Source organism: Opisthocomus hoazin, chromosome 6 (genome assembly GCF_030867145.1).
Source record: "Opisthocomus hoazin isolate bOpiHoa1 chromosome 6, bOpiHoa1.hap1, whole genome shotgun sequence".
Lineage (NCBI taxonomy): Eukaryota > Metazoa > Chordata > Aves > Opisthocomiformes > Opisthocomidae > Opisthocomus > Opisthocomus hoazin.
In genome coordinates this window covers 75,581,441-75,704,402 of record NC_134419.1, presented here as the reverse complement: position 1 = coordinate 75,704,402, position 122,962 = coordinate 75,581,441, and the positions used below count along the sequence as shown (strand labels likewise).

Here is a 122,962-nt window from a genome sequence, read left to right as displayed (position 1 = left end):
TAATTCCTATAGCCTCGACTCCAGCTTTACTGAACATAATCCCATCATCAAAACAATGCAACCTTCTATTTAAAAAATGTTTTAAAACCCCAGGAATGGTTCAATTACATCTTGACTTGTTCTCTGCTGCCGGGAAGGGAGCTCACCCTCCCCTAGCTGGCGGCAAATTCAGAGGCTTGCTGCCTGCGCAGACCCTCCAGCTCCCGGGTTCGCTGGCCGGGGCACCTCCTCTGAGCAGAAGGAGCCGTGCCAGTGGCCTGGTGATCCACGGGGTACGGAGCCACCGCGCCGGGATCCTGCGTCACAGGTTCTGGCCAGCGCAGTCCCGGGCTGGACGAGGACGGCTGACGGAAGGAGCTCTGCCTGCGCTCCAATCTGCCATTCAGACCTACTCGACAACTGGCTGAAAGCCATTATTCCCCTAACTGTTGCTTATTTTAAGTAATACAGCTGCTCTGCACAATCCTAACCACCTTTTTGATTGTTCATTAGGGACTTGCAATGCTCTTGGTTTATTCCATTTAAACTTGGATTTAACTAACAGTAGTTATGTGCCCCATCACCTCTTCATTACTAGACTGAATTGCTTCCTAAGGACCAAATCATGCAGAGTCTGGCAGGTTCTGCGAGGCGCCGGGCGCCCGCTCTGCTCATCCATTTCACTTAGGCAGGCGCTTGCAGTGGGGATTGATGGCACGCTCGGGCTGGGCGAGTCCTGAGCCGCCGCTCGGATTCCGCATTCGAAGTCTTCATCTGCAGCAAACGAGGACGCACGCGACTCTGCTTGGTGCAAGTTAATGTCTGCACGACCAGCAGGGAACGAAGGCGCAATAAAGGATCAATAATCACAGTGATCTAAGAAACGGTTTTGAAATATTTAGCCGGAGGCAACGATTAAGGTTCTTTTGATGTTGCAAACTTAGAGCTTATGGTCTTGGATCTGAGTCAAGTGTTTACCCTTAATGGTTGTAGGAGTTTTCTGAAATGACACCTCCTCTCACTCGAGCTCAGCTACCGACAGAGCCAGCACAGAGACAAACGCTTCAAAAATCACGTGGGATTGCCGTGATCTTTTCTCCTTTGCCAGCTTCTCATCACTTTTGAACAATGCCAGACTAAGGATTAAATTTGTAATTTAACTCACATGACAGCAAGCCATTAAATGATTCCTAAGGAAAGTTTGGATCGAGTGGACCTGTGTTTTATAAAAAGCACAAAGACCCACCAGCATTCCTCAGCTGATGGGGGCTGAAATGTTCTTGGGCTTTTTGGTTTTGCTTTTCTGCGTGATACTCAGATTTTGGAAGTGAGGAATAATATTTGCTTGCTGGTAGCCTGAATTCCCTTAGAGATACAAATCTCTGTCTCTTTGAGAATGATAAAAGAAGTCAGGCGGTTTGTGTACCATCCTGCATTAAGAAAAACTCGGAGGTTTAAGGCCATCTGTATTTAAATCCAAGGACAGATGAGACATTTAAATTTTAGTAGCACTCAGTTATATACCTGACATAGAGAAATGGCTGCAATCCTTTTTATCAGGCTGGAGAATAGGCATTAAATGACAAAATATTAGTCAGGCCGTAGATCCACGAAACCTATAAGTTCTGCAGCAGCTTCATTAAATCTGTTTTTTTATCAGAGGGGAGAGAAGGGTCTGGTATAACGTTGCCAGCGTTTGAGGCATTGGGCTTTTAGAGGATGGCTGCCAGATACTTCATCCATCTGTCTATTTTCATATTTATTGTTTTACCAATCACTTTATTCACCCATCTGTTCATCTGTGTAAACCCATTTTTTTAAATTTTAATTTTTATTTATAGACTGACCTTAATAAACTCTCCTCAAGTACCGCGTGTTTATCACTGTCACGGGTGAAAACGTTATTAATGGCAGGAGGGCTGAGCTGGGAAGACGACTGCCCTTTAAATTCCTTTTCAGCTGACTGGACCGCGGCAGCTCAGCTGGGCGGAGGTGGCTGGATCGATAAGGTCGGAGTTCAGTCACTGCTCCCATCTCCTCTATCATCCCCATCGCTGCCCGCTAACCATGCCTGCAGGTGGAGCGGGGGCCCTCGCCCACCTTTACGAATTGCCTCGCTCCGTAGCGAGGGCTTCGCCGCCCCGTAGCAGAAGCTGTGGGTAGCTCGGGGTGTTGGTTTCGAAATATATACGAGGGAGGATGCGGATGTCAGCGCAAGAAAAGCAGCCCGGTGTGGTTAGTGTAAATACTGCTGGCTCGGGGTGCGGCGCTGGCCCGGGGGTTTCAGCTCTTCCAGGGAAATTCTGATTAAACATAAATAAGGGATGCACCAGTCGTGGAGCACTTTCCACATCACGCGGAGGGACGAGAGGCGAGTTAGTTTTCAGCACATAGTCACCAGCGCTGTACTTTCAATCCAGCTACTTAAACTGCCTTAATTGCCAGGAATCTGGGGCTGATGACCACGACATTGCTGATGCCTCTGTGTTGGCCTTCGATACCTACGCCTGGCTCGGGCAGCAGCAGATGCGTTTGCTTTTGCAGGTGCATGGCTCATAATGCAGTTCAGAAAATGCCATTTATTACTATTGATCATGTCCTTATTTAATTGCCAACAGCAATACGGATGATGGTTACATTCAAAATAGGAGGTGGTAAGAGCATCTCGAAGCACCTCGAAATTATACATCTACGGATTAAGAGCGTTTCAAATTTATGATAGGTAAGAGTCACGAGGTGGCTATAAATGCTTTACGGGTTCACTTCGTTGACATAAGGTCTAACCTTGCTGCAAAAATACATTTTTATCCTGCTGACTTAAAGCGAGTTTGACAAATACTCTCCAGGATAACTCAACCCCCACGTTTTATCTTTGGTCGGCCTAGGTGCCGCTTGCGACAGAGCTTTGCTGTGAAAGATGTAGCTGCGAGGCTGGGGACATTCCCCTCATGGCTTCATCTCATCTCCCGGCTCGTTAGAAGCCTTGGATTCCTCCCTAGGATTTTATTTTGACATCAGAGGTGTAAATCAAGTCATAAACATATTTAAACTAATGTTGTTGAAAATCTGTAATTCTGACAGCAAAATGAGCAACAAAAAGCACATATAATATTTGGTGACATGTAATTTTAACTTCATCCAGTCTCTTTGCTTTTGAGCCATGGTTACCTGCGGGATCAGGCAATAAAATAAGGATGTACAAGAATGTGTCAAATGTAGGGCTTCCCTAAATTACACTCCGAGGCACAGATTAATACATTTAATACATTCCAGTCATGAGTGAAGTACTTATAGCAGAACAACTGCTCCTTCAGTGATATCATTCACTGGAATGAACTACAGCTAACAGTGACAAGCTGGAAAAATGCCCCCACTTTTCAAACTGTACAAATGGCATTTGGACACAGTAACTCAAAACTGGACACTTCATTTCAAGTTTAAAGCTAGTGGTCCAGTCAAAAGCTATTACTCCATCTTCTTTATTTGTAGTCCATGCTTTTGTGCTCTTTAAGAATCAAATAAATACTGGTGTAATGGTTAGCAACTGCCAGTTCAACGAAAAATACTGCTAAATTCGCCAATAAGTCTTTTTTCTACACACACAAATTTATGACATAAGAACTGAACCCATTCCTGTTACGATGTCTGGATAGTTTTTTAATGTAGAGGGAGGCTCACTTTAGTGATAAGAGTTTAAACCTCAACTACTTTTTCCTTCTTTCTGGATCATACATCTAGATGGAGAAGAGTGCGAAACAAACGGCCAGCGCGCACAAGCCACGGTGCACTGAGCTGGCCCGTTCTCAGCTCCGCCGAGCCGGCAGAGCCCAGCGATCTCTGGGGCTCTGCGGCCTCGTGCACCGGCTGCTCCTTCCCTTCTGCATTCGCACGGAGGTTGTTTAAAAACAAAGGGAGATGATTTGCACAGTCATTATTTAAAAGTAAAGAGATATTTTTTGCACCGAGATTATTTAAAAGGAAAGAGATTATTTGCAGGGTAGTTATTTAAAAGCAAAGAGATCGTTTGCACTGAGATCATTTCAAAGCAGATGCAAGGTCTGCCTCCTCCTCTGTTTGAAGAACTCGATGGAGAAGGGAAGGGGACTGAGCTGGCTGCAAGCTCTCTAGAGGTCTCCTCCTGGTCACTTCGGTACAATCCTCTTTGGTCTCCACTGTTGGCAAGTCCCTCTCCCTCGAAGGGACGCCCCGAGCCTCCTGCCCAGCCCTGCCGGGGGCTCTGTACTGGTCAGATCCCAGTTTGTGCCAACCACGGAGGCTCTGCGACCACGCGTGCCCGTGTGAGAGGAGGGAGCCGCGCCGGCCGCCGACCGAGGTGGGCTTCTCGCAGAAACACAAGGCGACCCGGGGAACGGGGCTGGCTGCTTTCCGTTCGTCGTGGCACCGCGTGCAGGCTTCGGGGCTGGGGTCTTCAGTTCCTGCTTTGATCTGCCTATACGGAATAACCGATGCTGACGGGCACGGGGCCGGAGCTCCTCCGCAGCAGTCAACACCGCCCGAGAAATCTCCCCTGCATCCCCACACCACCACCGCACGAGGGGCTGCGAGGGCCTCTGCGAATTAATGCTTATTCCAGGCAATGTCCACGCTAAAAAACAAAATGCATTATTAGGTGCTGCATCACACCTGGAAGAACGCTTACGGATCTGGGGGTTACGCTAGTGATTGTGCTGAAATTGGCTGATGCGAGACCGAATCGGGGATGGGGTGATGAAGGGATGGATATTCACGCTGTCCAAGTGCCACCTCTTCCCCCCAGCCCGTGTTTTTACAGTGTGCCGCATGAAATGCTGCGGTAAAGCCAGAACCTAACACCCGCTGCAGGGAACAACCGACTCGTTCAAGGAGAGCAACTCCCAGCCTGATGCTTCTTCGGAGAAGCACGCGAAGGTGCTTCCCCAAACTCATGAGGTTACTTTCAACTTGTTGCAGGGAAGACGAGGAACTGAACCACAAGTAATTCTGGGTTTTCTCAGTGGATTGGTTTTGTTCTCCAGCTTCCCCAGACAGTGATTATAATCCTGTTCCTTTTTGTATTTGCAGCCAGAAGCCTTAAAAATACGGTTCTCAGGTTTCTTTTCCACCAGTGCAGCCCTGCAGCGGTCCCACCATCAGAAGACCCACGGTACCTGAAACACTCAAGACAAAGTGTCTGGAAACAAAAATTATTTCTATTTCACAGAAAGAACTTACATTTTCTTTTACTCAGTTTCTTGAAAATACTGACGCTGAGATGAACAAAGATTTTATGATGTTCTAAGTAATTTGATTTAGTGTCATAATTACATCTTGATTAATTCTATCCACATGGAAAATGAGGGGTTTTTTTTTTCCTGCCTCTTATCCGCAGGGTACATTTTAAAGATTTTTTATTAACTGTAAGTAATGCAAGTTGGGAAGAACCGTGATAGTCTGCAAACAAAGCACCTTTAGCGACTGTGAAGGGATAAATGACAGGTACGATGGGCAGGATTGTGCCCCCCGGTCTCTGCATTGACACTACGAGAATACAAAGACCCTGGAAGCTATTGTGCAGAAAAAAGTAGGCTGCTAACACACATACCTCTGCCACCTTGCTTCTTCCACCGCTGGCACCGGACCTGACGTGTCCGTTCCCATCTTTCACAGAATGTTCAGGGTTTAAAGGGACCTCTGTGGGTCACCCAGTCCAACCCCCTGCCCAAGCAGGGTCACCCAGAGCAGGCTGCACAGGACCTTGTCCAGGCTGGTCTGGAATATCTCCAGAGAAGGAGACTCCACAGCCTCCCTGGGCAGCCTGGGCCAGGGCTCCGTCACCCTCAGAGGGAAGAAGTTCTTCTTCATGTTCTGACAGAACTTCCCATGCTTCAGTTTGTGCCCATTGCCCCTTGTCCTGTCGCTGGGCACCACTGAAAAGAGTCTGGCCCCATCCTCCTGACACCCACCCTGCAGATATTTATAAGCATTTATGAGGTCCCCCCTCAGCCTTCTCTTCTTCAGGCTGAACAAGCCCAGCTCCCTCAGCCTTTCTTTGTAGGAGAGATGCTCCAGTCCCCTCATCATCCTCCCCTCATCATTCGTCCTTCTCGGAGGGAAGCTCCTTAGGCTTTGCTGCATGCTGAATGAGAGATCGGAGCTCAGCGACCGTGGCCTTGCCCCATCCAGCGGAACGCATGCCCCACGCAGCGTAACTCGCTTTGGAATGACAGGCTGGAGGACTGAGACTTTTGTAGGTTTTCTAAAATCATTTAAGAATATTTTAATCCTTTGACCTTGGCCAGCTGACATCAGTTTAATTGCTACTCTAAAAAAGTACAATGTAAATTTCCTAAGGATGCAGACTTGCAAGTTGTTCTCCTGAGTTTGTAGCCGCAGAGAGAAGGAGAAACCATGCAGGGCTGCAGGAGGTAGCTTCACTTGGAAAACCAAATTGGTATCTCTTTTCCTTTCCCTCCCTGCCATTCTCTCTTGCGAAATAGCTTCACGGCGAGGAACCTATTATTGGGCATTGCACATCATTAATTCTAGAATCATTTCTCTTCTGCTGCCTCTTACGGTCCTGCGCTACACTGCATAATATTGTCATCCCAGCACGGGAAGCATCGCCTATTTCAAGCATAAGGCTACAGACCAGAGTCGCTCAGCCTAAGGGACCTAAACTGGGCATCGCAGAGCAGCGCAGGGGTGGAGCTGAGGCACAGGCAGGCAGTCATGAAAATACCTCGCGGACGAAGAGGCATTGCTTGATGTCAAGGGACCAGGAGCGCCGGCAATAGCCCCGAAGCTTGGGAGATTTCTCAGCAGCGTCTTTCTTGGAAATGCAAACTTCAGGAGTATAAACCAACCCCGTTAAGTTATAGTTCACTATATAAACTACACGGAGGACTCAACAGCTTGTATCTTTGGTAGGCTTATGTCAGAGAACACGACTGGCGTTACCTGTGTCGGCAGCGGGTGGGTCTATGCGGAGCCGTCACTGTTCATCGGCTGCGCTGAAAGCTTTGGCCTCTTTGGCAGAGCTGACGGTGGCAGAGGGGACACGGTCCAAACCCGAAGCCCGGACTAACCGAACTGAGGCCTGCAGTGGGTAAAGGGTGAAAAAAAAAAAAGGTAAAATTTAGACGTAAAGGGGTCTTTCGGTTCAGCCTGGCGAGGAGCAGTGCCGAGCAGGCACCACCATTCCCTGCAGCTGCAGGACCAGTTCGCCAGTGACTGAGCTGACTTCACGCACAGGAACAAAGCATTTTCACTAGGGCAAGCAGGAGGATGCTGGGCTAGGGATGCTTTTTTACCAGTACACCGCTTCTGCTCACCAGTTTTGCTTAAAAATAATCTAGACACATGTTTACATTAGTCCAATCCTGTAAACACTTTGAAGCAGAACTCTTTTTTTTGTGTATACCCAGATAACTGGGGTTTACAGGCGTCTCGTACAATGGGTCACAGCTAGGGATCCCAGATCAATAAAAACAAGAATGAAAAATAACACTATGTTCTAAATTGCTATGACTAATTCCTTGTATTAGTAATACAAAAAACAATTCAATCCGTATCGCAGGATTTCTTCAGTGGCCGAGTACTAATTCAAATTTTACCAGTGTCTGCCTGCTTTTCCATGCAATAATAGCAGAATGTATTCCCAGGTCTGATTTTGACTCACTATATTCTGTTGACAAAATAATTTGCTTTAAGAATGAAATGCTTTCCAGAAGAACTCGCCTCAAGTTGCGCACATGGGAAGCAGCCCTCAAATATGTCATTCTTGGAAAACCCAACACGACCTTAGGAGTCCCAGTGTTCCGGCTGCAGCGGCTGTGCAGAACACGGAGTGCAGAGTAAACTGACAAAATAATTGGATTATACATGCACGATTCAGACTTTCAGTTACTGGGTGCTTTCTTGCTCCTGGTTTCCACAGAAAAGTCACTTTTTTGTTCCTTAAGTCCTTGTATTGCTTATTTACATATGAAAAGGCAAGTTTATAAAAGAGCTTTCCTATTTTACTCCATCTAATAGTTAATAATTTAAATCTGTAGCCATTATCATCATATAGATTGACACAAATGGCATATGGATCATTCTGGGGATGAGGGTTAGTTTCTTTTAAGAGAGAATTGTTTTAGTTTTTGCAGGAAATTAATCAGGGGAATGGGCTTTGTGGAGCATGGAGCAAATCTAATCTGTTCTTTGTTCAAATTTGCCTTGCTCCAATTCCTAGCAATTGTAGACAACATGCTCTTTTGTTCGGGAGCCACTTGTTACATGCATAATTAGAGACTGCAGTAGCTGTGTTTAAAGAAAAACTGTTTTCCAGTGTAATGTGTGATCTTGATAATAGTATTTTCATCAAAGGTAGCAATTACATTCATTAAGCTGGGACTGGCAAGGCAGCAAGGAAATTAAGTGGAAGGTGAATAAAAAGCTCCCTGTTTCTTTTTAAAATCTCTGCCTCTTTATAAGTTGAAATGCACCATGTTGAGCTGCAAACTGGAAAATACATACTGAATATAAAAAAAAAAGAAAGAAAGAAAAAAATAAAGTCCTCCTTAACCTTTCTGAATAATGATCCAGAAGATATCCTAGGGACACCTACTATAGATGCACTTTTCAAATTAAAGGGCTTTATTCTACATTAATTTCTTATGCAAGTTTTAAACGAGCTCAACATACGATTCAGGTCTTTAAAGGCTCCAGGGCTCTCTAGGATTAATTCACTGTTCTTTTCACACATAAATTAATTGTTTTGTGTTCTCAAAAACAGCAAACAGCACATAAATCAACCAGTTTAGAAAAGACGCAAGGCTGGTACCTTTCGCAAAGCACTGAAGTTTGCTATTTATACTTCATCATTACAACATGTAACTTTTAAAGGAAAAGCTGGGAAAGCAGGACATATGTTGGTAATTCTAAGCAGATTTCTTGAGTGCATAACTCATTTTAGCAACCTGATTCCTTGAAAGACAAAAGTTGTGGTGCACTAAAAAGCCATTCTTCCAGCACTCTAATTATATTTTTCCCTGTTAATAATTGAATTACACATCAGTAATGCATTTGCAAACCTTGCCACGTAAAAATAGCTAGGGTGTTTTTTCTGGTCCCTCCTCCCTTTCTGACCTAAGCCTTGTAAAAGTGAGATTTGCAGATGGAAAAACATGAAAACCTACACGTGAGCCCCGGAGCCCTTGGAGGGCTGTGCCCAGCCCATGGCCTCCCCCAGGCACCTTGGCTGACCACACACACAGGAATCTCATTTTTTGACTCCAAAATGTAATGTTCCTTTTTGCCCAGGCGCGGTGTCACAGGCTGAGAAGTGGTCCATCCCCTGGTACCTCTGCCCTGTGCGCACAGCTAGGGCAGCACACCGCTGCAGAGAAGTCGCTACTTCAGATGAAGGCTGAACCCTTGTTTTGCACGCGGGTGAAACACCCCACTGCAGGGATCTCGGCAAGTGTCAGCCAAAGCAGACGACACTGCAGCAAGTGGGGCAAGTCGAATCTACAAGCCCTTACAGCGGGAGAGGTGCCGAGAAGCAGGCGATGTGCTCCTTCCTGAACAGGGATGTCCCAGCGCGCTTTCACCTTGAGGCAAGAGAGAAAAATGAAGCCAGAACCTGGTTATCTGTAAGTCCAAAAATAACTGTCTCTCCCTCTGCCCTTCCCAGAAATAGAATATGAAACCACAGCATCTTGGCCAAATTGGAATTTGCATACTTCTGTGAAGCATTTCCTTCAGTTAGGAATGATTTAATTATTCTTCACTTCCTCTTCTAGAAATCATTCCTGGATAATGAGGTTAGCATAGAGCAGATATGCTTCAGTCAAGAAATAGATGTAATTCAGTGCCAGAAGGCTTTTACAGTTTAAAAAAAAAAAAAAAAAAAGATTTTTGGACACTTCTAAATAGAAGCAGCAGTATGGAGAAGGTTGGCTATTAAATTACAAGAGTCTGAGACACCAGATCACTGGGTGCTTTACCCGGTGCTGTGTCAGCACCCTGAAGAATTACAGGACAACCACAACTGTCTTGCGGCCCAGATTCTTACACAAGGGTAACAAGGCACATTTTAAATAACTATTAAATAATGGCAAGCCGTATTGCCTCCAGAGAACTGTTTATCTCTGCAAATTGAATCACTGAAGTCAAAGCACAGAAATACTTCTGGCGGAAAATGGAAGACCTGTCGCCGCACCTTCCTTGGGACCTTGGAAACTCCGAATCCTGCCTGGCACTCGGATGTATTTCACGACAAATAGCTTGCTAAATCTAGCTTTTATTATTCAAGCAACAATCAAAATAACCTGCCTTATCAATCAAATGCAGACATTGCTGCAATTGAACTGGGAAAATGATTTTCTTTTTAAAGCATGATCGACATATGTTGAGAAGACCCAAGTAATTTGGAATTTAAGAAGGGAGCATAACAGTTTGTGTTTGGTAAAAATCACACAGTGGAACATAAGGAATTTTTCCCTGAACATGGGGAAAACAAGACTACGAACGTAAATACAGCCTTCATCTCATATAACCATCTTCTAGTACATAATAGGGAGTCATAAAACATTTTCAAAGTTCAAAAAGTACCTGAGCTGAAAAAAGTGCTTTGCCTCAATTCTTACGGGAACAATTGGAGCAAATGCTGCATTTGGTGTGTAAACATCCTCCATCTCAGGAACAGAATGTCTAACATTTTCTTTCCTAAAACAAACAGCATCAGCTTTTGCACTAAAACTCATTTGCTGCAACCGTGTCTTCAACAGCTTCAACAAAACGTTCTAAGGAGCTTTTCAGTATTTAACGAAATTTCTAGAAGCTTAACTTTAATTTCCAAATTCTTCCCCAGTTCTTTTCAGGTCAGTTCAGCAGAGCGGACACAAAGCTGTTCTCTATGAGATAAACTGCAGAAAAAATTGCAAAGCATTTTGCTCGCAACTTAGCATCATTTCAAAGGTGGCTTTGTCGCTTCAGCTGGTTCTCTAGCTGGTGTTGGGTGGATGACACAGCAACTCCACAAACAAAGTTTTATCAGCTAACACTTTTTAGCAAACACAAGTACAGGCTAGGTGGAGAGTGGCTCGAGAGCAGCCCTGAGGGGAAGGACTTGGGGGTACTGGTGGATGTGAAGCTCAACATGAACCGGCAATGTGCGCTTGCAGCCCAGAAAGCCACCCATATCCTGGGCTGCATCAAGAGCAGCGTGGCCAGCAGGGCGAGGGAGGGGATTCTGCCCCTTTACTCTGCTCTCATCAGACCCCACCTGGAGTCCTGTGTCCAGCTCTGGAGCCCCCAACATAGGAAGGACATGGATGTGTTGGAGTGGGGCCAGAGGAGGCCACAAAGACGATCCGAGGGCTGGAGCACCTCTCCTACGAGGACAGGCTGAGGGAGTTGGGGCTGTTCAGCCTGGAGAAGGCTCCGGGGTGACCTTAGAGCAGCTGCCAGTGCCTGAAGGGGCCAACAGAAAGGATGGAGAGAGGCTTTTCACAAGGGTGTGCAGTGACAGGACAGGGGGGAACGGCTGTAAACTACAAGAGGGCAGATTTAGATGAGAAACTGTGGCTGCCCCCTCCCTGGCAGGGTTCAAGGCCAGGTTGGATGGAGCTCTGAGCAACCTGGGCTGGCGGAAGATGTCCCTGCTCATGGCAGGGGGGTTGGAACGAGATGATCTTTAAGGTCCCTTCCAACCCAAACCATTCTATGATTCTGTGATTCTATGAAACAACGTTTGCAGCTTCTGCGACTCTTAACCTTTCACACTCTCCGCTTTTGGTATCCCTACAGATAAAAGAAATATCCAGAGAAGCTGGTATCTTTCTAAAATGTAATTATCATGTCTTTGGGTACCATCTAAACAAAGGCAGAAAAACTCAGGGACGCAGTATCAAATTAAAACTGGATGACTGTTCTGGTTATATTGAAAAATTTGCATTTAATTTGCATATTTAGGACGCAAATTAGTGAACCGAAAAATCTTGCGGCATGTCCTTAGAAGATAATTCAGGCCAAAACCATCCAAGAAATTTGCAGCAAACTAAGCATGACAAAAAGGATGATCAGAAGATTATTCCGTTCCTCTGCTGCGTGTGTCATCGTTTACAAGTCTTGGCTGAACGTTCCTTAGGGAGGGCAGGAAGCAATCCCTCAGCCAAGAGGACATCAGCTCGGGGTGCATGTGTCAGAGCTTCTGGTGTCCTACAAAGTGGAGACCCCACCCAGAGTCCTTCTGCAGGCTCCAGAAGGGAAACTTTTCAAAACCAAAACAAACTTCCTGGGCTTAGAGAGACATGGGAAGCAAACTCAGCATGAACCCATCATACTGTAGCTCAGCTCTTCCCCTCGTTCTGTCTACGCTAGGAAAGAAAGTTATCTGAGAGCTGGCAAACCTTCAGGCATTTCTCCATCTGCACTTGACTCCAAACCAACCAAGCTGTAACACACCATTTCAGCTCTTCCCACCATGACCCTCCAGCCATCGTTAGATGAAGCGAAGCTCACTTTTAACTCTTGCTCATGTCTGCAAGTTGACTTCTCTCCTGTGTTAAACCTACCCCACGCAGTCCAGCCCAGCCTTATCCGGTGATTCATAACAGATGTTTTTAAAACTGTCACAAATTGTGACGGTGGTTTGTGCACCACTTCAGACAGACTGCAGGACCTCCAGGTCTGGCTGGCTAGGGAGCAGAACTTCTTTTTCAGTCCATACATGTTAATTTCCTGATTAGGTAACCCCTGAACAACACAAGCTGGCAATGTGGAAGTTGGGAATTTATTGCTACATTTCAAATTCTCCTGTTGCCATTTGATTTTTTTTTTTTTTTTTGTAAGAGCATGGTTACAGCTTGCAATACCTTTCCTTTCTTCAGAAGGCCCTGCAAAAGGTTTGATGAACATATGTTTCCACACGTTCCGAAGTCCTCATTGTGTATTTTAAATAATCCCAGTTCTGAAAGTGGTGGTGACTTGGCTATCCAGACACAGCCTTCTGTCAGGTGGTGAGTGCTTCTCCTTTAGGCTCTCAGTGAAGTCACCCTGAGATTTCTTTATAGGTGTAGTTTTCCAGTATTAGGAGCTCTACAGCTACTAAGGTACACAGAGGAAGAACAGTTTCCGAAAGATGAAAATTATCTTGAAAGGAGAATATATAAAAATACTATTGCTGCCTGTTGAGACTGTCCATCTTTTTGATTTGTATTTTGAAGTACTTTACCAGAAAAAATCTTGCATTGCGCATTGTATATTCTTTTGAATATTCATATATCAATATGAATCAACATTTGAATGCTCTGATCTATGAAACAAGCTGTTAGGAACCACAGTGGTTAGTTTTAGTCACCTAAGGTGTCAGACAGCTATTGCACATGAACAGAGTATTTTTAGAGGATAATAAATACCAAGATTTCAAAGCAGCTTAATAATGTCTCTAGTATCAGATAATGAGAAACTCCCTCAACGACACCAAGCTGGATTTTGTTAATTATAGAAACTGATCTTACAACTGGCATATTTAGCTGAAATAATGATTGTAATTCCTATTTGTTGGCCTGGAACTCTGGATGCCTGGAAATGCTCAAGGCTGGGTTGGACGGGGCTTTGAGCACTCTGGTCTGGTGGAAGGTGTCCCTGCCCATGACAGGTGGGTGGAACCAGATGATCTATAAGGTGCCTTCCAACCCAAACCATTCTAGGATTCTGTGATCCACAAAACTCTAAATTCCTCTCACCTGCGTGTAAGGCCGACCACGCTACGTGGCTCTAGGCAGCCAAATCCAGAAGAGTAAGACCACTAACCACGCCCCCCACCTCGATCTAGACCAAGGAGTTACACTTCAGAGAAGACAACTCCTTGCAAAATAAATGCTCTGCAACGACTCTGTTTCAATACAACATAAAATAACACATCACGTGAAAATTCTTTGGGGATCGTACAATACATATTCATCTGCCCCTCAGTTCTCCATTGATTTGTGCCTCTGCCAACGTTCTGCACAGTGATAACACAACAGGTAAATACTGATGAAGGATTTGTGGTAGCTGTTAACCACTTCCATGTAATTGCTTTAGGAGAGGATCTATCACAGTGGCACACTGAATACATTCTGGGTTGAGGAAAAACACTTCTTCAACTTGTGTATATTCAAGAGACAAACTGAGGAAAGTCAGACAGCTGCCTTCAAACCAGACTGTTTCAAATCCAGCTCAGCTTGGTAGGAAGAACCTGAAACGTGTCTCTCACCAAAAGATTTCCAAATGGAAATGCAGTAACATGTCAATCAGAAAATTCTTTACATAGTGAAAAGGTCCCAGTGAGCAATTATTTTGAATTTCACATAACCCCTTTCTAACACAATCTTTATATGAAGAAAATATGAAAGAAAAAACAACATAGAAAACATTATATAAAATGCTGTATTTGAGTATTTCCCGTGTAGCAATTAAACCTTTCTGTGGAAATCCACCTCAGACCTTTATCACAAACCAGAATAGTAAAGAAATCTGACTGATGTTATATTCATTCTGTCCCAGTGCAACAATTGCAAGATCTGGGACACAATTTAAAATGACATATTATTAGAGAACCATCACCTGCTATACAAGATCAGCATTCTATCAAGTCAAATACCAAATTCAGGCACTTTTTAACACATTCTCAGTAGAGGCCTTTTCTTCTAACCAGGGAAGCCTGGCGCATTTGATGACTGAAGATGCTGTTCCAGGGCAATAGGCTAGATTGAGTGGCTTGACTAAGGGCATATGGTGAAAACTCACTAATACAAATACACACTGTGTACAAAGCAGCTTGGAGTCCTGCCATTAGCACAGGAAGCCTCACAGTGTTCACAAGGCCAGCTCAGCAGCCCTACACCCACTGGTGTCGGCAGCCACCATCAGCAGTCCTGTGCTCACAGTGCCAAACAGAGAAACACAATTAACGGCAACCTGTAAATGCTTGTCCCAAACTGAGGAGGGGTGGGGGGTGCAGGCAGCTACCAACAGCTCCTGGACAATGGCGCAGCACTTCTGATCACCAAACTGACATCAGTGCAGCAATGGAATCAGGCTTCAGGGGATGAAACAAGTTAACTCTTCCCAGAGCCAGCGACCAGAATACCTGATGCTCTCCACAGTGGTATGTGCCCTTTTAAAACAACCATGAAAAAAACTCAGTGGTTATAATTCATTTGTGCGCATATTCCTCCACAGAATTTTGTAGACAAAAATCAAACACAACACATACATTTCTTTCAAAAGTTATAGTGTACAGAATACAGCATACAGAACTGAGAGATGTGAAATATTTACAGCTGTAACATTAGTTAAAGGCTCGACCGTGCTTTTCTAAGAGCTGCTGAGTAGCTGATGAGGCTGTTCAGGTTGTTTCCTGGACTATGTCATTGGAGTTCAGACTGTAGGAAATCACATTATTTTGATTTTTTTTTGATTATTATTTCAAATGGATACCTGACACAGTTCTACACAAAGAGGCAGTCCTTTTACATAATCCTGGACATCTAGCCTGTAACAGTCCTTCAAGGAGCTCTGCACTTTGCTCCATAAAGACTTTACTTTTAGCAGTATATTAAGTCAGTGAAGTATTGCCACTCACTTCCTGGCCTCACAGAAAACTACCAAAGCGAAGCTACGACAGTATCTGAAACCAGGAGACCTATTAAACAGCATGAATCAAAACCTGATCTCTGCTGACACTCGTGTTAGCAAAGCAGGCCGAACCGCCACAGCTAAGGACTGCATCTCACATTAGCACAACTCATCATATTGATCAACGTTAACTCAAGCCTTTTGTAGCACGGTTACAATCATTTTAGAGTCACAGATAGACTATGCCAAGCAGAGTAACTGTAGGTAACTGTTGCGGTGTCTGCAGTCTTCATTCTAGCCTAGCAATCTCCTCATCCATTTCAATTCATCCGAGAGCAAGCCTGCAAACAACCTGAAATGCATTAATAAGAATAATAACAATGCTAGAAGAAAACTCGAGAAGTCACCTGGACTACCCTACTACTCTCCTATTTTTGATAATCTCAAAAGCTGTTGATCAAACTGATATGGAAGGGGTTTTTTTTATTGCCACAAGGATAACTGCCACATTAATTCTTTGCCTATCAACAGGCAAAGCGTGTATGTGGGGGGAGTGATTCACTAACGTAGTTTTTTTCCCCTCTGAAGCTGACAGCAAGTCAGAAAACTTTTTATGGTGCTTTTCCTCCTTGTGTGTTTCTTTGCATAAGGCACTGTGGTTTGCTTGTTTTACAAACCCATACTTGTTAAGTGTCATTTACCCTAGTTTTGCTAGAAAATCCTTTGGGAGCCTCGGACCGTAACATTCTAAGCTCCACTCGAAGTGAGTCATCAGTGACTAGCAAGCTTTACAAATGAGATTCTTCCAAGTCAGCCAAAACCAGAAAACCAACCCTTCCCTCCCCAAAACACTTGAAACAAATTGCCAATTACAGCAATTATAACAATTTTTCATATATTAAGCTCTCCATCTCTTGATTCTTAGTTAATTAGTTCTCCAGCACTGAAGAGGTTTCCGCAGTAAATAAAATGTCTGATTTTAAAGTAAACAAAGGGATAAAAATCCAAATGCATCTTAACCCCCTCCCCCCATTTTCTCTCTCTCTCAAAAGGAGAAAAACTTTGCTCTTTTTGTAGAGAACCACCAACTTCCATGAGGAAGTTTTCTAGGCTGCAAATCAAGAGTCCCTCCCTAACTCCCAGGAAGGCTCTGAGGATTAAAGTTTGTAAAATGCGTTGAACGCAGAAAGGCCACTGTGTGGTAGGATCACAGCATTCCTATTACCTAACTGACATCTCTGTCTTTTTGCAGAACTACTAGAGCTTTTTTAACACAATTTCACAAAGATTTCAACTCAACCTTTTATGAAAGGAGACCTATAAATAGCCTCTTAGATTAAAACCCTTAACAGCTGAGAAGGCTGGAAGGGGAGGTGGGTATTATCCACCTTTCAGTACTACAAATTGGGGCTGGAAGGGCTTAATTACCAAGATATACTTAAGGACACACTAAGGGCTGCTATAAAAATTACTCCAATTACAGCAGCTCCACAGATATCGCTCCACCTGGGAGAGAGGAAGCCATCACCTCTCTCTCTTTCCACACACCTCTGCTGTGCCCCATGCTAATAAAGGGCATCACCAACAAACAGCAGCTTCACGCCACGCAGCAGTTCTGCTGCCCGCGCAGAGCCCTTCCTCCCGGGGAGCTTAGCAGAACCTTTCACACCCGGCAAGCCAGGGACCTGGCTTCTTTTGTTTTCACTTCGAAATCTCAAAGCGGAGATACACTGTTTGCATAACCTACAGCAACAAAATCATGTCAGCCAAGGAAACAGCTTAGAGGTGTCTCAGGCAGAAAGAGATACTTGTAACCCATTATTTGGATTCGAATGCGGAATTCAGGGTTTCACACCAACTGCACACTCACTGTCTTGAAATGGGGAATTCATGGTTTTCCTTATGATTTCATCTGTGATGATGTATTCTTATTTATGATGTAATTTATGATTTTTGTAATTACAAATAAATGTGTAATTCACAATGAGTGTTCAGGGAAAAAATTTCTGTTAACAGTCGAGAAGTCCTTATGGTTTCAATACTCCTGTGCTAAGTTTTTTGCAATGGTGCTCAACTGGATGTTTGAAGTTCCTTCATATATTGTACCTGAAATCAGAAGAAAATAAATCAGAAGACTATAAAACCACGGCGAGTATATGAAGAGAGACCAAGATACTGTTCTAACAGTCCAGTTAGAACATTTACAATTATGAAGTGAAGCTTTACTGAGCACGTTCTAGAAACAGAATTATTATTTACATAAATGTTCATATTTTATTATCTGCAACAATTAGAATCCTCTTCTACTGGCACAACATAATGACAAGATGTTTTCCTGAAAAGCAATTGCTAAATAACCAGCAAAAATTGAGTATTTACAAATGCTATCAGCAATAAGAGTCAAAGGGTAATATTGTTAGAAATGTCAAACTGTTAGGTCCAAGGATTATACTGGTAGACAAGGAAGTCTTTAAAAGTAAAACTCCACATAGGTTCAGATCTTAAAGCCAAAGAAAGCATCTTAAATTTTTTTGAACTTGAATTTTCTTTAATAGAATGGGACACAATGTGTGTGTCTGTATTTTCTTGGTATCTAAATAAACATTTTAACTAGCCTTACATACACAGATATTTATACCGGAAGTTTTATCTTCTCATATCTGAACCTTTGAATCGGTGTTGATTATAGTCTCAGGGAAAAAAAAAAATCTTAAAAAATATAACCAGTCAATTCATCCCCAAACTTTAATACTACTAACGCTACAAGAAATACTTGTTAAGAAACTATCACTCACCTATCTTGCAGTCACGATAGTACTTTTCTATTGGAAAATTTTTTGTGAATCCAACACCTCCCATCCACTCAATACATTTACTAGTTGTCAGTGTTGCAACCTATGAAAAGAGTTTCAGAATTACAACTTCAGGATCCAACTTCATGCAGGTGGTAGTTAATTTTATTTTTTGTAGCTATTTAAAGCAAAAACAAAACAGCAATTAAAGCAGTAACTAGAACAAGTGGGAAGGGGAAGGAATGATATTTTTGTATTCATCTTGTTTATGCAAGTTATTTTAGTATAAAAATTACTTTTTTTTAAAATCAGAGGGCATCAGGAATTCACTAACCGTTATTGCAATAGTTCATATGCTGCACTGTGAAAAAAGACTAGCAGCAGTACGCAAGACAGCAATGGCAAAGAGGCAGAAGCAATCCAATTCTGAATCGTATAGAGATTGGCAGTTGTGACCAGCAGAGTTGAGATGGTCATGAATGAAGTCTCATCACGCCATTTCTCCAGATACAAAAAAAGAGAATTCTGAGAAAATTAAATCTCTTTACATGAGCGAAAATACCAATTTACTTTCTCTTTTGATGTTATTGCTTGTTTTTCAAAATTTTATTTACAGGCATGAGGTGTTTATTTTTTGGCGGCCTATTTACATTCTATATAAGGACTGAGAGTGAGAAACAAAGATAAAAGTACATCCACAGATCTCACAGCAAAATATGAATTAAAAGTCATATATTTAGTAGGAGAAGTAACTTTTAAACAGCAGCAAAATAAATCCACAGAATAAAGGAACTGTAAGTTACCTCAGCAGCGTAGTATTTGGCCATGCTGGCCTGCTTTATGAACGGTCTTCCTGTTTCCGCCAGACGGGCTGCGTTGTAGGTCAGCAACCTCGCCGCCTCCAGCTGCGTGGCCACCTGAGCTATCTGATGTTGCAACCCCTGTAATAAGCACACGACGAGTCAGACAGAACCAGTATCTAGTACTCAACTGGGATTTCCAGCAAGAACCATTCTTTTCACCAGGGAACACACCTACACTGTAAAATAAAACCACAAAATCTAGATGGCCTGGTAATTCTGCATATCTCTGCATCTATGACATCGATGGTGGAAAACATCTGGGCCACCAAAGTCCTTTTAGGGACTGCACTCCCATTTTCTCCTTCCTTCTTCTTGGATTCATGAGTACTGGGGAACTTCTTGCCTGACTGGCTAGACAGGAGGGTCCAACATGAACCTTTACGCACCCATGAATATCAAGGAAAGTTTCAGCCAAATTGAACATTCTCCTCAGCACCACAGAGACATGGGTAGGTCAAAGCTGTCAGCTTAATCGAGAAGAACTTGAATAAAGTCCCTCTTAAATAAAGTGGAGAAATAGCAAGGTGACAACCACTCCTTCCCACGTCCCACAACCACGAGAGAAGAGTTAGGAGCAGCGTAAGCCTAGAGAACGTGACTGATGAATGGATTCAAAGGGAAGGAAAAAGGAGGTGGAGCTCACCCCTGAATAGTAGGTATTACAGAAGAATAGCTTTATTTAAGGAGACCCAAACATTATGACGATTGAAAACGAACGTTGAGTTGCCTAACTTGCTCCCAAACACAATGAAATCTTTCATCTTATTAGAACACTAACACTGCTCCCTAAAATTTGCAAAAATATACACGCAGGTCAAAATAACAAAATGATTTGGTAATTATAAATTCTATTTCCCATTCAAAAGATGCAGTTCCAATAATTTCCTAGATATCTGTGGGTGCTTCCTAAAATTTGTATAAATTGTGAGTAGTACTAATGTTCCTTCCCTTCATCCGAGATGTAGGTTTCTTTTAACAAGAAAATTACTACAGTAATTACAATTATATATCTTCCTTATTAAACTACACATCATTTTTGCAACAGAGAATCTTTTTCATTTTAAGACAGATATAATCATGAAAACTAAATGTCTTTGTATAACACAGGAAATCTAATAATTCAATCAGTTTTCCTCATCTTTTTATAATTTTTAGTGTCTCCAGAAAAAGGCCTTCCCCTACCCCTCAATGAAAGGGTATAAAAACTGCAACACATTCAACATACTGTGATATTAAAATCAGAAGAGAAAGGAGTTCCATGTGTATTATTTTTGAAGACAGTGAATATACCATCAAGGAAAAGGAGTTATGTTAATAATGTTCTGAAGTTTTAAATTATTTATACAGTACTTACAAAGGCACATAGCACTGAATTTACGTATTTTACACGGCAGATGAATGCTCATCTGAAATTCTTTTGAAAAATTCTTCTCAAATATTGACAAGTAGAGACATGACACAAGATGGAGCACAAATCATATAAATCAGATAACTCCTTTTACTGACTTCGTCTACTGTGGTAACCACTGCTTTCTTGGAGGAAACTTCCCATGTGTTCATTAACAAGTACCTGGAAATCGAATACGCTTTTCCCAAACTGGACTCTCTCCTTTGTATAGGGAATCGTATGGTCAAAACATCCCTGGGCCAGTCCTAACATCTGTAAGAAATACAACATATTGAGGTGAGTTAGGACAGAAAAAACCCTCAAACTTTGAGGAATAAGCCTATTATAGTATTCCATTCCCAAAAGAAACTGTCTTGTTAAACACAAAATATGCGTGAAAACACTATCACTAATTTTTGAACAAGATTTATGGGTCAGCTGTGGTTGTGCAAATATTAAGTGTTTCTGGGAAAATTCTTAATTACATGGTAAAGTTACTGTAAACTAAAGATCTATATCTACATTACACTATTAAAGGAAAATAATTTGAATGATTATTCAAAGCTATTCTCATAATAAAAATAACTTCTCATTTTATAAAAGACATTGGACTGTCAGAATTAGCAATTTATTTCAGAAGCTAGAAAATTAGTATAGTGGAAGTAGAGATGTTCCAGCATTTTCTAGAAAAAACCCAACTCAGCAGAACAATTTTAGAAGACCTGTCTTTTCACACCCTCTCTTCACTCAGCAGCAAAGACAGCAAAATCCAGTTGTTATCTTGGAGGATAACATCTGGGCAAACTACACACAAACATTTATGAAAAAGTAACTCACATCTACCTCAGTGTCTGATTTGTTAGCCTAAAGAAACATCATGAAATCCGGAAAGTAAACTACTTTTACGTTTAGCTACCAAATTCTGAGATGTGTATTCCATTCTAAACAAGATCGTAAAGAAAGGACCCTGCCTTTCATATATACACAGCTATTTGTCAAATCAGTTGGTTTTATTACATAACTACCATCCATATAAACACCTTCTTTCTACCTAGTTTCTTTCCTAGGAAAAACAAAGATAGGAAATTAGATTCAGGGAAGCATCAAACAAGCGGGGAAAAGAAAAAAAAAAAAGGGGAAATGAATGGCACGAAGAACTGTCAAAAAGCAAGGTAACTGTATATGGTAAAATTAGAATCTCAGAACTTTTCTAAGTCAAGATGGGATACTACAATGTGGCGGTCAGCTGTCACGTCAAGCACCTTATGTCAAGCTATTTTTAATGATGTACAATAGTGTAGAGGTATTTTTGGATAGACCCACATATTATGCTGAAAGCCAAGGGCCACAAGATAAGAACATGACTCTGACTGGGCTCAGACATCTACTCCCTAATCATTTGAGATTATAGAAAAAAACCCCCACAGTACACACAAAAATCAGTATGTGGGAGAAGAACATAAGAAAATAATAGTGTCTGCTGCTAATCAGCTGTATTACCAGATTTGTTGCCTTCTTATATAAACTCATATAGATGAACCATGTCTATCAACTTCAGCACCTGTAACAATATATGGAACAACCTTGCACTAAAACTATATGAAACTGTTTTCACAGCCATAATTACATTTTATAGGATGTTAATTATCCTTTAAAACTATTACTACTGCAAACCAAATTCAGCACCACAGGGCTTTAGAACTGCTGTTCTTGTGCATTCAAGTATAATTTCTCTTTATTTGAAGGTGCCAAGAAAGTAGTAACTAAGATATAACAACTACCCAACCTTATCTTTTATTTAGGATATTAAGTGTAACTTGGAGTAATTAAGAGTAAAATCCAGACAATGTATTTTACTGCCAGAGCCTCTATATTATTTATATCTCTGGGAACAACGGCACCCACAGCCCTAGTTTTTAAATGCCATTTCAGACAAAGTGTAAACCCAGATAACCTTTAGAAGTGATGGGAAAGCGAACCCATTTAGCAGCATAGCATACTGCCATGTGGACAGTCTAAAATTCATGTGGACTGTTACTTCTGGTCTGTTTGCAAACTGGGGTAAAAGATAAGGAAGACTGTAGTACGGACATATTACACCCTATACAGCACAACTGCAGCCACAACAAAGTAGAAACAAAGAAAAGATTACATTCAAAAGTAAATTAAAAACCTAAAAACTTGTCATAAGTCATTCTAATATAGGGCTGAACCTGATTTCCACCGAAAACAGTAGCAATGTGAGATCCTAACCGAGTTTATAACAAAACACAACATTCTGAAATAACTCCAAGGTCAGTAAATTATTTTCCCCTAAGATGCCATAAGGTGAAATTTCAAACACAGCAATGAACTAGGACATGCCTGTTATAAAAAAAAAGAATAATATTTATTTTGAAAAATAAGTTGACTTTTAAAAAAACGAGGTGTTGGGAAAACATTGGTTAGCATAAGGTCACATTTGGCAATCCCACACAATCACAGTTGGATGGATTAATATCATACATTTCAGTGTGTTCTATTTTCCAAAGCTAGTTTTCTTTGTAAAATAAATATGCATAATGGAAGACAAAAATGGTGATCTATTTCAGCAGCAATAAGTTAACCACCAAAGACAAACTAATTCCCATTTAATGTTTTCTAAATCTATTGCTTATGTCACCAAAGGAGAATTTTATCATTTACAGCTATTTCAGTATTTTACTGTAACTTAGGTACAGGAATAGTGACATCTAGTGGCAATTTAGTTTTTAATAAAGTCTTTTCTAAAGAGTTCATTCTTATTAGCTTCAAATGTTTTGCAAATTTCAATCCACTTTCAAAGTTATATACTGGTTGTATTCATATTAAACAAAATCACCCACCTGTGCAGCGATACCTATTCTGCCGGAATTTAGCATTCCAATTGCATACTTATAGCCTTGTCCAACCTGTCCCAGGATATTGGTCTCAGGAACCTAAAGAATAAAACCACTCAATTATTCCTCTTCTGTTCTGCTTTGCAACTGCTAGTGCGATTCACAGGTAAATCAGTTCTATTTAACGTTCCTCGCAAGTAACAGCATAAAACATAAACCAGACATTTGATTCCTAGAATATCTGATTAGAACATTTCCTGATACATCTGATTATAAACTGATGATTGAGAAAAACTGTATCAAAAGTAAAGAAACCCAACTCTCCTGAATATTTTGGTGAAAGAAGAGGGAGGAGAAAGTTAAAATATGCCTAACAATGAGTATGTCTAAGGAAAAAAATACTAGGAATTTAGTTAACATTCTGTCGTTAGATGTGGTCAAGCTCCAATTATACACACATTATGCTTCAACAGCTAAACAACTTACCTTAACGTTTTCAAATGTTACTGGGCAGGTAGAAGACGCTCTGATTCCAAGCTTGTTCTCCTTCTTCCCTACATGTAGTCCCTCTGTGTCACGATCCACTATGAAGCACGTAATTCCCTTGTATCCCTAGGATGAATTAAAAAATAATCAAGAATTGGTTTTTATACTAATAGCACCAAATGGTGGTCTAAATATCTCATTCCAGCGCTGAAATTTTATGCCTGCTTAATACTATATCACTAAACAAACACTGGCACCCTGTTATCTGATCCCTCTACATCTGCTAATTTTGGTTTAACAAAGGCCAGAGATACATTCCTATTAAAATATTCCATGTGGAAAACTTAATCAGAACAACCTTAAAAGTTCTCTTGACAAGACAGGGGACTGGTATTGTGTAAATGAAACAGACAGGACTGTGGTGCCTGTCTGTACCGGAAATCACTGGGAAAGCAAGATATCGCCGTGCAATTAAGTTACTTTTAATCTCCTTCTTATTTAAAAGCTAGTTTCTGACTTTAAGAAGGCAATGTATTATATATTTTTAAAATGCTATACTAATACAGAAACAATGGCAATGCACAGCAGTTCACAAATATAGAAACTGGCTTATCAAATGTATTTTAATTGTATTTAGTACTCAAATCACCCACCAGCTTGTGAAGAAATGAATAAAAATTCAGAAAGCAACATGATGTTCAACTGTTCAATACAATGAAAGAAAAACCCCTCTTCTTATCTAGTCATAACCTGAAATTTTAATTTTAAAAATAAGTATCTTCAAGTTAAATTTTTATGAAAGAGATACGGGGGAAGAAGCTTAAAAAATAAATAAAAGTTTTAAACAATTCAGTTTTGTATTTGATTATCACTCTACTGTATCGGTACAGCACATTTTAAAGCTTGCAGTTGACTTTTTTGAATCTACTACCTATATGCAAACTGGTGACAAAACTTGAAACATGCATATTCACCTACATATTTTTTTACCTGAAAATACTTTGCTGTTGTATTCTTGTTAGTTTTCCACCACATGTAGCCTGAGCTCTATTTTGCCTCTTAACTACAGCAACTTGTTAGTTAAGTAGGAAGGGCTGGAAAGACTAGGCTATCTGTTCTTCCGTTACCCAGAATAATGCCAATACACGCTGTGCTCTTCATCTAAGCAATTATGATTCTGACATTTTTATTTTCCCTGGTGGGAGGAATTTATTAAATTGCTCAGCAAGTTCTCAATTTTTGTTGGGAAACATTTTTAAAGGTTTGCTGTCAGCTAGGAAAAGGTGCAAAAAGTATTAACCTTTAACATCAGATTATTAATATAAAATCCATAGTTTCATACATCATCAGCTATCACTGAAATGCAACTACTCTTCGGGAACTTACTAAGGACCGATCTGTGTTTGCCATCACAAAGAAAACTCCCGCGTGTTCTGCGAAGCTGATCCACATCTTTGAGCCATTGATAATATAGTAGTCTCCTTTCTTTTCAGCCCGAGTCTTCAAAGAAAAAGCATCACTGCCAGATCCAGCCTCCGAAAGACAGAAACTGCCTATCTGCCAATTGAAGGGAAAAATTCATTTGAATTTTCACTGAACTTGGAGGCAAAACATGTAACAAATTCTGCAACGAAAATAGTTATAAACAAGCACAAGACTCAAATTCAAGCATTTTAACCAATTGCATCAAAGTAACTAAGTTTCAGATATGGAGATTAAGAATAGAAACATTGTAATGATATGTCTCTCAAAGTCAATGGCTTTAAAGTTCTTTTCACAGTAAATTAAATTTAAATGAAACTAATAATCGCCTTTCCACTTTCACCTCTCAGCTGCTGAAGACAGGATGTATCTGTATCAGCCCACATCTTGGCTCTAACCAGTGTTTCAAAGTTCACACACTGAAAACCCCCCCCACTAGCATTACATAACTATTAAAATAGTTTAGTAAAGCGAGACTTTGACTCACTGTATCTTTAGCGACCCTGGGCAAGTAAGTTCTCTTTTGTTCTTCTGTTCCATATGTGGTAAACAACCGATTTGTTAGTGTATTCTGCAGTTCACATAGAAGAGCTACAGCTGGATCAACTTTGGCCAATTCTTCTACCACCAATATGATTGAAAAAAATGAAGCTCCAGTTCCTCCATATTCTTCCCCAAGCTCGATACTCATCAGCTGAAATGTAAAAGACGCAAATACACCAATCTGTTAGTTCTTGTCAACAACTTGTTAGTCCAAGCTGATACTTCGGAGATTAAAATGAAAACAATAGAATGTAAGTATTTCCAGATCCTTCCCCAAAGACCAGTTTTCCTTCAATACCATTAACAAACTAATGATTCTTCAGAGAAGCTGATAGTCAATTCATGCAAGAAATAAATAATGTGCCATATACAGGCCAATCATCACCCTAATTTGATTACATTTTCCAGAACAATTGCAATCTCAAGAAAAGTCGAATATTTAGAGCTGTCGTATAAAATGATATTCTAAACACAGGCAAGCTTTAGGTTTGATAGCAGGAAAGGCTAAAACTGAAGCCTGGAACAATCAACACGATATCTCCATCACAAGTCCTTGTGGTTGCCCAGTAAAGACACAGAGGACTTCCGATACCCTTTTCCAGCAACATTTACCAGTCATGCTGGTTCTGGCATTCTACGCAATTATGCCTATCCAATTAAAAAAAAAGAGGGGGGGGGGGGGAAGACAGGGAACTCAAGATGAATGTAGTGTAGTAGAGGAGAGAGAGAACTGGAAAGCCTATTACAGTAAAAGATGGAGAGTGATAATGCAGCAAAAAAGAAAAGAAAGTTGCCTTGCTGTTGATAAACCCAGAATTTTTAATGATTCATTAGTTCATCTGAATTATATCCATCAATCTTTTAGTCTAAAAATCCAAAAAGTGCACAGCTAGAGATTCATAAAATGTCGCTTTCTGAATAAAAGATTAAGTAAAAGTGTGCAGACCCCTTGTTCAAACAATCCCTGTATTACAGAGTCTTCCATTTTTGAATTCTCATCCATTTTTTGCACAAAAGGTGCAACTCGCTCCTGAGCAAATTTTGCCACTGTAACGAAGAGAAGAAAGAAAGTGTGTAAGTACTCTAACACACTACTGGAAGATCAACACACCAGTCATATGGTACTTCTGACAGGCTATGCATGTATTCTCTTGACTCTCCCAGACAAGTTAATAAAAGGGCAAAAAGTTGCCCGAGTGAAACAAGGTAATGTGCCACAAAGCTCCATTATCATTGCTTTCCGAACTCAGCTACAAGTCTCTGAGCTGAAACAAACACTTCCTATAAATTTAGAAACTTCGAAAACATCTCAGCAACACATACTTAACATTAGCTGACCAAAAAAACAAATTAAAGAAAGCTATTTCAAATACACCCCCTGTTTTCTTAGCTGTATCTTATCTCTTTATAATTTAAAACTGCAGTTTGGAAGGATGGTCTCAGGCTGCACAAAGTCCTACAAATAAGACTGTTTCTGTTTAACTGGAGCCTTTCATAAGCTCTCTTCCAGATGTGGAGGCCCTCACTCTTTCACTTTTGCTCTGAGGATTCCCTCGGAAACACTGTCTTCTTCATGCAGGCCTGGCTGCATGGCAGACACATCACATCTGCCACTGCTCTGGGTGTACCTGAAATCTCTGAAAACCAGCCGGAGCAGTTAACTGCAGCTGAACTGAACTCCAACAGCAACAGTTTTAAACAGTTAATATTTATTTCTCCAGAGTAAACTGCACTGGGGTACGTGGAACTGTGCTACGGTAACATGGAAAAAAACCATTACATTCTTCTCTTGTGAACTCAAGCAGTTTTAACATTAACTATAATTAAACAATAACTATAAATAAATAACAAAAAGACATTTTAAAGTTAAAAATTTCCTTCTGATTAGACATTTCTGTATTTTAACCACACAGATAACAGGTACCCATATCTTTCAGCATCGTCTCCTCTTCGGTGAATGTCTGAAGCGGCGCACAGACAGCTCCATCACTGGCTAGATTTGGCATAAGTTCTGATTTGGTGGATCTAAAGACACATGGAGAAGCCCTCCAAGAAGCCAAGTACGCTGGAAAATTTCTTTTCAGCTGTTGACAATAAATACAGAACACGCAAACAGTTAACAGAATTTGTATCTGCATACAGACTGCAGTACATAATTTTACCCAGAGTTTTTATTCAGCAAATTAATAGAAAATATAACTTACACTCAATATCTAGTTTGAAAGTTTTTGAGAAGATATAACCCCCCCAGTGTCCTAAAAGAAAATATCCTTTAATTACTCTTCTTTTAACCCCAAGCAATCTTCTTTCTGGAAGTTTGTTAACACAATGTTATTCTACAAAGTATTCACAAACATAAATTTTAGTTAGTTTTAGTGTTCACAGCAAATAAACCCTGATGACAGTATTTATTGTTGTAGATGATTTTGCAAGTCTGCTGCAATATTCATAGTAGTAAGTATATACTTTGACAGAATTTAAAATCTTCACTAACAAATATAGTACAAGTAAATGTGAAATAGACATACAAATGTTTTTTACGGAAGACATGTCAACTTTAATGACAGACATAGCTTCTCCCTGGTTTTCCAGGGGCCAGTAACTCTTGTTTCTAAAGCAATCTGATAGCATTTCATCTGGATTATTGGTATTTTTCTGTGAAAGGGCATAACTTTTAACATCACTGTGGATTTCTGTATTCAGACTGAGTTCTTACCCACCACTTAATGATTTTCAGAATGAGCACATATTTCATAGACAAAGCCCTGGCATTTGAATGCTTCTATACATTTAATTTCTATATATTTAATTATTAATTACATAGTAGTATCAGCATACTAATTATAGGATTTAAACTAATGTGTCTTATTTGGTTGATTTAAAAAAGTACAGGTAGGAACTAAAATTCAGTAATTTATGCTTAACTTCTCCCCATTCATCCTCAATATACAACAAACGATATCAAGAAGCACTGGTTATCCAGCCAAGAGAGCAGAGGTACTACAGAGCGTTTTATTACAGGGGGAATGGCATTAAGCATATATTGCAAAAGACACAAAAACAAACAGAACAGACAGTGGCTTTTGGGAGCAAGCTACGCGTAGTGACTGTCAGGTGGATGGACATAGATACTGTGACAGGTAATTAGTTTTGTACCGTGGAGAACTATAAACTACTCACGCAATAGACAACAGCAGGCTTTAGAAAGGAACGCAACTGGTTTGAAAGTTAATATACTTTCTAACCACAGAATAAATTCTTAGAATTTTTAAAAAAAAGCTAACATAATGAATACGATCTGGCTCAAAAAGTAACAGGCTAACAGTAGCTAAACTGCTGCAAAATGTATTCCTGAAAAGCAGCATTCAAAAAAGGACAGTTTGACTGACTGATCTCAAAAGAGGCAAGACAGAAAAATTGCTTTGCTCTTACAGCTCCCAAAACCCAACTTATTCTGTGGCTAACGTCTACAGACCAGATCTTTGCTACAGATATCTGTCACTATTGCTGTGTCAGTCTACAGTGTGGAGATATTAACATCTTACCAAGACAACTGCTGACAGAAACCCCCAGAAGAGACACAGCTGCGCCATAAAAATAACGTACATACAGGGATATGTCTGCCAACATACATTTTTGCAGCACGCACACCTAACCCCACAGGGAGCAGACCGACTGACTGTGCTGTAACCAGACTGCTATTTAGCTCTCAGAACGCAGGACAATTTTGCAATGCACACTGTAATAGCAGCATTCCTCAAAAAATGGCAGAAACTTTGGGGTCAGGAAGTAAAAATTCCTTTGATTCTTCCAATAATTCACTCTCATGTTGGCTTTCAACACTTGTCATGTCCCTAGCTGAAGAGCTGATGTAAAACAGATCTATGGACTCCTTTTGTCTTAAGAGACAAGATGTGCAAGTCTGTTATGGTAAGGAAACTCTGACTTTAGCACAGCCAGTCATGCATGACAAAAAAAGATAGTCAGAAGCAGTAACACAGAAAACAAGTATTGCCGTGAACATTCAATGCTCATTCACATTCAACACCCTTGGTCACATAAAACAGATATTGACTTGTGGGGCTGATTCAGGAATACAAAGTTTGAATGATCAGCCATATCAGCAACACTTTCAAGTGAAGACAAGTTACTGGAGTCACCATAGGTCTTCACAGAAAAACAAAGAGCTGCTTTAGCAGAGATAAAATCCAAGGTAACCATGTCCTGAAAGCTGGATTATGGATTATTTGCAGAACATCCAGCTGTGGTAGGGTCACTCAAGACCCAGACGTGCAAGAAACATCCCTCTGTGCAAGTCCATGTTCTTAGCAAGGTCTGAGAAGGAAGAACCTAAGTATACACACACAGACATATATACACTTAACGCAGTATGCTTCCTGAGCAGTTACAGGATTACAAATCACACATACTTCCTGCTTCTTCCATTTTCTTTTCATGGTGGCATAAGCAAAGACGAATCACTGAGAATATTTCACCAGTACTGACCAAGAGCTGTCAGGAAAAACACATGGTGTCTTTACAAGAACACAAAGCTTTCTGAAAAGCTGCAAGCAGGTACACTCCGTAGGCAATAAGCCAGTACTGCCGAAACAATAACTGGTAGTACTCTGGGATTACCACTCCTTTCATTTGATGGCACCTGACTCTTGGACGCAGAATTATCGACCACGCAGGTGAACACATCACTAAACACTCACAGCAGACCGCCCCTTCCAAAGTGGGAAGTACCGATTTTGTAGACTAAAAAATACACAGATTTTTATCATGCGCTTTCAGGAAAATGGGAAGCTGGACAAACTTGACGAAAAGCAGCTCAGCAAGGCCGAGCACAAGTGCGCAGGGCTGTACTGGCTGAGGCGACCTGCCAATAGCCTGACTGGCAAGTCAACAGCCACAGCGTTTGTTCCAGGTTACAGCCATTGCAGCAGGCCCGCTCTCGGCAACAACACTGAAGGTTTGGAGAAAGCTATCGCTGGTGGGAACTGTCCCTTAGCTCACTTCCCTTCCCTCCCCCCAGCAGAAACCACCCCAGGCTTTCTCCCTGCCCGGAGCCTTCACTTGGAGGCTCTTCCACTGCAACCAACTCGAGAGCGACAGAGCAAGGTGTCCTACCACCGCAGGAGAAACAAAGGCAGCCCTTAGCGTACATATGCGGACATGGGTTGATAAAAACTTGTTTGATACCTGACTGAGATGGCGTTTCAGGACAAAAGGATTATTCATAGCAAGGTTACCTTGAAAAGTCTTAAAACCAGTAGGCTGGCCCCAAGGGACAGGACCTACATGGACAACACCCACACACGGAGCAGCAACTCACAGGTATCACGTATTTCACTCCGGAGTAATACCATGGTGTAGAAGCATTTAGTTTTGACTCAATAACATTGAGATTAAAAAAAAAAAATCAAGTCACTATACTACTGTTTACATTTTTATTCTTAGACGTCATGCAATCATGTAGTATTACTAACTTTCAGATAGTTATTTAAAATGCATGCAAGTTACTCAAATACTCTGACACTGCTTCCCTGCTTTCCCCCACCCCTTTTTCTGTAGGTAAGGTAATGATTTACGCTGCTACAAGATTCAGCCTGCTCGCCCTACTAAACACATGTCTTTTGTAAATTGGTTTCTGGGTTGCTGATAACATTGATTTTTCTCTTTATCTCAATTCCTACCTCCACCTCAGCTCTTTAAAGATCAGTTCTTTTGGTTTCCTTCTGTCTGTTCTACAATCTAAAATGAGATTTTAATGCTGGTGGACCTGGCAGCAGCATTAAGATATAAACGAAAAAAGGCCAGTGCAGTAAATTTTCCTAAGCTCACTTTGCTTTCCTTGGTGACTTCCACTCCTGTGTCTGTCCCAGCTGCCCTCCAGACAGCTCCTATCTCCCAGCAGAGAAGCTCACTTGCCCTCATTTATGAGGCTGGCTTTCTTTATTTCCGTTGTCACAACACACGCATAAACTGCTGTGACAAGGTCCCAGCCCAGCATATCTTCTCACTCCATGCAGCGAAAGCATCTGTGTAGCACAAACCCAGGTTTTCTGCTTATTTCTTTCCTCTTTTGATTACTCCTACAGTGCCACCAGTCTTTTGCCTGTTCAGGTAAGTAAAGCAGACATCAAAGCACCTCTGCGGCTGGAACCGCGGGGCCTTCTCCCCGGCTCACCAGCCACGGGCTGCCCCAACCACAAGCCGCTTCACCAGACCTGCAGCAACTTGCCTCAGCAAGAAGTCACCTCACACCACCCCTCCACGCCAAACCCGCCGGGCAGAAGGAGCGAAGGGCTTTCCAAACGCGCCCTCAGCCCCCGCGGGAGCTGCCCTCGGCCCGGCCGGGCAGACCCCGCACCCCGCCAGCTCCGAGCCCCGGCCAGCGGCTCCCCGTGGGCAGCCTTCGCCCCCAGCAGGCCGCGGCCGAGGCAAACAGACACGCGTGGGCCTCCTCGCCTGCGCCGAGCAGACACGGACCCCGCGGCGGCGAACGCGACCTGAGGCGGCCTGAGGGGAGGAGGGAGACACCCCCCCCCACCCCCCGCAGCCCCCGGCCCGCCGCTCCCTCAGGCGCCCGCCGGCCCCGCCCTGCCAGAGGGCACAGCCGCACCCACAGGCTCGGGAGCACTGGGGACACCGGCGCCCCGGGAGGAGAGGGAGCCCACCCCGCCCGGGCTCCCGCTTCACCTTCGCGCAGCTCCTCAGCCACCCGCCCGCCGCCGCCGCCGCCATCTTGGTGCCTCTCCCGGCCCGCGCCCCGCCCCCTCGACGTGAAGGCCACGCCCCCTCGACGCGCGGGCCACGCCCCCGGCGACGGTCTCGCGAGGCTGCGGTGGGCCGGGCGGGGCCGCGGGAGGCACAACAAACATGGCGGCGGCGGCTGCGGCCCCGGCGGGCAGCGGCTGGGGAGCGGGGCGACGGCGGTGAGTGTCGCCCGGTCCCTGCCGTCCCCCGCCGTCAGCGGGCTCGTCGGCAGCGCGGCCCGCACCCCCCAACCCCCGGGGCGGCGGCAGTCCGGGCCGCGCCTGCCCGGCGGCCGAGGGCACCGCGCTGGGGCCTCCCTTTGGCGTGAGGGGGCTGGGGAGGCGGCTCTGGGCTCCCCGGGCGGGCAGCGGCGGGGGGAAGGCGGGCGGGGGTTGTTGGTACCGCGTCTGGCGCGGGAAGGGGGCGGCGGAGCAAGCGGCGTTTTTGCGTGGCAGGTGGCGGGGCTCGGCCCGGCAGCCGCTGGCGCTGAGCTTCCCCTTCCCCCGCGTGAAACTCCCTGAGGGGGAGCAGGGAGGGCTGGGGAGGGGTTGTGGATCCTTCCCCATTTATGTGTTAATTTGAAGTCATTTGCACTGGGAAAGATGAGGCGGGGCAGAGAGATTTCCCCCCCACCCTTTTTTTTTTTGTCCTTGACCCCTTAAAAGAGAACGGGGCACACAGATGTGCTCGTAGTCACATTATTTTATTTCCTTACAATGACTGCAGTGTGAGTGCTTACTGTGTGTGTGAAACTACTGGTTTTACTGTGTCTGAATTATTTTCTTTGGCGGGAGTAGGCTGAGAGGGGACCATAGAAATGCTTATAAATATTTCAAGCGTGGGTGTCAGGAGGATGGGGCCAGACTCTTTCCAGTGGTGCCCAGCGACAGGACAAGGGGCAACGGGCACAAACTGAAGCAGAGGAAGTTCCATCTGAACATGAGGAAGAACTTCTTCCCTCTGAGGGTGATGGAGCCCTGGCCCAGGCTGCCCAGGGAGGTTGTGGAGTCTCCTTCTCTGGAGATATTCCAGACCCGCCTGGACGCTGTGCTGTGCAGCCTGCTCTGGGTGACCCTGCTTGGGCAGGGGGTTGGGCTGGGTGACCCACAGAGGTCCCTTCCAACCCCGACCATGCTGGGATTCTGTGAAAGATGGTAAAATATTAATAACGCCTAGCCCATGCGATGGCACTTCTTAGGCAATAAACTTAGTACACATCAGCACTGTAACAAGTGCTAAATCCAACGGTTTGCCCATGTAGAAAAATAAATAACTGGTTTTCTACCCATCAGTGTGTAAAGCTGGAGAAGATGTAGTTGTCTGTGCAGAAAATGTTCCGTGTAAGTAGAGCTTGAGGAGCATCTGGTGCAATCAGCCCATTGGAGTGTGTGAAACGCGAGCTGGTCTGCTCAGGTTGCTGATAATTAAAGTTGCGGTTACCAGTTTGCAGTGGTGACACGGCGAGCAGCTGATCTGTATCCTTCGTCCGCTGTATAGCTGTAAAAAAAATACCACGTAAAATCACAAAAGGTTCTTTTGTGTGTACAAATGTGGAGGTTTGAGGTGGTGCTTAAATTGTGGCAACTTACCTACATTGACATAAAAAAGAGGATTTTTTTTTAATTAAATCGATGAGGTATAGAAAGGAAGTTTTATGCAGTTGATCCCCAAAAGAACGTCTTTTCCCCAGTTTTTAAAATTTTGTGTAATTTTCCTTAAAAATTCAGTGTCATTATAAAAGTAATTGATCACACAAGTTTTTATGCCTTACACAAAGAGATACACAGATTCTTCTGTAAAAATACGGACCTTTAACGTTGTTTCATGTTGTTCTATTCAACGTGTAGAATGGTTTAATTTTAAATTGTTTCTTCTTACTATGATTTGGTGAAAGTTGCCCTGGTCAGTACTCTACATTACATTGTGCTATATTTATCTTCCGTATCTTTAATTCATATCCTCATATCTTTGTTTTCTTACAGGAGGCACCAACAAATGGAACACAAATTAACTTAAGCCTATGTGAGGCTGGTGACACCTGAAAGAGGGTAGGGAAAATTGATACGTAAAGATGTGTTCAAAAGTAACGTAATGGTGATTATAATGCTAAATAGGTGAGCACACTTGGGTGTGGTGTGCAAGAACAGACTCATCTGGATGCCAAAAATGAACGAATGCATGTAAATAACTTTGAAAATACAGAAGAATGTGTTTAAATGGGGTCTTGAACTCAGGACTTGAGTTTTTGTAATATTCTGGTCACATAATATTTTGTTTAGTAGCTAATGAAAAACAAAAAGATACTCTTGTTGAAAATTTAGCATTATAAATTATTTCTGGATATAATCTGCAGGAATAATAATGTGACTGACTCATTGCCCTCTTTCCAACTGTCTTCACAAATTCATTGCAAATTGAGACTCTAGAGGTTTGTCATTTACAGTCCCAGAAAAGAGCATCACTGATGACTTCTCATGAATATTTTTAATATTTCAGTGCAAAATAATGAAATGGATTAGCACTTTTATGCAGGATAGCAAACTAAAATTTTGGGAGAACTATGAAATACTGCTTTCTAGAAGGCTTCTTTCCATCTTCGCTAATCAGCGACATTCAGTTGGTTTCCCAACATTACAGTTGTCATAACTGACTTACCTAACTCTGGGATTTTTTTGGAGCCACGTGTTCACCAGAGGAACTACTCAAACGATCAGTGAGATAGAAGTGGATTTCAGAGATAGACAAAGGAGTAGATGCAGTCTTTGAAAAGATTTTGTTGGAAGTCTAATTGTTTTAGTAAAACTTGGTGCAGTAGAGTGCTAGGACCTATCTTTTAAAACATATATATTTTTTCAGGTTTCTTTCTTAAAACTTGTGGGGGTTGGAAAGAATAATGGACTTACGTTTCCTTTTTTCCCTTTCAGGGAAAGTGAAGAAGCTGTGCTCTGTGCTTTCTGTCTGACCCGTGGGGAGTACATTTGGGAGCATGTTTGCTACTTAGCAGGAAACTAAAATTCAGGTACAATACATTAAAAAAAAAAAAAAAAGATGCAAGTGGATTTTTATTACTATATCATTTTATCCAGTTTGATGCTATCCTTATGTTACTGTTGCTGAAAACGATTTCCCCAGTAATATGTATTTGGTGATCTTTAATGAGTTAAAAATTCTAAAAATAGTAATTCTTGTGATTGTCAATTTGTGCACTGAGTCATGCTGTATGATAAAAGTAATCCTTCACCTAAAAAAAAAAAACCCCACCCCAAACAAATTTGTGTTTATGAATGCATTATAATACAAAGACACTTGTCATTTGGAAATATTTTTAATTCTAGGCACAAGAGGTTGTAAACGTAAAGAGTGAATATGGGTGAGAAGAAGCCAGAACCTTTGGACTTTGTAAAAGATTTTCAGGAATATCTTACACAGCAGACTCACCATGTAAATATGATTTCTGGATCGGTTAGTGGCGACAAGGAAGCAGAGACTCTTCAGGGAGGTGAGCTAATTTCAGTGCTATCAGTTTTTCTTTTTTTTGAGAAAGACTGCACTGTTTATGTTCCAGATAATTATGCAGACGACTACAATTGTATTGAAGCATTTCTGATAGTCGTTTTCACGTCCCAAAAGATGTGTACATACTTTGGTTTTAATCAGGGTATGTTTGTGTCATTCTATGTATTTAGTGGTATACAGAAGGCAAAGATATTTGGCATATTCTCACAGTGCAATAGGTAGTATCCTGCTGATTCTTGATTGAAGTCTTTGTTGGGTTATTCACAGCTGGGACAGAAAGTGATCAGAATGGTCTGGATCATCCTTCTGTTGAAGTTTCCCTGGATGAAAACTCAGGAATGTTAGTGGATGGGTTTGAAAGGACTTTTGACGGAAAATTAAAGTGTCGATACTGCAACTATGCCAGCAAAGGAACAGCACGGCTCATAGAGCATATCAGAATTCATACAGGTATGCAATATTCTGCAGTACTTTGCTGTGAGGCATTGTGGTTGTCAGGAGTTAGCATCTTCAAGCAGCGTGATAGTTCTTAGAGCTACTCAACAATTAGAACTGTTTTTTGGGTTTTTAATAGACTATTTTATCAAAGATGTGCCATGTACCTATTTAAACTATGCAAATTCATACTTACATATTTTATTGCAGACTACTGAATTTGAAGCAACTACATATGAGAGTGAAGTTTAGCAGGAAAGCAGCAGTGTAAATTGAAGGGTCCTACACGTAGCTTTTGGTTTTTCCTTGCTAATGAAAAAAGTGAAAAATGCACATGCTGCCACATGGAGATTAATAGGGGCTTTTCTTCTTCTGTTGTTTAGCTATGAAAATATTCATGTTTTGCATAATATTTTAGCTGCAGAAGTACAAAACAGTAATAAGAATAAAGTTTTCTTATTGGTAGAGTGTTCAAGCATTGGAGCATATCATCAAATAAGTGATTAATAACAGTAATGAAAAGAAAAAAATATTTGCTGTGCCTTGCTTAAGAGCATTTGCCACTTGGGTTTGTGAAACGGAAAAGCAAAATTCGCACTAAAGGTCAGAATGTCCTAAATGGTTCATGGAGTCAGCTGCGACTCCTTGGCAAATGAGAGAAAACAGACCAAAGGTCTTTGTGCAGTCTGACTTTGCCTGTCGAGTGTGTTACACCGATACAGAAGACTTTATGGCTGTCAACTACAGTAAGAAGAAAAAAAAAATTATATTCTGAAAAAAATTGGAAGTTTTTATAGGTTTCCAGTTTGGTGTCGACTGTCCCAAAACTTCTAAGTGTATCATTTCAGTGGTCTGGGGTAGGTGGCATTCTGCGACTCGCTTTGAAGGCAACGCATTGCTGTAACTTGGGTGTAACTGTAGCGCTCTCCAGGTACGGTTACTGTTAGTCAGATTCTGGCTTTGCAAACCATTGCTTCCACACGGTAGCTCCCAGGATGGATTTTGGGAAGTCAGTGCTCCTTGCACTGGCCCTGCAGTGTTGGCTTGTTTTGACAAGGCGTAAGGGGATAGAAAATGACAACCAACAAAACATCAGAGTTCTGAGGTTCAGATGCTGAAGATCTTGTAAATTCTTCTCTTGTGCTACCGTGAGCTACCTCTGTGTGTAGCTGTTGCTGTTTTCAGATTCCCAGTGGAAATTTTGTGTAGTTCCAGTAGTGGATAAAATACTGTGGCTTGTGTACCTGCATTTGACACAGTGTTAGTGCCATGGCTTGCTGCGGATCTGCAAGCAGCAATGTGTTTTTGAGCATTTTTTTTTTGTCTAGTTTTTCATAAAGTGGTTACAGCTTCACCCACCATTTGCCTCATACGGGATGTGGACAACGAGGATATTTTTCTTTTAGCAGTTTTACTCTGTGCAGTGCTATTTCTGAGCTTGTGAAATGAGGGTCATGTAGTGGGAGAAACTGTACTGCAGACTTACGCAGTTCATTTTTAAATGGTACTTAAAGATGCAGAGGTAACATCAACTTCAAAATGTCACGTCTTCTCAGTAGCAGATAACTATTGCCACCTAAAAACCTGCATCCCCAAGCCCACAGTTACTAGTGGCCGGTCATCAGCATGAGCAGATGGACAGCTGGAGCTGTGAGGGGAAACAAATTGCTACCAGAAGATGTTGGTATTACATCTTTGCTGATTCTTGGGATGTTTTTGATGGCTTTGGTGTGCATGGGTTTTCTCAGACAGAAGGACTGAAATAATCTGTTGTTACTTAGTATCAAATGTCATCAATTTTAGCCATGCTAGAGAGCAAAAAATCAAATCTTCCTTCTTTAAGTATCAAAATGTGGGTATTGGTACAGAGTCAGAATTCCTTCTCTTACTCTAGGAAGCTGCCTACCTTTTGTGTACTCAGATCTTAGGTCAGCAGTTCCTTTGTGTTTTCAGAATGCATTCTTATCCTGCTGCTGCTTTAGGGAGTAGAGGTCACTAAGTGCCTAGAGGTAGCAGAACAATTCCTGCTGCAGATTATGACCCATTTCAGCACAATGCAGCGTAATATATGCAAAAGCAACAAAGATTCCAACCGAGAGTTGGGATGCTGAGAAGTATCATCATGAAGTGGTCATTATTCAGAAGCAAACGTTCCATGAGCTACACAAATCCGATTTTTAGGGCAAAGCATAATACTTTGGGTTTCTGCCCTAACACTTTTAAGTTGTTTCTTATGGTCGTAGTATATGATATTGCTAGTGTTACACCAGAAGAAGGAAGCTTTACATGTAGGATGACTGTTGTCTCCGTGCTGCTGCAGGTATTATTAGAGGGTGTATGCCTGACTCCTTTGATCAAAGCAACTTTCACAAAGGTGCTGGGAAAAGGTAGCCGAATTGAAGGCACACATCGCTCTGCTGCAAAATCATGCAGTCTGAATTATTTCAGTTTCAGAAAGCTAGATAGCCGTGAGAGAGGGATGCAGTGGGTGTCAGCCTACTGTGTATCACAGAGCTTCAGCAGCTTGGACACACCTTTAGACAGTGGACGCTCTGTGGCCAGGTTACTGGTTCAGACGTGTCTGATGCCCAAGGAAATACCAGCAACTGTACGATGATAACAGTTCATTTCCCTACACCACTGTGTTCAGTTTTAGAATATAGACAAGAATCTCGGGCTGCCAGAGGCCTTTTTGTTCTTCTGTGTAGTTTCCCCTTTGCCTTTCTACAATATGTTTCATATCTTTAATTTTAATACAGCACTGCATGGTGTCCTGATGGTGAGACCATTTTGCCATTACTGTAATGTCACTTCAGAAAACCCCGCTTTGTTTCTGTACAGAGACAGGGGGCTCCAGAACAAGGAAGTTTTTGGTTTGGTTTGGTTTGGTTTTCTTGGTTTTTTTCACTTAAGGGCAAGGAGATCCAAGACCTGACTGTAGTTTTGCTCGGAAGCATGGTGGGGACGTGTGGCAGAGGGCCAAGAGATGGATTGCATGGACTATGAAGGCTCAGAGCGACTGATCAGCATTAAAATAGGGAAGTGATAGCTGACTAGCAGCCTCGGAGCAATGTAGGTGAACAGGTAGTGCATCCTGGATAACATGCAAGTGCAGCAAGGTATCTGCCAAAGTAATTATGACCCAGGCATGATCGTGCAACCATTATTAAGTGCATCTTACTGCAGAATTAATTTCATGGTGAGTCTAATTACACAGCAGTGTAATTAGTAGTTCCCCAGCTGCGTTGTACTAAAGGCATGCAACATGGGATGCAAGTCTCTGTATAATCAGTTTAGAATGAAAGAAGACCATTCAGATTTTCAAGTTCTTTGTGAATGCAGGGAGTTTGTCAGTCTTTTTACCTCATTGTTTGTACCCAATCTCCAGATCTTTATACACATATATATATGTGAATACATATATATGCTTATGGACAAATCATGGTTTCAGTTGGTGCAAATAAGGTACTTAAAGATAGCAGAAAAATTGCTCTTTCTTTCCTCTTGAAGAGCCAATGATGTAGGGAAAAAAAAGAATCTTCTATTCAGTATCCCAGGTTGTGGTTCCAAACTGTGGGATGCTCAGCAGGGGACGGGCTTTCTGTATCAGTCGCATGCCATCTTACAAGCCCTGTACAGTGCTTGCAGCGTGTGGCCCTCGCTGCATTGAGATCTCTGTCTTCTACAGTCATTGTAGATGGATTTTGAAAGCCACAAAACAGATGTGTTGTCCTGTATATTTTAAATAGTAGAAAGTGTTTCAAGAAACCCCATAAAGGCTGCAGAGAAGGAGCCTGCTCGCTTTTTTTTTTTTTTTTTTTTTTTGAGTTTGTCGTGCTGTGTGGCAAGGGAATCAGTTGCACAACAGTGATTCAGAAATCGACCTGGCATTCTGGATAGGAAGATAGGATGATGCTTCATTTCAGCACCTGAACATGCATCAAATCCTTCAGGCATTTCTAACACGTAGACTTGGATCTAAAAGCTCCTAAAAGATCAGTCTATGAAGAGAAAATGAGAAGTCCCAAAGTATTATGTTACAAATCTGTTGGCCTGTAATTATGTTTGAAAGCTTTCAAAGTGCTTTTAAAAGTGTTAATACTAATATCCTGAAATATTATTTAATAGAAGAGCAAAGTTCTGCCTGTCAGAAAGGAGAATACCTGAGTGTCCCATCTGGGAGAGCACAGAGCAGTCCAGAGATTAGCTGGCTTTTGTTTTCTTTAATAACTCTTTAGCCACAGGATCCTTTTTCAAAGTTTGGTTCTTGGGTGAATGCATGTGTACGTGGGTTATTTAGAAAACAATTCCAGGGTGTTTAAAAGTAGGAATGTTTGGAAGATACTGAAAGGATACTCTCCCTCAATGTTTAAACACAGTTATCATTAAGAATGATTAGATTTTTGGGCTTGCAGACATTCCTGTGGCCAACTGCTTATGTGCTTTGTAGGTAGAGTTTGGATCCAGTTAAGAGCACCACGCGAACATCATTGCATTCAGTCCTTGGCATCACTGCTGCAGTTCCTAGTCAGGTTCTCTCTTGTGTTGATTCTGGTCACATTTTTTTTTCTTGTGCTTATCGTCACATGGGTGAGGCAGAGATGTCAAAACTTGCTCCGCTTTTCCACGAAGTACCCAGCTAAACTCAAGACCAGCAGTGAGTCTGAAGCTGAACTGCCTGACTGGCAGCTCCCAGTTAACTACTTTCTGTTCCATGAAAAGCCTTTTTCAAGCACTCTGAGATGTTATACTATATCTGTTTTAATTTTCCAGGTGAGAAGCCACATAGATGCCATTTGTGTCCCTTTGCCTCAGCTTACGAACGTCATCTGGAAGCTCACATGCGATCGCATACTGGTGAAAAACCGTACAAATGTGAATTGTGTTCCTTTCGCTGCAGTGACAGGAGCAACTTATCTCACCATCGCAGGCGCAAACACAAAATGGTGCCTATCAAGGGTACAAGATCTTCCCTAAGCAGCAAGAAAATGTGGGGGGTTTTGCAGAAGAAGACCAGCAATTTGGGGTACAGCAGAAGAGCATTAATTAATTTGAGTCCACCTTCCATGGTGGTTCAGAAACCAGACTACCTTAACGATTTCACTCATGAAATCCCAAATATCCAGACTGAAGCGTACGAGAGCATGACAAAGACAACCCAGAGCAGTGGGTTGCCGAGGGATCCACAAGACCTTATGGTAGATAATCCTTTAAACCAGCTCTCTACGTTAGCTGGACAGTTATCTAGCTTGCCACCTGAAAACCAAAATCCAGCCTCTCCTGATGTTGTTTCCTGTCAAGATGAAAAGCCTTTCATGATGCAGCAGCCTGCTGCACCTGCAGTAGTTTCCGCTGTGTCAGCGAATATTCCTCAGAGTTCATCTCCGACCAGCCCGGATCCTCGGCCTGCACACAATCAAAGGAACTACAGCCCCGTGGCAGGTCCCAGCAGTGATCGCAGTGCCCACACCAGTACTCCCAGCATAAGTAACAGTCAGCCAAGTACTCCAGCTCCGACCCTTCCGGTTCAGGACCCTCAGCTTCTGCATCACTGCCAACACTGTGACATGTACTTTGCGGACAATATCCTTTATACTATTCACATGGGATGTCATGGATTTGAAAATCCTTTTCAGTGCAACATATGTGGGTGTAAGTGTAAAAATAAGTATGACTTCGCTTGCCATTTTGCAAGAGGCCAACATAGTCAACATTGACTGAGAACACGCTTTCATTTAGTTTTTTAACATATTACAGTATATTTTTCGTACTTGCTGAAGGAAAGCTTGCACATTCCCGTAAGGAATCTTCACATTAATCAGTTCGACAAAGGAGGAAAATTTATTTCTATGTTGTTGTAAAACTTGCCAGGGAAATTTTGTATAAGATGTGGTTGTTATTTTATATGTAGCCTTTCGAAAAAAGCTGAGAGTGCGCTATAGGAATTGGAATGCATTTACATGCTTTGGTTGCTAATTTTAAGTTGCTTGCACTTAATCCCAATGAACATTCTACAAATGTAGAAGCAGAGCGTATGTCCTGAAACATAGGATGCAATCATCAGACTAGTTACTAGGCGAGGCAAAATATATTCACTATAAAATACGAAAGGTTGATGCAATGGCACACATGGTTGCTTTGGAGCCATACTTATCCGTAAAAACTTAGCTGCTCCAGACCGGAAGAACAAACAGAAGCAACTTTGACATACAAATTCAATTTGATGTAAAACTTGCTTTAATTTTGATGAAGGTTAATAATAAGGTTTTGCTTGGTATAGTCTAAACTCTTCATGCTAACGCTCGAACACTAATTTAACTTATTTTTAAAACTCATTGCAAAACTAGAAGATAACAGCTTATTGTGAATAAAACTGGCAGGAATAAAGAAAGAGTTAAAATCTTGTCAATCTCTCATTATACAAAAGAAAAATTAAACATGACACCTTATTTTAAACTACGCTTACCAAATTTTACTGTCATTCTTTCTAAAAGGAGGTAATTTTTAAACAGTTGTAGTAAAGAGCTTGTAGAACTAATATATGTTCCGTGAGATTTTTAACTGCCTTAAACTAATTTGTACAGGTCTTTAAAATTTGCACAATTAGACTTCTGTCTTGCTGATAGAAGTTCTGATAGAAACAAACAAGAGGTTTACAAATTAAAAATCAGTTGTTCAGTTTTATCTCGGGCCAAGCTACAACTGGTAGGTTGCCTGTCTGTTTGAAAGTTCCGTAATCTAGTTTATTGTAACCTTCAGCTAACTTGGAAGTCAGTTTGTCATGTCCCCTCCCTCAGATTTGTTGCGCTTTTGGTGCGCTAGGAATACGGGGAAGGGCTTCTGGGTTTTCTGAACGGTCATGTAGTAGGGCAGGCGAAGGAATACCGGCTGACTGCGCTGGAAGTCATTGTGATTAATAGTTGTAGGTGGCAAATGGTAACTAAAGATGTATGTGAAGTCCATTGCACATGTTTATTTTTTCTTTTAATGCTGTACATCCTACTTTAGAAGCACCTAGGCTAACGGACAGGCACTTTAATATAAACCTAAATAAAACATCCTAGCAAAATTAATAAAAGCTTTTAATACGCTACGCAGGAATGTGTAATGTTTCAAAAAGTGAAGAACTGTTACTTTTCCCGTATTTAGACGTGCACTTTTACCTTAGCTTGTCTTACTGGAGGCAAATTAAAGCTTCCCTTACATATTCCCATTTTACAATCAGCAAAATATGGCAGCAAATATGTTAAAAGCAGGAAGATTTTATTAATATTCTGCAAGTCAGAAATTGGGATCTGTATAGTAAATGTTTGGCTTATTCAGATTTGTATTGTTATGGCAGCTAAAGCTTCCTGAGGCCGATGGAGAAACATACAATGGCTTCAGTGTAAGATCAACGCAGGCAAAACCACCCTTCTGAGAATTGTAGCTTTAGAAGTAATTTTTGACTTAATGAATTAGAAATTTGGGAACCAAATGTGTTTCTCTCTTTACCCAGCTTCCCTACTGTTGAGTTTTCTGTGCTTAAGTAACCAGGTGAAGGAACTAGGTTCTTGGCTGCACGTAATCTTGTAGTAACGAGGTCAAAAGTACACTTCTGAAGTATTTCCGATGTAGCGAAGGTGAATGATAACCCACTGTCACTCCTAAAAACGTTTTTGGTTTCAGGACTCATTCAAAATACATTTCAGTGTATTTCAAAATACATTCAGAATGCAATTTCTGTTTTTCATAATGACACTCCTTATTCCAAAATATCTCTTGGTTGCTTTATCCTTTTAAAATTTATTTTATAAGCAAAACTGCAACTCTGTGTGCATAAACACACAGAGTCCTTTATTTTAAGGACTAAAAGTTGACTGAACTGGAATCAGTTGGAAGTTACTGCTCCTGTACAGGTTTTGTAATGTGACTCTTCCGGCCAAAGAGTAGTGTAGAAATGATGGCGCTCTCTCGATCACGTATTGACATGTTCTAAAATCTCCATTTGGCTAAAATGCGATATTAGGACTACAAACGTTACTGTTAAAGACCATTAGAAATAGTTATTTATAGAGGTGATTTTCCTTGCCTTTTGATAGATGGCATACACTTATTCCTAGGCTCTAGCAACTCCAAGGAATCTTCTGCGTGGGTGGTGCTCCTGGGAGCCCCTTCCAGTGCTGAATGAAGCCGGGCACAACAGCCAGGCTCTCCTCGGTCTGCGGCTCCAGCCTGGGTCCCTCTTGGCATCAGTAGGGAGGCTAACTCCAGTGCGCGGGAATGTTGGGGATTTCATCCCTCCATCCCATTTTGGCGGTTTCTGGTCCGTTAGGCCTTTCATTAGCAGTGTGCCTGTCGGCATTACAGACTGTTCTGTTTGCGCCAGCCGACGATCTGGTGATTTAGAACAATGACTTCTGAACCATGATGCCCCCGAGTGAAATTTTAGATGGGAGGACAGTTAGGTCACAAACAGAGGTGGCTGGGAGCAAGGGGAAGCCTGCGTGATCTTACTGAAAAGGGGCCCTTGTTTAGGAAGGGATCCTCTGTTTGCAGGGGAATGTATGGTCCAAATAATGGAAGTCAGGATGAAAAAAAAAAAAAATCTAACCCCAAACCTTGCAAATTGTTGTTTAGAAGTATTTTAATATTGCTGACTTCATACCATTGTTTCTGCTTCGAAGTACTTAAGGAAAAGAAAATGAGCTTGAACACCTATGAAGTGCTGGATGACGATAAAACTGTTTTTCCTTCTCTCCTTGCGCAAGCTCGTGTTTGCGGGAGGGGTGCTTAGGCAGCAGCCGCCTGCGGTGTCCGTACCCGCACTCTGAAGCCGGGTCTGCGGGGTGGATCCCTGCCGACTGACAGCCCCGACACAGAGGGTCACCCTCCGCGCTGGCATTCTGAGTTCTTCAACGTAATCCTCTGTGTTCAGTTGTGCCAAACAGTACCCTGGCTACATCCAGTTCCTGCTGTCTACTGAGTAGGTTTGGAAGGTGTATTTTCCTACTAGTTTTTCATAATTTTGTAAATACTGTTTAATTTAAAGACCAGAATTAGTACTGGAAAATTGTTGCAGAGTCCGATCCTGCCGATTCCCTTGCACAAGTAGGCCTTACTCGGGGTCAGTGAGGGACACTTGTCAGGAATTGTGGGGTCCAGTCCTCGGCTGGGACTTCTGGTGTTGAGTTCTCCGTGTGCTACACTGCACTAACTCTTTTTTTTAAAAAACCACATCCTTATAAAGTGGTGATTAGCATTTTAACTTGTATTAACAGCGAAGTTTCGGAATGAGCTGAAATTTTTCCATAGCTTGACTCTCTTAAGTTCTGTAGTTGCAAAACATTAACTTTGTGGGGTTTTTGTTTTTACTGTAATTGATTATTTTGTAGATACATTGACGTTTAACATGCACTATTTATAGTACTCTTAATACAGACTTATTTTGAAACTGAATATTCCAATGAACATGCAACTACTGGACTGAAGATCTTAGTAGATTATCTCGGTCAATACTTTCACCGACTGTGAGGCAGCTAAGAGGGAGTAACGGTTGTTTTTTCACGGGTAAAATGTTTAGATGATGCGGATGTTAACATAAAATGTTGATTGGAATTTTAACGTAAAACTCGGTGCTGGAAGCCACGTTCCGACAGTGCTGCCTAGCAAAAGGAGCTGTTGCTGCTTGTTTTACTCCAGAACGTTTGGGAGGTTCGCTTGTTTGTTTTTTGTTTCTTTTTGACAAAGGGAATGTAATTTGGAAGTCTTCACTGGCAAGTTTTCTATTGATTTTAAGCTTCTTTGCAAATCTACAGCAAATGGATGTTCTGCTGCAGGAAATCTGTTCCCTGCTGAAGCGTTTTACATTGAGCAATCTTTGTGTATGTGCTTCTAAGTACCTGCTTTGTTAATAATATGTATTTCAGTGTAAAGAGCATATTTTGTATGCAAAAATGAAACCTGTTAGAGCTGTAAAATAAATTTTATCGTGTAGTGAATGTTTTCAGATGATAAGGTTAATTCTGAAATAACTATATCTAGTGTAGTTCATGTTGTGAAGCTTTGCTTTTGTAAGATACGAATAAAATAACACTTTCTAATTAAGTCTCATGTGAATTCTTAATTGCATGTGCTTCAACAGGTGGAACCGGTGACCTGCTCGTGACCCGCTGTGGTCTAGGTATGGTAACGAAGGAACAGGGCATCTATGTTTCAGTCTGCTGAAGTTGAAAATACTTAATTTTAGAGCTGAACCAGGTCTCAGATTACTTGTTCTTTGCAAAGTTTCTGTTGGTGAAACAAGCAGAGGAGCCAAGAGCCTGGTCTAAAAAGGGGAGCTGGGCAACTAAAGCGGGCCTGGGATTGAACTTGGGTGCTGATATCCTCACTTTGGGTGCCGTAGTTCGTTGTCAGCCCACTTCACGCTGGAAGTGCTGAACTCCATCTCACTTCTTGTTTTCAGACCTGCCCAGGCACACATTCTCTGGAAACGCTCGGCTGCCCGTTCGACGGAGCCGAGCAGGCCACAGTCCGTGGCGCTCTTCAGAACCTCAGCTGGAGCAGGCTCCGAGAAGGCCGAGCCGGCTGGAAGTTAGTCCTGCAGGACACGGAACTAGATGATTTCTCAGTGCTCCTCTCAGGCTAATTTCTTCTATGATTCTGTGAAATTTAAGTAAAATCCAAGGATGGTTTGTTGTTGGCTTGATCTTCAATGTCAAACACAGTGTGTTAGACTGTATTGCTCTTCTGTAGTATGGGGAGAGGAGCTGGAGAAGGCACGAGCCTCCAGGGAAGGACGCTGCATCTCTCAGATGTTTTCAGCTGTACTGCTGAGAGAGTCCTGAATTTCCAACACTCCGGACTCTTAAAAAACACAGCATTCTCTATGTCATTTTAAAACATATTTATTAACTACATTGGTTGCCTCATGTTGGAATGAAGAAACCACACTTGTAGCAGGGTCAGAATATTGATTTTGTAGGCAAATTTGGTGTTGCAAATGATTTCCTTGCCGCAAGCCTTCCAAAAATTCTGCTTTGAGTTTGTTGAGTTCTTCTGCCAGGCTCTTCATCTCACTTGGGAGTACATTTTTATCTAAAAGAAAATTAAAGCTGTACTTTTAACTTCATGTTTCAAGACAAAATTAAGAGACTTCAGCTCACGCCCTACAAGTAACTTTGACCACCGTGCTGGCTTTGGCTGGGGTAGAGTCTCTCTGAGGGTGACGGAGCACTGGAACAGGCTGCCCAGGGAGGTTGTGGAGTCTCCTTCTCTGGAGATATTCAAGACCCGCCTGGACAAGGTCCTGTGCAGCCTGCTGTAGGTGACCCTGCTTCGGCGGGGGGGTTGGACTAGATGACCCACAGAGGTCCCTTCCAACCCCAACTATTCTGTGATTCTGTGAATTCTCTTCCCCGTAGCTGGCATGGGGCTGTGTTTGGCTCCGTGCTGGTAACACTGGGACGTTGTCGTTACTGCTGAGCAGCGCTCGCACAGCGCTGAGGCCTTTTCTGCTCCTCAGCCCACCCCACCAGCGAGCGGGCTGGGGGTGCACAAGGAGCGGGGAGGGGGCACAGCAGGGACAGCTGACCCCAGCTGACCCAAGGGATGTCCCACGCTGCAGGATGCTGAGCTCAGCGTATAAAGCTGGGGGAAGGGGGGGACGTTTGGAGCAACGGCGTTTGTAACCGTTAGCGTGACGGAGCCCTGGTCTCCTGGACATGGCTGAGCACCTGCCTGCCGATGGGAAGCGGTGAATGAATTCCTTGTTCTGCTTTGCTTGTGTGTGTGGCTTTTGCTTTACCTATTGAACTGTCTTAATCTCAACCCACGAGTTTTCACACTTTTACCCTTCTGATTCTCTCCCCATCCCACTGGGGAGGGGAGTGAGCGCGTGGCTGTGTGGTGCTCAGTTGCCGGCTGGGGTGAAACCTCGACAGCCAGGCGTCTGCAGGGTTGGGAATCCTTAGCAATTTACGCCACGAGAGTTTCATCGGGTTACTCTAACCTTGCGGCCCAGCCCCTAGAATACACTACGTGTACCTTTTGCGTCCTTCATTGTCTGAGAGATGATGCGTCTGCACGTCTGATCAGCCTGATGGACAGCGCTGGCAGCACAGATCACCCGGTCGGCTTCCTGCCCAGGGGTCCAACAGAAGGGAAGAACACATGCAAACACGTCACACTGTCATCGGCTTTTGAAGTACTCTTCAAAAACAAGTAACACATTGGCAGCAACGTGGTGACTGGCGCAGTGCGCATCTGCTCCTTCGAACTGGGGGGCAGGTACGTATGCCCCTGTGACTGCCAGAGACAGATCTGTGCGACATCAGGGAGCGAACGTTATTCTCCTCAGGGTGATGTGACAGCTCCCAAAGGCATTCCTTTTACTGCTGTAGACCATACAACAGTATTCTTACAGGTAGTTCAGTGGTTTAATGTAAAAAGGTGCCAGAAGCACCCGTTTCAAATAGGACTAGCTTCTCTGTGTATGCTTTTGCAATGAAGAAATGCAACAGGTATTTCTCAATTTCTGTCATCATGGGTGTTCTGAATCCAGTTCAGGAATAAGCAACAAACTTATTCGCCACCAGCTGAAAGAGCCGTGACTGTGAAGACAAGCAGGGCTACCTTTTGCTCAGCGTCTTCCTCATTTTGTGTCACTGGATTTTCCAAAGCGGTGGTCAGCAAACTGATTATCTGCTCACTAAGAAGACAAACAAAAGAGTAAACCACGTTAATCAAACTGTTTGAACTGAAGATTTTTCTTTCATTTTGTAATGACACCTCATCACAGAAGAAAACACAGGTTTTCAGTTAAATTTGAGGCAATCAATGAAATAATCTTTATACAGTGAGTTAGATGAAAAACAACTAAAACCACAGCCCGTTATTTCCAGTCTTAATGTTTCACACAATTTACATCATAGTTTTTCAACAACAGCTGAGAAATGCAGTTAGGTTTGCGCTTAACTCTGTGAAGAGCGATGGCTGCGAGTTCCCAGCAACTGGTATGCATCGTGTGTAACTGACTGGCTTCCAAACATCACCGTAGGGAATGTTTTTTACCTGCTGTTCAAATACAGTAAAAAGCTTCTACCCACCCATTTATGAGAACAGAGCTTACTGAAAACCCTAGCGTCAATCCAGTAGCATACTTATCCTCTGAAGCGCAATCCAAACTTTTCAGAATCAGGCTGTTCCGTTCCCAAGCATTCTTCTCAGGATCTGGCATTTCTATTTTTGTTGCCATTAAATGTATTGTCTGGTCAGGTAACGGATGACTTCTTAGACGATTTCTCTGCAAGCAGCATTCCAGCGGACACTCTAAAAATACCTGGCAGAAGCTCAAGGAATCTAAAAGGGCATAAACAGACAATTTTAAACTTTCCAAGGAAAAATTTCCCAGAGCAACATGCACGAGAAAGGCTTTACATGAATGAGGACCCTCCACATTAGTTCTGAGCCTGAAGAGAACACAAATCTAAAAAGACTACAAACTATTTTCCCTGCAAGGCTGCTCAAGCAGTGATTTCTGAGATCAACAAGTATAAGAAAGGCTTTACATGACCTAGCTATTTCTGATAGTGCAGGAATACAGTCAAGCTGATGCTTACTATACTGCAGCAATTAATAAATGCTCCGGCAGAGCGCTTAAAGGAAAAGCGGTTAAAGAGCTCCGAGCTTCCTGCGCAGCCGAAATCGCTCCCGAGCGCAGGAACGGGGAGTAGTTACATTTGCGAGCCAGCTGGTACACCTCGTATCTCATGCTCCGGTAGTAAAAATTGTCGTCCAGGATCAGGCAGAGCGGCCTCGGCGCGGCTGCAGGCGTCCCGCGTCGCCCAGCTCCGTCCCCGGCGGGGAGCAGGCCCTGCCCGCGGCAGCAGGCCAGGAGGCGCTCCCAGGCCGGCCGGCCGGCGGCGGGGGCTGACAGCGGGACCCCGGCCAGCAGCGCCCGCAGGACGAGCTCCAGGCACTGCAGCAGGTCGCGCCGGCTCCGCTTCCAGCGCGGCAGCTGCGGGGGAAGGCGGCGGAGGGCTGAGGGCCCGCAACGCCCCTCACCAGGCCCCCGCCGCGGGGCGCCGGCAGCGGGGAGGCCGCGCCTCAGGGGGCGCCGCGCGCCGCCTCGCCAGCCAATGAGGGCAGGGGGCGCGCGGCGGGGGAGGAGCGGAGCTGCACTGACCGGTGAGGGCGGCCCCGCCCCCGGCTGGCGCGGGCCGAAGGCCTCCGGCGGGATGAGCTCGTCGTAGGTGAGGAGGGCGCAGGCCCAGCCCGGGCGCTGCGGCAGGCGGCGGCGGAGGGCGCGGGCCAGGGTGGACTTGCCGGCCGCCGGCAGCCCGCACAGCAGGCACAGCCCCACCGGGGCGGGCCCGCCGCCGCCCGGCCGCTCCGCCGCCGCCAGCGCCGCGAGCAGCCCCGCCGCCGTGCGCATGCGCGGGGCCGTCCCCGCCGGACGCCCCCTGGCGGGCGGGGCGGGGCCTTCCCTCCGTTTTTGTCCTGGTCACGGGTTCGGTGGTGCGGTGCGGTGTGCCGCAAGGCGCGCCGACTCTGGTGGTTTGGGTTAAACTATCGGAATACGCTCGTTAATAATGACAGGAGTATTTAATTGGTAACAGCAGTCTGAGTTTCTTAGGAATTAATAAAGACAACGCTCCTTCGGGCGGCGCTCGGTGCCGGCGCGGGTCTAGGCCTGCGAGGTGTGTTGGGTGCTTGGGTCCAGCTCTTCTCTGAAATGGAAGAATCCTCCCAGGGAGTGGAAGCGGCTCCGTCGCTTGTTCGCGCTTGCTGCTGGTTCGTGTTCCCCGCGTTTGCGTGCAAAGGCGCTTGGCGTGGGGCTCGCTCTCCGCCGTACAGATCCACCAGCAGCCGCAGCGCTGCTCTCGCCGGCCGGTTTTTCTCTGCGGAGCGGCTCCTTTCTGTTAGGCGCCATTCTGACAACCTACGCAACTTCATACGTTTAGTTTTAAACCTGTACCACTTCGCAGAATCGCAGAATGGTCAGAGTTGGAAGGGACCTCTGTGGGTCACGCAGTCCAACCCCCTGCTGAAGCAGGGTCACCCAGAGCAGGCTGCACAGGACTGCGTCCAGCCGGGTCTGGAATATCTCCAGAGAAGGAGACTCCACAGCCTCCCTGGGCAGCCTGGGCCAGGGCTCCGTCACCCTCAGAGGGAAGAAGTTCTTCCTCATGTTCAGCTGGAGCTTCCTCTACTTCAGTTTGTGCCCATTGCCCCTTGTCCTGTCGCTGGGCACCACTGGAAAGAGTCTGGCCCCATCCTCTTGACCCCCCTCCTGCAGATATTTGTAGGCATTTATGAGGTCCCCTTGCAGCCTTCTCTTCTTCGGGCTGAACAAGCCCAGCTCCCTCAGCCTCTCCTCATAGGAGAGATGCTCCAGTCCCCTCATCATCCTCGTAGCCCTCCGCTGGACTCTCTCCAGTAGCTCCTCATCTTTCTTGAACTGGGGAGCCCAGAACTGGACACAGCACTGCAGATGGGGCCTCACCAGGGCAGAGTAGAGGGGAAGGAGAACCTCCCTCGACCTGCTGGCCACTCTCCTCCTAATGCACCCCAGGATGCCATTGGCCTTCTTGGCAGCCAGGGCACACTCATGGTCAACTTGTCATCCACCAGGATGGTGCCTAACTGGCACAGTTAGAGTGAAAAAAGTTATCTGTTGCTTTTGTGGTGGAATCGGTTTCTAGCAAAAATCTCCAGCTGTAATAACCAGTAAGCGTTAAAACACTGCCAAGCTGTGTAACGCACGTCCCGAGACACCCCGTTTTGTGCAACAACAGAGGCGGCTTGTTTCTTTTACACTCGGCCACATTCTCCACAGAGTTTCCTTCCTTTGCTGGTGTCCCTGTGGGAGGTGACTTTTACAAACCACCCGAACCGGAAAAGCAGGGCAGCTGGTGGGTGAGGAGAGGTGGGATCTGGAGCCCGGCCTCGGGAGGGCTGCGCTGGGGATGGGGCTCGGAGCAGGGCTGGTGCGCGGGGTACGGCTGTGGTGGCAGGCACCGGGGAGGGCCCCAGCAGCGCGAGGCTGCGGGCACGGTCCGGGAGGTAGACAGGCTGCAGGCCTCCCAGGAGCTCAGTCTGCGGTCGCAGCTTGACAGCGGCGTGCGGCTAGAGGTGAACAAATTACGTCTGTAAATAACTCAGCTCCTTCTCATTGGCCTGCGAGCAAGGCTGCATGTCTGAAGGGGCCTGTTCTCTGATGAGATTTAATCTAACGAGTTGAACCTCAGGCTTCTGAAGGAAAAAAACCCGAGGTGAGGTAGAAGAGGTGCAAATACAGCCAGCAGCAATTAGCAAAATAATGGGACGTTACAAAATCTCTGGTCAGCGCCTCTTAGCAGTGAGTCTCTTCCAGAGCTACGTGCTTTCAGAAGGCGTTTTGGCTGCACAAGGAGAGGACTGGAGGATTGCAATCTTTGCTTTTTTTCAGACCAGTTACTTGTCGGAGGTGGTTGAGGGTTCCCAGGAAACTGTTCAGACAGCCGGTCTAGGTGGGACTGCGGGTCGCTGAGGTCCTGAAGGAACCGCAGGAGACCAGGTTTGTACTGGCTGCCTGAAGCGTGGAAAACACATTTTGTGAAGTATTTAATGACTTGAGACAACCTGTATTTCTAAACTAGTTCTTTACCATTTTTAAATGGCTGCTAGCATTTTTACGTGTATTTAACTCTCTCTCCCTCGTAGCATTTATGGGTGCTGTGTTCTGTACAAGTGGTAAAACAGCCTTTCTCCTTCATGCATTTAATTTATTTTATCTCATATGATGCTGCATGAAAAATCTGCCTAAGCAGGATATGAGACATAAAGAACTTCACTTACAATGACAGAGCAACGTAAAGCTTTGCAATAGCAAAGATGAAGTAAGAAGGTTTTAAATACTACAAACCTTGGACCAGGGAAATGCGATGTGGTAAAAAAATCAGGACTTGATGTGGCAGGCTGGAAAAGATATCGCAGAAAATCACGTTAACGAAACCCACAGATTTCCAAGTGTGGCTAATTGTTCAGTATTAACCTAGCGATATTTTAGAATTAATTTTCATTTCCTGTGACATTGTCTTGCAACATTTTGTTTTGATAATTTTTGTTTTATCAGAACTAGATCCACAGCCTGGCTAAGCAACGTCTCTGGCATCTGGCCGCAGAATTCAGTCTTTGGCTGCTCTGCTAAGTAGCAGCCTGTTCCATCCCATCCTATGCACAGCCTGCGTTGACAGGGCAGGCAGTAAAGCTCATGCTTAGCCAAACAGAAATCCTGTCTAACACATCATAAATTACTTTAAATACTTAGAAGTTCAGATGGTTTCAATTATCAAAAAGCCACAAAGCCATCAGTAACTATATTACAGAAAAGGCACTGTATAATTTTGATTACTCGACATGAAATAATGCAAGCATGCATCGGTCTTACCTGATTATTTCTTGCGTTGTGACTTGGTCCGTTATTTTGCTTTGGTTGCTGCATGTTGCTATCCCTGCAATAAAAACCACGTCATCAGGCAAAGCCCCACTTGGTTTGTCTACCTTCAGGGACGCAATGTTTTTCAAGGGACGAGGCTACAGCTCGGAGATCTGGATGCTGTTTCTGCCTCCACCCCTTTCTGGCCTTGGCATGTAGTTTCAATGTGCTGTGCCCCTGCGTCCATGGAAAACGATTATCAATAACAATTAGGAAAGTGCAATGTATTTGGGGAAAAAATGCTTGACAACTGACAACTGGAGCATCTGGATTAAACTACCCAACATCAGGGTACTGGCTCTTAAAACTACCTACTACTATTATTAGGAGGGAATTCTCTTTCTTTTAGGAGGTATGGAATTCTTGGTATAGCTAAAGCATCTAACTGGCTTGCTAAATCAGTCTGGAGCATGCTCCCAAGTGTTGAAATATGCATTTGTAGTAAGTGAAATACCTGTGTTGTCTTCTGCTTTTCCTGCAAAATTTTCTTTTTATTGCATCACGCTTAATTACTGCTAATATGACAATGATTACTATTGGCAACACAAGGAAGAAAAAAATAAGCAGGCCATCCCGAAGTGATGTATCTAGAGAAAAAGGATTGCAATCGTGTAAGACAGTAATCTCGTTTAACCTCATGTTAAAGCATTTTTTCTGCTAAAACCACCTTTCTGTTGTAAAAACTACAATCTTGAAATTATTATAGACTAAAACTAGCAACTTCACTGAAATTTATAAAATGCTATGATCAGAAAAGTAGAATTTGGCCTTATGTTACCACAAGTTCTTTCCCCTTACCCACCCCATGTTGTATGACATACAAAATTTCTCCTTTTCCCTGTATTTTTTCAAGAATTGTAAAGCAGACAAATTGATTTTGTATTTGCATACCCACAATTGATCTGCACATCTTCTTTGTCTTCCTAAGCTAGTAATAAATACAAAACATTTGTGTGGTCTCTCAGAGTCAAGGCCAGCAAAATCTACTCCGTTTTCCCTTTGCAGAATTTCATGGCTCTCACAGCAGCCAGCTGCTGCTTGCTGCATGCACCTCCTCGACCCCTCTCATTTCTCTGAGACCCTTTCCATATCTAAGGGATGCTGGTTTCATTCTCAAACAATAGTCTTCCTCTATGACATCCATCTCATCAGAACTCTGTTTTAAATAACCTAAATAAATACCTAAATATCTAACTATTCAGAAATATAACAGTAATTTATGGATTGATTTTAATTTCAGTAATTTGATGTACTGCTTTTTATCATCTCAGACAAAACAGAGGTCAAATTCTCCCTTGGATCAACTTCCTTCATGACTGCAAACCCACACATCAGATAATGATGTTTGTTCTTCAAGTCAGTCCATGAATAAGAGTCCCGTGTAGTAGAAAAACACAGTTGAAAAGAGACTGAACCCCCCCCTGTTAGTAGTAGGTTATTTTCTCAGGCCCTGGGGGCAGAATGAAGGCCAGCTGCAGTGTCCTACCGATGTGAGCTGGACCACTGTCGACGCTGCCGCCATAGCCTGACCGGTTGCAGAACGGAGGCGCCCATCCCGAGTTGCAGTGGCAGTTCCCGTTGTTGTTACACACCTACGGTCAACACAACAGGGATCAGTCAGACGAACAACGCCTGTCTGGAAGCGGCCACTTTCAACCTCCCGTGTGTATTTGGAGTTATACATTAAGAACTGCACGTGGAAACAAGAAATATTGCATGGTATTGCATGGGAATAAGTTCTCCCGCTCCATAGCATGCCAAAACACTGAGTGATACTGATAGCAGAAGTTAGTCCTCTGTAGAAGTTAACCTTTGTTTTGTTAATTGCCTGCAATTTCTCAGTTTTACAACCTTTGGACTGCATTTTGATTTTTCACACAGAGACATGCATAAATCAGGAATCACTAGACTGTTCTCCTCAAATGAATATTTGCCTTTTTACAACAGCTCAGTAATATCTGAAAATTCCCTAGGGAAATTCAGAAGAAATGTCTTTCAATGTTAGTGCTAAGAGGTTTACAGTGTCCTGGTAACATGAATTACAGGTTAAAAAGTGGACTTAACTTTTAATACAGATCGGAAAAAAATAGCCAACTGGCTGGTTATTGCTTTTATGCAGGGATTTTGCACCTGTCTTTGTCTTCTAGAAGCGGCATGAAAACACCATCTACTCACCCCGTTGTCATTACACTTCTGCTTTATGTCACAGCTGTACTGCAGATAACTTGCATCGACACATTCAAAATTTACACAGGCCTGGAAAAAGTAATTAGTGTTTTTCAAAGACAAAACTTCAAAAAATCCCATCCTTTCCTAAATATACTATATAAATGCATATGTTTACAAGTCTACAGCTTTTACTTAAGTGTCAAGAAAAAGGGCTGACAGAACATTCAGTCCTTCACAATTTTAGAGCTATATTTGTCTCAGATTTTCTTAAGCCTATGGATGCACTTTGATGGAATGATTTGAATAACTAATAATTGTTACATATATTATAACTAATAATTATAATTATTATAATGCATTGATTTGTAGCATCCGTGTTTTTGAAGAGCTAATTAATTGTATGTGCATATCTCAAAAGCAGATTTTTTATTATATTATGGCAAACAGAGAGCTACATGATGCTTTTGAACGTGATGAACTTTGCAGTTGGTTGAATATATTCTGCAGTGCTGCTGTGATTCATCTGACCTTCTTTTCTCCACAGGCTGTTCCATCATGAACTTGAGCAGGATCAGGGACATCTGATCCCAAGTCGAAGTCAGAAGACCAGCACAAAATGCCAGATGCGTTATTGACAACACTCCAAGCAGGAAGATTTTGGAGGCGAACAGATGTGCACTGGAGCTTGCCACACAGACTATGCCTGTATTGAATGAATCGCACTCAGAGACAAGGTGAGCAGAAAAAAACCCCAATATCAGTGCAAATACACCATCCACTCAAACTTTTCAGCTTGCTTTTCAAGGAAATATTGTTTTAAATCACATGCTCTAAGAGTTTGTAACAGAATCTATGTTTTACATTAAAGATTTTTACATTAGCTTGTATTTGCTGGTGACTTACTGAACAGGACATTTCTTGTACACTCCACCTGTCATTCCACAGTTTCCAAACCTGTCTCCTTTAATATTTGCTTTCTCAAAGCATATGTCAGGTGCTTTTCGTGCCCCTGTACAAAAAATGGTGACTTTTAGTAAGCTGCTACACTGTCTTAAAAATATGAGAAAGAAAAATCTGAAATGTCTTTTAGGAGACTACGAGTCTTTCTACATTAAATTATAAACATACCTTTTCCATATATAGATTCACATTGTGAATCAAAACTCTGACATACTCCGTAGTAGCAATATGCCTTCATGTTGTCGCAAGGGTAACCATTCATGATGTGAACGTCGTCTGGACAGTAGGCGTTGCTTCCATTGCAGTATTCAGGTAGATCACAGAAATCCATTTTTGATCTGCATTCTGCTCCTGCCACTTTAAACTAGAACCAGAGAGGAATGCCACCATACTTTCATGCTGCAACAGCAGAAGTTCCACCATGAAACAATGACAACTGGGAACCTTTTGTGATTTTAAGGAAGACAAAATAGTTTTTCAGATCAGTATCTAACGAATATCCAGAACTTCCCTCAGTTTCCTATGGTGTAGCTATAAATTTTATGAGGTAAGCCTGCACAGGAATAGGGTAGATGGTACACAAGTACAAATTAAAATACAATTAAGTATAAATTATAAAGCAGCCAACTATTATAGACTTTGGAGAAGCTTCGTGTTGCATAATAGAGCTCCCTACTACTGGGTCCCCTGATGGCTCCTGCCTGCTACGAGGGATGACACAGAGATGACATTCCATTTCTAAGCTACTGGCCAGGAGGCATTAGACACAAACTCTCTGCTTACATGCTCTCTACTGGTGAATGTAGATTGATAATGTGAAAATATGTCAAGAGTACTACGATAGTTCTTTTCAAACATTAAAAAACACTAGTAATGAGTATCGATTTAGCTGAATAAAACATAACCTACCTTGCAATTTTGGCAGCACAGTCCCTGAGCACATTGTGATCCAGGCGTGAGTTTGCAGGTTGCAGCATCACAACAAGGGTTAGTACATTCCTGAGGAGCAGCCATGGACAAGGGGACAGAAAGTTTTTACCTCGCTATATAGCTAGGAAAGTGCCTCATCAAACCAAGTGAACGAACAAGCCAAACTTTCAATGCACTGTCTCTCTTCCGTGTTCTAAGGTTGGCAGCCTTCTGCTCTCACAGAAACCAGCATACAGTTTTGGCTGTATTTTTTTATTACAAGTCATCAGAAAACCAGCTGGTTTGATGCGTTGTGGCACAGGGGTATAGGACAGCTTTACACTTTGAATGGACACTAAAAGAAGCAGAACACTTTGTTTTTTAAATAACACTGCTTATCACCCCCTCTTATTTTCCCACTACGCTAGCAGTTTGATGTAGAGAAATGTTGGTATTTGTTCATGACTTGGAAGAAGGCCTATGCAATGGAACCAGGATTTGCTGACAGCCTTTCGATTTATTGGTGTCTTTTTTGAGACACTTTTATTTTCTAAAGAATGAGTCAATATATCACATTGTTTGAGGGACGTTCTGACAATGCAAACATGACCAACAAAGGTAATTTTGTTGTGGGCTAAGCTTAAGGGTTACAGTTAGAAAACCCGTACATGCTCTGTAGGCGAGTAGTCTCTTTTATGTAAAAGAAATACCCAATTTACTAAAACCAGCCCAAAACCCACTGTCATTTCCACATACTCTGCACTGAAAGGCACTTCTTTCCTAAGCATTGGCTCAACGTTCTGTGGAGTCCAGTAGCCCTTAACTGAGGTCATATAAAAATCAAAGGCTTTTAGGCTTTTTCTAAAAATTTATCTTCATATTACTTGCAAATATGTAAATTTACAAGGAAAACTCCTCAGATATTAATGCAAATCAGGTATTCCACAAGGCCAGTCTTATACAACAAATAATATAATATACAACAAGTATCGAGTCGAATTTCATTCATTACCTGCGGTTTGCCACAGTCACATTCTTCGTTGTTATCGACCACATTATTACCACAGACAGGTTCTTTGTAAACATTACTTGGTTTGGGAGGATTTCTAAGGCAGTTTCCTCCTCCATTTAGAATAAGGTTTTCAAAATCATCAGCACTGCAGGTGCTGAAATTCCTGGATCCACTGGAAAGCATAATGTTATTTATTAAAAATTTTTCACTTACAGGGAAAAATCCAAGTCAAACCCTTAAAATATTGTCAATTTATAATAAATACTATGTTTCATAATGTCAGGAGATCACAAGATACTTCATTATTATTTTACTTTGCATTAGAGTACAGTACTAGAAGTTAAAAGATACTATATGTAACATAAATGCAAGTACTTTCAGAAGCCAAAGAGACCCATCAGATTATTCATTCTGGTGTCCTATATAAAACAGGCCTTATACATTCCTTGTCTGTACTGAGTCTAAAAATGCTGCATTAAAAAATACTTTTCTGAACTTGCAGTCCCTAAGAATGCAGAAATGCGTCGTATCATAGTAGTTTCGTCCAGTGTTCAATTACCCTGATTTATTAATAGAACTGTGGACAGATAAAGTAATATGATCTTCTCTTAAGGGGAAGCCAAAGAACAAATGAACTGAAAGAAATCTAGGCTGATAGGTTTTATTTAAATTAACTGTTAAGAGAATCTGTGCAAAGGATGCATGGTTGCACAAACTCTGTGAATATGTGTAAAGCATTCTCAGCAGAACAGAAAAACCCCAGCAACAAAAAAAACAATTAAGAAAATCCAAACAAGTTTTTAGGAATGCTACAAAGAATGACTGGATCAGAAAACATTTCAAATCAATTAAAATGATGTCAAGTCCTAAATCAGTGAATTCACCTCTGGGATTAAACTTTTCAAACAATTCCCCATTCATAAAAGTTTTTCAAGACTCATGGGAGTTTCACAGCCTGCAAGGCATAGTGACTGCAGATAAAAAACAATTATTTAAATAAAATAACTGGAAATCTTACTTATCTGTGCTGTGCATGATATAGGATGCAGGACACCTTTTGTCATCATGTTTCATTCCAAGATTATGCCCCAATTCATGTGCAACTATTGTAGCATGACGTAACACATCGTTATGATTCAACTAATCGAGAGAATCAGTGTTAAAAAACAGTATGAAACTAAAGAAAATACTGTGTTTCTACCTGCTGATTTATTCAAGCCGCAAGTCTCTCAGAGGCTATGAAGATAGACTGCTACATTGTATTGCAACAGAACAGAACAGAAATTTGTCGCTATTTTTTCAGTAGGGCCAGATTCTGCCACTCTTTCCATTCCTTCCATTAGGATCATATTCTGAATAATAGCACCGTCAATCAGTCATGACACTGATTGCAATGGAGTCTCCAATGGCAAAAAGACAAAGACTGCTAAAGAACAGAATCTGCCTCTAAGATTGTCTGTGGTGTTGTGGCATCCCTATCGAAAGGACAGGAACCTCTGGAGATACTGGTGCTTCCCCAAGGGTGAAGGAGGAAAGACTGGTTTCTGGCTAATTTTGCCAAGTTTAAAATTCTTGCCCATTTATAGCCTCATTGTGGAGAATTCCAGGCACTTGAGAAGAGAGTGCACTATGCTCATTGTCCATGTAAAGAGTCAAAAAGTAGACATTATTTTGTAGCTGCATTCCTGTCCCCAAAACACTGTGGTTATGAGCCTTAACAGTACGAGAATGGGCTTTTATTATACAACCCTGAGCTAGCTGAGTTACAAAAAGGTGATAAAAAAATTATTTCAGGACTAAATCAGCCAAATGAACTGGAGTGTGATGAAGAAAGAAATTGGAGTTTATTTTTTTTTAAATATTAAGTATGAAAATATGCACAAGTGTTTAAATCAGAAACCCTATGAAAGAAACTGTACCGCTCCAAGACCCAAGTGACTTGATCAAATAGGTCAGCAAAGTGCACATTATTTATTAGGATGTTCTGGACTGTACCTCTGTGGAAGGAATGTCTGGCGATAGCAGCATCTACAACTCTGTGTTGTGTAAATGCACAGGGGAAAGCCTCCAATTGTTCGGGTACCTCTTGGTCTCACTAGCAGCACATCTATGAGAGTTTAGCAGCTCCTGTGCTAGTTTCCTCCATTAACCACAACGTTATGTACTTACAGTGCTGATTGACCCTCCCTGGACTTGTGAGCAGACGGTACCCACAAAAGCCATTCCAATGGATCCAGCATAAGAGCTTCTCCCTCTGCAACAAAAGCATTTGAAGGTGTTGTTGAAAGAGGGGCTGAAAGTTCACAATTTCTACTAAAAGACATCGATGAGTCTGAAACACATACTGCAAGTCAAGATTTGGTCTTTTTGAAGTCAAGAAGAAATTTATCATCATATCAGGGCTTTACTGTAATAATTAATGAACATCTGAATAAGAGACCTTGAAAATAATGACCAATCACCTAAACGTGCTGTGTCAGTGCGTCTGAGTTCGCAGAATCACAGAATAGTTGAGGTTGGAAGGGACCTCTGAAGGTCATCTGGGCCAACCCCCCTGCTCAAGCAGAGCCACCTGGAGTTGATTATCTATGAAGAATTAATTACAGTTTCTCGACATTTTTCCAGGTTAAACCAGTTTGGGAGTTGAGTGAATTTTAGTTATATTTTCATTCATACATAAACTCAAAATCATATACATTATCAACACTGGCAGCATGGCTAGCTTTTCCACTGAATGAACACTTACATTATGAGATGGCTGACATCATTTCGTGATCGTTTAAGAAGATCCTTCTGTCTCCAGGAAACGAATCTACTCAGTACATCTCCAGCTGAACCATCCATTACGGATATGTGGTTTGTAGATGTCCAGATCTCTAATCCAACCAAAACAATCTGGATGTTTAATGCTCTATACATCTGAAAAAGATACAATAATAATTACTGTTCTTCAGTCTGTTACAACTGAATTATGAAAGATTACATCGTTAGTACTGAGTAAACATTAAGCTGAACATAATGACCAAGACATAACTTTAGTTTCTCTGAATAATTAACAGTTTGATGTGAAGAAAGAATAGATGACTGAAGGAAATCCACATCATGAAGGTACCTAAATGTATCTTTCATTGGAGAAGGTAGAAAGACCTTGTCCGTTTATTTCCTTAGCTAACTGTCTCGAGGAGAAATTAGGAACAGGTGATCAGATCTTATCGAATTGTTCACAGTGGTGACAGTTTGCTTAATGAAAAAGAACTACATGCATGAGAAATACTCTTCCTGGAACTGTAAAACCTGCTGGAGACCTCGCGTTCCTGGAGCAGCCGAAGGCCGGGTTTAAAAACATCTTGCATCTCTCCTTCTGTCTACACCTGTGTAAGACTTGTGCATAGATTCATGAGGTACCTTAAATGTGTTACAAATTGCTGTATAAATTCCAAATATGGTTTCAGAACACAATTGTTCAGATTTACTGCATTAGCTGTCTTTTGAAAAACTGATACAGTAGAAACTGCTGAATCTTGGCAACTTATCTGACCTACCCCATCAACGTAATTAATCAGCTCAACTGTTTCCTTTTGCACTGCAGCAGTATCAGATTTCTTCATCAAAAACTGTAAAATATCATATGAGAATATCAGAGAAAAAATTTAATGGTTTAATAAAATGTATGTGGCATTGGATGAAATCATTACCCTGTTGTTGTCCACAACCACAAATAATTCCATGTAGCTCTTCTGCGGGAGGACAGCTCGCTTCTTCTGCAAATTAGAAAGCACAATAAGTTAACATAACAACTAATGAGTTCAAGGGTTTTTTTAATTATCTTTCTCGTGATTTTCATTTCATTGATTTATAAAGCAATGATGCATTTTTTAATGTGGCCTCAAAAGCCAATTTGCCTTAGATTTCCACATAAATATCTATATGTCAGTAACTCTCATCTGCTCAGACACTGAGATGCACGAGCTGAGTGGCAGCTTCATGCCTTTCATGTCCCACGACTGTCTTGGACAGAGCCCTGCTCTTCTGCTAAAGGATTGCTTCAAGCTGTGTTAAGTTCCTGATGTGCTGTTCTTTTTCAAGATTTCCTTAGCAGGACTCCCACCAGTTTGGGATCCATGAAAATGAAGGCAATGAGGAAGTGGGCTGCCAGGGCAAACCCACCTGCAATGATACCACACCAGAGCAAGAGCTCTGGAGACCCTCGGCCGCTGGAACAGACTGAGGAGGTGGCTTGGACTGCAGCTTGCAAGAGAGAAGCAAAAAGATATTTACCCTCAAAAGCGTTTCCCTGCTAGAGGTACTGTTTGATAAAAACTCATATTTCACAGGCTGCTTCACAAACATCTCCTCGTGATGAAGGCTGCCATTCAGCACACCACACTGGAAGGGGATATCCTGCATATCTTCTAACTGGTAAAACACATGTTCAGATGTGCTGGATGTGTTGAGCGGCTCCATTCCATACCATTTGCCACCAATGTAGAGAATTCCTCTAATAATCATAAAAGAATGAAAAGTTATTCCACAATTTTTCCCTCGAGTTTGTAACTAGGTGAGTAAATGACAGCTGAATACTTAAAAACTGTAATTGTTTATACCATTATATTGAAATAAATTGTTATCTTTAATTATCTTAATATAGGGGGTAAGTTCAGACGTGCAACAGGATCTCAAAAGACATAACACAACTTATTTAGAATACTCTATTGTACACAAGTGTGGGCTCCTTGGATCAGTGGGAAAGCCAAATTACTACTAAATGAGTCTGGATTGCAGGTACAGAGCTGATGCATGGGGTCTGTTTTAGCCCTTATCTCTAGTCTCAGTCCTAGCCCCATGCAGCTAAAGTAATCTAGCATTTTAGAAAAAGATATCTTCTAAGACAGAAAGAGAGGCTAAAAGCAATCACCAGGGTGTTAACGAGGGCAATAGTAGTATTGCACTGCTGAGTGCAGCTAAATATAAAGATTTTGCATTTGTCCATGGCTCAGAAACACCTGGTACATGCCCATTTGCTGTAGCAGAATCTTTCAGAAGTGATTATCTTGTTTTCCTGAATCTCAAAAATACATATAGAAAAAGAATTCTCTAGTTAATCTCTTGTGAAAGAAAATCCTCAAAAATGTGAGTTCAAGGTAACCAAAGGATTTGAGTCTGCGTAAGTTTGCAGAACAGCCAAAGTGAAATATCTATTCTGCTTAGTGAGATCCAGCATTTCCTGAAATACCAGTATGGTGACTGTTTTATGCTTCATTTAATGGAATGCTGGGGAATGTCATTATTTATTGAGTGGCATTTCACTGTGATACTATGCATGAAAGATATGTGGGTGAACTTTATCCCATTTGCCTCTTTCTGCTTGTCACAAAGACATCAAACTGAACAAAGCTGCTACAACCGACAAGAATGTCCAAAGTCCAGCTGAAGAGCCAAGCTCAGTGAAGGCAGGGGAGCATGGACATGCTCTGTTCTGAGTATCTGTGCAATTTGCTGTAACATGCCATCTCATTTTGCCAACTCATAGGGCCTGATCCTGTGGGAAGAACACCACCGTCTTTTATGCATTAATCTTGCCCCTTTGTATTTCTCAAATGAATGTAATTTTGTTGTATTTGAAACAAACAAAAAAATGGTCAAAACTTTTTCACAGAAAGGGTTTGTCTTGTGAAACTTCTCCATTCATGAGACCGAATTGTTCACAGGAGTGTGTTAAGTTCAGCAAAAGCTTCATCAGATACCATTTCTTCTACAATGGTATCTCTGGTCAAGACATTTGCACCAAGTAATAGAGGCCTCAGTTCAGGCCCACGTTCAGCCTATATTTGGATTGTGCTGTCTCTCATATTATCTTTTTCTGCGAAGGAATTTTGGAAAAGGGGAAAAAAGTGGTAGTCGAGGGAAGCTATAAAACTTGTAAAGAGTTTCAGTTTCATCAAAAGGTGAACTTTAAAAAAAAATTTGCAAGGGAGGATGGTGTTTTCTCTCCAGCTGTATGATGAATAGCAACTGTTTTTTTTACTGTTTGACGCTGGTATTGCACAGTTAATTATCCTGAAGTAAAAAGCAAGAGGTAATACCTAAGGCCATCGCATGTGCTAAGAGCGAGCGTTGAGTCAGCAATTCCTTCAACAGTGCCATGATAATAACAGTGTGTCTGAAATGCAACAAAACCACATAATTAATGACAAAATAAGGTTGTTGCCTTCAAATGCAAACTTCTTTTATAACCAGCCTTTTTATTTGCATGACAGTAAGGCTGGCTGTTATAAATTTACAGAGTTGCCTATTTGAAAAGTAATCCCAACCTTGGAGTAAAATGTTACCAAACATGAGTAACTACAATAACATTTGCTTGGTTCTAGAAAACAACCAGCTTTTTAGTTTAACCCATCACCACTTTTTAGCAAAATATTTTCGTCTACATTGCTCATCGTGTTCTTAAACAGCCTCCTCTCAAAGGCTGATCTGAGAAGATCGCCCAGGCGCAAATCACCCAATTAAGTCTTGCTGAGCTCACACGCAGTTGAAAGTTGAAATCAAATGCAAAAGCATTTGTAAGGCTTGTTTGATTCAGGACCTCGAAGCTACAGAGCTTTGATGCTGCCATTCTACCTGTAACTGCATACTGATCAGGGAGCTCAGATTCAGTCTTGGCACAGTCTCCCGGCATCCCCTTTCACACCTTGGGAAACAGCGATGCTGTATCACCATAAACAGCCCACTCCCTCGTAAGACACAGGACCTTACGTTTTGTATCAGTGGTAACTGTTAAATAGAAATGCTACGAATGGGAAAATTCACAAAAGCCTCTTTCCCAGCAAATGTATTTTCCTTCTGCAGATACTTTAGGTGCATCACTTGCATTTTCCCCTCTGTTGTCAAAAATGTAACCAATTTTCACTGTCCTATTATAGAGACACGAAGACACTCAGAATTAATGGTTGTGCATTCACTTTTGCTTTCAAAATACACTGAGATGCATGCACATTCTTGTTGTTGTCCTCCCCAGTTCTACCATAGTGTTAATGTGGCCTTCAATTCGTAAAGCTTGGCTGCGCTGGTTTGAGGAAACTCTTAAACAAAAGGGGAATTTTATTATGCACGATACCTTGGTTTTTGATTGTGTTGTCTCCAGTTTTCCATTTTCCCCATACGTATATAGCGTAAAGTCTTCGCTAACAAGCTTTCTGGAAAGAAAAATATACTACTACTCTTTTAACAGTCTAGAAAGCAAGAAATAAGTCAGGGATCCTAGTAAGTACTACACTCTTTTAGCAGCATACTCATCCTAGATTATTACTAAAATCCACAGATATGAAACTAAATACCTCCAAAATGAGGTGCATTATTTGGAAAATAAGTTATTTTGAAATATTTTAACTAAACTATCCACAGAGTAGGATCTCAGCAGACTATGTTTTATCAGGGCCTGGACTATTACAGGCTCAGGAATGAGGAACAAGAGTAACAGAAAAATTTCTTCAAATACACAACGGCTAACCACCCTCCCCTCCCCGCTAAATAAAGAGCTAATGTTGAGCTGAATTCTAATTTTCCATAAGGATTTTCTGAAATCTACTATCTTGTGGTGCTAATAAAAAAAAATAATCCAAATAAATATCTGCACAACTAGAAGAAAATATTATTCCCTTCTATTTGCAAGCTAGTACCATAACAGAGACACTATTTAAGAGTCATTTTGTAATTACTACGTGTCATTTAAATGGTTTATTCTGGATTTTTTCAGTATAAAAATACTTGTCTGTATTTTTATAGTCTGCATACTATATGCAACTAAATCCCAAGATGGAATGATTTCTTAAACGCTCTATCACATACTTATTTTTCTTCAGTTTTAGGAGGTATGTTCCATTTCTGGTTTTAATTGAGTAAGAAAGATTGTCATCTGAATGCTCCTGAAAACAGAATGAAAGATATCACGTAAGTGATTTTCTACTTGGTTGTGTCAGTTCTGTGTCTTCTTTGACAAGAGAAGTCCAAATACTATATATGTCTTAAGTATTTACCAGATTTACAACACACACATTCCTAACCCTCGTGCCTTTCAAAGTCTCAGCAGTACACTCCACATTATTTCCTATGGAAAGTTTAAATTCTACTAAGCTGTAAATTTTCTTGTAGAAGACAGAATGAAAAGGTACACAAAGTACACATAAATTAAATTAGTCTGCCATTAGAGATTTGTACAGGGAATGTAAAAAAATTTAGAGTCTACAGAAAAAAGAAAATGTAAAACTTGTGCTATTAAAAGAACAAAAAAAGGGGTGTTAGTACAGCTAAACGTAGGCTACCATGCTGTAGTTCTATAGGCTGAGGATAGAGTTGGGGCTGTTCAGCCTGGAGAAGGCTCCGGGGTGACCTTAGAGCAGCCTTCCAGTACCTGAAGGGGCCTGCAGGAAGGATGGAGAGGGGCTTTTCACAAGGGTGTGTAGTGATAGGACAAGGGGGAGCGGCTCTAAACTAAAAGAGGGCAGATTTAGATTAGATATTAGGAAGAAATTCTTCACCATGAGGGTGGTGAGGCCCTGGCACAGGTTGCCCAGAGAAGCTGTGGCTGCCCCCTCCCTGGCAGGGTTCAAGGCCAGGTTGAATGGAGCTCCGAGCAACCTGGGCTGGTGGAAGATGTCCCTGCTCGTGGCAGGGGGGTTGGAACGAGATGATCTTTAAGGTCGCTTCCAACCCAAACCATTCTATGATTCTGCGATTCTGTGTTGGTGGAGAGGAGGTGGCTACAGCCTGGGTGAAGGTGGCCAGACTCGGTGCCCCAAGAAGGGTGCAGCTCACGTATGCACTGTTTGCCCAGCCACCACATCACGTTTTGCGACACTCCTTCGGTAAATCCCAGCAGCCGGACAAATGACTCACAGATTCTTCCTTCCTTAATCGGTTTGCACAAAGATGACTAATGCTATTTCATTAACAGTTACTTCAGTAATTGAACTCAGTGTCTGGCACAAAGGTAAATTACCTCAGAACTGAAGGATTAAGGTTCAGATCTTTCTCTTTTAACTCATTCATTTAACCTGTGTGATGCTGTGGGACCATCTGTACAAAGCGAGCATCAGCCCTTTAGGTGCTACAAGGCTGAAATTCTCTGGTGATCCAAAGACCAGCTACAATGAGCAAAAAACATATACAGCACGGACATATACAGCATGGACGTTAGTTCGAGTTCAACATCTAATCTGACTCGGAGGACATGGAAACATTCTTCATGTTCCTTCCCACTTCTGCCTTACAAGGCTGGGACCAGGACTAGGAAGGTGTTAACTTAGAGTGAAATCACAGACCTTTGTGGGAAAAAATTTACTCTAAACTAGTTGAAAACACTTAAGAATCTGAAGAGACGGTGCACATTTCTTTACCAAAATAATCTCTCTATATATCATACATTGTGTGTGTAATATGGGACAGTATTGTGAAAAACAGCAAGATCAGAAGAAAAAAATCAGAATAACAAACCTCATGAAAAAATGGGTGATGTTTCTCTCTGCCTGTCAGACTTTGAGGAATAATTATTTCTGAGGTAGAAGGTCTGGATGTCTGTTCAGAAGATACACCTAAAAACAAATTCTAAAGAGTCAGAAAGGATAAGTAACACATTATCCAGCACAGGACCCAGCTGCCCATGCTCAGTTTGGTCTATTCTGTCTCTGCCAGAGTTCGTGGGTTATGCTGGGAAAGTTGCAGAAATTAACATTTTCATTCATGGTCAATGTACTCTTAATCTCTGACTGTTTAAACTAAATATATGTGGCCTCATGTATTTATTTTCAACATACAGATATATTGTCAACATGCAGCAATGCTGTTTTGACTGTATTCAAGGTTAATGACTACACCACCCCAAACACAGCTGATGTAAAGTGCTAAAACCTGCAAATTCAAGCAAAAATTTTCTTAAACTGGGTGTCCAAAACTAGCTGGCAATCTTGGCTTTAACTCTAAGTCTTCGTTACTTACATTGTAACTGGGGTAATAAATTTTGGTCATTCCTTCATATAAACATTATGAAAACAAATTAACTACTGTTAGCAAATAAAAAAATAAATCCCTCAACCAATATGACAGTAACATCACAGAAAATCCAAAGAACAAGAAAAATTTTTAAAAACCCAACCCTCCTATATTCAGTGCGTACTTTGATACTGATGAAGAAATAGTTTAGGAAGGGTCAAACTGATTTAAAAAATCCTAACTTCTGACTAAAGCTGTGGTCTTCTAGAGCACACAAAGAAAAACTATGAAATGATTTAAACACAGTCTTAATTCTCACATATTCTAACCTGGATTATTAATTTTGTAACTTTGTCTACCATTTTTGAAACATTTTTTCTTCCGTGACCTACACTTCCAACGCGATGTACCACAGAAAATTTGTGCAGCTCCATTCTCTGTGCACCCATCTGTCCCCTCACCGTGATTTTTGAAGGAGCTCGCCAGTTAAAATCAACTGTGCAAGAGACACTAACGTCTCTGATAGAATTACGTTCCTTCAGGCTTTGTGAAATCAGACTGTGCTGATCTGTAGATTTACAGCAGGGCTCTCGAGGAGCAGCTGATGGATGTGTAGTACAGTTACTTGGTGGATCCAACTTTGCCAGGATGTTTTAGAACTTGCTAGACAGAGAACTGGTGAATATTCTATCTCCAGAAGAATAAACTCAGTCCCTAAATACTCTGGGGAATGCTTTTCACTGGTTACAGACCCATTTGCTGTGGTCTCGCCTTCTAGCTACTCTTAGGTCCTGCACTTGCTCATCTTCTCCCTCTTGCTCTACTTCTCTACTTCTTTCTGGTCTTTCTTTGATGAAATCAACTCCTCCTTCAGCCCTCTCCTTCCATTTAAACCCCTTTACTCCTATTCCTTTCCCCATTGCCCTGAATGAGGAATACTTACAGTTGCCCTCTGGACAGAATGCCACCACCTGCTCCGTGCGTAATCTCGGCTCACCACGCCGGCTCCTGCCATTGCCTAACGCTGCATTTTGTTTGTTCCAGCGACAGTCAAACCTTTGCAAAAGGTCTGTAGCCCTTTACATTATATCAGAATTATGTTCAGAACATCAGGCTAATGCAGGAAGCTAAAGATAAGAAGTCTGCTGGGGATCTGGTTTCAGGTAAATGTTTTTATAAAGAAAAAAACAATATCTCCAGTGACTTTTTTTTTAAACTGTGAGAACTTGAATTCATCTTCCTTTGTCTTGTCTGCTCATCAGTGTGGTTTGAGTATTCACTTTCATCAAGAGACACAACTATTGCTTTTAAACAGGTTACACAGTCAACAATAACATGGGTTTTAACAACAAAAGTGTTAATTTTTCTTTTATAAGGAAACAAAGAGATTTCGTCTAATTTATAGTAGTACAAAGTCACCCTCAGCCTCCCACGTTTCTGTGAAAGGGATTCATAATGCAAAGAAGCCACAGAATCACCCATTCAAAGCGAGGGGGCGGATTCTTCAGTGTAATGATGATCTCTACCTATCAGATAACATCGGGATTTTTAAAAGCTGGGTGCAGGTGGTATATGCTTAACATTAAAGACCGCCATTGCAATCAAAACGTGGAAGCTGCTGTTAGCAAACTGCTCTGCAAAGAATGTCGGCACTCAGTATTTACTTCTGACTTTGCTCTTAATCTTCAATGATTTTATTACCTAAATCACAATATTCATTCTGTCTCATGAGTTAAGTGTGTGGAACTAACAGCAGACATGCAGTTCTGACAATTTACATTTTTACACCTCAAAGCAGGAAACCATCTTTAATGCATGCCATAAAAATATCACTTTCTAAGAAATATTTCACGTGTTACATCTATATCTAAAATCTGAAGCCAAATCATAAAAGGAAATGAGTTACCGAGGAGCTAAAACAAAACTGTAGGAATTTCCCTCACATGACTGAAGATGGAAATCTTTTTCTCCAGTCTTTACTGAAGTTACTTTACTGGACAGTAACTGCAGTTGTCACAACCAGTGTCCTGTACGGAAGATAAGCTAGTTACATACCTACTACATCCTGGAGAAAAAAGCCATAAATAACTCAACCATAAAAAGCTTCAACCCTCGATCTTTTCCACATACTTTTTTTTCCCAAACAAGATTTTCTCAATTAGTGGGTCAGCTAATAGCTTAATACCTGGGGAGAGCAGGGATTCCATTTGAAAGGTGCGCATCATTACCATCCGGACCGGAGAGTACAAGACAACTCAGAGAAAATTTCTGCATAATTAAAAAAACCCAAAAGCTTACCTTTTATCCAGAAAGGTTTTCCAGCTAAAGTTAGTCCAAAAGTGAACAAAAATAGGCTGTGTTTTAACATGACTAGATTTCCTGGAGAAACTACTACGGCATCCGAGCAGACACGGAGTACCTGGCTCTTGGCTGCTCTACGCAGAACCAGAAGAGCGAGAACCGTCTGCTCCGAAGGCAAACAACACGAAAAGCACTCCGATACTTTGTCTCTGCGAAGGAAACGGGAAGTAAAACTTAATCCATTAGGCTTGCACAAAAACTGGTCAGACAGCTTACGGCAAACAAAAAGCAGCACACGTTTAGATGCTGATCGGAGAAGGAGCACCGAGCCACGTCGGGATCAGACTGGTTTATTCTAAAGGATTTTGCTACCGCAGTGAGATCATACGAGATTAGAAACATAAAATATTGCTACCAATGGCTACAATGTTTAGGATGTTTATACTGGCTATGGTCAGCTCAGTAAAAACCCTAGTATAAAACAATCGACTCTTTGAAATGTCAGCTTCCTCTTTGTCTCCTGTTTTTTCATCTTTACTTTAAAAATACCAGAAATGCAACGCGTATGAACACATGGAAACCCCACAAACACACGGAAATCCCCAAAACGGGGATTTTTACCGAGTCCCTTCTAAGTTAAAGATAACTCTTCTCACCGAAATTCTGTAACTTCATGCCACTCATCGCTCCCTCACGATCACAGTCATCTTAGAACAGTCAGGGTTGGCAGGGACCTTAAAGATCATCTAGTTCCAGCTGTCACCGAAAATACACGTCTCGAAAACTGGGTGAATTCGCAACGCATTTCAGAAGCATCAAGTGCATTCAGAAACTCAGAAAGGAGACTGATACGACACAGTTTCTACGCTGAAGCACTTACATTGATTAATTTTAATTAATTCATTAATTAAAGCAGAGAAAACCCATTAGTTTATTAGGGAAAGGACTAACCCCGGCCTTTGCCCGCGCTGTGGGCGTTATCTGAGGAGACGGCCCAGGAGCAGCCGCTCCCCACCCCCGTGTCAGCCCCTGCTCCCCGCAGGAGAAGGCTGGCCGAGGGGTGGCCGAGGGGATCTGGCAGCCGGCGGACGCTGCCACCCCCGAGAGCCGAGGTGGGGCAGAGCCCGCTGCTCCTGGGAAGAGACCCCGGGCAGGCAGAACCCCGTTAGCGGCCCCGGGGCGCACCGAACCCTTCCCGCCGCGGGCCCGGGCAGCGGGCGGTGCCTCAGGGGCGGGGCCTCAGGAGCGGGACCTCAGGGGCGGTGCCTCAGGGGCGGTACCTCAGGGGCGGCTCCCGCCCCACCGCCGCGCGCTGCCGCAACCGCGCATGCGCGCAGCCCCGCCCGGCGCAGGCGCCTTCCGCCCGGCGGCCGCCGGTGACGGTTGGCCGCGCCGCCGCCTCGGCTGTCGCCGCCGCCGCTCGGTTCTCCCCGCGGCGTTGCGATGGCGAGCGGCTGCGCGGCGGCGGAGGAGGCGGGCGGCGGCCCGCCGGAGCCGTGCTGCGTGGCGGCGGGGTGCTCCTGGCCCTGCGCGCCGCCGGGCGGCCTGGCCCGGGCGCTCTGCCTGCGGCGGGAGGCGGGCGGCGGCGGCGGCGAGACCAGGTGAGGGCGGCGGAGGGGGCCGCCCCGCTGGGTCTCCTCAGGCGGCAGCGGCCAAGCGGGCGGCGGGAGGGGCGGCCGGGCTGGGCCTGGGCGGGAGGGAAGGCAGGCAGGCAGGCAGGCAGGCGGGCGGCGGGGCGGGAGCGGGCCTGGCGGGGCAAACGCGACCGTGGCGCTTCCGATTTGAAGATCCGGTAGGAAAAACCTAACAGCCCAATGTGTCCTGTTCAGCAGAGATTCTTTATTGCGGCGCCGGGTACACGGGGGATTTCTCCTCCAAACGTGCACACCAGACACCCTGTTACTTCAGGTTAAATACAATCACATGTGTAAATATTCATTATATATTTCTAAGGACTAATTAGCATATGTAAATATTTTCCACGCATGTCTGTTTGCATCTTTGGGTGGTCTTCGGAGGTCCCAGGATGAAGGCCCATCCTCTTCATCACTGATTGACATTTGTTTCTGTGCAGACTCAGTTCTAGGATCACGTCCATCATGTCCTTCAGGTTGTTTTGCTCTGGTCTTGTTGCTCTCTTGGTGCCTCCTTATCTCTGTAGCTTGGTGCATTTGCCCTCCCAAGGCCGAGCTGTCTGGAGTAGAATTATTTAGGAGTCTCTTTTATCCCACAATTATCCCAAATATTTGCTGAGAACCAAGACAACTTTTGTTTCACTTAATTATTTTGTCTAAGGACTAAGTGATAGCTTGTGCCCATGTCCTTCCACTACATTCCTTAGTGAGAAAGCAGGGATTGGTGTAACAGTTGCATCGTTAGATCACTGTGCATGCAGGAATACAAGTTACGGTACTAAAGACTACTAAAAACTAGAAAATATTAAGGCTTTTTTGTTATAGTTTCACGTTTCTTACAATCCCCTCTATCACTTCCCTCCCCCGCAGCACCGAGGCCGTCGTGGCAGAGCGGCAGGCGGGCAGCGGGAGCGACGTGCCCTGTGTGCTGCAGCTGGAGTGCCGGCCTGCCGGCGCTGGGTTCCGGATGGTCTCCGTCAGCATCTTCAGCGAGGCCCGCAACATGGAGGTGTACGTGGGCGAGGAGTACTGCGGCACCGGCCGGGGTGAGAGCCTGGGAGCCGCCCGGCCCCCGGGGTGAGTGGTGGGCACCGGCGGGGTGTGTGTTTGTGTGGGTGGGGGGTTTGCTCCTGGGTGTCTAACGCCGTCTGGCCCTTCTCTGGCAGCGTCTAGTAGAAGATGTCCCTGCTCGTGGCAGGGGGGTTGGAACCGGATGATCTTTAAGGTCCCTTCCAACCCAAACCATTCTGTAATTCTGTGACCCTGGGTGCTCCTCACCTTTACGGGTGGATTGCATGGATGCTGCCCCTTTGATAAAGGTTTAAGGCTGCAGCTATGCTACTTGCTTTCTTGTTCTTTTGCAGTTAGTGGAACATGTAATTGGGCGAAGTGCTGCTCTGGAGTTCTGTTGTGTAAGACTGCAGGAGGAGTTAGGACAGGTGCAATTTTTGTGCACTGTTTTGTCTTTCTGGACAACAGATCTGCTCGTCTCTTCAGCGGATCTCTGAGCTGATCTTTGCCGAAAGATCTCGTGTCGCTTTGATACATAGTCATTTCACACTGTGAGAACAAGAGAGAAAATAAAAAGAGAAGGATCTATCTTCCACTGCAGTGCTTCCTTCCATGCTTTGCCAGGGCAATTAAAGCAATGTCTTCTCTTTTGTTTTTAAGTTATTACATGACACATCTGCTGCTTAATTAGCTAAATAAAACCAGCCGACTCAGACCCTCAGGGAAGATGTGTGAATAACGTACTGAACCTCAAAAGCTTCTCTAGTAGATAATGTACGTACACATACAAATCCTTTTTTATATACGAATCTGATAAGATTCAATATGAGTTGTATATAAGTGTTAAAACTGCTATACCACACTAGAAATGTTCCAGTCAGGCTTATTTCTTACCTAAATATTTACTGATACAGTGTATTTCTGCTAAAGAAAAAAGTTCTTTAAGTGGTGATGTCACAGCTTGTTTATTTTACTTTCTTAGTGAAACTGAAGAGGTTACTTTATACAAAAAGTACATGAAGTTCGAATGCCCTGCAGCCTCCTGTAGAATTAAGGTAGGGAGTTCAAGACAATTGTTTTACTTTTCTTTGCCTTTTTAATTACTTAATTGACTAAATTGTATTGCTTTTAGTCAAATGATGTTTTTTATACATTTCATTACTTCATATAATCACTTATAAATCTGTTAGATGGTACTTTGTCTTGATAGCAGAGTTCTTTTAATTTTGTATCACAGTTTTCTTTTTATGAAGACTTAATTATTTAGTATGAGAAAGATAATAACCCCTCTTAGAGGAGAAAAAACTTCATAAACTAGATAATCAACAGTTGTTATATAATTAGAGCTGTTAACTGTGATGCATTTAATAACCTTATGAAAATCTGTATGGCCACTCTTGTAGGTGCTTAGAAGATAAAGGCTTGATTTATCTTCGGGTCATGCAGGCACCTCTGTTCCAGTCAGAATTTTCCAAAAAGTCATAGCAAGGAGAAATTGTGTTAATTTCCCTGCAAAAGAGTTCAGCATTATTTTTCCCAAGACTCAAATAATAATGCATTGCCCCATACATACAAAGAAAACATGAAGCTATTTTTTTCCTAACCAAAATATTCTTTTTCCTTGCAATAGCTGCTCTCCATTGGTGAGAAACAAAGAGTACTCATCAGTAAGATAATTGTACAAGTGAAAACAGTGTCTGCAAAACTAGCAACTGATTTTCCTTCACTAGGCTCAAGCATAGACCTAGACAGAGTGCAAACGATAATGGAATCTATGGGATCTAAGTTGTCTCCAGGTGCTCAGCAACTGATGGACATGGTCCGATGTCAGCAGAAAGTAAGTCATTGTGCTGTTCCATAAACGTAGATACTACTGCTCTGTGATCTTACCTACTGTAGCAGTTAAGCGTGTTCTAAACTGATTTGCTGAAAATGAATTTTTTAACCCAGACTTTCTGTCATTTTAGTCCTGGTTTAGCTATTTCCACCCTTAAATAAGGAGTGCAGTGAAGAAAGATAGTGCGCTCAAGGAGTCACTGCACTAAGTCTGAAGTTAAGAACTCTGTATCATCATCATTTTAAGCTTCACTGCCACTTTCCTTTTGTTCGTTTCCGCTGTTGCTGCTTGTCAAGGAGGGCGGGCAAGTTCCCTGTAATGTTTGGGGTGTGCGTAGATCAGCTAGTTTGTCCCCTTTATTGTTATTAAAAGCATGTCACCTTCAACTAAAGGGAACATACTCTTATAGAGCATTTATTTGGTTTAGTTCCTAATCCTGCAAAGTAGGCTGTTTAAACAGAATCCTGAATCCATCTGATGTTAATGATGTTCAGTCCTGGGGATGTGCCATGGTAAAAAAGAAGTCAGCAAAACTCTTTTGTTACTTGGAGACTGACAAGATAATTAACACACAGTATGTACAAGGAAAATATTTTCCTGTGATTTTCCCTAATAGAATTCATGACTACTACTAAAATCTTTGTCACACTAGTAGAATGCTGTAATTATGAAGAGTTATCTATTGTTATTGTATAATTTCCAGTAGATTTTAATACCTCAATATTAATAATATTGTTTTTCTTCCCATCAGAACAGTTTACCTCTTGGAGACAAACTTAATTGGATCTTTGGGAAAAATGCGGACTTTGGAGGTGACCGTGCGATAGATGGATCGCACAGTGCAGCTATTCAGCCATCGCTAGATCGATCAGCCAGTGAACCTTTGCTTGTTAAAAATCGTTTAGCAAGTGAAACAATATGTGAAGACTTAAAAACAAGTTGTGATCTGAACACACAGGTACCTGAAAGAGGGGATACTTCTGAAAGACTTACTACCCAGCAAAATACGGTTGACCTCAGAAATGATTTTAAAGTCATAGGACCTTTGCATATGCAGGAACAAGTGAGCAAAACCCCAAACGTAGCTAATCCACAGGTGCTTCTTCCTTTTCTTCAAAACTTATGCAGCCAGGTAAATCAGCTTCGGCTAAAAGATGGCGATAGGCGTTTTGGTAAAAAGGCAGTGACTAAAGAGGAAGGCATTCAGTGCGATGGGTAAGTTAAGTTTGTTACACTTACTAAACTGGCAGTTTGACCGTATTTGTTGATGAGTTTAAACAATACATACTGTAAGCATTTTATTCTCATTAACAGCAATAGTGAGTCTTAAAATACGTTTTGAAGGCTGTGTGGTGGTGAACATGATTACAATTTTTCGGATGAGCTGCTTGAATACAGGAGTTTTTTCAGAAGAAATCACATCATCATTTGTTGTTACTAAACTGTTTCTGTCTTTTGCCTCTGCTTCTCCTTTTATGGTTTCAAAAAAAAGTATGGTCTTTCTGCAGTTTCATACATACTTAGTTTGTCTTTCATGTCTGTTACTGCCTCATGATTTTGACTACTTCTGCCTCCTAAATTCTTATATCTTCCTTTTTTTTACACGATGTGCCATGATCTTTCTGCTGTGCTTAGTGTATCTCATCCCACTGATCTTTCTTGTCCCTCCTCGTTTGTTGGCGTTTACAGTGCAAGCTTCGTCGTAGTAGTCGTGCACCCAGTTTGATACCTAAGGAACAATAGTGGAAATAGTGAGGAATATTGCGTAGGAGTTGGGGTTCTAATGGAGCCTGAATAGCTTAGTCTCTTGGGAAAGTACAGTATTTTTAAAGAATACAGATGCAAAAATAGATTTGCATAGTTTGTATAACTCTTGAAACCCTTTAGTTGAGAAGAATAAAGGCTGCCATACTGACGAATTTGAACTCTGTGTGTACTGTGGAGTTGTGTGGATTTTGTTCTACATAACTGTCTAATGCATAATTGAGCCTTTGAAAAAATAAGGTTGAAGGAAGATGACTATATACCCTACCATGTTATTAAAAAAACCCCAAGATTTAAAATGTGGCAGGTAGGCAAGGTATTTTGCTTGTGCTGAAAGCCTAGTATCATCCAATGTTTATTGTCTAAGAAATGAGATTTTACATTTAAAAGAAGTTCAAGTGCCCAGATCTCTATCGTGCCCCTTGTCAGTAAGAAACAGGTTATACTTATTCTTATATTTGCTCTCTTCACAGAATAGAACAACAACCTGTTTGCTCCTATTTGGAAAAGATCATCTCAAAAAATATGGATCTAATGGAGAAAAAACTAATGGACTATATTGATCGCCAAATCCAGGCTCTGCAGATGCATATAGACAATAAAATGGTTCTGTTAATGGACTTGGTTCAGAACTCAAAGCCAAATGAAATTTCACAAGCACGCTATGATTCTAACGAGGGGCTCTCTAACGGAGAGAGATAGATGTATATAGATACAGGACTTCAGTGTGAGTACTTGAAGGGCAATTATACTCTACAAAGCTTAGTATTTATGGAGTTATAACTGTAAAGAACCTCAGTGTCATTGACTTGTATTTTGTTACTGTATTTCTATCCACTATTGTAACACAATTTTATGAAAGATCTTAAGAATGTGTGCTTTTTCCTAAATGTAAGGATTTTGTATGCCCTTTGTGGCTTATTTATTAAAAGAGCATTGCTAAAAGCCATGTGAAACACAGTTTCCCAGTTTCAGTTTGAACAGCGGAGATGTACTCTAAATAAACTGAGTTACAGCCTGCTTTTTACCTGCATGTAGTCAGTTCACTTTTTTGTTGTCTTGATTTTCATTGCGTAACGTGCTACCAGTAGAACAGAATGTGGCTTCTTTGTGCTATTGGTTTATTTTAACAGCACTCCTATTGAAGATGTTTATTGCTGCATCTGGAAGAGGAAGGGTAGTACTGGCATTGCCTAACTTAGACTGTTTAAGGAGTCAGGTTTAGCGAGACAGGCTAACTTGAACCCCAGCCTGGGCTCTTTGAAAGCCTTGCTGGCTGCACAGGCCCCAAAGTGATATCTGAAACAAGACTGTCATTATACTTTTTCCCTCCTGAATTAATTGAGCCATGCAGGAACGACTGAAATGAATGTGTACTGAGAAGACTTGTATTTGTCCATGTTTCGTTATCCAAAGGAATGTCTTTCATCCGCGGTTCCTCTCAAGGGGACCTCGTTGCCAGACAGAAAGTGCTGGGCAGGACCTGTTGCATTTCACCAGCCTTAGGCCAGAGAAGTAGCCTTATTGCATCATGCTTACTTTAACCTGTTGGGATCAGTTCTGCTGTCCTTTGAGGAGGTAGAAATGTGGCTCGAAGTCCCACTTTTGTGGAGGGTCAGCTTCATACTTCATTCTGCCTATTGCTCTTTGAATTCTGGGGTGTGCCATTTAACTTGGACTGTGTAGGGCCGTAATGGTAAACTCCAAAGTTGGGTCCGCAGACATTGGATGTATTTGATGTCTTGAAATGCATTGAGTAAAAGCTGTGATGGGGAAGCAAGTGTTGACTCAACAAGCAGCATAGACACATGCAATCCAGTATCTTTAGCTAGTCTACCTAATATTTGCTACTTCTCCAGGAAAGTGGATGTCTTTGGAAGACTGTCGGATCTTGATGGTAGCCACCCACAGGAGCAGATTTTGAAGGGAGGTTAATTTGCTTCGAACAGATATCTCACAGTTGTCCCTCAGCTTAACTCATGCCAGGTGCAATTTCAAAGTGATTTGAAAAGATAAAAAGAGAGTATATTTTTTGAAGTAAAAAGGACCTGAATTACGTTGTACTTAACAAATCGCTTTCCAGCTGTAAAGTTAGTTTTTACGTGCTTCCGAAGAAGCACCCTGAGGTAGTCACTTACATTCTTTTTCAACTCGGTGAGTTAAGATAGAGTACAAGGTTGAGAGGTTTTTTTAATTGCAACAAAAGTTGAAATATGCTTCCAAGTGTTGTTCTGTTCCAAGGCTGTTCGTTTATTGATTTTTTTTTTTTTTTTTTTTTTTTTTTTTGTTTTGTTTGGGTTTTTTCCCTGTTGCCTCTTTAGGTGACAAATCTGAGTAGAAGTTGGCACAGATTTGAAAGTATGAGCTCTGGATTTTTTGGTAGCCATATCCTGCTTGGCCTTTGTGATATTTTAGTGTCACAGCTACCATAATGGTAATATTTGAAATTGAAACCATAAATGAAAGAGTGTAGAAGCTGTGTTGTTGCAGGTTTGCCATTTCCTCAGCATCTGCTTTAGTGAGGGACCCTGTGTAGAGAAAAGATAAAGTGGGATGTTTAAGGTTTTGAATACTGTGTCATTTCAATGGAAATGAAACAAGCATTTTTTTGGATATTTTGGTTCTGAGGAGTTGATCCAGACCGATTGCAAATTCTGAATCTGTAATACTGAAAAGTTGTAAAAATCTGTAATAAAACAATTGTGCGTCACAATGTTAACAAATTCTTTGGTATCGCTGCAGCCAAATTTCTGCCAAGCGCTGCTGTCATTAATAACGGGATAGATGGGAGACATTTTGCTGATGCAAAGCTGGGCAGAAAAGCAGCTCATGGTTCTAACCCTGTGCCTGGATTACTAGCTCGTCCTTGGTAAAACTCATTATTTTTCAGTAAATCGTGAAAGATACTATGAGAAGTAATGTGTGCTTTATAATGCTTTGAGTGTGGTCTACTTGAATCCTTTTCACATCATAGATGTGTACAGTTTCTAGCAAATGGATGCAAAATCTTTCACTATTGAAATAAATAGGAACATGTTAAAAATGCTGGTAGAGTTCAGAGGGTTAATAATTTTTTAAAAAAAAAGAAAATATGCTTACTACTGTTGAGAGCATGACTAATTCTGAATATTTCTTAGGTCTGACACCTGAAGGCATGTGGCGCAATGTGCTTTGCTCAGGTGAAGCTTTGGGCTCAGTAACAGAACAGTGAGCATGGTGGGAGTAACAAAACAAACTTTTAAAAATAGCTTTCCCATATTTTGTCATCTACCTTAGCTCTCAATACTCACCTAGACCACTGTAGAGCAGACTGCAGATTGTGCTAGAGTGTGTCAGATTGGGGCACTAAAGCTTAGTTGTCTTAAACAGCTTTGCACTCCAAGTTAAAAGCATGATGCTTTTGATTTCTGCGCCAGTGGCTGTGCTTTTAATGTTTTTTATTCTAATAGGCAATATGTACAGTGAGAGGATTTAACCTGGAGTGGAGTAAGTTATCTGTGTTTATCACGTGGCGTAGCTTTTCTGTAGCACCAACAAATAAAACTGAGTGAAATTGAGTGGACTGTTAGAAGATACACGGGTTATAACAAAGCTTGACTGTGATTTGGAATGTGCTTTTTAAGCAGTCTGTGGCTTGAGAAATGAGCCCTGGTCCCTATGTACAGTTCATCAAAAAATGTCACGTTTGAAAGTCTTGGAGTCTTCTCTTCTGAACACATAGTCAGATCACGCATACACTGCCTCTGTAACTAGGAGCGGGTGCTGCTTTTGCTACTTCCAAGAGTACCCCTTAACCCAAAAGGCCAGCAGTCCGTCAGTTTGAAAAGTGCTGCTGTGGTCTCACAAAACACAGACTTCCTGCAACCTTTTGCTCTGGTGCCACGTTAGTTCTGAATTAGTGTAATTCACTTATTTCATTAGTGGAATGAAGGTAATGAGTTTACACCCAGGAAGAGCTGAATTGGATTCTGAATTTATGTATTCCTCTTACCTGAGTGATCAGCAGACCTGGGATCTCTTTTCAGGCGGATGGCACCTACTATGGCATTAGTTTTCCAAGTTTATGAAGAAATAGCTCTTTTTTGCCTGGAGATACAGCCTGCGGTATAGCGAGAGTTTGTGGTGATGCTGTCACAGGTTACAGTGTCGCACTGGAGATAGCTGATGGAAAGCTCTGCAGGAACCTGAAGGCGTTAGATTTGAATCTTCCATAGTGTTCAAGAGGTGGTAAGGTTACCAAGCTGTCATCTTTACTGCAGCTGCAACGGAATTTACAGATCTGTTAGAGTAACCCACATACAATAATCACTCTTGCGAAGTGCAGTTAACTGTCACTACGGCATTTAACTAGGCTGTTATTTTTACATGTGGGCGTACAATGATGTGCTTTTTTTCCTCTCCCCAGTGCAAGGTGGTGGTTGTTTTCCTAGCTCTGTTTATGTAATGCTTTTTAAATTTCTATGAAATTTAGCTTCTAACCACAGTCCACTAAAGAAGATAATTGGAATTCAGCTGTGTCTGAATTATTTTCTTTGGCGGAAGAAGAGAAGGCTGAGAGGGGACCTTATCAATGCCTATAAATATCTGCAGGGTGGGTGTCAGGAGGACGGGGCCAGACTCTTTTCAGTGGTGCCCAGGGACAGGACAAGGGGCAATGAGCACAAACTGAAGCAGAGGAAGCTCCAGCTGAACATGAGGAAGAACTTCTTCCCTCTGAGGGTGACGGAGCCCTGGCCCAGGCTGCCCAGGGAGGCTGTGGAGTCTCCTTCTCTGGAGATATTCAAGACCCGCCTGGACAAGGTCCTGTGCAGCCTGCTCTGGGTGACCCTGCTTCGGGAGGGGGTTGGACCAGATGACCCACAGAGGTCCCTTCCAACCCCGACCATTCTGTGATTCTGTGAACACTTTTCCCTTCAGTTGCTTATAAAACACCTATTGTACAGAAAGAAATAAAATTTCACAGGTGAAACAAAGACTCCATTTCCATACCTGTGGATTCTACTGAGTCGTCTTCAGCAAGAGCTAGAGCAGCTAGGAGAGGCAGGACGAGGAGCTGTCTGAGCACCTGCGTTTTGATGGCCGCTGGGAAGGTGAGGCTTTTCTAATTTTTCTGCTCCCTGCTATTTCACAGTCATCTTGTATTACGTGGTGTGACAGAGGGAGGGCTGAACCTCTCAGCCTCTCTTTAACAGATGTAAGTGAGAAAGTAACAGATGTGCCCGTTTTTTTTCAGTGTGTACCGCTTGGAGTAGGTTTAGCTGTGCTTTTGTCAGCTCTCGTGGATTCAAAGCACATTTTTCAGCTGATTTCATTGAACATCTGTTTGGGTGTGTTGATATGGGCAGGAATGTTCTGGAAGGCATTGCCAGGCTCCCTTTGGAGACACATTCAGCAGTTTGCTCTGAGCGCTGGTCAGCCGGAGCTTGGTTCTCCCCACCTTCATTTTGACACCTAACTCCTCTAGGCTGCACTGGGCAAATCATTCCCTGTTCTTGCTGAGGATTCCTCAGGTTGTAAAGCGTGACTGTCAGAGCTGTCATGAGAAAGAATTTCCTATTGCTGAAACGTTCACGGATGAGCAAGGCCAGATTCATGTTAGTCACAGATTTAAAAGAAGATTGCACTACAGCCACTTTGCAGATTAAACTTGCTTAGTCCCACAGTAGAAGGTAGGAAAAAAAAAAAGAAATCAGCCTTTTCTTCTTGAATTAAGAAAACAAATGCAGTCCCAGAGCCTCAATTCCTTCTAGCGGGAGTCTAATGTATATCTGTTCAAATATATTTATGCTACTTTGTCTTTCCATAAGGAGCAAAGCTCATGAAATCCAGAGCATTTCCTACTACAACATGCAGTCTTTAAAGCTGCTAGAGGCTGTGACAGTGCTGCAGATGTGCTGTCACCCTGACCTTGGTCCGGTGCAGTGCCTGCGTGGTGTGTGAGCAGCCAGGGCTCACGCAGGAGCCTGGCACTGATTTTGTCCGATACAGAGAGCGGGTGTCCCACCACGGTGCAAACAGCTCTGCTTTCGAGTTTACTAGAACAGTCAAATTGCAACGCAGACCTTCTTGAAACACATCGAGCTACTTTTCTTTCATAAAAACAATTTTTTTGTACAAACCCTTTTTTTCTTTTATAAACAAACTGACATACGATGCATCTGTAATGCTCCTATATTTTTAATCTCAGACCTATGCCTTCTTTAGAAGAATTCTCTCTGACTTTTAACTCACTTTAAGGAGTTTGAATGCAACTCTCACTTCACCGTGACAATGCACTTATACTGCCTTTAAACGTGGAGGCTCTGAACACATGCAGAAAGATTTTGCATAGCATTTGAATTCCCTTGAGCATCTGGAAATGCTAAATTTGCATTTACTCTCTATAGCCATTCATTTCTTAAACCCACACACATATTTGCAGGGAATTTTCAGAAGCTAACATCCATTTTGTATGCATTTAATATGTGAACTGGTGTGTGGAGCCCTACCAATCAATGCTGTGCCCATCAGAAGCAAGAAAAAATGTCTATGGCTATGATAGCCCGGTAATTTACTCCGGTAGTTACTTGTTAGTCAAACTGTTTGAAATTACTTTTGTATGAATGGTTGGGAAATTTTCTTGCACTGGAGTTGATCCTAAGGCACAGGAGCCCTCAGCAGTGGCCGGGTGTTGCTGAAGGGCCGAGCCCGTGCTCACACGTGAGGCTGGCTGGCAGCTCCGTCTGCGCAAGGTCTGTCAGCACCTGGGCTGCTGCTCTGTGTACTCGTGCTGCAACGCTGAGTGTGAAAACTGTTTTCAAACCCTGTGTGTTGAGCCCATGTTCGGATAGCGTGATGTGTTCAGATATCAGGTGATGCCAAAATATTGATGTCCCACCTTGAATTTCCTCTCCTGCCTCAAAAGAAAATGGCCAGCAAGTCTGCATTAAAGTCCTTTAAGATGAGAAGAGAATGATTATAGGGAAGGTGTTGTACAAGAGCAGATCCTCAGGACAAATGAGTGTGCGTTGTAGGACAAAGCACCAGGGATTCAGCTGCTGCGACCCTGTTATTTGCAGGCACTTTCACTGCCCCCAGCCGGGAGTGCAACAGCCGGGAAAATGTGGTGTCAGGCACTTCAAATCACAGAATCACAGAATGGTCGGGGTTGGAAGGGACCTCTGTGGGTCACCCAGTCCAACCCCCCTGCCAAAGCAGGGTCACCCACAGCAGGCTGCAGAGGACCTTGTCCAGGCGGGTCTTGAGCACCTCCAGAGAAGGAGACTCCACAACCTCCCTGGGCAGCCTGGGCCAGGGCTCCGTCACCCTCAGAGGGAAGAAGTTCTTCCTCATGTTCAGCTGGAACTTCCTGTGCTTCAGTTTGTGCCCATTGCCCCTTGTCCTGTCGCTGGGCACCACTGAAAAGAGCTTGGCCCCGTCCTCCTGACCCCCACCCTGCAGATATTTATAAGCATATATTCGGTCCCCTCGCAGCCTTCTCTTCTCCAGGCTGAACAAGCCCAGCTCCGTCAGCCTCTCCTCGTAGGAGAGATGTTCCAGTCCCCTCACCATCCTCGTAGCCCTCCACTGGACTCTCTCCAGTAGCTCCTCATCTTTCTTGAACTGGGGAGCCCAGAACTGGACACAGTGCTCCAGATGAGGCCTCACCAGGGCAGAGTAGAGGGGGAGAAGAACCTCCCTCGACCTGCTGGCCGCACTCCTCTTAATGCATCCCAGGATCCCATTGGCCTTCTTGGCAGCCAGGGCACACTGCTGGCTCATGGTTATCCTGTTGTCCACTAGGACACCCAGGTCCCTCTCCACAGAGCTCCTCTCCAGCAGGTCCGCCCCAAGCCTGTGCTGATGCCTGGGGTTGTTCCTCCCCAGGTGCAGGACCCTGCATTTGCCTTTGTTGAACCTCATCAGGTTCCTCTCTGCCCAACTTTCCAGCCTGTTGAGGTCACGCTGAATCATTAAATCATTATCTGGGAGAAGCAGAGCAGCAGGGTTGGGAGGGTGATGGAGTTTTGTATGAACCAAGTGTGGTTAGGAAATACTCTGGCTCAGGATGGGCGTTACGCTCCTGCAGGACGAGTGCTTGGGCAGGGAGCATGCTGAGCCAGTGCCGAGGCTTAGCTCTAGGCCAGAGATCGGCTCTGGAGCCTTCCTGGGAGAGCTGAGTGGTGTTGGCATTGGAAAGCTGGCTACGTTAGTCGTGGAGAAGCTGAGTTCCAGCATTACATGAATGTCTTTTTTGAAGGGATGAAGCATAAAAGGAAAAGTTGCTGAAGAAAGTGGATTTTTTTTGCCTTGTGTGCACAGCCTCTAGATGCTAGGCATCCTTGTTCAGTACAGGGCCTCTCATTATGAGCTGGAGTAATCTACACATAGCTGCCGTATGGAAACGGAGTGTTGGCCTTAAAGGTGCTTTTCACAGTCAGGCCAAGTTCACTAGATTGTCAAAATTGGATCCATCTCTTTCCTTGAGATGAGTGCTGTACTCCTGTACAGTTCTGGAATCAACAAGATATTTTTCTCTATTATCAACTGAAAATTATTAATTTCCATATCTTTTTCCCCACTAAGTCATTTCAAGTAGGACAACTTAACATCAAATTGCAGAAACACTTTCTTGGCTCAAAGTGACATCATTTGAACAAATATTGAAAGAAAAAGGATGAAGCAAAAGCCTGTAATGAACTAAATTTAGATATACAATTTATTATAGTTCTAATCTCCAGTAATAAACCCTGACATATGGAAAGACTGCAATAGTTTGTAAGTTTTGCAGAGATATTAGCTCAGTACAGGTTCAATATTTTTTCCAAACATTTTTGAGTTCCTATTTAAGGTTATTGCTCAGACATTACTGGTTACAAGGGACACTTATCCTTTGATTTGTGTCTGTTCGTGAGCTCAGAAAGCAGCACTGTGACGTGTGCATCTGTAAGGCAGTTTGATCTTCCTTAAATGCTCAGTATTTGAGCTGTTTGGTACAGTGGGGAGAACTGGAAGGACTGCGAGAGGGAAACAAAGTCTTGATGAGAAAAATCAGCCAGCTGATCTGATGACTCTTTGTCACTGGGAGTATTTACTGAAGTTTAGGGTTTTACAAATCTGGACTATAGATCAAATAGATCTGAAATTAAGGAACACAAGTACAGTTAGGATTAAAATACCTTTAGATTTACACCCCCTAATATGTATTTTTAAAAATTAGTAACAGATGTGCAGCACACTGAACATGTCTATAAGTAATCAGCATAATGTTGTGGTTGGAAGAAGGCTTATTGGGGCTGTTGTTATTGAGAGCGGATAATAATAATGACAGGGTCCCTTGTGCTTCTTTTGCCTCTCCTTATGTAGCCCTGGTAGCGTGGGGGATAGTAATTGTATCTGTTGCACGCTAATACTTTGCACTGTAGGCAAACTCTTGGGTAGATGTGACCTCTGAAATTGAACTGGACAGTCCTCTGGCCTAGTGAATACTGGTTCCTGCAGGTTGGGTCCCTTACACACCTGAGAAAAGAAAAAGGAAAAAAACCACATGTGATTGTCACACGAAAGTTGTGATGAGGTCACTAAGTCAATTTGTTTCATTGGTTACCAGAAACTTTCCTCCACAAATTCCCAGCTGTGATGTTAAACGCGATTCACAACACAGAGCTCCTGAACACAGATGCAACGCTATGGAATTTAAATGTATGTGTTGGTATAATATCGAACACAACATGTAAATATCACACATGTATGTAAATGTATAAATGTAAAGCACCTGGCAGAATTTTGAATATGTGAGAAAGAGTTACTGTGTAGGCCTAATGTCTTTCTAAAGTTATTTTTTATTTCAACCTTAGATTTTCCGAAGAGCTGTGAAGAAACAATTCCGTATCACAAATCAACCAAAACCCCTTTAATCAGATGCTTCATCCTTCTCTAAATTTTTTATATAATTTGTGAAATACCTTCTGAGAATTCATACCAATTCTCCTTCCCTAGCAGAAGATTTTCGTGAATTAAACAAAAACCCAACGAACAAAACTGTGGTTTTGTCCTAATAGTGCATTTAAAATCCTGCTGCTTCTTGCAAGCGAGTAACTCAAATGTGTTTCAGGATTGAGTGTCTCTGGTGTACGTATTTGTTGTTGTCCGTATGAAGTCAACCACATGTGAGGAATTATTTTGAAATGGTCATTGAGATATTTTCCTTACTCTCTCCTGACTAAATCAGATGCCACAGTTGTAAAGTCATGAGGATCTGGAGAGACCACACACGTGTCTCTGAATAGCATCAGCTTTGGCTCTGTGCTGTAGAAGATAGCACGAACAAACCAATCCTGGTTTGGCTGAACATAACACGATAAAGCCCTCACCAAATTTGAAAAAGATGGTGAATCACAAAAGGCAAACTTGACAATAAAGCATCTAGATGGAGTTTCCTGGTATGGTGACCCTGTAACACTGGGTATTGTTTGGGCACCGGCATTCCTGTGTGCTTTGCAGTCAAGGATTCGCAAGAGAATTTGTGTTTCTGCTGGAGAAGGTACCAGATATGGATCCTTCCACTGAGTTGGAATAGGTCATGGCTTGATGGGCTAGGATTTTAGAGCTGCGAAGTATGGCTGAAACCTTTTCCTGGATGTCTCTAGAAAGTCAAGTGAGCCAAGGGGTAGCAGGACTCAGCTGTATGGCTGAAACCTTTTCCTGAATGTCTCTAGAAACTGAGGTGAGCCAAAGGGTAGCAGGGCTCAGCTGTCCCTGCTGGGAGGATCCCGGGCCGCCTGAGATGGCCCAACCGCAGGTCCCAGATGAGGACATTGCTGAGTTGTCAGAAAGTCTGCAGAGCCATGCGAGAGAAGAGAGGTGAATTACTGACAAATCAATTACTCTTGATTCAGGTTCAGTTAGTAGCTCAGGGACTCAGAGGGAAACCACCAACTTGGAGAAGCAGAAAGTCTTGAAGGAAAAAAAACAATGAAGCATGGCAGATGAACACAGTGCCGGGTCTGTTTCAAGGATGAAGAATGACCCTTCCCCACCTGACTGTCACCTGGCCAGCAAAGGCTCGTTGCGAATCTCTTCGGTGTGGTGAGCATGCAAACGCCCAGCCCGTTAAATCCTGCTCCCTGTTGTATGTTGGGGTAAATACACCATTGCTTTACACGCTGCAGCTGTACGTAACCCACGTGCAGAGTCTCTTTGTTCTGGGCGCATTTAGCCACACACAAGGTGACCCGATGAGGGAGGGTTACCAGAGGGAAGCGGGGCAGGGAAGCATGTGAAATGGGGAAGGTTGATAATAATATAATTTAGAATAATGAACTTTCAGAAACATAATTTTGTCGTGGTGTTAATATAACATTTGGCTATGTCGTGGATGTTCCACAGCTTCCCAAGACTTGGCATGCAGAAAGCCATGGGGCAGCATCATCCGGTAACAATCTTTAAAAATATTTTTGAATTTTTTTTCATAAATAATTTTGGCAACGTCTTGGCATGTGACAATTTCAAGCCCATACGTTCCTACCAGCCTTCTTGTGCCACAGCCTCTGTAGGGTGTGTGAAGCGTGGCGTAGGGGTCGACCTCAGGCAGTCTTTAGAGGATGAAATTGTATTAACTTTCTTAATATATATTAGCTCAAGTTATAAACTGGAACGTAATGAGGTAGTGGAAATTTACTGGCGACTCCGGTATTGTTCATGCTTAGTTCAAACAAACTCAGGGACAGCATGGCCCTGGAAAGAAGGACTTTGCTTTGTGGAAGCTTAGAGCTATCCAAGAAGGATTCCCCTGGGCAGCCAAGATACCGCCAGCGTCCCAGCCCCTCTGGCACGTCTTTGAAACCTTCCCAGCATCATCTGGTGCCCTAGATCAGTAACTCCAGCGAGACTGACTCCAGGGACATCTGGATCCATGGGCAGGCAGCAAGAATGCTGCAGAAACAGAGCTGTTTTGCAAAGTTGTACTAGGATTAGTGATCGGTACTGTGGATGTGAGTGATTGGCCAAATCCTGTTGTACCTGGACGCTTGAAGGGTGTGAGAACCCAGAGTAAAACCATGTTTGAGGTGCCCCAGTTTGGCTGGGACACCTCATGCACGTGAATAAATACTTACCCTTGTAATTTTATGCGTTCCATCCCAGGCCTCCTCGGTCCGCACAGGCCGGTTAAGAATCTTAGTAACATCACCCGCATGTATGTAGGCAAATAAGTAAGGTTTTCTGGAGAAGAAGAAATTTAATGTTAATAAACCATATGTAAGCACAGAGTAAACTGCGGCATGTATTAAATACGAGTATGCTTTGCAAATGCAAATGTCGGCCTTGCTGCTCTACTTGGAAATAGCAGCTGCATGGGGAGGAAATTACTTTCTCTTCCTTTGATGGTGTACCGTTAAAAGCTCGTTACTCCCTCCTGCAACGAACCCCGAGGTTACTCACGTTAGTACTGTGGGAAGAGTGTGAGCTTGCTGCGATAACGAACTGTTTCTTTGCCTGCGAGCCCTCCAGAGCTCAGGGGCATCGGCTGGCAGATGTTTGAAATGTGTTTTTTCCATAAATTGTGCAGCCAGAGGCCAGCTCATCCCCTTGATGTTTACACCAAGGGTGGTTTGGCTGCCAGCCCCTATGTTGGCAGCGTGCTGTCCCTGGGTAAGCTGTGGCATCCCCAGGCTCTCTGCCTGCTCCCGGCCTCTCCCGCTTCCCCCTTGCTTCTGCACTCAGATGCCCTCTGCCACTGAACTGCCAGGCTTCCCCCGCTCACCTCTCTTACCCAGCGTATAGTGCCTTTAGGAACAGAAGTCATTAAAAAGGAGGAATAATGAGAATACCTTACCTGGGTTTATAGGTGCTGGGTCTGTTTCTGGATCGGCTTTTAATGCAAAAATTAAAAAAAAAAAAAAAGGTGAGATTCAATGAGGAAAAGGTGTGCTTTTATGTAATCAATTAATAAATATACATTGTTTTCAGCTGAATGCATGAAGACTAGGAAATGTTAGTAGCAACAGTTCTGAGGAATAAAGTTGTCACGGGCAAAGGGCTTGTATTTTGAAAAGTGTAGGGGCTTGAATACTAAAGATGACATATTACTAACACTGATGGGAACAAGATTTAATTCTGTTTGTTCCTTTATGTAGGCAGATAGTCCCATGCTCAAATGCATGTTTGCACCTGAAGTTCCGTTTCCTGTATGTTGTCAACACACGTGTGTTTGTTCTACTGGGGCTGCCGAGTGACCTTCACCAATGGGTAGCTGACAGGACCAGACTTTAAAAGAAAATCTTCATCTGCTGTCTAAGCATCTGAGGCAGAATATTTTCAATTAATGAGCAGAACTTGCAGTTCAGATTTTTCAGAAGATAAATCACATTGTAGAAAAACTAAGGTTCAACCCCAATGCCACTGACTATGTCAGAAGGATTCCCACTGACTCAATTTCCAGTAGGGATGCATCTTTGAAAGTGCAGGGAGGCTGGCTTTCTGGGAATGAGATGACCTACAGCAAATCTGAATTTAGACTGGTGTAGAGTGTCTGCCCCAGCAGTTTACCCTTCCCTAATAATTTCATCAGTGCAGGTATTTCTCCCGTATCAATACTAAGAACATTTTCCATCCCTTGATTTCTATGGAAGCCAAAGGATTTATCCCCAAAGTTAGATTCTAGATCCATGAGATGATGAACACAGTGGAGACAGGGAGCCATGCCAAGACATTGTCAGATCGTGGCTTTGCTAGAGCACTGAGGGCTTAAACCAGAGTAACGCCGGCTTAAACCAGAGTAACATCCCTTGATTTCTATGGAAGCCAAAGGATTTATCCCCAAAGTTAGATTCTAGATCCATGAGATGATGCACACAGTGGAGACAGGGAGCCATGCCAAGACATTGTCAGATCGTGGCTTTGCTAGAGCACTGAGGGCGTAAACCAGAGTAACGCCGCATTACTTACCAGTGGTGATGCCTGCTGCTTCAGAAGTTGGAGGGACTGATAGAGCGGAGGAGTTTGTTACAGTGAGAAGAGAAAATAGGAGATTAAGCTTTGTACAAGTTTTAAATACATTGATGACTCACACGAAAAATAGTAAATGGCTCACCACAGTTCAAGAAAAGGCCAGAAATTAGTACCTGGTTTTTCAGCTGTCGTGAAGTCTGTTGGGACTGTCAAAGAGAAAGCAAAAGCTGCGCTTCAGTAGCTGTTCCATTACTGTGTGAGCAAAGGACTGATAAAGAGGAGGGAATCGGTAGCTTACTCCCAGGATCAAGCATTAGAGCGATTCTACTAAAGCCAAAGTTGTGCCTACCTGCTGCTTCAGGTGTCGTGTTTTCCGCAGGGGCTGATCCGAGACAGAAGACAAAACAGAACGGCGGGTTAGCTGTTGTCCCGGCACCGGGCACCGGGTAGGTGCGAGGTACCTGAACCTCTGCCGTGGCCGCCAGCAGGCTGCTGGCCCGCTGCGTGAACGGCTCTGGAAACCTGGGGGACATTGGCTAAACAGCGGTTTGGGGGCCGAGTAATAACGAGATAAAGTTTCGTTCCTAACACGCGGCGCCCGTTGCGGTGCTGTGACGGTGGCGAGGTCCCTGCGGCCGCCTCCCTCGGCCGGCACCGAACCTGTCTGCTCCCACAGGAAGCATGGCCAGTGGTGGGGACGCAGCTCTGGGAAGTGCGGGAAGGCTGGCTCGCTTGGAGTGAGGTGGCCGAGGGCTAATCTGAATTTATACTGGTGTAGTGTGCCTGCCCCAGTGGATTCCCCTTCCCTAGTGCTTTCGTCAGTATGAGTATTTCTCCTGGAGGGATACCAAGACCCTTTCCCTCTTTTGCTGTATATGGGAGCCAAGGGAGAGGGGACTGAGATGATTCCTGAAACTAGTGGTTAAATCCGTGAGATAATACTCGCTGTGGAGACAGGAGCAGGTCAATACATGATCAGAACCTGGGCAGACAACTAAGCGTGGAAGCCTGAGTAACGCTGTATTACTTACAACAGGTAACGTCTGCTGGTTCAGGAGTAGGAGAGACTGTTACTGAGAGAAAGAAAAGATGATATTAAATACTGGCTGCATTTTAAATGTATATTTTTGCCATGAGACCCACAGCAGCAGCCTCGGCCGCTTGCAATATGACATGAAGCCATGTGAGGAAGCGGGGAGCACTTGGCTGCGTGGCTGAACGTAGCCCGAGCATCGCTGCGTGCGGCTGTGCGCACACACGACGCGGTGACACAGCCGGCGCGACCGTGCGCGTCGCCTCTGGGAAACCCTGCAGCCAGACCCTCAGCTTGGGCAGGGAAACAAATGATGGAGCTGCACGGGGCGTTGTCTTGCCAGGAGAGCAGGTAGGCTGCTAAACCCTGAGCTGAGACTGAAGCGGTGAGCGCCAGAGAGTTTGATTCCTCGACGCGGTCCGGGAGTGCCGCGTGAGCGGGGGATCCTGCTGCCCTGCGTGGTCTGACAGACACCACCTCTGCTCACTGCCGGTTGGTAAGTGACCAGAAACCAATACCTGGGGTTTCAGCCGTCGTGGTCTCGGTCAGGACTGGAAAAGAGAAAATAAAAGCCACACCTTAGTAATTTCTCCAATACTGAGCAAGCAAAGCATAGATTGACAAAGCAAAGCAACGTTACCATTTAGGTGTAATTAGGCCTGGTATATCGAGATCCCCAATCCAGCTACATTACAGGAGTTTACCCCATAATTTGGCTTTTGTGTGAGCCAGCTTGTGGGATTCCCACTGCCCTTGGTGGTGGATGGAAACCAAGTGCATGGCCGTGTGTATCTCCACAGAGGCAGAATCGGTCAGTGCGGCAGGACACCTCTGTCCACAGATCCCACCAGGCATTCACGTTCATCTGAGCGCCTGGAGTTCGCCTCCGAGAGCACACAGATTTCATCTCAGCACTGCTACAGTCCAGAGGAATCAGCACTCTGCTGCGGGGTAAGTTGTGTTGGTCTAAACCTGCGATAAGTGAACCAACACCGAAGTACTCCGTACCTGTTGCTTCAGGTGTGGTAGGCTCCGGAGGGACTGTCAGGAGAGAAAATAAAACCATCAGAAGAAGGAAAGCCAGATCAATGCTTTCAGTTACAAGTTGAGACAAGCAGCAGCTTGTCAGGGCTCTCCCCAAAACCGTGACTGAGGTGAGGCTTTCTGAAGCCTTGCAGAAGCCTGCGTGTGCTTCTGCCTAGCAGCTGGTGTTTCTGCCATGCCATTTTCACTGCCAACCCTCGCAGTGAGTACATCTGTCGGTGGCGGGGCAGAGAATCGAACCTGATGGGAAGAGGTACGGTTTCTGTCCTGCCTCCTCACCCAGGCTGAAATCCAGTATGAACTGCTGTTGGCAGTGAAGTAGCTCCACCGCTGCAAGATCTGCCAGAGCCTGGCAGATGAGCTGTCCGTAACTCTTTTTTAAATTAAATAAATTACATGCAGTTTGGGAAGTTTTAGTTGGGAAACAAATATTTTGTTCTGTATTAAATGTTTAAGTAAGTATGGCTCGTGCGGTGGTACAGCCTCCTGATATATCGGAGCAGAAGTGGTTTGCGGTGCGTGGACCCTCGTGGATCGCGCAGGGCTGAGCGGATTAGGAATGCAGGCTGATAGTCTGAATATGATTTCTCCTGAAATGCCTCTCCTGGGGCTTGCAGCTGAGGCACAGTACAGCAAAAATTCATTGCAATTGTTTCACAGATATTCATTGTAATCATTGTAATCATTTGTCAGTAGCCATCAACCAAGAACAGTGCATGGTACCAGAGAAAGGGGAGAGGAGGAGAAGAAATAACAAAAATAAAATCAAAGTGAAAACGTGGACCTCTTCAGAGGGGTAGCAGAAGCCTTATTCACTTCTTCAGCAATATGTAAGTCTCACGGCTATTGTTATTCATGATATCCTTATAGTACAACATTGCAACACAGGACAAGCGATGCTTCCCTACAGGATCTCACTTTCTTTTGGACAGAAACAGCAGAGTCCACAAAGATGCAGTGGCTGGTGTCTAGGATCAGACACACCACACTCATCTAGTGCCAGAACTTTCATCAAAGCAATTTCCTTCTGCATCCTCAACTGGCAGGATTTTTCTTCATTTTTCTCGATAAGCTTCACGTAAATTTGATGCAGATCTTTGAAAATTAGTACAAATCATAAAACGAAGAAAATGTGTTTATAAAACTGCAAGTCTGACAGAAGTACTTTGAGGCTCGTAGGCAAATAGTCTTTGTCCCGAAAGCAGATTCCAGGTTGGTCTGCCAAAACCTACTGGTGGTCCCCTCTGGAAGAAAATTCCCGTAGCCCCGCTCTTCCCTCTCCGCTTCCCACAGACCCAGGCAGAGGAATCCCTTGTTGGAAGGATGAGATAGCCCCAGGATGTATGGACCCCATGGAGGCTGGTCCTGCCTGTGACCAGGGTGCCCTGGCCATCCTTCTTGGCTCTCATCGGCCTCCCTCTCCCTGCATGGCCACTGCCAAGGGTCCTTGTTCCTATGGTGGCTCCAGCCTTCTGCCAAGCTCCTCCTTTCACCCATACCAGCTTGCATGCACGGCTTAGGAAACTTAATTCACGTTAATGAAAATGGAAAAGGTGAGTACCTTGACAGATAACACCGGCATCTTCCTTGTGGTAGCAGTCATGTATGCCCAGCCCACTGTGAGAGCACTGTTCCAGGGAGGACTCGTTCCCTGTGCACGCCACGTTGTCCAGGAGAATATCTCCTGTGCCTTCCCCAAAAAAGGCATCGATTTTGGCTGAGACAGCATCTCCGCAGCCCAGCTGCCTGCACACAACCGTGGCATCCTTCATGTCCCAGCCATCGTCGCAGACGGTTGCCCAGCTCCCGTCGTGAAAGACTTCGAGGCGTCCCGAGCACATGTCTCCATTCACCAGTCTCAGGGACATGTCTTGGGAAAGCAGAGGGAAACGCATGGGCACTCAGCAGCCTCAGAAAGGGGCTTTCTGCGTGCATTTATCAAACAGCAAATCCAACTTTGCTGTGTTGCACAGAGAGTGGCAAAACCATGAAATTAGTCTTGCTGTAACAAGCCACGTTGTGTCAGCTCATCGGCTATCATAAATATTTACTCTCATAGTGTGCAATATACACCTGGGAGTAAATATAAAGTTTTTTTTCTTTTTCAGGATCTTATGTGTATGTCCATAGCTAACAGAACCATTCTTATTGATACCACTACTCTTTAACAGCAAACCTCTTAAATAAGCCTGAAGTATCTCAGAAACTCACGCTACACACATTTACTTGCTTTGAAATTTTTACATATGAAATTTTTGCCTTCCTACCACTGCTGAAGTTACTATATAAAATAGATCAGCTGTGGAAGCTTTGCAAGACTCATGTAGGGAGAACTCACCAGCTGGAATGGGCTCCGTTGTGACCGGGGGAGTAACTGGCTCTAGGAACAGAAACAGAAAAGTGAATTTCTAGTTTTACTACAGAGGATGCTTAACAATGTTCTTCAGTTACTCTGTGAAAAAAGAGAAAGCAATAGTGATGTAGAGCAACCCGTTCAGCTCTGGAAGCATCATCACCAAAAGGGAGAAGGCTGCAAATCCTTTTCTAACCTTCAGGTGTTAATGGTTGCAGTTGCCTTGCAGGTGTAATCTTTAATAGTTTTAGGTGTGGAATTCTCACCAAAGAGACACATGTCTGCTTGGGTCATGTGTTTAACTCCACTGGAGGTCTTTCCTAAAAAACCTAACTCTATTAAAAATCTGCTTTGATTTTTCCCCAGGGAAAGATGTCCCCAGGATAAAGCTGTAGACCAGAGTTCTTTGTGCCAGGTCTCATCCACAACCGCTTGCAGCCAGTTACATTTCACCTGGTCATTTAAAGCTGGTAAGAGCACCCGCCACGCGGATGAGCTTTGGTCGTGGACCACCACTTGCCGTGGCACTGGCTGCACAGAGGCTGCAGTGCCTCGGGCTCTCCAGTTGCACACGTGCTCCCAGTCAGAAGTGTTGGAATACTGGGAAATGATTTGGAAAACTACTGAAGGAAGTTACTAAATAGAACTTCCTACTAAATGCAAGCAAAGGAAATTTGATTTACTAGTCACAGTTCATAATTTACGGGAAATCAGGACTTGGAGGACTGAAGTATAATAGTGATCATGTAAAATTACAGTTCAAATAGTAACGCAGTCAGGTAATAGAGTAGGAAATGGCATCAGATAGGACTAATAATGATATTCCAGGTAGCCAAAGGATTCAAGAATTAAAGTGAAAAATTAAAGCACAAACCTGTGTGAACAAATGACAGGAGTTAACAACAAGAAAAAAAGTGGTAAAACACAGCAATTCTCACTGGTCTTGGCTTCATGCCTGAAACAATTCCACTGATGGAAACAAGTTGTGCATCAAAGTCTTGACTGCGAGGCTGCTTGCGTTTCTCCTGAAGCAGCGGCTCGGGAGAGACGTGCTAGCGTACCTGCGCAAATGACGCTGGCGTCCTCTTTATGTTGGCAGTTGTGGACGGCGATCCCTCTGTGGGAGCACTCCCACAGGTTCTCTTCATCCCCCTGGCACTGCACATCGTCGAGGAGGATGTTCCCAGTGCCAGGACCAAACCGGGCTTCGGACAGAGCCATCAGAGCTTCCCCGCATCCCAGGCTCCTGCACACCACCTCGGCGTCCACTAGGTCCCAGAAATCGTCGCAGACTGTTCCCCAGCTGCCGTCATGATAGAGTTCGACGCGGCCCGAGCACTTGCCATTGCCATCTGCCAGTCGCAGGGACAGGGCAGGGGTATCTGTTGCGGAGAAAGAGCCCGCGTCATGATGAACATGAATATCCAGAGTCAACCTTTTCCTGGGATACCTTGCAATCTAAGGGCAACGGTTGGGGTCTTTTGGGTTTTTTGTCTTTTTTTTCCCACCTTTAAATAATGCCTGATTCAGCTTCTTTTCCCATCCCTGCTAACCCTCTGGCATAACAGATGGTTGGCACAGCATTGTTTCCCCAGAATAGTGGCAGAGCTCTTTCTACAGCCCTGGCTCCTTTCTGAGAGCTCGGTACTTATAGAACACTCCACACATTTATCTCAATTTCAGAGGGAAAGGCTTTTGGAGATCTGAAGTTCCAAATTAGTTTTATGGGCCTGGAGTGTATTTTTCTCTCAGAGAAAGAAATGAGATACTGCTGACAATATAATTGAGTTCCTCCTAGTTTGTGGCCATCATAAACTGCACCGAGTATACACACCTGTCTAACTCCTTGGTGTGTCGGCGATTACGAGGTTTTCATTTCAGGACATTTTGCTATCACCTGGCAGCCCTTTGTAACCACCTAATGCACATCCATTCTGAATGAGGGCCATGGTTCCCAGGACTCTCTTTCCCCTTAGTTCCCTTTTGCTGACCATGATCAAAGCTCCTTCCATCCGAATACCACGCTCATCATTCACTTCTTCAAAAGTCAGCTGTAATGAAAAGCCAGCAGCAACGTGCTTGGCTCACTTTCCAAGATCTAGGTCTAAACTTCTACAAGATTGCCAAATATGATATTAGGGAGGAAAATATATAATTGAGACAAAAGGTCATTAACCTGTTGATCTGCGCATTGAGTATTCACCAATGGTGAAAGGTGTTAAATAAGAAGTTTAAAAACTGGACGACTTTAACTATCTATATCTAGGTAAGAACAGTGAGAAAGAGGCAGATTAAAAATTCCAGATCCACATCTGAGCTTAAATTACAGGCAGAAAGAAATTTGTTGTGATTCAGCTGATCTTAAAAACGGCTTTGTTGGAAGGGAGGCATTGAGGGAGGTATTTAATTGATCTGAAATATTCACATCAATCTGAAATTTTGGGGGGCACTTTCTCAGGAAGTAAAGGACTGATTAAGTAACAGTCCTAAGAATCTTTAATGTATTCTTCTGTGAATGTCTGCAGACAGCTGAGAGGCAATGTTTTACTATCAGCAAATTGATAAAAGAAAATAATAGATATCTGTATCTCTTCAAAGTCCATGCTTTGTGCTTAGTTAAGTGTAGAATATAATCAAAGGAATCAGTGAGCAGTTAGTTTTCCTGAGACTTTAACAGAAACGACCGTTTACCTGCAGTAAGTACAAATGAAAGTGATAAGATTATTAGTTAGATCTGTAGAGAAGCCTTTTTTTCCCTTTAACCATTGACCAGCATCCCTGTTACACACAGTACGCATAAATAAGATGAAATAATTTGCTCAAATACTTGGTTGAGCAGACACGGACAAAGCACTTAATAGTTGCAAGAGCCTAGTTCTATAGTAATTCTTAGGAGACCCTATATACACCATGTATTAGGTTCCTTAAGCCTGCATGATAGTCAGTAGATCACTTTTTTCAGAAATTCACGTTCAACTTCTGAAAACCAAGCAAATCAAAGTAAATCTTGAGGCACCACATTCATTTCTCAGTTTGACCGGTGGGTGCAAAGAAGTGCAAACTTCTTTCATTCAGCTGGAATAGAGCCCAGTCTGAATAAGTCAGGCAAGCAGCAAGATCTGATCAAAGCTCTGTAAGATATTCGTCAAAGCAGGAAAGTTTTCATTTTTATCATTTTGAAAGTGAAATGACTCCAGGAAAAAAGGTTGAAATTGCTTTGCTGTGCTGAAGACTTGTCTGTTAATTTCTAAGACAACATTTGCAGAGATTAGAGTGGATGGATCCTAGTTCTTGAACATGAAAATATTGTTTGAAATAAGATTAATGGGTGGAGCAGCAAGCAAATCTGTATTGAACTTTCTAGTGCTGCTACCACCGGCATGGAGTCACAGCTCTGAACTTCTGACAGCATAGTCAGGGCTGCAGAAGAAGAGCAGTGTTAAAAAAACGTTGTAAAGAGAGGAGTTATCAGTTGCCTTGGTAATTGTTGATCATGTTATGCAACATCTTAGAGGAACAGATGGTTTGGGTGTTAAACAGGCAGCCACAGCTACCGTACTGTGAGGAGATCCTCAGCCCTTGCCACTGAAACCAGAACAGCACAGATAGAATGGCAGCAGGAAAGGCAAGATCTGTGCCCTCTCTGGAGGACAAGATGAGAATTCAAAATGATCTGGATTCAACTGAGTAAAAGTCAAAAATCAGCAAGCTGAAGTTCAAAAAGGACAGGTGGAATGGGCTGCTCACTGGAACGAGAAAACCAATACACAAAGGCAAAGTCATCCTTACAGCTGGCACAGAAGGACCACAGAAAAACTGGAAGTTGGTAATCTTAACGCTACAGTGAGCTAGTCCAGTTTCAGCCTTGCTCTCAGAGTGGTACATGGGAGCTACTTATCCTCCTTGGTGCTAAAGAAACCTCAGCTGCTCAGTCGGTGATTGCGCCTTTAAGAAAGATAGAGATAATGGGGAGAGCTTGGATGAATGAATCAAGAATATAATAGGCTTGAAAATCATGAGCTCTGAGGAAAGCTTTAAAGAGATGAATTTAGTTTATGCGGGAAGTGTCTTGCACTATTCTGAAAAGGGCTCTAAAGAGGATGGCCACCAGTTCTTCTGCTCCCCAGAGTCTTCAGAGAGCTAAAAGAGCAACTCTGGACACTACAGAAAATGTCCATCGATAGAAGAGCTTTGAATACAGCGTCCAATTCATTTTATTTGTGTGTCTGGAAAATAGCTGTCAAGTTCAGAGGCAAAGTACACATGGTCATCTCCCCCAGTGCAGGTTTGCATAGGAGTTTAAAGCCTGCTGGTGCTATCAATTTCTGCTTTGTCAGAAGAGTAGGTAGGACAGCATGTGGTGGAGAGGAAGCTCAAGTAGTGGCTGATGCAAAATGGCCTCATCTGGTGAAATTCTGGTTTTAAGATTTTTTAATACCCAAGAAATTATTTCATAGATTCATTAAAACAGCTCATTCATTAAAAACCTGCTAAGTGTCTTATGGAATAGATGCCAGAATAACAGTAGCCCCAACAAAGAGAATGGGGAAAAGGTGGGACACATGCACACATGCTGCAGCATGATCAGCGCTGAAGAAGGCCTGGACCCAAGCTCTGTAGGAGTTAATTTACCCTCCCTAATGGGGACCACGAAGTGGTGCTAAGGAGGAATATATGAATGGGACCAGCATATGAAGTACGTCCAGGATTGTCTCTGGTTTGCATCTCAGGGACTTTCTGAGCCCCAATCAGCGCCTTGTGTGGTGATGCAGGACCGGGACATTCTTGCTCACAAACAACGCACGGCACGCAGGTTGTGTCTGACTGTTCCTTACCTTCACTCGGCGATGCTGGAGCTGTTAATGGCTCAGTGCTGTCTGTGCCTGGGGCAGGTGCGATCAAGTCAGAATAAGATGTTGAATCTTTGGGGAAGAAAACAATAGGAACAATGCACAATAATGACCAAACATGAATATGAACCAGAATTAATTTTTTTGGTTAAAATGATCTGGATTTGTCATTTTGCTAGATAAGTGTGAAAATACAGGAAGCTTTGTTTCAGAGAACAAACATGGACTTATTCCTTGTACTTCTACCTGAGTCTCCATCACCACATAATACCATGACAAACAAATATTTAAAATTGAGATTTTTAAGATTCCTAGCTACTGGAGAATGAAGCAATGTGTTCTTAGCCCTCTATATTAAAACTTCATTATTAAACTTCATTACATACATTTTCCATACAGTATAGCTTTCCCTTAGCTCACATAGACTCAGAATGGATTTTGCAATATAACTTTGTCTTTGTAAGCTGTGCTTAGGATTCCTGGTGTAGATACTGCCTCAGTCTCTTCATTGAAGTGGATGCAAAGGAGGAATACAGGAGTACTGAAGGGACTGTGAGAGGGCTGAGGAAATACATTATTGGAGAGAAACATCAATGTCCTTGATGAGAGAGTCTGACATGGAGGATTGGGAAAGTATAGAAAACCAGAATCTGTCCCGTGTCAGGGGGTGGCATCTCTGTCTTTAGGACTGGGAAAGAAATGTCAAAGATTATTGAATCTTTAAGGTGAAGATGTCCTAGTCTGATTTAATCACTGATGCTCTCCCCTTCCCGGACAGAAGCACTGAAATTTGGGCACTTTTGCTGATACCTAAATTATACAAATAGCTCAAGCAGCTTAAAGCTCCAAATTGTGCATTATTGCACATCTCCCAAACTTTGATAGCCAGTATTGTAGAAATGAAAGGTTTAGAAGCTGAATTCTTTCTTCACTGCGGTGATTAATTAGCAGTTGACTGATCTTAAACATTTTACAGTTATTGTAAACCTACCAGTGTAGGACTGAGCAACCTGGTCTAGTGGAAGGTGTCCCTGCCCATGGCAGGGGGTTTGGAACAAGATAGTCTTTAGCGTCCCTTCCAACCCAAACCATTCTATGACTCTGTGATTGTATGAATCTATTTTGAACTTAAACATTATTGTTAATAGATTTTACGGGATAGTGTCTGTTCTCACCTGCAAGAGCTATGGGAGGAATTTCTGGAGCTGAGGTACCATCATCTCCTGTAAGTGTGGTGGGTGGAATAGGTGCTTCTGCAAAAAAGTTTCAGACTTCTTTCAACGGGAGTGAGAAAAGCAAAGGAGTGTGAGAAGCAAAAATAGAAAATGAGTGTTTTAACTTGGCAGTAACATTTATTGGTATAGGTTTCCCAACGCTGCATCATGCATGTTTGGTCAACTTTATTGAGAAGTTTAAACAGTGAAAAATACAAAGGGCGTTCTTGTTCTATAGAGGGAGATGTTTATTACAGCTATTCCTGGCTTATCCGACCGAAAGTCTTTCTCCCAGAGGTGCAGTAGACATAGGAGAAGGGAGAGAGAGGCCGTCAGGACTGACGCTGAAGTGCAGCATCTGTTTTTCCTGTGATTCTCAGCCAGATCTCCTTGCCCTGCAGAGCATCACCATTAGCAGGTGGGACCCGTGCCAAAGAGGGGAGGGAGGCTGGAGGGAGAGCCAGCTTCTCCGCCCCCAGCTCGCTGGGCAAAGCCTGCAGCATCCTGGGCCACAGGTTGGGAGAGGCTGAGTCTGAGCTGAGGAATCCTCAGGAGTGAGCACAGGGCCTGCTGGGCTGGCTTGGTAAGAAAGCCCAAGCCTGGAAGATTTTAAATTGATTAGAATCCAGATAGGTAATGTTAAAAATGGTGAGAAACATAGACTGACTGGCTTTTTCCTGGGTCATGCTTCTTAAAGAAATAAAAATAAAAGTAATGATTTCCTTTAGATGCTGTGGTTCAAATTCTGCACCATTCAGCTTCTCTTGTGGTGGGCACTGCCTCTAGCAGATGAAGTTCATAGACAAACATCAGCTTAGCTGAGAGGTGGAGAATTTGCAACATTTCTTGGCATCTCCACTGACGCCCCTTCCTAACCAAAACTTCTAACCACGTTTTTTGAACAGGCTGCATGTTGTGTAAATGCCCTTTTCTTGTCTGCGGCATAGTCAGGATTTCTGATATCTTGCTTTCCTCTGTGATGGCAGTGGAAGAAAGGGAGTCGTATGTGCTATCAGAGGGGGCTGCAAGGATGAGAAATTAAACAGTTGCAAGTAGCAATTGAAAGCACAAGTGTGATTTAAGGAGTTAGCGACTTGCTTTAAGTCTCAAGCTTGGTAAAAGGTTGAGTTTACAGTCTGCTAAATAACTGGAGAGGCAGAGGTCCAACTGAGGGAGAGGAGCACAAATGCCTGGCTGTACTCCTTAATGTTTCTGGAGTTTTTATGAATCTTGGACACACAAAATCACAGTGATCTGGATACTATTGCTTTACAAAGTTTTAAGTGTAGTATAGCTACAAGCTCAGAGGTATTAGTCATTAAATGCATATATTCCTGATATGTCCTGACAGCCTAATATTTTTAAAGTGAAGCTGTTGTGAAGAGGTTGTTCCTTCACAGAGATGTTTAATTTATAGTTGTCTGATCTGAATATTTTACGGATTTACATGGTCACATCTTAATTCAGCTGAAAAACCAAAATGAACAGAATATTTGTTTTAAGTAGCACTTGCAAAATGGCTGCTCTTACCTTCGTAAAATGTGTTTGGAGTCTCGGGATCTGATGTGACAATTTCCTCCGGGAGAATAGTGGACACAGAAGACTTGACTGAGGCCAAGAGAAAGTCAAGGAAATGCAGAGAAGAAGAGAGATTGGCAGCAGTTAGGACTGAACATGTGAACTGAAATCTTAATGAAATTAAGTACATTTGGGCTTTTCAGGACAGTGAGTCAATGCATAGCCTTTTATTTTTGCTGAAAAAAAGGCTTTCACCTTGATTTAATATTTAATCATTAAGACAGTCGATACTTGTATTGTTTCTGACTGCGTTCTTTTACCACTAGAGATGCAATAGTCATATGGAAAGATGCAAAGAGGCCGTTGTTAGGGGAAATAAGAATGGCATTTTTCTTGTGCGTTGGAAGTGACTTTCAGTGTGTGAGCAAGCCTCACCTTCTGCAAGGTTTTCCAAGGTCACTGGAGCAGACGGTATCTCAGTTCCTGCTGGGCTTGAGCTGGGTGCAGGGGAGGAACCTGTGGAGGTGGCCAGGGGGTGGGGAAAGAAGTTATTAAACAGAAACACCACCAAGTAAAATAAAAGACATTTCAAGGATCTGTGAAATCATTTCAGGGAAAAGAAAGTCACTTCCCTGGACCTTAACTTTCTGTAAAGTGGCTCAGAAGTACACCTTCCAAATAGTAAGTGGACTTCATAGTAATTATAAGCGAACTTGGGAGACTGATGCAACCGGTGCACATCTCAGCGGGGTATAAACACACCTTGTTTCCATTCTACCTTTGCACTAACTTAAGAACCAGGATAAATTAAGCAAGATTCTTGAAAGGATTCAAGGTGAAGAAAATATCCAGGTAAGAGTGCCTCAGATGAACCAACTGTATAGATCTCACCGTACCTACATGCAGTCTTGGTAACTGTATATGCGGGTAGACTTAATCACATGCCCATTTTCCCTCCAACCACATTTTCCTATGGAAATGAAGATGGTGTTGGCCATTGGCTCTTCCAAGTCTAATTACATGCAGAGTTCTTACATTTTTTTTTTACTGAATCCCTAGTGTTCCTCCTGTCTGCTCGAAACAAATTACATATATCACCCAAAATTTCCACACATGACATTTGGAGTTTGCTTTTTTCCCTTGCCTGTGACAGCGGAAGTCGAGGGTTCTGCGGCAGATGTCACAACAAAGCTGTCTGTGGAAATTATTGATGCAGAAGGGGAAGTTGGGGGCTCCTCTGAGGATGCTGGAAGTTAGAGGAGATAAACTGTTAGAGAATTGTAAGAGTGGTCATGAGAACTGAGACACTGGTGGAATAATTTAAACATCAGTTGTGCAGCACTGGGTTAATGCACCAGACCTTAACTTCTGGTAGTGGGAGTGAGATTTCTGTTGATTAACAGCAGTTCCAAATCAACTTCAGAGACATTTGCCAGTGTGGCCATCAGTGGAGAAATACACGTGCGGAATACGCAGCAACAATTCAGGGCTACTACAGTGTGGTTTTGCAGGTTCCAGTCTTGAGGAAAAAGGATTCTGGGAACCATTCTTTCACTTCTGGGCTATATATGATCAAAACCTGACATTTAGGGCCCATTCCTCTGTGGCTGTGCATTATGAAGAGTATTAGTATTACCTCAACACTTAAAAATCCCAGGAAACATGAGTAACGTCCGTACACCTCTGTACTTTTATGCTTCCAGGGTGCTGTGATTATTTCAGGTACAGTAAGAAAAGCAGGAGTCAGAAACTTAGACCTGGAGTGTTAAGATTTGTCTTATGTTTTCCCTAATTAGTAGTAGATGAGTGGCAAATACAGTTCCTATGATCCAAAGAACAGAAATAATGTTACAGTGGATGAATAAGTAGTAATTTGGAGCGATACGTAGTAATTCGGAACATGTACCTTTCTAGAATACTGTCTGCCAAGGAGCTGTAATCACATGATTTTGGAGTAAAAAATTAGTCTCTGAGCATTTGGGGACACTATGAAGAGCTAATGAACTTACGTCTCAAAAGCCCTGCCTTACCTGTCGGTGCAAAAGTAGACCTTCCCACTCCTGTGAACATCGAAAAAACCCAAAAATTTACTTTTATTGTGCAGTTATTTATATTGCTTCAAAATAGGCTGCTTCTAGCTATGCAATCTTGATTTCAGGTATGTTTATGACAAGAGTATTAACTTTTATTTTCAATTCGGACATGCCTAGTGCACACCTGGATGTGCTTCTAGCTCCTCTTAACTGGTTGCCTTTCTTATCTTGGGAATGGCTTGTAACCAGATGCTGACTAAAGTGGTCCAGAACTACTTTGTTCTCACCGTTTTCATACTCAGTGCTTGCTGCTACCAATCTTGGTATTTTGGCCAGGACATCCTTTTATTCCTCGATGACGCAGACCAGACTAAATACAAGGAGCCTCTGCACGCACATATTTCACCTCTAGTCTCATTTCCAAGATCTACTGTGAAGTTTCTTGCATTTATGGCCAACAGGAAAATCCAAAGAGATTTTTAAGGGTGCATAACGTTTTAATTTTTATTTTTTTTTACCTGAACAGATGACGCTGACATCCTCGTTGTGTTCACAGTTATGTGTGCCCCAGCCGGCGTGCTGACAGTCCCAAAGGTAAGATTCGGTTCCTTTACACTTCACGTCATCCAGCTGGATGTCTCCACTGCCAGGGCCAAAGTAAGACCATCCCAAGACCGTAACAACTTCACCACAGCCAAGTTGTCTGCATACAACACTGCCACTGACCAGACTGAAGAAATCATCACAGACTGTGCCCCATTTGCCTTCATGGTAAACTTCAACCCTCCCGGAGCACTGGTCCCCTCCAGATACCAGTCGCAACTGTGGATCTTCTGAAACCAAAGCAGAAATTAACTGGTAAACAGAATCACAGAATCACAGAATCACAGAATGGTAGGGGTTGGAAGGGACCTCTGTGGGTCATCTAGTCCAACCCTCCTGCCGAAGCAGGGTCACCTACAGCACACTGAATAGGACCTTGTCCAGAAGGGTCTTGAATATCTCCAGAGAAGGAGACTCCACAACCTCCCTGGGCAGCCTGGGCCAGGGCTCCATCACCCTCAGAGTGAAGAAGTTCTTCCTCATGTTCAGCTGGAAAAACATCTCAATTTGTTTATTCCTGGGATATCTAAAATTCTTACGTCTAAGCTTGCATCCCCATGTGTGAATGGATGGGCTGTCCCATCTTTCTGTGTCCCCATACCCGGGGCTTACTGGGGAACACTTGCAGCGCGCACAGCAGTACAGGGCAGGTTGCTGAGCAGCGGAGCCTGAATCGGCATGGTTAATCCAGCCCTGCCCAGATGGCTCTGCTGCGTACAGGACCTGATCTATCACCGTAAGTGATCGTCAGCTGTGCTGGTGCGATAACCAGCTCACCCAGAGCTGGCTCGTGTAGCTCTGCAGCTGTGCCAGGTATGTTCTCACTCAGGACCATGTCTCAACTTCTTACCTTTGGGTCTAAATTTCTCTGTTATCCAATCTGAAAATTTTTTCCATAGTGAGTTTTCAAGTTCCTGTGAGTTCCACAAGCTACCATGTGCTGTGGCAGATAAGAAAGAATATTAGCACTGATGTAACATATCACAGTTATAGATATAGTTTATATTTAGCTATGTGTTGATAGAGTTAGATGCAGTAAGTGTTGGTACATGGTGTATTTTCAAAGCAATTCTGCAGTTCCTCCCTGTACCTGGAATGACACGTTCATTCCCTCATAGTTCAGTGGAAGAAGACTGTAGAGGACCTTATTTCATGGCAGCACAAAGAGCACAGGGATCCGACCCCAGAAATCCTCGTGTACATCCTTCCCCTCCAGGGAAGTCATGGGCTTCTGGGGGTTGAGCTCTGCCAGATTTCCCTGGGACAGTTGAAAGGTTACTCGCCTTTGCCATATGTGGTTGCCACGATAGCAGGGGAGGCTGTGGACCATTGGTCTGTGCTAACTATGACAGTTGTTTTGGCTGACAGCCCAGCGCCTTAGCTTAAACCACTCTCTTTGCAAATGCCTGCTCAGGTCTGCATGGGAAGCCTGACTTTGTCTAACTCTGCAGTGAAGAATACGCTATATACTGCTGACAGTACTTAAAAATGTTTGATTAGACCAGACCATGGCATCATGGTTCAGATACCAGCGGATGAAATGGTCTTCCAAACCAGAATACAAGCCTGTGGTCTGATCGTGTGGTTTTGATAATCTCCAGTTTTAGTCACATAAATACCTTTGAAAACCAACTTATATTCACTGAAAGAAAAAAGGATTTAGGCAGTCAAAGGTAAAAGCAATGTTTTCAAATGGTAGCTTTTAAAAATAATATCCTTGCTATTTCAGAATTAGCATGCTCTGAAGAGCTGTGCTGGTTTCAATCACTAAAATCAGGAGAAATTTCATTTGGAGATTCTTTTTCTTTTTTTCAAATTGGTATTTGATCTTCAGACACTCACTTTAACAGACTTTTACTGTAGGGATACTGAAGTCTTTTGTTTCCAAGACAGGATCCTTAGTGATTTTTCCATTCAAAGTTAATCCATTCTATACAAGGTCAAATCAAAGACAAAAGTGAACCTATTGAATCAGAACAAAGACTATAGGGTTGCTGGGGTTCTGGGGTTTGACCAGCTTCTTGAAACGCAGCTTAGTCCTCTTCGATGCTGGACTTCCCTCTGGTCTGCCTTTGTTCTTGTCTTATAAATAACTCGATACAGCCAACATTTTAATCTACACTCTATGAAATTATCTCTTTTTATAAGGGATGGACAAGTCTTTATTCATGGTGCCCATGCTGATAATAGAAGATCAAAGTGTCTCATTCAAGCTAGCAAGATTATAAGGAGGGTTTGAGGTTACTGTTGTTTAAAGTTTGAAGGAATATGTCACTGCAGTAAGGTATATTTTCGCCTGGGTCTGGCAGGCTGCTCTGTGTTTCTTTTTCTCTCTTTCGCTTCCCTGAACTATTCCCCTCACAGAAGAGATACAAAGAAAATATTCTTCAGCCTTTTTCAGCCTACAACCTTCACAGGTTGTATTTTGAAATGTAACCTATGACTTTGATATGAATCTTTGAATTAGAGGACAAATTAAACCATTAATTTTATCGTACATATCTTGTTAGCAGTATCCTAGGATGCTCTTTGCCACTCTTTCCCAGCAAGCCCGTCTATGTTAGTAACTGATTCTGTCTGTAATGTTTCCCTGCAAGCATGAAAAAATTTTAGACACAGTACCTGCTTCAAATAGAAGAGTAGGACTTAACAGAAGCAGCCAGGTGAGTCTCACTTGAAGGTTCATTTTCATTGCGGTTGTCTGTCCTAACCCAATGCAGTTTCAGAATTTATACTGAAGGAGTTCTGGTCTACACCAAAGATGTGTGCTCTGAAATTTGATCTTTCTTCCTCAGCTTCCAGATCAATGCCAAGGAAGTGATTTACTGAATATTTTCATTTCACAGGGTATATCCAGACATCCGGATAAGTAGATCCAGATCTCAGTGCTGTTCCGGACTGGCTACCGAGACCTTCCCAAACACTCCCCAGGCACCTTTGTGGCCATGTGATGATGATGTGCTTGTTCCAGGAAGCAGTGGTTTACTTTTGGAGATGAGGTTGTACCACCAGTTAAGTCAGTTTCCAATTTAGAACCATACTAAATCAGATTAAAATCGTATGAGAATAGTGCCAAAAGAAGGTTAGCATCCTACAATGTCAGGGAAGTCTCAACCAAATTCTCTCTGTCTGCTACAGATTACTCCTCTAAGAAGCAGTTTCTATGCTTCTTCATATTTCTCTGACTCCTCTTTAACCTGGGACTAGGTTCCTCCAGTATGTTTCAGATCTGCAGTTACTTTATCTCACTTGCAGCCTACAGACCAATATAACGGCTGTAAGAGAAGTTGGCCGTGGTATGGTTGGGTAAGAAGAACTGGTCTGGGGGTAAATAAGTAGGGCTATACTATAGCAGCCAAGGAAATGGAGCGAGATGGGGCCAGGGGGTGCTAAATTAAGCTGAAACTGTGCAAGTCATGGAACCTGTATGTAAAAGCAGAGGGGCAAGACCAGTTGTCTTTCCTGGCAGCAGTTAAGCTATTTTATACAAATATTTTTCACTTCTGAGTGAAAAAGAAATTTTAGAAACAGTCCAAAACTCCAATTGAAATCTCATTAAGACTTTATTCTCCAAACAATGACAAACAAACATATCTTGTGATTTGACCCAGATCTAAGTGCTCTGGATTTTAAGGTTTGGATCTGAATAATGTCACACAGAAGGCACAGCTGTCTGATACGCATGTGTCATTGCAGTGCATTTCAGATCCCTCTTACAATGAACCTATTTCTTCTTTGGCTGCTGCTGGACTTTCAACAATATTCTCTCTAGGAAATGTAGAGTCCTGTAGAAATAGCTGATGTGTCAGTCTGGTGACTCAGCCAAACAGCGTGCTCAGCAGTAAAGCTGCTTGTCCAAGAAATCTATGCAGATGGAGCATGGGTGTTAATGGAAACTGGGGACATAACTCACATTACCTAGTGCAGACATCTAATCTGTTTATAAACTAAGCTCTTAATCAGTGGCATTTCAGTGCACCTCTATTTGGGGCCTCAGTATAGGGGTAGGAAAATATGAGGAACATGGCTCAATGAAAATACCTGGACTATGAAGAAGCATCAATATTTGCATTTTCACCATTCCTCAGTCTCTTTTATAAAACAGGTCCCAGAGAACCCGTTAGTCCCTGTGGACATGCAGAGGGCTGAGGACTCCACTGCCCTACTCTTACCTCTTGAGGCTGGGTCTCACCTTAGGCTATTTCACACCACACTGAAGAAGTAATGGTGGTAGGTACAAATGCTAGCAGGGACAGAAGGTTTGTACAGCTAATCTGTAGTGATAGGTGACAAAGAACAACCGGCCTCCATGTTAAACATTGCAGATTCCGTCACGGACATTGAAGGTGCCATCAGAAAGGAGGTGATAAATCTTCAGTCCAGAGCTAAGCAAGCAAACTAATCCTGTGTGGCAGGAACCAGCTGTGATGACAGTAGGGCTGACCTTTGTGGCCTTGCAATAGCAAAGCTGTTTCCCAGAACATCTCCTTAAAGAAATCTATCGAAATTTGCTTGTAGAAAACAAAGTGTTTGTCTGTAGTGAAACATGTTTTGTATTGTGAAATACAACATATGAATATTGGGGAAGTAGCATACATAAAGTCAGGGGTATGTAGTCAGGGGTACGTGTATGCATACACAGCAGTATGTATGTTTGTATATGTGACGTATTCTCCATACGACACCTTCTGCTAAAGGGCAAGTCCTCCACGAAGTCACACTGCTCTGCAGCTCTGACCGGGCAACTTCTCCAGCATTTGCAAACAAAAGTAAGCTCACCAAAGGCATTTCATCATCTGATTTTCTTGGAAAATTAGTGTTATAATTCCCATAAGGATGTGGGTCTAACACAGTTTAAGGGCTAAAAGCAACGGGAAAGCTGCTGTTCTGGAGGCTCTTGCCACTGGAGGGCAGCGAGGCACTGTCCTTGGGGAGCGAGCGCGTCCCCGTGAGGTGGTCTGGCAACGCCGTGCTTTGGGAGGTCCATAAAGAGGCCTCCACTTCAACAAATACCTTTAAAAGTAAGCAGAGGTGAAAATAGACGTGAGAAAAAGAGACAGCTACAAACAGCAGGACAGTTGTTTCCATTCCTCACCTGTCTCCTGCCGAGGCTGGAGGATCTGTCTCTGCCCAGAGATCAGGAGAAACTCTGGCCCACCTCAGGCATCCATCTAATTTCATCTTCCCTTGCAGCTCTTCACTGGTTGTCACTTAAAGAGGTTATAAGCCATGATACCTGATAGCTCGCATATCTAATATTTGTAAAGGATTTCACTGAAGTATCTTTGAAGGAGTAAACTAGGACTGACTGCCTTTCTCTCTACATGTATTACTTGTACAAATATTTATTTGTATTTCATCTTCACTGAAAAAAAGAAATGACTGATATGTGTGAACTCGCAAAATGGTGCACTTTTCCCCATGCTATAGTAAGGCATTAGTTTTTTTTTTTAAATATACTTACTGCGCTTTTGAGAAGACTTTTTATGCAAAAAATCCTGGTTTTTGATGAACCCATCACGTTCCCAACAGTCTGGTAATGGTCATGTCTAGTGCCCTACCATAGCGAAGGTGTCTGCAGTGCCAGACAGGAACAGCCCTGGCAGCTCTCAGCTGGTGGGGCTGAGGGACCAGCATGCCAAAACCTGGATCCCCACGCAAGTTGACTCATCTGCCCCTTCAGAGCTGACCTGGGGAGACATGGGAAATAGTCCTCTTAGGTCATGAAATACCTTTGGTAAGGACCTGCTTAGCTGTTTAAAAAATAGCGTCTTCTGAAGCATGATGAAAAATGATCTATTTAAACAGAAAGACAAGCCAAAACATTGATTTCAGAAGAAATCTCATGCTTTGTTTCACCAGTTTTACCTTTTGTTTTGAAAAGCAAAGAAGAACCAACTTCAACCTCTTTTGAGGCCTTCAAGATGTACGTGTAAGTGAAGGTTCCTTATTTTTTCTATTTTGAAAACCACCTGGAAAAAACATGGGAGTGAAATAGTATGTTGCCAAAGAGCGGCAAGGTGGAAAAGAGGCACAAGAAAAAGTGAGCAAGCAGAGGAGCCAAACATTGCCTTTTTCCTACTTTTCCCAGCCCCGGTCCCTGCCGCCTCAGGGACAGCAGAGTTATCCGATAACAGCAGTCATAGTCCTGTGTACACACCTATCTCTGCAGGCCTGGGTGCAGAGGGCGTGCCACAAAGGATGTTGAATAGCTGTTGTAGAGCTTTGTGGTATGGTCTGCGTCTGGAAATGCAATATTCTGCTGAGGGTTGGAGACCCTGGGTATGTGTCTGGTTTCTTACTCCTATTAAGACTCATGCTGCTGTATATTCGCTGCTGCTGTTACTTACCCATGACATCTGTATGAAGCTGTGTAGTGCCCCAATATTTGTTGCTTAGCTGTCCAGACACATTCTCAATTATAATTAAATAATTATACACATTCTCAGTTATAATTGAATATTTTTACTTATAATTAAGAGGCATATTCTTTCAAGGTGTTCTTTTTTCAAGTTTTCTCCCTGCCAGCCATTCCACTAAACTCGACCCTGATAAATTCTGAAGTGAAAGGTGTTTCTGAACACTGAAGAATGTACAGAGAAAAGGGCAAAGCAGGTGAGGTAAATCATATCCCCGATAACGTAACCTTCAAACAGGTTTACCATGTTTATGATGAACTTGTTGCTAAAGTAAAGAGGAAGCTTGACTTGTGAAGCCGTCTTTGGTGGACAAAGCTGGGTATTGAGAGCTGCGTCAGACTTCCCAGTCCCATGGGAGGATTGCCTTGGGATAAGGAAGTCACCGTCCAGCCCCTGGAAGCCCCAGGCCACCCCTGTGAATCCTGCGAGGGAAAATCTTTGTCAGAGAGAGAGCTGTGCCAATGTAAATGGGTAGTGGTGATCTTGGCTCCGTGCAGAGTAGGACAGGTCATTTCATCCTGTTACCCAGCTAAGGCTTTGTATCAACACAGGTTGCTTATCTTGGCGTGTGCTGCGTTCCTGCAGCTTTTCCTGCTTTTCGTTTTCATGTGGACAGTGGTATAGTCTTAATAAAGAGGTTTTCTCAGCTTCTAGCAAATCCCTTCAGTCTCAGGAAGTACCCTGTGTAAGGGTCACGCAGAGTACCACCGGTGCCATTGACTGTCCCCAGCACCCTCTGAGCATTTGTTATTACAAAAATGGAAGTGGCCTTCTTGGGCATTGGGGGTGCCAGGGAGTGAGCTGTGCCCAATACTGCCTTTAGATGTCTTTTAAGTAGATTTTGACAGTAGAATCAACGCAATCAAAGAAATGGGGGTTGAAGCACACTGTCTAAACAAATGCTAACTCTGTCAAAGTCTGATTCCTGCAAGAAAGAAGATTCATTTATGAAAGCTACATTTCTCTTTAGACCTTTATCTCCTGAGAGTTTGGAGAGACCATAACAACTTCTGAGGATTTTGATTCAATCATCTCCAAATATGGAAAATCAATACCTTACTGATTAAAAAAAGTGCACAGACACAACACAAAACCCAGCACATAAGTGACCAAACCCCAACCTCATCAACTCACAAATTAAAGTCATCAAAGCTCAAATCACAGAAGAGCAGAGAGGAGTACTGTGAGCCAGTGTTTCCACTGATTTAAATTTATTCAATTCTTTTGATAGTCCTCATGAATAGTATTCAATTAAGGAAAAAAATTGACAAGGGAAATTCACAAATGCTTCTCTGGAGAAAACACTGGGAACTGTGCCTGCAGAAAACTGAAGGATTTTTTATGTCATTTTAGACTCCTAGTGAGGGACTTCAGCAGGGCCCTTGCATGGTTCCCACTGTCCATCAGCCTCAGTGGCACCTCCGAGAGAGCTAAGAGAAGGGGTCTGGCTCTTTGAGTTTCCTCAGGAAATAAATGCAGTAGTACTCTGGGTCTTGATTCATAAGATAGCTGTTACTGAATGTACTAGATGTAGGTGCAAAGCTCCATCAAATCCTGATACACATTTACTGGAAATAATAATGATAAATGGAACTGATGCTGACCTAGCTTTGTTTTATTGCTTACTAATAAAAGATGATGAAATGAATAATTATCAAAATAGGGAAGATGAATCGGTAGAGAAAATTAACAACAAGAAACAATCAGGCTAAACACATCAATTAATTAGGAAAACTTTCTTCCCTGTGTGAGTCCTCAGTGGCTCGTATGTAAGAGGAAAAAAGTGCACATAAAGAGGTGTGTAGATCTTTTTTCCCTGTACACTGATATTTTCCACAGTGCAGGCTTGCACGTGTAAGGCTGTGCAAACACACACGTGGTAGGAATGGGAGCTGTACAGGAGCAAGGAGTGCTTCGGTGGGACAGCTTGGAGTGGCTCCTTCTCCTGCCCCGTGTGCCTGTCTGCCCCGGCGCTGGGTGGTGGTGACAGGGTGAGGGCTTGGCAAGGCACGAGTGTGCTCTCTACAGGAACCACAGGAAAAAGCAGATATCCCATTTCAGTGTGAAATTTTGGGCAACTAATGCAGTTAGAGAATTGGTATGGAAAAAAGAAGGATGCACAGTAAGCAATGTTATGCAGTGGGAGCATTTATTACTTATTTGTGACCACATCTGCTTGTATCCATGTCAGTCAATACGGGTGCCTTAGGTATGCATGGAAAACATTTCTGACTATCCTACCTCCATGTATTAGCGTGAATTGTGCTGAATCTCTAGTCATGAGAATGTTTCCTCTGGATCAATCTGCTTATAATCAGGCTTATTTTCAGTTGATTTGAATACCTGATTGTTTCCAAGCATGAGGAGAGAATTAAAGCCCAAGACCGATAGTTTTCTAACAGAATGCATATAAAGCGAGATTATGGCAGGACAGATTTATTGCTAAATGGATCATATAAAGACACTATTTTCTAAAGAGTGTTTTGATGTGAACAAACAGCACTGTTAGCTGAGGTAAAAAGACATGGGGTGACAGGAGGATAACAGCAACACTACTTCTCTGAGGAGACTTATGGTGTAAAGTGGACTGAGTAGATGTCTGCAATGGAGGACACCTGGCTTCCCCTTTCTGATTCCAGATTGTGGAATCCTGTGTCAGTCAAGTTAACAAAGTTTGTCTCAGTTTTTCTTACTGGGTACATCAATCCAAGTGGAGGCTGTCGAGGCAAGAGAACAGAAACAGTTTGTATTCTGCTACTTGAACTAAAGGTCAAGAACAGAAGACGCAAAATAGTCAGCCTGGTGAATCTCAGGTAATTAGCAGATGAAATCACTGAGACTTGGAGTTTTTTATAGAAAAACATTCATTTCAAAGAGGCTTTCCTTGTCATTCCTCGCTGAGAAATCCGGATCTCATGGAGACTGAGGATCAGTCAGGTGAAAGCACCTGCTGAGATTTCTCGTAGATTCCTCAGCAATTTACTAGGCTTAAAGGTAATGTACATCTTCATCTCCTCTGTTTATTCTTCAGATCCTGTAAGAACAACCACAGAGAAAAGTGAGGAGTTGAGCTGGCAAACAGGTATGAGATTTGTTTTTTAGGTCTCAGGTAGTCCACAGAAGTGTAGCAGGAAATTATTTTGCATCATGGGCTCAACTCCTAGTGATTTTTAAGCTGTACTCTGAAATGCATCTTATGGGAAATTCTTGAAATGAATAAAATAAAGCAGCAAGTACCTGAACAGATAGCATCAACATCTTCATTGTGGCCACAGTTATGTCTTGACTATCCATTGTGGGAGCACTGCCCCACATAAGCTTCATATCCTCAGCACCACACATCACTTGGGAAAATAACTCCAAACCTTCCCCAAACTCAGCAGCTCCTGGTGCTGAGCTGAGCTGCCCACACCCAAGCTGTCTGCAGATGTCCTGAACATCACTAACATCCCAGAAATCATCGCAGACTGTTCCGCAGTGTCCTTTGTAAAAAAGTTCAACATGTCCCTCACATTGATTTCTGCCATTCTCCAGCCACAGAGATATTTCTAGCAACGACGGAGCCGCGGTAAATTGCACACTGCCCTGCGTCGAACCCTACACTTGTGCCACCTGCAGATCTGCATTGCAAAAAGGCCAAGACTTGAGAAAATGCTATTCTGCAGAAAAGGGCCATTTATGCAGCCTGACGTGGTACTTGGAGCAGGCAAACACCCCTCTGATGCTACGCTGTACTTGCACCATGATTAAACAATAAGATACAGAGGCCAGATTTTTATAAGAACGATGGAAATGGCCATTTGTTCTGTGCAGGTTCAGTGAATCTTTGGAGTGGCACAACATTTTAAGGAGGGCTGTGTTCCCTGAGAATGACTGCTAGAGAGTCTAAGCAGGCACCTGTGAGGGACACTTTGTTCTTCTGTGATGAATTTCTGAAAGGGTGTCCAAAATTTAGATCTGCTCGCAACGTGATTTGCTAAGCAATGAGATAGGGTGAGGGAGTTTGACTTTCATTCAGTGATAATTCTGAATTGCACACCTCACACTCTTTTTTAAGATGGTTTCACAACATTTGAGTCCTCCAAAATCATCTACATCATCTGATGAACTACAACGTAGCACTTTTCCATTCTCTTTGAATAAATGTTGTCTTTTTCCCACTGCATCAAACAAAAGCAAAATGTGCTTACCAGTAAATACCCAGTTCTTAGAATGATCAGTTAAAGAAATGTGAACACTCACCAGATGTCGTGTCTCTTCTAGAAGCTGTGGATTAGAAACCTGCAAGTAAGAACAACATGACAATTATTAGCTTAGCAGCTTCAGTTGTATTTCAGAAGAAGTTAATTAGTTAATTGCCAGCAGCAGAACAAACAGTACAACAGACCACCTTTGTGGTACCTAGTGGCAACTGGTCAGAACTTTGTACCTCAGTCTGCTCTCTGTAAGTGGTGAGTAAATTGTCTCATTTGTTCTAAAACTAAATTACTTTCTTATAATCTGTCTTTACTGACTTGATCAAGAGAAAGGTTTTAGCTTGTGTTCAAAAGCCAGAGCAAGAGTTTATTCTTTAGGCATGGCTTGTAAGTTAAAAACCAGAACAAAACAAAAACCAGTTAAAAAAGACATTCTGGAGAGACAAGGGAAGAGTTCAGTTTGCACACAAATATGGATTCCTGTGTTATAGCTGGTGGTATCTGATTACCTTAGAATTTTTACAGGATAACACCCCTGTGAAACCCAAAGTGTGAAGTGTTTACCGAGCTGCTTTCTCCTCCAGTATCTTACACAAAACATAACACATCTCCTTTCCACACTCCTGTCAGTGTTGCAGACTTGCCACCAGTAGCATATGCTGAGCATCCCAGACCAGAAGACCTTTCCTAAACACGCAACACCAGTTCTTGCTCCCAGTCACCACCTCTGAAGCGGGTGGAGGAGAGCAGAAAGAGACAATCAGGCTCTAGATTCACTTCTGCCTTCACCGTGCTTCTCTTGTGTTGCACCCTGACAGCTCTGCTGGCTTTGTTGCTATAAACCTTATCTCAGGCTGATGATTAGATTTGCAATTTACACAATTCACAATTTTAAATGAATAAAATCATGCCAAATATACCCGAGCAAAGCACACTGGCATCTTCTCTGTGCCCACAGTTACGTGTTGACCATCCTGTATGAGAGCATTCCCACAGGTAGGATTCATTTCCATGGCACTGCAAGTAATCCAGGAAAATGTTCCTTGATCCTGGAATGAAATGTGCATTTCCCAGTGCAGAGAGCTTTTCCACACCCCACCTGTCTGCACATGATCTGCACAGCATTTCTGTCCCAGAGGTCATCACTGACCGTCCCCTAGCTTCCTTTGTAATAGACTTTGAAGCGACCTTCACATCTGTTTCTACTGTTTATCAACCTCATGGACACTTCTGTGAAAGAGAAGAGTGAAGGAAATAAAACTCTGTAGGTTGCCAAACCACTAAGTTAAAATTCTGGAGTAGTTCTGGAGCTGATTCAGTCTATGATGGTGGCTATTTGATTCTCTCCTGGCACTTCCTCCGCAAAGAGTGTGGAGAGAGCAATTTCTTTAGTGCCAGCAGGCCTAGCGTCATTGTGGGACAATTTGCAATGACCTGTTTTTTCCTGGGTCACTGTTTGAACCAAAGATGCCCTGTGTGGGCCAGGCAGATGTTCACAGTTACCTAAATTAGGTTTGCATTCCCAGCTGAGTAGTGGTTAAGAGATTAATTGTAATGAAAGAAATGGCCTATGTTAGATAAACATTCGTGGTTATTTATCTATTGATATATTAACAATGAGGTGTTAAAATTAGTAGAGGCAGGATCGAGGTTTTACTCATCAAGACATGGGTGACCAAGAGATGAGGTTAATCAAACCAAAGCAACACAATGTGACCATGACTTTCTTATAACTAAATTCTCTTTTCTGCTTGAATTTTAATATCACCTAAGGGCCTGTGAGTTTTATTAGAAAATGGGAAAAAAAAATCTTAATGTTTTTTTGGGTGTGTGAGGCAACTCTACCCAACAGATAAAACGATTAAAATACTATTCTATCCTTTTTTTTTTAAGACTGGACTTTTAGCAACCTGGTCCAGTGAAAAAGTTTTTCACACACAAAAACTCCCATCCTTTCAGTACTTTTGCAAACCAGATATAAATTTCAGTTTCACTTGTTAATTCTCCTTAAAGATTAAATACACATGGTTAGCCTCATGAAAACTATGTAAGTCAATATTACTGCTTTCATCGTGGTCAAAATATACTATATTTTAAGAAGTTATTGTACGTAAAATACCGAAGAAATGAAACAAGATGTAGATTGGTAATAATTTAAACAGGAAGTTCCTTCTGCTAGGGAAAATTTATTGAAGATAGAAATGGTTTAATAAATATGAAATTGAAATTGCCAGGTAGTTCAGTTCCCATTGAAGCTGTGAGATGAGGAAACAGACAAAATACACATTATAGCAATCACAATTTTTGTAAAATTAATTGTAGTTTTAGAACAGGTTCTTCACTAAGCGGGTAGTTGGTCACTGAAACAGGGTCTCCATGGAGGTGGTCATGGCACCAAGCCTGTCAGAGGTTCAAGGAGCATCTGGACGATGCTCATATGTTTGGTTGTAGGTAGTCCTGCGAGGAGCAGGACATCGGATTGGACGATCCTTGTGGGTCCCTTCCAACTCAAGGTATTCTATGATTCTATGGTAATACTGCACCTTTCTTCACAAAACCTATTTTTGTTTCAGAAAGTGTTCAACAACTGGCTAATTAAGCTCTTTGCAATACGTGTATTCTGAAGGTGACACAAATGATGAGACCTGAGATTATGAGCTGACTTTCCTTGCTAGCAGCTTGAAAGTCAATGGAGAACAGCATAAGACTTTGCAGCCTCTTTACTATCTGACGGATATTAAAAAAAGTTGCCAGGGTTAAATTTGGGTAAGGAGCTAGAACTGCCAGAAGTCTGCGCATGGCACTTCCTTCTTCAGAGAGATCTGGCACAGCACTGGTTCTTTCCCGTTGTTCCCTGCCCCCTGGGCTGCAAAAGAGTCGTGACTCTAAATCTTTGGATTTGGTTTATCCTGATTATCTCACTCAAATAAATAATCTGCAGGCATTCAATGGAAGCTTTGTCAAGGTGTGGCATGTGGAATTACGACCTTAAGTTCATGAAAAGTCTCCTGTGTGAAAGCTTGTTAGTTCTGTAAGGGCAGAATGTGCCTTGGGTTTGCTTTTTGGTGCTCCTCCCTAATCTTGGTAATAAGCAAACAGAATTGGTTAATACAGATTACAGGTGATTAAAATAATGTGATGGTTGTGTAAAAGTATTGGATGGACTCTGAATGACACTGGTTAAAATGCTCTGAAAGTTTTTGAGTCTTCGCTGGATGAAAGTTTGCAAAGTCAAATATTGACTAAAAAAAAGAAAGAGGGAAATTCTCTGTGTGGGAAAGAGCCTTGCTGCTGGCAAAAGAGCCATAATGCTGTGGAGAAAAGGGTTTTCTAGTTCAGGGGAGTACTTTTCCATTTGAAAAAAAATAAAATTTAATTGTGACTCTTCTTGATAAAGCTAAGATATTAGCGTGTACACGAGCAAATGACACTGGCAGCGTGGCGGCTGTCACACTTCTCTCTGCACCACTCTCTGGGAGAACATTGCCACAAATGGTTTTCATTCCCTCTGCACTGCACATCATCCGTGACAATGCTTCTTGGACTGTGAGTAAAGATGGCATCTCCTGAAGATGATAGAACGTGTCCTCAAACCTTCTGACTGCAGACAACTTCTGTATCACTTACATCCCAGAAATCATCACAAATGGTCCCCCAGGTTCCTCTGTAAAATATTCCAACACGCCCTTCAGATTGGTTCTATCTGTTCACCAAAGTCACTGACATTTCTTTGAAAGAAAAAAGAGTTTTCCTGAACCTGGGCACTTCATAGAATGACAGAATCAGAGACTTATGCAGGTTGGAAGGGACCTCCAGAGGTCTGTGGTCCCACCCCTGCTTGAAGCAGGTCTAGAGCAGGTTGGTCTGCTTCACATCTGTGAGAGCATTGAATGCCTCCAGAGATGGAGATCCCACAGCTTCTATGGGTTCCTGTTTCTGTGTATGACAACCTCATGGTAAAAAATTATTTTCCTTTATATCTAGGTGGAATTTCCTGAGGTCTGACTTGTGCCTATTGAGTCTTATCCTGTTGCTGTGCACCTCTGAGAAGAGACTGGCTTCATCTTCTCTGTACCTTCCCAGCAGGTGACTGCAGATGGCAATATCATCTCCCCTTCACACTCTTAAGACTGACCAAATCTGAGTCCACCAGCATCTCCTTGTACATCTTGTATTCCAACCCCCTGAACATCTTGATGACCCTTTGCTGGACTTGCTCCAGGATGCCCTTGCCTCTCTTGTACGGGAACCCACACTCCTGTACTGGACGCAGTGTTACAGATGTGTCTCCCCAGTGCTGAGTAGAGGGGAAAGATCACCTGTGTTGACCCGCTAGCAATACTCAAAGGGCACATTGATGGCTCATGGTCAACTTGTCCACCCCAGATCCTTTCCTGCAGCGCTGTTGTCGGTCTAGCTGGCTCTCTGCCTGTACTGCTGCACTTCGTAGTCTGAGCTGACACTTACTGTGAAAGGTATATTTTGCTAACGAGGAATTAAGGTGGTACAAAGTGGGTTAGAAGAGACCTCTATGCCATTTGCTAGTTATGTATGAAGATGCATTTTCAACCTTAGATGCTCCTGCTTTTCAGGGTCTCTGGGGCAAGGCCAAGCTCCTGAAGTCCACACCTACAAGACAGCAGCACTGCCCTGAGTAAACGTTAGATGTGGACTTTCATGTAATTCATATATACAAAGTCAAGCCTAGTTTATCCCGACTTAACATTTAGATGGTTGTAATTTGGGGAAGCTCTTGACATTACTCTCTGTTAAGCACCATCGTAATAGAAAAGCTGGTCATCTGTCTGGTGCCTGGGCTACGATGCTGCATTATTTTACAGGGAAGTCACATCCAGCATGAAGAGAGCAATGTCCAGACTTCTCAGTTAAAATCTGTGAGTGTTTTTAACGGTACAAATTCAGCTCTAAATCATGAAAACATGTTGATATTAAAGGCAGAGACACAAATTTAAGAAGCTTACCTGTCACTTCAGACCCTATATAAACTGTGAATGAAAAGAGTAGGTCACTTCCAGGCAGAGTTTTCAGTCACTGCGGTAACAACTGCATCTACCAAGGAAATGTGATATTGCACGTTGTGCTGAGAGTGTCGCTGAAACAGTAAGAAACAGATTCATGCACTTTGTGTCAGGATTGTTACACAGATCTACAGCAGAAGTCGGACCAGTTCTGAAATATATCAGCTTATGACTGTAGGGCAAAATATGAATTTTTAAATTGTTAGTGATTAAAAAAAAGTGTATAAATGAAACTGTGTAGTCTCTAGATAAAAAACCCAAGGTAATCAAAATAAAAACAAGGGATTTGATTTGGTAAGGTTTGAGTACTATAGAAGAAATGTTACTAGAAGTTAGAAATACTGCGAGAAAAAGAAAGATCAGTGGGGTCCAATGTTTCTCTTTTAATGATTGCTTGCTGGCTTTCAGAAGACTCAGGTGAGTGAGGAAACTCAGGCAGCCTGCAGTGAAAAGGGAAAAGCTGGTTCTAGGCTATTCCCTGAAGGACATCAGTGGCTCCCACATCAAATCCAAGGGTGTCTCATAGTGTACAATAAAATCAGGGTACTAATTTTCTTGTAGGCCTGTGGTTAATACGTACAGTTCAGTGCAGTATAAGTGATATTATTACTATTAACATGTAAGGGATGAGGGCAGATTGCTGTACAAAGAGTTCAGTTTATCAATGTCCAAGCAGGCTGTTGCTCCCAGTGACTGCATGGGGCTACTGTTCATTTCCCCTTTAGCACAACCACACCTCCGTGTTCAAATTTTTGAAGACATGCTGTGCCAGGTTACTCAAAAATCAGTCTGGACCTGCCCTCTGCATCTGCACAGGCATTTGTCCCTGGGATGGCTCCATCTGCTGATGTGCTGGTTGCAAGATAACCAAGGATCAAAGGAACCTCCATGTGATGGAGGGAGTAGGAAATATTAGGTGATATTGACTGAGCAATTTTTCTTCACCTGGTAATTTTCTTGGACTGTTTTATTCAGTTTTCACGGCAAGACTTTTGGCT

General features: G+C 42.8%; 6 protein-coding genes and 1 long non-coding RNA gene across 7 annotated transcripts; 3 read left to right on the top strand and 4 right to left on the bottom strand.

Annotated features, from left to right (window-relative positions):
• Positions 1-14,361: 14,361 nt before the first annotated feature.
• Positions 14,362-32,747, bottom strand: ACADSB (acyl-CoA dehydrogenase short/branched chain). Its single transcript, XM_075423883.1, has 11 exons — positions 32,687-32,747; positions 27,906-28,065; positions 26,928-27,028; positions 25,926-26,132; positions 25,343-25,513; positions 23,957-24,082; positions 23,477-23,569; positions 20,796-20,885; positions 19,166-19,303; positions 18,366-18,465; positions 14,362-17,676 (listed from the first exon to the last, which is right to left on the bottom strand). The coding sequence occupies exons 1-11, from the start codon at positions 32,729-32,731 to the stop codon at positions 17,606-17,608; spliced, it is 1,302 nt and encodes a 433-aa protein (XP_075279998.1). The 5' UTR covers positions 32,732-32,747; the 3' UTR covers positions 14,362-17,605.
• An 88-nt stretch (positions 32,748-32,835) lies between these two features.
• On the top strand, positions 32,836-46,760 carry IKZF5 (IKAROS family zinc finger 5). Its single transcript, XM_075423880.1, has 6 exons — positions 32,836-32,922; positions 34,726-34,791; positions 35,668-35,762; positions 36,079-36,242; positions 36,527-36,709; positions 41,468-46,760. The coding sequence occupies exons 4-6, from the start codon at positions 36,110-36,112 to the stop codon at positions 42,409-42,411; spliced, it is 1,260 nt and encodes a 419-aa protein (XP_075279995.1). The 5' UTR covers positions 32,836-32,922; positions 34,726-34,791; positions 35,668-35,762; positions 36,079-36,109; the 3' UTR covers positions 42,412-46,760.
• On the bottom strand, positions 46,727-51,107 carry PSTK (phosphoseryl-tRNA kinase). The gene is made up of 6 exons (XM_075423881.1): positions 50,859-51,107; positions 50,411-50,690; positions 49,834-50,032; positions 49,307-49,382; positions 48,719-48,812; positions 46,727-47,770 (listed from the first exon to the last, which is right to left on the bottom strand). The coding sequence occupies exons 1-6, from the start codon at positions 51,105-51,107 to the stop codon at positions 47,565-47,567; spliced, it is 1,104 nt and encodes a 367-aa protein (XP_075279996.1). The 3' UTR covers positions 46,727-47,564.
• Positions 50,843-62,890, top strand: LOC142361673 (uncharacterized). The gene is made up of 4 exons (XR_012764313.1): positions 50,843-50,925; positions 53,124-53,231; positions 56,866-57,055; positions 61,374-62,890. It is a non-coding gene; the product is annotated as an uncharacterized LOC142361673 (long non-coding RNA).
• Positions 53,168-71,554, bottom strand: LOC104339599 (disintegrin and metalloproteinase domain-containing protein 9). The gene is made up of 22 exons (XM_075423879.1): positions 71,485-71,554; positions 68,692-68,789; positions 67,048-67,124; positions 66,317-66,395; positions 65,286-65,362; positions 63,481-63,700; positions 62,898-62,963; positions 62,745-62,816; positions 61,949-62,121; positions 61,372-61,456; positions 60,221-60,342; positions 59,203-59,374; positions 58,191-58,280; positions 57,450-57,645; positions 57,225-57,330; positions 56,850-57,024; positions 56,328-56,408; positions 55,639-55,744; positions 54,607-54,739; positions 54,105-54,168; positions 53,580-53,632; positions 53,168-53,246 (listed from the first exon to the last, which is right to left on the bottom strand). The coding sequence occupies exons 1-22, from the start codon at positions 71,552-71,554 to the stop codon at positions 53,168-53,170; spliced, it is 2,394 nt and encodes a 797-aa protein (XP_075279994.1).
• Positions 71,555-72,895: 1,341 nt separating this feature from the next.
• On the top strand, positions 72,896-78,760 carry C6H10orf88 (chromosome 6 C10orf88 homolog). Its single transcript, XM_075423878.1, has 6 exons — positions 72,896-73,088; positions 73,992-74,198; positions 75,115-75,187; positions 75,763-75,969; positions 76,721-77,184; positions 78,207-78,760. Exons 1-6 carry the CDS (start codon positions 72,931-72,933, stop codon positions 78,433-78,435), a joined length of 1,338 nt encoding a protein of 445 aa, XP_075279993.1. The 5' UTR covers positions 72,896-72,930; the 3' UTR covers positions 78,436-78,760.
• Positions 78,761-94,643: 15,883 nt separating this feature from the next.
• LOC104339603 (scavenger receptor cysteine-rich domain-containing protein DMBT1-like) lies at positions 94,644-107,145 on the bottom strand. Its single transcript, XM_075424133.1, has 9 exons — positions 107,088-107,145; positions 106,226-106,540; positions 105,705-105,734; positions 103,687-103,764; positions 102,118-102,195; positions 100,928-101,014; positions 97,142-97,474; positions 95,301-95,609; positions 94,644-94,834 (listed from the first exon to the last, which is right to left on the bottom strand). Exons 1-9 carry the CDS (start codon positions 107,143-107,145, stop codon positions 94,644-94,646), a joined length of 1,479 nt encoding a protein of 492 aa, XP_075280248.1.
• Between the last annotated feature and the right edge of the window lie 15,817 nt (positions 107,146-122,962).

Coding starts and splice junctions, on each gene's coding strand:
- LOC104339603 (XM_075424133.1), bottom strand. CDS start 107,145: ATGGTCCTGAGTGAGAACATACCTGGCACAGCTGCAGAGCTACACGAG. Junction 106,541..107,087: donor GCTACACGAGCCAGCTCTGG/GTGAGCTGGTTA, acceptor CTTTGGTTTCAG/AAGATCCACAGTTGCGACTG. Junction 101,015..102,117: donor TCCTCCCATAGCTCTTGCAG/GTGAGAACAGAC, acceptor TCTTCCCCAAAG/ATTCAACATCTTATTCTGAC.
- IKZF5 (XM_075423880.1), top strand. CDS start 36,110: ATGGGTGAGAAGAAGCCAGAACCTTTGGACTTTGTAAAAGATTTTCAG. Junction 36,243..36,526: donor AGCAGAGACTCTTCAGGGAG/GTGAGCTAATTT, acceptor GGTTATTCACAG/CTGGGACAGAAAGTGATCAG. Junction 36,710..41,467: donor GCATATCAGAATTCATACAG/GTATGCAATATT, acceptor TTAATTTTCCAG/GTGAGAAGCCACATAGATGC.
- LOC104339599 (XM_075423879.1), bottom strand. CDS start 71,554: ATGTTAAAACACAGCCTATTTTTGTTCACTTTTGGACTAACTTTAGCT. Junction 67,125..68,691: donor ATCACCCATTTTTTCATGAG/GTTTGTTATTCT, acceptor TTCTGTTTTCAG/GAGCATTCAGATGACAATCT. Junction 59,375..60,220: donor ATCATGCACAGCACAGATAA/GTAAGATTTCCA, acceptor TATGCTTTCCAG/TGGATCCAGGAATTTCAGCA.
- ACADSB (XM_075423883.1), bottom strand. CDS start 32,731: ATGGCGGCGGCGGCGGCGGGCGGGTGGCTGAGGAGCTGCGCGAAG. Junction 28,066..32,686: donor GGCTGAGGAGCTGCGCGAAG/GTGAAGCGGGAG, acceptor TATTGTCAACAG/CTGAAAAGAAATTTTCCAGC. Junction 18,466..19,165: donor CCAAATACTACGCTGCTGAG/GTAACTTACAGT, acceptor CTCTTTTCATAG/GTTGCAACACTGACAACTAG.
- C6H10orf88 (XM_075423878.1), top strand. CDS start 72,931: ATGGCGAGCGGCTGCGCGGCGGCGGAGGAGGCGGGCGGCGGCCCGCCG. Junction 74,199..75,114: donor GGAGCCGCCCGGCCCCCGGG/GTGAGTGGTGGG, acceptor TTACTTTCTTAG/TGAAACTGAAGAGGTTACTT. Junction 75,970..76,720: donor TGGTCCGATGTCAGCAGAAA/GTAAGTCATTGT, acceptor TCTTCCCATCAG/AACAGTTTACCTCTTGGAGA.
- PSTK (XM_075423881.1), bottom strand. CDS start 51,107: ATGCGCACGGCGGCGGGGCTGCTCGCGGCGCTGGCGGCGGCGGAGCGG. Junction 50,691..50,858: donor GGGCGGGGCCGCCCTCACCG/GTCAGTGCAGCT, acceptor CTTCCCCCGCAG/CTGCCGCGCTGGAAGCGGAG. Junction 47,771..48,718: donor GACAATGAAGGACGCAAAAG/GTACACGTAGTG, acceptor ATTTTCTTTTAG/ATAAAAATGTACTCCCAAGT.